Source organism: Lagenorhynchus albirostris, chromosome X, assembly GCF_949774975.1.
Source record: "Lagenorhynchus albirostris chromosome X, mLagAlb1.1, whole genome shotgun sequence".
Taxonomy (NCBI): Eukaryota; Metazoa; Chordata; class Mammalia; order Artiodactyla; family Delphinidae; genus Lagenorhynchus; species Lagenorhynchus albirostris.
Window position 1 is genome coordinate 32,286,057 of NC_083116.1, and position 144,179 is coordinate 32,430,235.

Consider the following 144,179-nt stretch of genomic DNA (forward strand, 5'->3'; position numbering starts at 1 on the left):
TCAGCACATAGTAGTTGCTTATAAATGAATGCTAAATGAAGGAAATATCAAAGAGACCAAGAATATCAACTTTGGAGGCCATGACATAATTTTAATGATTTGAAGTGTTTTGTATAAAGTCATCAAACGTATGAGCTAGAAGAGACTCAAGAAGTCACTTTGCTCAACTTCCTACTCAATGTGAGAATTCCTACTACATCATCCCTTAAAGAGAACTCTCTATCCTCTATATATGAACACTTCCAGGGGTAAAAATTCACTATTTTGCAGGACAGTTACTACTTCTATTGATGGCTATATCTAATTGCTTTAAAAATAACTTCCTTATATTTGGACTTTCCTACTATAGCTTTCATCCATAGTTTAAGTTCTTCCTTCTTGAACATCACAAAACTAATCTTTTACTTTCTTGAGAAACTCAAATTTAATCGTTTCCTTTACCTAGAAGAACCCTTACAAACAGTTGAAAGCCATTATTATGTACTTTGTAAATCACTAGTTCTCAAGCTTTAATACACAAAATAATTGTCTAGGGAGCATGTTAAAAATCTGTATCACCTAGTCCTATCCCCAGGGACTCTGATTCAATAGGTCTGGGATAGATCTTAGGAATCTGAAAATTTAACAAGCATCCCATATAATTTTGATGCAGATAGTCTACAGACTACTCATCAAGAAACACTGTCCAGGAAAATATATTTAAAACTTTTCCCAATGAATGGTGTTTGTAACACTTGATTTTCAAACTCACTGGACATTTCTGTTTATTCTCTTCAAGTGTAGCTCTCATGCTGGAACCAAATATTCAGTTGTATTTTGATTAACAAGAAGTAAAGTGAAGATAATATCTCCTTTAACCTGATTCATATACTTCTATTGAAATAGTACACAATTGTGTCACCAATTTTCAGTAGATGTGTCATATTATTGACTGTGACTCTGTTGTTAACTAAAACCTGCTAGGGCAGGAATGAATTACACGGAAAGGATGACCCAAAGTCACAGAAAAGAAAGAAAGAGGGAATGGGATAAGATGACAGTAGACGAAGGCATATCTTTAAGAGGGGTAGCAATATATAGTATTTCCACCAAAGGTGGCACACTGACTCCTCAAAAACTCCAGTTTCCCTCTCCGACAGCACATGAGATTTCCTACTGCCAGTCATGTATAAGAGCTGTTGCTCACTGTCACCTACTGATACTCTCTCTGAAGTCAGCAGATAAGCAGTCTGTTTTGCTCCTTATTAGAAAGCTGGTAGACCTGCTTAGCCTACAATAAGAATCAGCATTCTGTAATCAGAAGGAGTTGGACCTTGGCACACTTCTTTGGAAACATTTTTGATCTCTAACAGACTACTGAGGGTACCTTGGCATATTTGTTGAAGATTATCTAAAACTCTAAAAATAGCTATGAGCACAAGTCTCCCACATGCATACAATTTGATTAGGTCTGGCAAGATACTTTTAACCTCATAAAAGTGTCATATAATGTTATGAATTGGATTTACATGCTTCGATACACCCGGTGTACAGATTAGCACTTTCTGTTATGACACCCAGGCTCTGTGCCCTCTACTCCAAACAGCAGGAAAAATTTATGAGCCAGAAAACCTTTCTTGGAATCGGCCTTAGGGCAGTAAGCAGTGGAATTTAGTTGCTCACAAGGCTGGAGTCTGAGAATGTACCCAGGACTGAAACTAACAAATCGTTGAAACATGGCAACTTTGTGTTAAATGCAAGGATAGAGAGCTGATCCCAACTATGATGTGGAAAGAGGCGAGTTTAGAACATGATTCTGAGAAAAAAAGGATCATTCTATTACAGATGTTAAGATTAAATGATTTCAATTCTCATACACATATGTGTGTGCCTCAAAAGGTGTTGGGATCACACTCTTTTATGTGGTACCCAGGAGTCAAATATAAGGTGTTTATCCTAAGACTTATATGGTAGTCATCTTTGCATTTCTCTATTCTGGAATAAATATTTTTGAGTATCTACTATGTGCTAGAACACACATATGAATTTGACACAGTCCCTGCCTTTTAGGAGTTCACATCTGAGTGAAAGGAAACAAGACAAAAAGGTGATAATGTGTAATAACTGATATGATAGAGAGAAGCACAGAGTGCTTTGAGAACACAGTGAACTGGAGGGAAGGCAACAGATGAGAAGTTGAAGAAAAGCTTTTTGGAAAAGTGATGCCTAAACTGAATCCTGAAGGATGAGAAGAATTACTCAGAGGAAAGAGTTTGGGGAGGTCATTTATGTCAAGAGGAACAGCATGGTGTATGGCAGGAAATGTAAATGATTTAGAATGGCTAGACTAGAGCATAAAGTAGAAAGCAAGTGAGTGGTGAGAGATGAGACTGGAGAAATAGGCAGGAACCAAATCATGAAAGGCCCTATATGCCATACTAAGGGAGCTGGACTTTCTTCTGTAGGCAGTAGGGAAGCTGGTAAGTGACCTTTTTTTTTTAATAAATTTATTTTATTTATTTATTTTTGGCTGCGTTGGGTCTTCGTTGCTGCGCGTGGCCTTTCTCTAGTTGCGGCAATCAGGGGCTACTCATTGTGGTGGCTTCTTCTGTTGCAGAGCTCGGGCTCTAGGTGCGTAGGCTTCAGTAGTTGTGGCACGTGGGCTCAGTAGTTGTGGCTCGCGGGCTCTAGAGCACAGGCTCAGTAGTTGTGGCACACGGGCTTAGTTGCTCCGCAGCATGTGGGATCTTCCTGGACCAGGGCTTGAACCCGTGTCCCCTGCACTGGCAGGTGGATTCTTAACCACTGCGCCACCAGGGAAGCCCGTAAGTGACCATTTTTGATAAGTCACTCTGGCAGCAGTGTGGAGAATAGAAAGGACCAGAGGCAAGGCCAGAAGCAGGGAGACTAGTTAGGTAGCTGTTGTAACAGTCCAAGAGAGAGATGACTAGGGTCTGAACAAAGGGGATGCATCGGGGATTGCAGGAAAGAGATGGGCTTGAGTTTGAGACTGTCGAAGAAGAGTTTTGTTGTTGTTCTTGTTTTGTTTTGATCCAAGACTGAGTTTGACCTTGAGGTCAAAGTGGTTGATGTGGTGGTAGTAGAAAGAGGGTAATGGGATGGTGTGATGCAGCATCATTAAAGTTTATTTCAGATAAGATATTTGTTGAAAATTTCTTCTGAAAGTGTTATTTTCAAAAAATACTCTTTTCTGCTCAACTTTCAAGGTAACCATTTGCTGGAGATTGGATGCTTAGCCTGTTGGGGGTTAATAACTCATGTGGTTTATCCTGCTCTAGGCTAAATTGTGCAGTGGGAATAAAGAAAGTTAGGGTCAGAATGAGGGAGAGAGGCTCTGCCAGCTGTCTCTTTTTCCTCTCTCCCAAAGCACAAATACCCTCTAAGCAATCTCACAAAAAAAGAAGCTTTCTGTGCCAGAAATGTTTATTTTGCAAAGGAAGAGTCCAGAAGACCATATGGAATGCAACTGATGATAATATTCAGTTCAGAAGTGTACAAGAACAGTAAGAAGAAATAACTAGAATAAATAGTAAATTATTAGTGCATAATGCTGAATCACAGAGAATTAAGTTTAAAATACTAAACAAACTTTATAAAGATAAGGATTGATATATCCATTTAAAAATGAATCTTGTGTACAAAGAAAATCAGAATAAACTGTGTATCAGATTATGAAATAAGGTTATGATAGAACACAATTATACATTAATGAAAGTGAACTCAGAATTATTAATACTGAATAAATTAGTCCGGAAGAATTAGATGATATATTATGCTTGAATAAGAAGAGAAAAGATCCCAGGCTTAGATTACATAAATGTGACTATGTAATTATTCTTGAATATAGTTGTGAAAGGAGATGTAAACGTTAAATTAACTCTAGATATCAATCAAATGTCAAGGAATAGAACTAGTGATGTGAGGGAATAAAGGTCTAATATGTCTCCAAGTCCTGTTGAGTCCTCCTATAAAATCTCTCTTAAATTTGTCTCCTAAACATTTCTAATACCTCTACTTTAGTCTAACGTAACAGTTAATCTCCCGATTCCAGTTGCCCTCTGCTTAAACTCATGGAATATATGATGATGCCAGATCCTCTCTGAGAAATCTATCTAATGAATCCAATCTAATCACTTCTTTCTGACTTCAAAACCAACCATAACCCAGTTCCATCTTACCTATGCAAGCTTATTTTCTATTCTCCCCAACATGCCCCCTTTGCTCTGGTCAGGCCACGCTGAATACTGTTCCTAAAACACCATGTGCTCATTTCTGTGTTTGTCCCTTCCTGAGATGTCTTATCCCTCTGCTCTGTCTAGGTCATCATTCTTCAAGGCTCAGATCAAGTTCCAACCCCTCCATAAAGATTTCCTTAACTCTATTCTCTGATTTCCCCGTACAGGTATAAATGGGATCACATATTCTCTAATTTAATTTTTATTTAACTATTTATTATATGCAAGTCTTTCTTCTACAACTACATTGCAAACTCATCGAGGGGATATAATTCACAATTACCTCAATTATCATTGGGGCTAGGCCATTTTTATTCTAACATTTTGGGCCATTTTGATACAGTAGATATTTGGACTCTAAGGACATGTTGATTTCCTAATTATGTACAAATATATATATATATATTTATAAACTAGTTCTTCCATAAGATGGACTATAATGCAGCCTTTTATTAATTAATTAATTTATTTTTGCTGTGTTGGGTCTTCGCTTCTGTGCGAGGGCTCTCCCCAGTTGTGGCAAGCGGGGTCCACTCTTCATCGCGATGCGCGGGCCTCTCACTATCACAGCCTCTCTTGTTGCGGAGCACAGGCTCCAGATGCGCAGGCTCAGCAGCTGTGGCTCACGGGCCTAGTTGCTCCGCGGCATGTGGGATCCTCCCAGACTAGGGCCCAAACCCGTGTCCCCTGCATTAGCAGGCAGATTCTCAACCACTGCGCCACCAGGGAAGCTCTGTACAAATATTTGATTCAGAATTACATTCCACTATTTTTGTCAAGAAAGCATATTAGGAGTAAACTCAGCTCATCCAATTTACTTCTTTGATCAATTTATATTAACTGCTATCAAAGCCTTTAAATATTTTTTGCATTAATTTTTATTTTACTGAAATTTTAATCTTAAAAAATCTTTTCCATGTTCATTTTACAATGAATAATTTGTCAATTTTAACATTTTTATAGAGGTTTAATTGACATACAAAAAACTGCACATATGGAAAGTGTCAATTTGATAAATTTTGGCATATATATATACCCATGCAACCATCACCACGATTAAGATAGTGAATACACCTATCATCCCCAAGAATTTTCTTGTGCCCCTTTGTGATTTCTCTTCCCATGCTCCCAACCTCTACATGCCCCCAGGAAACCACTAATCTGGTTTCTGTCCATATAGATTAGTTTGCACTTTTTGAGTTTTATGTAAATGGAATCATACATTATGTACTCTTTTTTTTCTGGCTTTTTTCATTCAGCATATTTATTCTGAGATTCATCCACATTGTTATGTTGTATCAATAGTTCATTCTGTTTATAACTAAAAGGTATTCCATTGTATGGACATAATCCAATTTGTTTGTCCATTCTCCTATTGATGTACATTTGGGTTGTTTTCAGTTTTTGGCTACTCCAAATAAATATTCTATTAACATTCATGTGTAAGTCTTTGTACATATATGAGCTTTCTTTTCTCTTGAGTAAATACCTAGGAGTGGAATAGCTGAATCATATGGTAGGTGTATGTTGAACACTTTAAGAAATTGCCATACTGTTTCCAAAGTGGTTTTACCATTTTTACATTTCCAACAGCGGAGTATGAGGGTTCCAGTTTTTCCACATCCTTGTCAACACTTGGTATGGTTAATTTTTTTTTTAATATTAACAATTCTAATAGATGTGTAGTAGTGTCTCATAGTTTTATTTTTCATTCCGTAATGACTAATGATGTTGAACATCTTTTCATGTGCTTGTTGGCCATCCAGATATTTTCTTTGGTGAAGTGTTCAAATCTTTTGCTCATTTTTTTTGGATGTTTGCTTTCTTTTTATTACTTATGACTCTTATTACCCTGGAGAGTTATATACATGGTGTAAATGCAAGTCTTTATCTTACATATGGTTTGAAAATATTTTCTCTCATTCTGTGGTTTGTCTTTTCATTCCATTAACAGTGTCCTTCAAATAGCAAAGGTTTATAATTTTGATGAAGTCCAATTTATCATTTTTTTCTTTTATGGATTGTGCTATTGGTGTCATATTTGAGAAATCTTTGTCTAAATCAAAGCCAGAAATATTTCCTCCTATGTTTTAAGTTTTAGGTTTTGCATAAGTCTATGACATACTACTGGTAAATTTTTATATGTGATGTGAGGTATGGATCCAACTTTGTATTTTTTTTTTTTTTTTTTTTTTTTTGTGGTGCGCGGGCCTCTCACTGCTGTGGCCTCTCCCGTTGCGGAGCACAGACTCCGGACGCGCAGGCTCAGCGGCCATGGCTCACGGGCCTAGCCGCTCTGCGGCATGTGGGATCTTCCCAGACCGGGGCACGAACCCATGTCCCCTGCATCGGCAGGCGGACTCTCAACCACTGCGCCACCAGGGAAGCCCCCAACTTTGTATTTTTGCATATGGATATTCAATTGTGCTAGCAGTATTTGTTGAAATTGTCTTTTTTCCACTGACTTGTCTTTACACATTTGTCAAAAGTCATTTGTCCATAAGTAGGAGTTTATTTCTGGATTTTCTATTCTGTGCTATTGATCTATTTCTCTATCTTCACACCAGTACCACACTGTCTAGATTAGTGTAGCTTTGTAGTAAGTCTTGAGTTTTCATAGTCTTACAACTTTGTTTTCTTTTTCCAACTTTTTCCACTATTCTAGATGTTTTGCATTTTCACATGCAAAAAAAAAAAAACTAGCTTGTCAATTTCTCCAAAAAAGACCTGCTGAGGCTTTGGGGAAAACTGGCATCATAACGATATTGTCTTCCAGCCCATGAAGATGATATATCTCTCCATTTATTTATGTCTTATTTAATTTCTTTTAGCAATGGTCTGTAGTTTTCAGTGTACAGGTCTTCACATCTTTATCAGATTTTCTATCCTGCAACTTTGCCAAACTCACTTATTTGTTCTTGTAGCGTTATTATAGATTCCATTTATTTTCTACACAGATGATCATATCTGTGAATAAAGACTCCTTTCCAATCTGGATCCTTGCCTGCCTGCCTGCTTCCCTTCCTCCTTCCTTCCCCACTTCCCTCCCACCCTCCTACCTCCCCCTTCCCTCTTTTCTCTCCTTTCTCTCTCTTTCTTTCTTTCTTTCTCTCTTGCCTTCTCATTTTGTCTGGAAACTTTAGGAAAATGTTCAATGAATTAGTGAGAGTGGACACCCTTGTCTTGTTCCTGATCTTAGAGAGAAAGTATTCAGTCCTCCACCATCAGGATTATTGTTAGCTGTAGGTGTTTCATAGATACTCTTTTTTCTAGCTGAAGAAGTTTCTGGAAACTCTCTCAAAGCACTAAGATTGGGCATTTGCAGGTCTTACTTCTTTTGTGTCTCATACCCCAGTTATTACTGTTTTTGTTGACTGATATTCAGTGTTTTGAAAGCCATAGTTCTATATACATTGTCCAAATTTTTGGTTGTTTCAGGTGGGAGGGTAAGTCTGGTTCCTTCAGGCCACGTTGGCCTAAAGTAGAAGAACCAACATTCTCTTTTGTGTCATATATAATATAGTAATGATATTTAAAAACTGAACGTCCTTAATACTGGCAAAAATATTCTTACTTAAGTAATTCCCTGGTGATCCCGTGATTAGGACTCTGTGCTTTCACTGTTGTGGGTGCGGGTTCAATCGCTGGTCTGGGAACTAAGATTCCACAAGCTTTGTGGTGCAGCCAAAAAAAAAATTCTTACTTATATTATTACTGACAATGTAAATTAGTACAAACCTTTTGGGAAGCAATTGGCAATGTTTATTAAGAGAATTAAGATATTTCTACCCTATGATTGAATACATGAATTTCTTGGAATTTAATATAAGGAAATAATAAATAAGAAAAGTGTTTTATTAATAATAATATTAATAGAAAGCTTATGTATAATAAAGGAATATTGGTAAGAATCTAATTATCCCATAACAGATGTACATATCAAGTAGTATGTGGTTATATAATATAGAGTACTATATAATATATAGTATACAGTTATAATATCTGTAAAGAGTATGTAATGATAAAAATGCTTATATGATTTTATAAAATAAATAAATGTTATAAATATTTATAAATGAAATAAATAATGAATAAAATAAAAATTTGTGCTAGTAGGAAAGCCTGGAAACAAATACGTAAAAATCTTATCACTAAATACATCCCTTTGGCTGTCTTTGTGAATTGGGACTATGGGTAAATTTTCATAATGAGAAAAAAACCTTTAAAAATGCCATTGTAATAATTTGGGTTTACGGTATTTTGAAAAAGAAGCCAGTAAATATAAGTCCATATAAGAAAATAGGCCATCATCAAAAAGTCTACAAATAATAAATGCTGGAGAGGGTGTGGAGAAAAGGGAACCCTCCTACGCTGTTGGTAGAAATGTAAATTGGTGCAGTCACTATAGAAAACAGTATGGATGTTCCTTAAGAAACCAAAAATAGAGTTCATATGATCCAGCAATCCCACTCCTGGGCATATATCTGGACAAAACTATAATTGGAAAAGATACATACACCCCAATGTTCATAGAAGCACTATTTACAATAGCCAAAACATGGAAGAAATGTAAATGTCCATCGACAGATGAATAAAGAAGATGTGGTATATATATATATATATATATATATATATATATATATATATATGATGGAATATTACTCTGCCATAAAAAAGAATGAAATAATGACATTTGCAGCAACATGGGTGAACTTAGAAATTATCATACTAAGTGAAGTAAGTCAGAGAAAGATAAATGATATGATATCACTTGTATGCGGAATCTAAAGAAATGATACAAATGAAGTTATTTACAAAACAGAAATAGACTCACAGGCATAGAAGACAACTTTATGGTTACCAAAGGGGAAAGGGAAGGGGGATGGATAAATTAGGAGTTTGGGATTAACAGATACACACTAGTATATACAAAATAGTTAAACAGTAAGGACCTACTGTATAGCACAGGGAACTATATTCAATATCTTGTATAATGGAAAGAGTCTGAAAAAGAATATATATATATACATATGTATGTATATGTATAAAACTCAATCACTTTGCTGTACACCTGAAACATTGTAAATCAACTATACTCCAATTAAAAAAAACGTAGGTTTATTTGAAAGTCGATGAAAGGTGTTAATGAATAAATTTAATGATTTTATGTAAGCTAAACAGGCAGCACTTAGCAACTGGTAATCACTGTTTTATGGAGATAGTTTAGAGGGAGTTAGCAGCTGAGAATTTTTGGACTGAGAAAAGATACTAAGTCAGATAGATTACTGCCAGAAGTTACAGTGATTAAGAGCCTTGGTTTAGCACTCAGGCACACTTCTATTCAAATTTTTACTGTGCCATTTCTCAACTGAGACCTTGAACAAGTTACTTAATTTCTCTGGACCATAGTTTCCTCACAAATAAAATGGGGATAATAATAATGTCCGCTGCACAGGACTCTTGTGCAATTAAGAGAGATAATTTACCTTTCACTGCTAGATAGTATTAGCCAGTGGAGTATGTTAATGATAACGATAATGACAATGATACCACCTAAAGTTCTTTAAGTTCTTACTATGTACTAGACATGTATTAAGTAATTCTAATCCTCACAATATCCCTATAAGGTAGGTAGTATTATCCCTATTTTTCAGATGAGAAAATGGAGGCACAAAGAAGCTAAGGTACTTGCCCAAGGCCACATAATTATTAAGTGGTAGAGGGGTGGAAGCAGAAAATCCAGTTAGGAGGCTACTGTAGTAGTCCAGAGAAAATAGTGACTTGAGTTAAGGTTATGGCAGTGGAGACGATGCTAGTAGTCAAACAGTACGGTGTGTTTATATCTTTGGCTTTGGCAACTTATCAAAAGTCTACTGCCTATGACCAGTAGGAGAAGTCATAGCCAGCTAAGGAAATTTTAAAGTTCTCTGGAGCTTTATGTATGTGTCCTGGAAAAAAAGGATTTATTCTAAGTAGAGGTACGTATTTAAGATGATTTTATTAAGGAGTGTTTAAGAAATACAAAATGGAAGAACTGGATGAAGTTATCAAGGATAACCTAATTGTTTACTAATTAGTACCTTAGAATTATCTACTCCATTATTTAATGACTATGGTTAGCTGTTTTTTTTTTTGTTTTTTTTTTGCGGTACGCGGGCCTCTCACTGTTGTGGCCTCTCCTGTTGCGGAGCACAGGCTCCGGACGCACAGGCTCAGCGGCCATGGCTCACGGGCCCAGCCGCTCTGCGGCATGTGGGATCTTCCCAGACCGGGGCACGAACCCGTGTGCCCTGCATCGGCAGGCGGACCCTCAACCACTGCGCCACCAGGGAAGCCCTGGTTAGCTGTTTTAATAAAGAGACTTTTAAAACCACAAAAGAGTGGCAAAGTATGTTAGTTTCCTACATTAATATGCCTGTTAATGTCTGGAAGTGTGAAACATGAGGTCATCTCAACCAATATATTTTCTCCTACTTTGTGGAATCATACCATAATTGTAGACAAAGTACTTAAGCAGATGTAAATATCTTCTTGAGGGTCAGCATTGCCAACCTAAACTTATAATGTAAGTGGATGTTGAAATTTCTGACTGCCTCACCAAAGCAAAACACATCTAAAATATCCTGCAATATTTGATCACACTCTCTTGTTTAGGGAACAGAGCTTTGACCCTTCCTTCTGACAACTCACAAATAGGCTAACTGGGGTCATGTTCATGACCATGGTTAAAAAGAAATAGTCTTGTTGCCACACAGAGAGAAGCATTGGATTTTAGGGTCACATGTGATCCAGTTATCACTTGAGAGCTTCAGGTTTACAGATTCAGTCTTTAAAAGAAATTTCATCATCAATCAAAAAAAACCCTTATAATCTGGGTACACTGCCACTAGGCTCAGAGTCATTTCAATCACAGTCCCACAGAGATTTACATCATACATTTATTTGATTGAGAGAAACAAAAACCCATAAACCTGTAACAACCACACTTTGCCATATATAGTGATGAAGATTTGAAGCAAAATTTAAGCAAAAATTAAGGAAAACAAATATAGACTTTGGTAGATGCCCAACTTGATTCTTTATCATTTCATTCCAACCTCCGTTTTAGACACAGATTTTGGTCCAAATGTTTCTATTTCATTCCGTTTAAGGAAATACAGAATCTAAACCGTTTTGGGATTTATCTTTTCTCCTGGGGTTTTAATCTATCTTGATACGGTAATTCCTTTAACAGGCTTTACTGAAATGCCATTAACATTGGATTTTTTTTTTCTCTCACAGGTATAGCCTGCTTAGAGGTAACACGATAGTTGCCTAGGTTTTCCTTTTAGGAATTTGGATTTTGCTTGAAAAGGCCCTATTTGATCATTTTCTCTCACATACTGCAAGAAGAGGAAAATAATTATTGTAAGACAAGCTTGCCCAAAAGGCATATGGCATGTTTCCATGTTTACCTATAAAGAGGAGACTTTCCAATGTAATACTAAAGAAGACTAAAAACTCTTCCTCAACCTTATATTTTCTAACTGGACGTAACAGGTTTAATAATTTTATGTCATGCTTTATTTACTTTCCTTTGGCCAAGGTAAACTAAGCAAAATTCAGCAATCTGTATCTTTTACATACTACTGTAATAAAAACTCTTCAGGACTTTTAACAGACCTGTGTTGCTTACACAAAGCAAAACATCTAAGATATATTTTTAAGAAGGATTTGGAACAGATATTTAAATGGATTTCATGATATCAGGTAAACATACTCGAAACACAGAGGTCAAAAGCTGGGATTGCATTAGAGACAGTAAGCAAGAATTGGAATCAAGTTACTGGATCATATAGTGAAAACACAAGAGTTAGGAGAGGCAGAAACATGGGGTGAGTCAATAAGGATGTAAGTTCAAGAGCAGCACAGAGGAAAATGTCTATTAGTGCTGGTAGCACAATAGTACAGAGGAATTTAAGAACTGCTATGCTGATAATTCATGGTTCACTCAGCTCAGTGTTCTATTCGTAAAGTGAACCTAGAAAAAACAAACTGTTATAATATACTATGTGTTTTATGTAAATATCTCATGTAATCCTCACTACAATCTTATGAGATAGCTAATAATGTTATGATCCCTTGTTTATAGATGAGAAATCTGAGAGTTTGAGAGCTTTAACGACCTATCTTGCATCTTGTAAGTATCATAGCAGGGATTCTAACCAAGAGAGAACATAATAGTGCTTATTGTCATCAACATTGAAGATTAGGCATGTAATAGCTTCTTTTAAGTAATAGTTATCATTCATACATTTGTCCAAATCCCTCTTGAGTTAATAAATATTAACTTTGGGATTAATGAGTTTGTTAGGATTGGTTAAAGCAATGCAAAGGGGGAATTCCCTGGTGGTCCAATAGTTAGGACTCCATGCTTCCACTGCCGGGGCCTGGGTTTGATCACTGGGTGTGGCCTAAAAAAAGAAAAAAGAAAAAAAAAGACAGAGGAAGGAGGATCAGGGATGTCATATATAGTGTGCTATAAATTATGCTAAAATAAGTTAATATATACTACTCTGAAGGTTCCATGCCAGAACAGGGATTTTGGAAGGGACTGAAGATCAAGTTACCAGAGAGATGAAGGCCAAGTAAATTTCTCCTTCCATCATTTCTCTAATCATTTTAGGTGTACTTCTTAGGGCTTTCTCTAATTCAAGACTTGTGCTGAGAGTGGAGTGAGCAGAACTTCACATCACATTCCAGCAGCAGCTGTGGAATAGTTCAGTAAGATGTAAATTAATATTTTTCAGGGTTTCTGGTATATGTCTTGATGATACTCAACATTTCATTGTCCCCCCCCTCCACACCCCCGAGGTTAGTATTAAACTGATGTGAAATACTGATGTTTTCAGGAAACGAACTGCAGAGACTCCCATGGATTTTTTCCTGGATCCTGCTCAGGATTAAAAAAAAAATTCATATTATAGTTTGATCTAGTTAATCCCCAAGTTCGTTGCCTTGTTCTAGATTCTGAGATAAAACATATCTCACTTTTGATTTATTTATAGGCTGGCAAGAACATCCTGTAGTCTATCCCAATAATCTTGATCTCTAATAGAAGAATTTGGAGCTTTGGACTGTGACTTTACTTCTCTATATTATTTAAAAATGTTGAGTAGGGGCTTCCCTGGTGGCGCAGTGGTTGAGAGTCCGCCTGCCGATGCAGGGGACGTGGGTTTGTGCCCCGGTCCGGGAAGATTCCACATGTCGCAGGGCGGCTAGGCCCGTGAGCCATGGCCGCTGAGCCTGCGCGTCCAGAGCCTGTGCTCCGCAACGGGAGAAGCCCCAACAGTGAGAGGCCCGCGTACCGCAAAAAAAAAAAAAAAAAAAAATGTTGAGTAACTACCAATTTGCTTGGGATAGCGCTGACTATAAACTGACCTGGAATTTCAGAAGTCCCCTCTAGAGTTCTCTTGAATACAAATCACGTTTGTAGTTGGCCAATGCTTTATTTAATAGAGGCTGAATATTTTGTTCAAAACCCCTTGTTTTCCTTCTATAATCTTTGATACATGTCATCTAGTCCTGGTGATTTGTCAACATTCAATTTTTAAGTTTGGCTTGGATAATTCTGAGTATTGTCTGTAATTTAACCAATTACCAATGTGTTCACATCGAGAATAACATCAAAGTGGTAATCACTGTAAAAATATCCTCTCGTATAGACTGAAACAAAAAATTTATGTAATATGTCAAATATCTTTCTGCCCACAATTACCAAGGAATTAACTGATTTCTTCCTTGGCTTTCTCCATTTTGTATATTTTTTATTATTTTATTTTCTTTCATGAGGGATTCACGGGTGTAGTAGAGAAATTAACATTTATTGAGCACCTAATTCTATACTGTTACTTGCACAGAGAATAGTTCCTTGCACAGAGTAATCACTCAATAAATGTTTACTAAATAAATGAATGCCAGGTATTGCAGTGTCACTTTACGTATGTGATCGTATTTATTCTTACAACAATCCTATGTGAGGTATATGCTATTTTTCTTCATCCATAAAATGGAAGAATAATAGTACCTATTTTACAGGATTGTTATGAAGATTGAATGACTTTATATAAAGCAATTAGAACAGTTCCTGGTAAATAGTAAGCACTATTTATATATTATTATTATTATTATTATTATAAGTATGATTGTTATTTTCCAGTGTTCCCTATGAGGATACTGAAGTACAGAGATTTTAGGTCACTTTTCTGAGTATTACACTGGCAGTTAAAGGGTTGGAACAAATTTCTAAATTTCACGCTCTTTCTTCTAAACCTTTACCTCCTGCTAAATTAATTAAACAAGAAGACCATTAGACTGAGATGGCTCTAATGCCATGGTGGCCTACATAAGCAAACCAAAATCTAAGCCTATAAAAGCCTCAAGGTTAGGAAATCAAAATTCTAAGGACAACCAATCACAAACAGCCAACTAGGCTTTAAGCTACAGCCAATCAAATAATTTCTTTTTTTTGCTTCCTCACTTTCTTTATATAAGTCTTTCCCTTGGCTCTTGTTGGTGAGTACTCTTAACCACTTCCTGTTTGGTACTGCCCAATTCCAATAGATAAATGCTCAAACTCTTAAAATTTTAATATGCCTCAGTTTATCTTTTAACACTCCTTATGGCCTTGGTGTTCTTGTCAAAGAGCTCTAGAATGTGTTATTTTGTCAGATTTTCATGTACATCTAGCCTATTTTGTACGCTTTCTATTTTTCCTACTTAGATTATCTTTTAAATTATTTGAAAGATTACTTTCCTTCTTAAATTTGGTTGTACATGGCCTTTTTCACTTGACAGGTGTCCTGATCCAGAGGACATACTTTTCCTGGAGTCCAATACGTTGTTTTAAATAATTACTAAATTTTTTACTGGCTAGTTATTAAACATTCTTTTCCTAATCTTTTCTCTACCTAATAAATTTAGTTTCCCTTTCCACCCCTCTTGAATTGAGAACTTCTGGAAGTTCTCAATTAATACCTGATTTGATTTGCGATGTAAGAAAGATGAGATATAAGGTACAACTTTCTCTTCTGACACCAGTGGGTTTAAATAATTTGATTTCACTTGCTAATTCATTGTGGAGGTCTGATTCTCAGTTCTGTTCCTTCTGTGGGTCATGCATCTGGCAAATGTAATTTCTTGCAACATAATTATCTTAGTTAACCTATACGGCTACAAAGCATTTTAGACAAGTTGTAATTCTTTCCCGTACTTTTTTTCCAAAGCAGAAATTTTTGTGGAGCTTTCTCCAAGAAAATGAGACTGTTGACAGATTGCTTAAACTGAAATGGATGTAAAAGAGATGCGCAGGATATTCAAATTAATGATAACTGAATATGACCAAGCATTCTGATAGTTTTCTTGTGTAACTTTTCTATTAGTGAAAAACATTTGAATAACTCTGAGTGGGAGTGGAGGGATGGCAGTGGCCTGTGTGGTTGCGTTCATGTTCTAAGAATGAACTCCTAAAATGCAAGATTGATTAGCTTCATATCCACAGTGTTAAATCTTCAGAATTCTACCTAAAACCAAAACCTGTATTTCAAAAATAAACTTTAAGGTTGTTTGATGATCAAAGAGTTTTACATCAGCCATGCTGACATGATGAGAAGAAACTCGAGATATTTTGGAGATCTTGGCACAACTTCAAAGACTTAGAGGACAGAATGCCGAGAACTTTTCCAAGTTTTGGAAGGCAGCAGTTTGGCTGAGACCCACACGCACTGAAACGAGAGGCTTCCTTGAAAACACTTTAAAAGTCTTTTCCTATTTTGGAATTCTGAATTATGGCAAAATTCATATAGGCTTAAAACTCAATTCTGCACCCATTTTCCTCCCCAAAGTTTCTCTCCGTGTTAACACCGCTAAAGGATTCCTGAGGCATTTGCCGTAAGCATTTCAGTCACGTCCCTGATAGTCCTTCTAAACGCTGTTTCAAAATATTCTGAAATGAATCCCTTTCATCTCTATCTAATATATTTACCTTTGTTTTGCAGACGCAAAAGGTGAAGCAACACGGAGATTTGGGGGCATATCGCCAAATGACTTACAGTCAAGCTGGTGTCGCTTCGCAAGATTTTGGTACCCAAAGCAGCGGAACCGGGATTCAGCATCCTTCCTCTGATCACACGTTTCTTAAAGCAAGCATTCTGCGCGTTTGAACAGCGCCTCTTCATCCCCAACACCTCCTCCCAGCCCGCCCCCTAGTTCCTTCCCACCCTCTACCTCGCCCCCCCACCCCGCCCCCAGCCTGCGCATGCGTCCTAAGAACCCCCTACACTCGCGGCACAAGCTGAGAGTATTGTCGGGGGCTATTCTCTCTCCCAGGAACATGGCGGCGAGTCAGGGAGGTGGTGGTAACAGTGGGGGCGGCGGTTGTGGTGGAGGTGGAAGTAGCGGTGGCTGTGGCGCGGCCGGAGGGGGAGGTGGCGGAGCCGGAGTGGGAGGCGGCGGCGGCGGCGGCGGCGGGACCCTGGTGGTGCCCATCCCGGTACCGACTCTTTTCGGTCAGCCGTTCCCCAACGGGCCGCAGTGGAACCCGGGGAGCCTACAGCCTCAACACACCGTGAGGAGCCTGGACCGGGCCCTGGAGGAGGCGGGCAACTCCGGCATCCTGAGCCTCAGTGGTAGGAAACTCCGAGACTTCCCGGGCAGCGGCTACGACCTGACGGACACCACCCAAGCAGGTGACAGGACGGGGAGGGGGAGGGGAAGCTGGGCTGAGAAGGAGGAGGTGGGGGGAGTGGGTGGCTGCGTGGCTGCGTTGTTGGACTCTGCTGGTCTGGGCGGGTGCGCGGGGGCGGCGAGACTGACAAAGTCAGAGCAGCCAGTTCTGAATGTGAGGGGAAGAGCAGGGAAAGGTGGGGGCGGGGGCGGGAATGCTGACTGAAGGGTGTATGGAAATCGGGTGGGATGTGAGGGGTGAAAGAGCATTATTGTTAAAGCGAGTTTCCCCAGTAAGGGAGGTATTGACACCTTCCTGAATGCACTGCTAACTCTCGTGGATGTGCCCATCTTTCCCGGAGGAAAAAAAGGCAATACATAACATCATAATCTATACATATTCTTTAAAGCCATACGTGCCTGCAAGAATGGTATATCCCTTTTCCTAGTACAGCAGCAGTATTGCCACGGTTTTTCTGTGTTTTTATTTTGTGTGTGTTTTAATCATCCTAGACTATTCTTGCCTTCTTGTCACATATGCCTTTAAAGACTGAGATTTGTCATTTTCCTGGTGTTGAGATAGTGGTGGTTAAATTAGTATTTGCTGCAGTGGAAAATTAAATCATCAATCACTTATGTGTCTGGTTTACTAGGGGAAAGAGTCCTTGTTCTGAGTTATGTTGGAGTCTTAATTTTTATTGCAGATATAACCAGAAATTTTAAGGGCATTTTTGAGAAACAAAATTAACTCCATTCTTCTTGGAGTTGTGGGTTAATGGTTTATCATTTTGGACAAGAAGTTGGCTATTGTAATGTTCTTCATATACTCTCTGGTACTCTTTGTTGTGGATGGCATTTTTTGTTATGAACACACTCTCTTTCCCCTCTGCCTTATAAGCCAATGCCGATTATTTTAGGTGTGTTTTGGTTTGATGAAGGATTTTTTTACTTTTTGTAATCTTTAAATTTGTTATTTATGTGTCTGTTTTTATTTGCTTTGCTGAAAGAAATCATGGACAGATTGATTTTAATAGATTTAGTGATTTTGAAGCAATATAGTAAGTAAATTCACTCATAATGAGAAGCAATAAAAGACCTCTTATTTTCAGAATAACACTGTTTCATTGTATTACGTTTCTAGATATTAAATCAAGGTGTGTGTTTGGGTGAGGGTGGGGAGAGGAGGAAAACCTAAAATTGAAGCCTTCTACCCAATTATTCTCTTAGGAATTATCCTAAGAACTGGAAATGTGTAATTGATCAGTGATTTTGTATTTTGGAAAGCATGTTTGAGTATTTACTCCTTCACTCTGAACAAACAATATGTTCACATATTCATGATACATTGGCAAGATATTATACTACTTGGTATGTTCTTCAAAGGCATGAAGAAAAATGGTTTCAGACTGCATCATTATAGAGATATGTTGTTTTACTTGTTACCTATAAAAGATTTCTTTATCTATAGGACAAAGTTGAAGCATCCTCTCTTGGCATTCAGGGCTTTCACTGCCTGGCTCCAATTTATTATTGCAACCGTAACTCTTCAAATGCTCCTACATAGAACCCTCTGTTCCAACTAGGTCAGCTCTCTGTCCCTCAAATATAGTTTATGAATATTTGCCTTATCTTTGTAGAAGGTCATCCACATGCACGAGATTTCCTTCTTTTCTCCACCTATTTAATTTTGTTCAAGCTCTAGCTTTTCCAAGATGCTGTCTCCAACTCCCTTAGTCCACAGTAGTCTCCTGTTTCTTTGAATTCCTGTGGTACTTATAGTCTTTACCACTTACCTGCTAGTGCTGGCTTTATTTTCTTTTTATGTTTTGCTTTCCCTGAGAAGATGGAGAGCTCCTTAAAGGCAGGGAAAGAGTCATATACTTGTTCAGTTTTCTCATTATATATTGCTTATATTGTACTTAATAATATTTTTCATAAATATGAATATCATCTTATGTGGTTATAACCACTGGCTTTTAAGGCTTCAGTTTGTTTTCTGAGGCAAGTTTTAACACAAACCAGAACCATATTTGTTCTTGGTAAAATTCATTCATCATAAACTTTATCAGTGCCTACAGTAACAGAGGACTTTTTGAGATAATTCCACCGCATTTTACTTTTTTAAAAATTGAATATATGTTCCTTGTGGGAACACTTCAAAATTTAAATGAGAAATCTGTGAGTGACTCATTTGCCATTCATTTTTGACCAAATTCAGCCATGAACTAGTTAGGGACAATAATCTTATATGTAAAGAGACTAGTATCCATTATATATAAATGGAACTGAAGACAAACAGAGCACGTTTGAGATTATACATACATGCTGTACATACATACACATATACATACAGACATACAAATATGTATATACAGTATATTCTCTGCTTGATAAAAACAGTTCTGTTTGTTGATATTGTTATACTTAAAATGACTCTCAGTGGGATACTGTTTCAGTACCAAATTGATTAGACAGCAGTGGTTTATTGGGTTGGGAAGAGATTGAAAGAAGGGAAAATAGGTAGAAAGCTATTTGTTAATCTAGGTGTGAGGTGGTGAGAACCTAGGTTGAAACAAAATTGGATTAGAAGGGGAAATTGATAAATTTCAAAGGAAGGGAGAGGGCTTTTCACATTATTTTGCTGTTCCTTACATATACATAAGATGAAATAGACCTGTGGTTTACCACCTTGCCTGCATGTTAAAATCACAAGGGAGTGTGTTTTATTTTTTAAACCTATGCCTGGGCCCCACCCTAGACCAATTTAATCAGTCTCAGGGGCAAAGAGAGGGTTTTTTTGTTTGTTGGTTTGTTTTGTTTTTTAAGAATTCCCAGGTGATTCTAATGTGCAGTCAGGGTTGGGAAACTCTAAAATAGCTCAGTTTTTAGGCACTCAAGATATATTTATTGTTTGAGTGAATGAGAACATTGATAAAAGTTTGGTGACTAACCTAAAGCTACTTGTCAAGAGGGTCAAAACCAAAGCTAGGAACCAAGTGTTCACGTTCTAGTTCAGTATTCTTTTTGATAGACTTGAGTAAAGCAGACCCATTTTTTTCATCATATTATGTCTGTAGTGACTAGAAACTTACCAGGAAACTATAATTTCTCCAGTTCCCTACTGTTGGATAAATTTGCGTTAAGAAAAGAATGCCCCTAGAATATGTAGCAGCAAAATCTTGTTTTGTCTATTAATAGTCTTCCTGTGAGGGAAAGTGGATAATAGGTTGCTGATGGCAAAGTTTATCTTTGGTACCTTTTTATTTCTCTTTGTATTTCTGGTGTCTGTTCTTCTTCACCTGTCCCCTCTCTCTTGCCGCCCTCCTTATTTCTTTTTCCGTCTTCAACCTCACTCCTCTTCCTTTGCTGGGATGGAGCTCAACGCTAAATAATTATGGCAGCCTTTCCAGGCAATTAACATTTAAAAGGGAGAGTTTGCCAATTTACTTGAATCTCCATTTGGTGGTTTGTGCTTGTGACCTTTTTTGAATTGATATGCCTTGCAGATACTTTTTTTTTTTTTTTTGGCCACGCGGCATGTGGGATCTTAGTTCCCGTGGAGTCTTAACCACTGGACGGCCAGGGAAGTCCCTCCAGATACTTCTTGATTAAAATCTTCACCCATATAAAAACATAAAAATAGGGATCAGAAAGTTGGTTACCCATTTCAGGAAAGTAGCTAACTCTGGTTGTAATGTCTTATCTTTGCTGGTCTGTGGGTAGATTTGGCAAGACAAAGGGAAATTGCCTAGAACTTTAAAAAGTCTGTCTGGATACTGTGATAATTTGTTGACTTTAAGAGAGCTTGGAAGTGATTTTAACGGCTACCCAAACAAATCCTGAAACTTTTCATATTTGATTTTGTCACCAGTGCTACAAATAAGTCTCAGTCTACTTGCAGCTGCTCCCTCTGCTTCTTCATACTTCTTTATGTCCATAAACAATAGGTCTGTGAAACAGATTTAGGAATTCTTTACATACATCAGATTGTGCTGTGTCCTGGTTAATCACGTGTTTTCCTGTAAACCTGGAGTCAACTCTAGTATTTCCTACATGTGCTGGTTCACCTCTTCAACTGTGGGGCATGGTGCATTGTATCGGCTTGTAAAATGGAGCCAGTTAAACTGTGCAGCATCTGATTTTGTAACATAGGTGAAGGCCATCTTAGTGCATTCAGTGGAATAACCTTGTGATTTTGTGGCCTGATTCAAATATCTGCCTTGCTTTATGTAATAAATATCTTACTGAAAAATTGAATGTGAAGGACACTTTTGACTCATATTTTAATTGCTTCAGATTGAATTTGAATTGCTGAACCTTGCAGTGATTTATTTTATTCAGTGATGAATTCTTCTATAGCATAAATAGTTGCCCCTTAATTTCTTTCTTTTGCAAGTTCACACTTTAAAATAAAATGTTATCTTAAATTGGAGGGTACGTTTATCATTAAAATAATACGATTTATACAGCTCTTTATAAATTCTGAGCACTTTAATATATATTACCCTATTGTATCCTAATAATAACCCTTTGAGCTTTGTAGAGTGCATAGTAATTACTCTTTGTTGTTGAGAGAGGTTAAGTGATTTGCCGGAAGTTAAATGGCTAGTGTATGGCAGAGTGTGGGTCAGAGGCTAGGTTTTCCAACTCTAGCACTATTCCAGTGTTATTTCCATTGCAACACTTTCTCTTCTTATAACAAAGCTACTATTAAAATAAACACTGTGCTAATAAATAGGTTATTTAATCTGAAAGGTGAATGCTTATTTAGTTTCATAGATTATATAGTTTTTGTTTGTGGTGCAGTGTGTTTTGTTTTGTGCATGGTATTTGCATAGCTTGTCTTCATGCCCCTCTGTTGGTTTTAGAATAGATTCATTAAGCAAGCTTTTATTGAACTCTAACTTTGGAAACATGATCCTCGAAGGGTTTACAAACTAGGTGAATGTGTACAGTAATATATGTAACAATTAGAAAAGAGTTATAATATATAATGTTCAAAATTGTATGTTTTAATAAACTGTACAATTAAGTGATATGGAACTGGGGCATGAGGCTTAATTTTATTGGGGGTTAAGTTAGTTTGAGAAAGTTTCCTATAGAGTTAGATATAGCTGAATCTTGAGGTAAATGATCAGTATGGGATCAAGTTATGATTAAGCAGGAGGGACAGTTGCAGACTGTCGGGAGAAATTGCACTGATACGGAGTTGAGAATGACATTGCATGTTAAGGGCAGATGTTAACTGCAGGTTCACTCTATATTTTCTCAAACATACTTGGAGGCTGAAAGGAGGGAACTAGTAGAGAGTTCAGTGTTAAAATGCAAGAGGGGGAGGGGGGATCTTCATGGAGTGGGTGGAAATTTGTTAGCAATGGAAGGGAGGAGTTACCTGACTTTTGCTAAGGTGAAGGGGAAGGTAGATGTCTGGGGAAATTATTGTCTTAAATTTTAATCTTAAGTGAGGCAGTGTTATCTGGGAGAACAAAGTTACAAGCATAGGAATAAGTACTCAATAGAGCAAAATGCTTTAAGGAGTCATTATGGAGAGTAAGCCATAGTTTAGAATTAGGACTGTGTTAAGCAGCTAAATTAGTTGCTTTTGAACAATATGAGCTTACGATGTTTTATGAAAAAAATTATATATACTGCAAGACAGGTAAAAGAACAGAAATGGTTGATTGGGATATTTTTGAATTGGGGTTATAGTGACACTTGATTAAGTTTAAAATTTAATATTTTGATTTAGATTATTTGTAACATAAACTCTGAAGCATTTATTTATCATCAAAAGCATAAAGATGTACAAGATCCAGAACCTCATTGACAGCATGAGAGATGATGTTAAGGACAGTTCACAAATAAAAATAATTGAATACTTAGAGCATATTGATTTCCTGGGAGGTGATATTTAAGTTCCAAGGCATACAGTGAAACTTTGCAAAAGGGCATATCACTCTCCTAGTCTATCCCAGCAGTACACTCTAAGGGATACTTAAACTGTATGATGCCCACCCCCATCGTACAGAGGCTGTTCATCATCATGATGTAGAAGGGGAAACCTTTTTCTTTTCTCTACACTTTGTGTGTATTTAGGTAGTTCTTGAAGCATTGTAACACTCTTATAATCAGTTTTCTGAAAAGTTTCAGAAAGTTTTCTCTGCTTCCCTTTTATAGGAAAAAATACCTTATACTCCAGGGAACCATTTAATGTAATAAAAGAAAACTGTACAAGTGAGTTTTATAACAATAATTTAAATTTGTGTTTAGTCTCACTTTAAACTAGTGTATTCAGTCTGCTAAAGGTCTAACTTTTAATCTTTACATTTCTCCTGTTTCAAATAAATTATAAATTGATAGCATTCCACTTACAGAATACTAGTCAATGGACTGTAATGGATAATTAAACAATGGATATTGTCTCATATATTTTTTGACCGCAAAATTTTTTTAAAGTTTTTTTTCCAAATAAGAAAGTAAGTTCTTCCCTATTTGTGGACGTTGTTAATCTGTGTACTCTTATAATTTGTGATAGAGATTGTTGTCACTTTTAAATTAATTGTTTAAGTTCCTTTCAGCGGAATTTTATGTATAATATTAGGGATTCAAGGTGACAAGAAACAGAAATAAAATAACTGTGCCATAAAATTTTATTTGAACTCTATTGAGACTAACCAATTCTAGAGCATTTGTGTATCTGGATTTCATTCAGAAATGACTTCTCTACGTTATTATGTCCCTGAGAGACTCTAGAATGTGCAGCATAGAAATTTTCCCCTCTTAAAAAAGTAATTACAATATATAAATCCTTAATACTTTGAGCTAATTGGTTGGGGATGTCTGTGTCAATGAGAAATCAATTACTTTTAAAGATATTTATACATTAAAAATAGTAAATTGAACATAGCTATCTCCTTAATTTACCTTGATTAGTATGTAAGAATGGATTTGTCATATCTATTTTATGTAAATGGACAGGGTGATAAAGTTGCTGCCTTTAAGGAACTTATGATTTCCTAGTGGTATAAAATAAGTACTCATGTATCTATTATATAGGCTAGATCAAAGTTTCAAGGAGTGGGGGAACTTGCCCCCAGGAGATATTTGGTAATGTCCGGGGACATTTTTGACTGTCACAACTTGGGGATACTACTGATATCTAGTGGGTAGAAGCCAGGGATGCTGCTAAGCTTCCTACAATGAACAAGACTGCCCACACAACAGAGAGTTACCTGGTCCAAAATGTCAGTGGTGATTGAGATTGAGCAGTGCTGGGCTAGAGTAAGATAAATGTCTTGAGTGAAAACAGAGTGATGTGCAAGTTTGAAGAGGGAGCGGTGACATGATTGTGTTGGTAAAACATCAGAGGGGGCTTTATAATGGAGATGGAGGATGGGCTTTGAAGGGGGAAGGATCAGATTTTATACTTAATCATAAAAAGAGGATACTATATGAATATTGACTTCCTAGAGTCTCTTCAAACTCAAAATGTCAGAAAAAGATCAACTTTTGTTATTGACCCTAGGCCCCCTGATCTCCCAGACCAGAAAGTTGGGAATTATTCTTGACTCTTCACTGTCCCTCACCCTCTATATCTGGTTAGGACCTAAGGCCTCTTGATCATAACTGTTTGAATAGCTTTCAGATCTGTTTCCTTCCTGTCTGTTCTCACTGCCATTGTTGTTGTTCAGGTCCTTCTCTCCTCACCTTTAACTGGACCTATCAACAGTTTTCCCAAATGATCTCTCTGCCTCATGTTCAGTTTGCTTCAAGTCCAATTAGTCTTTCACACTGTAGCTGGAGCACTCTAATATGCAAATCTGATTGTCACTTGTTGCTACTAAAACACCTTCTATCCAGTAAGCCAGCTCCTTAATAATACGTTGCTTATTCCTTGTTTTGAACTTTACAAAAATGTGAAAAAGCTAATACACAACTCTGCTTTATATAACTGGTAAGTTTTATGTTATATTACTTAATATTAAGTTGCTCAGATTCATCCAAATTGTTATATGAAGCTGTAGTTCATTCTGTTTTTTTAAAAATTATATATTTATTTATTTTATTTATGGCTGCGTTGGGTCTTCGTTGCCACACACAGGCTTTTCTCTGGTTGTGGCAAGTGGGGGCTACTCTTCATTGCGGTGTGCGGGCTTCTCATGGCGGTGGCTTCTCTTGTTGTGGAGCACGGTCTCTAGGTGAGCAGGCTTCAGTAGTTGTGGCGCACGGGCTTAAGTTGCTCCACGGCCTGTGGCATCTTCCCGGACCAGGGCTTGAACCTGTGTCCCCTGCATTGGCAGGCGGATTCTTAACCACTGCGCCTCCAGGGAAGTCCCTGTAGTTCATTCTTTTTGGTGGCTCCATTATCTTTCATTGTGTGACTATAGTATAGTTTATCCACTGTCTCACTCCTGGCCATTTGGGTTGTTAACATATTTTTGCTCTTGTGAGCAGTGCTGCTATAAGCGTTATTATACATGTCTTCTGTTGTGCATGTGCAAGAATTTCTCTTGTGTTTATTCTTGGGAGTGGAATAGCTGGATTGTATGGTATGTTAATGTTCAAATTAAGGAGATAATGCCAACTGGTTTGCAGTTTACCTTTCCATCAACCTCTGTAAGAGATCCTATGAATTCGTATCTCCTCTAACACATAGTATTGTCAGATTTAAACATTTTGGCCAAACGAGTTTATTATTTTTAATTTTTTTGGCTGCACTGAGGCATGCGAGATCTTAGTTGACCGACCAGGAATTGAACCCGCACCCCCTGCAGTGGAAGCACGGAATCCTAACCACTGGACTGCTAGGGAATTCCCCCAAACGAGTTTAAAATGGTAGTTCAATGACGTCTTTTTTTTTTTGTAGTATGAAACTATTTTTTTTAATTGAAGTGTAGTTGATTTACAATGCTGTGTTAGTTTCAGGTGTACAGCAAAGTGACTCAGTTATTTATATATATGTGCGTATGTGTGTGTATATATATATATTTTTTTTTCAGATTCTTTTCCATTATAGGTTATTACAAGATATTGAATATAGTTCCCAGTGCTATACAGTAAGTCCTTGTTGTTTATCTATTTTATATATAGTATCCGTTAATCCCAAACTCCTAATTTATCCCTCCCCCCTCCTTTCTCCTTTGGTAACCATAAGTTTGTCTTCTATATCTGTGAGTCTGTTTCTGTTTTGTAAATAAGGTCATTTGTGTCGTTTTTTAAAGATTCCACATATAAGTGATATCATATAACATTTGTCTTTCTCTGTCTAATTTACTTCATTTAGTATGATAATCTAGATCCATCCATGTGGCTGCAAATGGCATTATTTCATTCTTTTTTAAGACTGAGTAATATTCCATTGTATATACATCTTTATCCATTCATCTGTTGATGGACACTTAGGTTGCTTCCATGTCCTGGCTACTGTAAACAGAGCTGCAGTGAACATTGTGGTACATGACTCTTTTTGAATTATGGTTTTCTTAGGGTATATGCCCAGTAGCGGGATTGCTGGGTCATATGGTAGTTCTGTTTTTAGTTTCTTAAGGAACCTCCATACTGTTCTCCATAGTGGCTGTATCAATTTACATTCCCACCAACAGTGCAAGAGGGCTCCATTTTCTCCACACCCTCTCCAGCATTTATTGCTTGTAGACTTTTTGATGGTGGCCATTCTGACTGGTTCGAGGTGATACCTTTCTTGGTTTATATTTCCCTGATCACCAGTTTCATTAACATATCTTCAAATGTCTTACCTACTTGGCCATATATGTTTCCTGTACTGTGAAATAATTTATTTTGCCCCAAATACTAATACTATACTAATCATTTGTCAGTTTTGTATATTGTATTTTCTCCTAGTTTGTAACTTGTCTTTTTTGCTTTTTAAGGAGTCATTTGCTGAACAAATGTTCTACATTTTAATACAGTCAAATTTATCAGTCTTTTATAGTCACTATTTTTTGTGTCTTGTTTAAGAATGTGTAAAATATATTCATGTATGTTTTTTACTAAAGGTTTTAAAGGTTTGTTTTGGGTGTTTCAGTTCCTTATCAATGTGGAGTTGATTTTTATGTATAGTGTGAGGTAGAGGTCCTATTTTGTGTTTTAGTACATGGACCATCTTTTTCCAGATATATCCCTGCCTACTTCTTTTCTTTTTAACATTTTACTGAGATATAATTCACATGCCAAAAATTCACTCATTTAAAGTATATAGTTTATTGGTTGTTAGTTGTACACTCATCACTGCAGTCTAATTTTGGGATATTTTTATCACTTCAAAAAGAAACCCCATACCCATTAGCATATCCCCCCACCCCGCCACCAATCTAGACCTAGGCAACCTCTAACATACTTTTTGTATTTATAGATTTGTTGATTCTGAACATTTTATATAAATAGATTCTTACAGTATGTGGCCCTTTGTGATAGTCTTCTTTCGTTTATCATGTTTAAAGTTCATTTATGTTGTAGCATATATCAGTACTTCATTCCGTTTTATATCTGAATAATATTCTATTGTACATTTTGTTTGTCCATTCATCAGTTGATGGACAGTTGGGTTGTTTCCATTCTTTGGCTATTATAAATAATACTGCTATGAATATTATGTAAAAGTTGGGTAGATGTATGTTTTCATTTCTCTTATACATGTAGGAGTAGAATTGCTGGATCATATGGTTTTTTTTTTAACATCTTCATTGGGGTATAATTGCTTTACAATGGTGTGTTAGTTTCTGCTTTATAACAAAGTGAATCAGTTATACATATACATATGTTCCCATATCTCTTCCCTCTTGCGTCTTGGATCATATGTTAATTCTATGTTTGACATTTTGAGGAAATGCTGAATTGTTTTCCAAAGTGGCTGCACCATATTACATTTCCAGTAGCAGTGTATGAGGATTCCAGTTTCTTCATATCTTCAACAACACTTGTTGCTATCTGTATTTTTGTTTACAGTCATCCTAGTAAGTGTGAAGTATAATCTCATTATGGTTTTGATTTGCATTTTGCGAATGACTAATGATGTTGACCTCCTTTCATGTGTTTATTGTCCATTTGTATATCTTCCTAAGGGAATGTCTGTTTAGATTCTGTCCACTTTCTAATTGGGTTGTCTTTTCCTTATTACTGAGTTATAAGAATTTTTTTTTCTTTTTCTTCTATACATAAAACCCTTACCCAAGTATATAGCTTGCAAATGTTTCTTTCCTAGTCTGTGGGTCGTCTGCTTTGAAACACAAAATTTGAAAATTTTGATGAAGCCCATTTTATCTTTTTTTTTCTTATGTTGCTTGTGTTTTCTGTGTCATATCTAAGCAGCCATTGCCTAACCCAGGGTTATGAAGATTTACTCTTTTGTTTTCTTTTGGTTTTATAGTTTTAGCACTTACATTAGACATATTATCCATCTTGAGTTCTTTTGTTTGTTTGTTTGTTTTTCAATTATAACTTTTTTCTTACCAGTAAATACTGTATTTTACCCCTCAGGTGTATTGGTACTTTTTTGTTTTTCGGTACACGGGCCTCTCACTGTTGTGGCCTCTCCCGTTGCGGAGCACAGGCTCTGGACGTGCAGGCTCAGCGGCCATGGCTCACGGGCCCAACCGCTCCGCGTCATGTGAGATCTTCCTGGACCGGGGCATGAACCCATGTCCCCTGCATCGGCAGGCCAACTCTCAACCACTGCACCACCAGGGAAGCCCGGTACTTTTTTTTTAAATTAATTTTTTTTATTGGAGTATAGTTGATTTACAACATTGTGTTAGTTTCTGCTGTACAGCAAACTGAATCAGCCGTGCATATACATATATCCACTCTCTTCTAGACTCCATTCCCATATAGGTCATTACAGAGCACCTAATAGAGTTCCCTGTGCTATACAGTAGGTTCTTATTAGTTATCTTTTATATGTAGTAGTGTGTATATGTCAATCCCAATCCCGCAGTTTATCTCCCCCCTTTCCCCTTGGTAACCATAAGTTGGTTTTCTACATCTGTGACTCTTTCTGTTTTGTAAATAGTTTCATTTGTATCATTTTTTTAGATTCCACATATAAGCGATATCATATGATATTTGTCTTTCTCTGTCTGACTTTCTCTGTCTTTCTCTGTCTGACTCAGTATAACAATCTCTAGGTCCCTCTATGTTGCTACAGATGGCATTATTTCATTCTTTTTTATGGCTGAATAATATTCCATGGTATATATATACCACATCTTCTTTATCCATTCCTCCATTGATGGACATTTAGGTTGCTTCCATGTCCTGGCTATTGCAAGTAGTGCTGCAATGAACATTGGGATGCATGTATCCTTTTGAATTACGGTTTTCTCTGGATATATGCACAGGAGTGGGATTACTGGGTCGTATGGTAGTTCTATTTTTAGTTTTTTAAGGAACCTCCATACTGTTATCCATAATGGCTTTGCCAATTTACATTCCCACCAACAGTGCAAGAGGGTTCCCTTTTCTCCACACCCTCTCCAGCATTTGTTGTTTATAGATTTTTTGATGATGGCCATTCTGACTGGTGTGAGGTGATACCTCATTATAGTTTTGATTTGCATTTCTCTAATAATTAGTGATGTTGAACATCTTTTCATGTGCCTCTTGGCTATCTGTCCATCTTGAGTTCTTTATGTATGGTGTGAGATCAGGGTCCAACTTTGTTCTTTTGCATATGTATATCTAGTTGTCCCAGCACCATTTCCGGAAAATACCTTTCTTTCCTCATCCAGTTTTCTTGTTACCCTTGTTGAAAATCAACTGACCATAAATGTGAACATTTATTTCTGGACTCTCAATTCTATTCCATTGATTTGTATATCTGTTCTTTTTTTTTTTTTTTTTGCGGTATGCAGGCCTCTCAGTGTCGTGGCCTTTCCTTCCTGTTGTGGAGCACAGGCTCCAGACGCGCAGGCTCAGTGGCCATGGCTCACGGGCCTAGCTGCTCTGCGGCATGTGGGATCTTCCCGGACCGGGGCACAAAGCCGTGTCCCCTGCATCGGCAGGCAGACTCTCAACCACTGCGCCACCAGGAAAGCCCTGTATATCTGTTCTTATCCTGGTACCACTCTATCTTGATTTCTGTAGCTCTGTATTAAGTTTTGTAATCAGGAGGTGTGAGTCTTCTTCCAACATTGTTCTTTTTCAAGATTGCTTTGGCTGTTTCGAGACCAATATGAATTTTAGGATCAGCTTGTCAATTTCTTCAGAAAATTCAGTTTGGGATTTTGATAGGGGTCGTGTTGAATCTGTAGGTCAATTTGGGGAAATTTTACCATCTTAACAATATTAAGTTTTCCAGTCCATGAATATGGGATGTCTTTTGATTTATTTGTATCTTTAGTTTCTTTCAATAATATTTTGTTGTTTTCCTCAGTCTTTATTTTCTGACATACTGTCATATAGAAAAAATAGAATTTTTTCTTAATTTCATTTTTGGGATATTCATTGCTAGTTTATTGAAATACGTTTTTTTTTTGTTTGTTTTTTTTTGTGGCTGCACCACGTGGCTTGTGGAATCTTAGTTCCCTGACCAGGGATTGAACCTGGGCCCTAGGCAGTGAAAGTACGGAGTCCTAACCACTGGACCCAAATATAATTGACTTTTTTTTTAGTAGACTTTATTTATTATTATTATTTTTAGTATTTATTTATTTATTTATCTGTATTTAGTTGGCTGTGTCAGGTGTTCGTTGTGGCATGTGGGATCTTCATTGTGGCACGTGGGATCTTTCATTGCAGTGCTCGTTGCGGTGCACGGGCTCTTTGTTGCAGCACACAGGCTTCTCTCTAGTTGTGGCATGTGGGTTTCCTCTTCTCTAGTTGTGTCGTGGGCTCCAGAATGCATGGGCTCTGTACTTTGCGGCATGCAGGCTCTCTAGTTGAGGCACACAAGCTCAGTAGTTGTGGCACACAGGCTTAGTTGCCCCACAGCATGTGGGATCTTAGTTCCCCGACCAGGGATTGAACCTGTGTCCCCTGCATTGGAAGGCGGATTCTTTACCACTGGACCACCAGGGAAGTCCCTATAATTGACTTTTACATAGTGGTCTTTTATCTTGCAACCTTGCTGAACTTGTTTCTTCATTCTAATAGTCTTTTAATGGATTCATTAGCATTTTCTGTATGTACGATCATGTCATCTGCAAATAGAGATAGTTATACTTCCTTTCGAATCTGGATGCCTTTTATTTCAGTTTCTTGCCTAATCATCCTGGCTAGAACTTCTAGTACAGTGTTGAGTGGATATGGTGAGAGTGGACATTCTTGTCTTATTCCTGAATTTAGGAGGAATGCATTCAGTCTTTCACCATTAAATATGATATTAGCTCTGGTGTTTTTCATAGATGCCCTTTTTCAGGTTGAAGAAATTCCTTTTTATATCTAGTTTTTTGTCTTTTATTGCATTAATATGGTATATTACATTGATAGGCTTTTAGCTGTTATATCCTTCTTGCATTCCTGGCCTACCTGCTTTTCAGTTTAGTCTCATAGTGTCCCAAAACTCTACATTCCAGCCTGCCAAATTCCATGCTGTTCCTTGAAAGTATCATGCTATTCCATGTTTTCATGTTATTTTTGCCCTTACTGTTGATGTCCTTCTTCTCCCTCTTTTCTGCCTTGTGAACTCCTGTTGATCTTTTGTATCCAAGATCAGGCCTTTCTTTATTACCTTTTCCCTTTCCTGCATCCTCTACATATAGGGATTACTCTATCCCTCTAATGTAGCTGCTGTGATCCTTTATTGCAATTAATATATTTCCCCTATTGTAACATTCATTATCAATTTAATAACTTTTCCAGAAAAAGAGAAACACTACCACAATAAGCACATACATGGATTTTAGAAATGTTAACATTAGACGAAAATGTGCATTGTAAGATCAAAGAAATATGGTATTTGCTTACATTTCTCTTTTTATTGATTTTGGAGGTTTTTGAGTATAGTTGCTTTGTTGCCATTCCAACATTTAGTATAGTGTGTGGTACACAGTAGATGTTTAGCACATTTGTTCAATTTAGCCTGCTTCTTACCCTGGGTGCCTTTTCAGGTCCCTCCACAGTTTGTCTCTTTCCTTTTCCACTATGTTTTCCAAATACTTCTCATGTATGTACCTGTTCTTCAGTCAGATTGGACTTCTTACTGTCTCTCTGATTTTTGTTTTTATTGTTTTGTTATATTATTTAAAAAAAGAAAAGCTATCAGAAAGCAAAAAGAAATAACAGCTTATTAATTGCTTCATAAGCAGAGATATGATTATTAAAATTTAACAGTTGCAAATTAGCTATAGTTTTTATATATTGTTATATTGTATCACTGAATATGTTTTTATTTTAGAATAGTTGACTGCTTTTAAATATTTAGGTTAACTAATAAAATTGATTTGTAAGTAATGTTTATGACATTAAATAACGTTTGGCATTAAAATTCTTATAAAATGTTTTGAGCATTAATCTGTTGTTTTAACTAATCCCATCTTGAAAATTATATTTGTAGATGAAGTCCAGGAAAAATTGTGAGATGAATGCCTATTTTGGCTTGGGTTTAGCAGATTTTCCAGTAGTATAGCTCTAAATTGTTTAAAATTATTTTCATGTGTCTTGGTCTAGTTTTCTCTTCTTACATTGGTCTACTGTCCTCCATTTGCCATAAGCTCTCAGAAATAATTGCTGTATATATTTTCACTGCTTCTCTTGTAAAAAACCTCATCAACTCATGACTGAATGTTTTCTCAACATTAATTTATGTAATGTTGTTGCCTTAAAATCTTTCCATTATAGTCTGTTGTATACTTTTCTTCCAAATTGTTCTTTCTGAGAGTTTTGTTTATGCCACTGTTCCACTGAAGAAAAATGCTTTATAACATGATTTTTAACGACTGCCTAATAGTCTATTGTATGTATGCACCATATTTGATTTAATCATTCCTCTATTGTTAGTTGTTTAAGTTACTATTTAATATCAGTACGTAGCCAGGTGCAGTTGTGCTCTTAGCTTTACATTGCTTCCCTCAAGAGGAGTTTAAACTCTTTGAGGGCAGATAACACTTTCTATACAAAAATACCCTATAGTGTTTGGTTGACTGCAGTGTCTCTCTGCAACAGTTGATAGTAAATGCTTGTCAAATTTCTAAACTTAAAATTATGGGACAAGCATGATAATTTTATGTACTGACTTCTTATTCTATTTGTATGACTATAAACTAGAGGAATGGCTTTGCCATGCTATCTTGGTGATCTTGCACATTTCCACATAGGCAAGGCTGAACCACAGTCTGACTCAAATCTTGGGGAAAGACTCTCTGATCCTCCCTGGTACATGGCAAGATAGATGACATAAGGTCATTTTGTGTCCACCTCCCTATCTTGTGGGAGGCTGCCTCAAGGCAGTTTATTATCTCTTTCCCTCATTCTGGTGAGACATGGGACATTCTTTCAGATACAGTCGTGAGTATAAAATTGCAAAGCTGCAGTCTAGAGTTGGCTTCTCCATGACAGAGCAACCCTCTGTGCATGTTGTCTGTTATTTGGTCCTTCCCTCCAGTTTGGTTTTGTCCTGTGGGACTAGGGACATGGGGAAGTGACACCATACAGATCATGCTTTCTCTGTCTGTGTTAGTAATAAACTGTCTGAATCCATTTGGTCTTATTGGTAGCTGCCAGTGTGCTGCTGTGTAGGAGCCACTTGAACATTTAAGATATACTAATGGGGTTTTCTTTGGCCTGGTTTGTGGAATTTGTCATTTCTTTGTAATTAGTTTACTGTAACTTGCTTTTAATTTCAGCATCCAATATTTAGTGCCTTGTTAAATAGCTCAAGTAAGGATGATCCTTGCTCCGTAAATACAGTTGTTTTTTTTTTTTTTCCGGTACGCGGGCCTCTCACTGCTGTGGCCTCTACCGTTGCGGAGCGCAGGCTCTGGACGCGCAGGCTCAGCGGCCATGGCTCACGGGCCCAGCTGCTCCGGGGCATGTGGGATCCTCCCGGACCAGGGCACGAACCCGTGTCCCCTGCATCGGCAGGAGGACTCTCAACCACTGCGCCACCAGGGAAGCCCAATACAGTATTTTTTTAAGGGGCACAGTACACCGGCTGTAAAATTTGTCTTAATCTGGATACATCAAAGATGAAGCAGTTTTGTTTAGCACAGTAGCTTGCACTTGGGTTTTTTTGTTTTGTTTTGTTTTGTTTTTTTTTACCCTCCTCCAGGACTGCTTTTGTTTTGGAATCCAAAGCCTACTAGAGTTATATTGGGAAGTCAGTTTGACATAGACTGTTCTTATATTACATTAGACTTTCCTTTCTCATGCAGTAGAAATGTACTAAGGTATCATAATTAATGCAAATAAAAAGTATACTGTGTGCTTGTCCCTCAGTATCCATGGGGGATTGGTTCTGGGACCCCAGCGAATACCAAAATCCACAGATGCTCAAGTCCCTTATGTAAAATGGCCTAGTACAATTGGCCCTCCATATCTGTGGGTTCCCCATCTGTAGATAAGGAGGGCCTACTGTATAAACAGATCCATTTGATTTTCAGTGACTAGTTGACATTGACCTAGGCAGAAAGTACATCAACATTAGATTAATCATGCATCAGTTCAGATATCTTAGAGATGGTCAAGGTGACATGTTTTGTTATCGCTTACTTCATTATCAGACTAATTATAACAATTCAAATTGTATAGTTTTGGGGGTTTCCTTTATGAAAATAATTTACATGAAAGCATGATCTTCGACATTAAAACTTGCATACTTTCATAGTAATTTGCATTTTTAAAATTATGACATATAATATTGGATTAGCAATAAAACATGACAGCACAGTGATGATGTTTGGTAGCAGGCCAAGTTGTGCCCCATAAAAACAAAATAATTGTATATAATACCAACTTATAATTAGCCTATAGCTGTCTGGATACATCATTCTTATGAATGAAATATATATGGTTAGAATACAGTTTACATTCTGAAATATAATACTTTTAACGTAGTATAATATTAATAGTGTTTCCTTATAACAGAAGCATGCTTGCTTATTGTAGAAAATTTAGAATAGTAAAAGCATAAAGAAGAAAATACAAAACGCTCCTTATTCTACCAACCTTGAGTAAGCATTAACGTTTTGGTGTATTTCCTTCATACCCCCACACTCATCACCTTGTACATACATACCTGTCGGTCTTTGTATGTGTATATACTGAGTGTATAAAATGTACATTTTAAAAGGAAACAATTGGCTCATACTGTGTATATAGTTTAATATTTTGAGTGTTCTAGTTTTTACCCTCTGAGCATTCTTATTTCCATATTAAGGAATCAAGTCTATAATATTATTTTTAAAGGTTGCGGGATATTTCACTTTGAGGGTATACTGTATTTTATTTAGCCTTTACGTATTGTTGGACATTGAAGTTGTTTCTAATTTCCTACTCTATTAAATAACTGAAATGTACATCGTTTTTTATGCATCTTTATTTGGTTTTAAAAATTGCTAGAGATTGAATTCTTGGATCAATGGGTATGAACATTTTTAAGGCTCTTGATTCATATTGGCAAATTTCCTTCTAGACAGGTTACCTCATTTTGAATTTCCATCAGCGGTATATGGGGAAGTGCCCAATTCAAACTAGCCTTGCCAACATTGGGTAATATCTTTGAAAACTTTTAAATTTGATGGGTGAATTATAGTGTCTTATTCTTTACATTTCTTTTGATTAACAGTGAGGTTGAATATATTTTCATATACATCTTGGTCATTGATAATTTTCATTTTTGAATCTGTTTATGTCCTTGGGCCAGGCTTTATCTATGAGTTGTTGTTATCATTTTGCTTTTTGATAGACTGCAGTTTTCCTTTTTATGTAGCTAAATCTAGAAATCTTTTCATTTGTGAATTATTTCTTTATTTGATGCTTTGAAAGTCCATCCCTCATTCTAGAATTGAGTGACTATTCACTAGAATGTTTTGCTAGTTTTTTATGATTCATTTTTCATGTTTATCTTTTTCTTCCATCTGGAATTTATTTTAGTGAAAGTTATGTGATGAGGCTCTAACATTTGTCTTTTGAAAATAAAAGTTTTTCAAGAACCACTTAATAAATAATACTACATGAATTCAAAATGCCAAATTTATAGTCTAATAAATTTTATAGGGGTTGAAGTATAGTGTCATTCTCAAATATCACTTTGATGTTTGAATGTCATTATACTGCATTATTTCTTGGTGAAATTGAAACACTTTGTAGAATTTCCTACAGACAACTGTGCATAGAGCTGCCCCTCCCCCCTTAAAAAAAATAAAGTCTTGTCCTTCCACGTGGCTTAATAGTTGTATGACTCACAGTCCTTTTCTCACTGAGCATGCATATAATCTACCCTCTGGTTAGCAGCTGTGGTTTCTCCTTGCAGCATCTGTTTTTGTTTGCCCCCTTGCTTCTCAAAGTGCCTGTGCTCAAAAGGAGCCTTCCATTATTGGTTGCTGCAGGTCACTAAGGTCTGCTTGTTATTGTTTCTCATAACTGTTGGCTTTAAAGCATTTTTTTCTTCACTTTTTCTAATATCTACTTCATACTTTTCTTCCCTCTCCACTGTACTTATGGTTAATATTTTAACATCATGGAGTAGCTTAGAAATTCTTGAGCTGTACATCTTATTCAACAAGGCTTTAATGTTATAGACTGACTTTTCATTATCTTTTCCTGAATGACAGCACAATACCCTTCTAGGGAATACTGAATCAAGAAATCACCTGTCTTTGCTGAGGGCATCTGTTGAAAGCAGATGCCAGAGCCATGGGGTTGTCATTTCCCATCAGGTTCCAACATCAGAGTCTAATACTTCAAAGACGCTCTCCATTCTTGCATTGACAGACAGCTGTGGTGCCTCCTGTTTTCTTGTTGCTTTTGTTTCTAGTCCTAACACTTCTTTTAGATGGAAAAGTAGGTAAGGAAGCATTAGTATTTGAGAGCGTATTAATCAGATTTTACGTGCTGTAACTGCTCACATTTGAGTAATATCAGTTACTGAAGAGCACAGAAAATTTTTTTCATTTTCATGTTAGGAAATAAGTATTTTAGTTAGTTGATTTTATGCACTCTCCTAAAGACATAATTCTAGCATATATTTTCCGTGTAATAAGAACTGAATATAATTGTCAATTTCCATCATTTTATTTTAGATCTTTATGAACATTATATATCATTAGGTACAAATTGATAATTTTCCTGTTGTTTCTTTTACTTACTTCCTCTAAGGATTTTAGGTTGTTACAGAATGTTTACTCATTTTCAGTAGCTCTGAGATAATGAGTAGTAGTAATTAAGTGATTTTGGCGATCTTTTATAGGTAATCATCAGTAGAATTAGAATGTAATTCAGGTACAGTCTAGTGCTCATCTACTAAATAACAGTTATACCTCATTTTTCAGTCTGTAGGACTTCTGTAAACTGAGATACACCCCAAGGATTATGAAGTATTGGTCCCATCACAACAGCTTTGTAAAAAATCATACTTTTAGTTGAACTAAGTGGGGGTGATTTTTTTTTCATAGTTCCTTTCACTGAAGTGTTATTATCTGAGCCGATAATATTTGGTGCTAGGGTGGAACAATAATTGGGATTGCTTAGACTTGGTGTCTGACTGGCTTTTAAGCTACCCTAACACGTAGTACCTAATTCATGGTGCTTAATGGAATTTTGAATGAGTGGCACAGCCTATGAGTCAAGTCAGAATGCTGCCTGGGAAATAAGAATGAGACTTGGAAGGTGAGAATCAGGATTTGCCTGCCTCTGTCCCAGACTCTAAGGGCAGAACCACAGAGAATTTGATGCTTATGATATTTAATTATTTTACCTTGTGTATTTTCTGTGGTGAGGCTGCAACTTCTGATCCTTGGTCAATAAGGAATGTACACCTTGGGAGATAATTTTCCGTGGGTCTCATGTTTCGGCTTATCTTGGGAGTGAGGCACTAACTGCCCTTTGTTCAGGACTATCTTTTGGAAGAAAGGACAATCATGCTTATTATCCAGTAAAATAATGTCTCCCTTCGAACAAAGTACAGGCATGTGTACTGTCTATTATAAAAGATTTGGGTTCCCTCAGCTTAGACTTTCTCTCCTTTAATGTGATGTATTGTATGTGCAGGTATCCATCTATACCCATATATGTTGCCCCTGTGAGATTTGGGGGGCAAGAGGAACTGATACAGACTTGCTGCTCATGCCACTTGCCGTGCTGTGAGTAATAAAGTCCTCTGACACGCAGGAGTCTCATGCCTTCTGCCAGCCTCCATTCAACTGTGGTAGGCTAGCTTGTTGGCTGACAAGTAGGCTAAAGTCTCAGATCCTTTAGAGTTCTTGACAGGTACTCAGCCTATAAAATGTTACGAATCTTTTGAAGAAACTCCTTTACTTTTTCATTTTCTTTTTAATCTTTGTTTATTGAGTTGGTTAAAATATTGAAAAATTAATAAGGGTCCATTCTTTAAGGAGCCAAGAAAGCTATGTTTTGGCTCAGACTAAACAGTCCTGAAATGGTAAATTGGGAACAGCTGAGAGCTTTATAATGGTGTTCATTATTTTCTTAACTAAAAATTGGGACTTGAAGTAAGATATATGTTCTGCTTCTTATTGCAAGAAGAAATCTAGGATATGAATGTAGTTAGGAGATTTAGAATTTCTCTGACCCTGCTTTGTGGTTCCAGTGGAACAGAATATTTGAAATCTGGGACAGGAAGTCACAATAGTGTGTTGGAGGAGTGGAAAAGCACACATAGAACATGGACTTAGAAGTCATATCTGAGTTTGGAACCCCTCTGCTGTCAGTTATTACTAGTTTTTTAACATTATAGTCATGCCATTCAATATGTCTTTGATTCATATGTATAATGAGGAATAGTGGCTACCTCATAAGGTTGTTATGAGGATTAGAAATGATTATGCAAAGCCCATAGCCTTCTGACCTAGCATATGTGGAGGGTGCGTGTGCGTGCACACACGCGCACACATGAGACAGTTGCTTCAGTTCCACTTAGGTTATTGTTGATGTGAATTTAAAGTTCTGACTTCAAATTATTTCTCTCCTTAACTGTCATGTTTCTTTAAGCAGAAAATTCTCTATCTCTGTTACTGATGAGTGTTTTCTAAAACACACATCATTGTTAGAAGTTTTTCCATAGGTGAAAATGTGACAGATTTTCAAACATAATCTGGCATTTTTTTAAAATAAGAGGGACTATAGCAATCTATATTATTATCACCCAGAGAAGACTCATGTATCTTAGTTCGTTTTAACAATGTGTGACAAAAGTCATACAGCCTTTTGAACACTGAGTAAAATAAAACTATAATTAGTACAGTATAATAGTATACTTTCTGAAAGTCATTTTCTATATTTTGGCAGAAATGCTAGCTGGTGGGCCAAGAAATGCACTGGGTGACAGATGGACCCGTCTGTGGCTCTTGTGGCTGCAGCCTGGGAGGCAGCAAACAGATTTCCATTCCATCTGACTCCTCTCTTCCCTTCTCTAGCTTCTTTGACCTCTGAAGCTCAAGAGTGATACAGAACATAATTTAGATCAGATTATTTAAAATGATCTATTAACGTCTAACAGGCTCCCAGCCGTTTTACAAGGAGCGATTTGAAGGAGGCAGGAAACAGTACACAGCAGTCTGTCTACTGTTGAGTTATTGCCAATACTGCTTGATATGATTTTATAATAAAAACCAAGACAAAAGAAAACTAGTTCAGTGGTTATAAAGGCACTTATCCTCAAGGATACTGAGATATCACCTTACTGTTTAAGAAAAAAAATGTACAACTATTTAATTAAAAAATTTTTTGCAGGCATTCTTTCATTAATTCTGATTTTTGAGAAATCTGTTTATTTTCTGTGGCTGCTGTAACTAGTGACTACAAACTTGGTGGTTTGAAACAACAGAAATTTATTCTCTTATAGTTCTTGAGACCAGAAGTCCAAAATAAGTCTTTGGAAGCTAAAATCAAGGTTTCAGCAGGACCGTAAATCCTCTGGAGGCTCTAGCAGAGAATCCATTCCTTGCCTCTTCCAGCTTCTGGTGACTGCTGGCATTCCTAAGCCACATCACTCCAATGCCTGCCTCCATCTTCACATGGCCTTTTCCTCAATGTGTCTGTCTCATTTCCCTCTGTCTTCCTCCTATAAAGATACATGTGATGGCATTTAGGGCCCAGCTGGGTGATGCAGGATAATATCCATTGCAGGATACTTAATTATATCTGCAAAAATTTTTACCCTATAAGCCAACATTCACAGGTTCCAGGAATTAGGACCTGATATCTTTGAGGGGCACCATTCAGCTTACTGCAGGAAGATAAGGAGCAAATTTTAATTTCCTTTTTTGTGTGTGTGGGAAAGGTGAAACATCTTTATAATTGTCTTTTCCCAAGTCCTACTTGTCCCCTAAGAAGGCAGACTTTAAAGCTGTTGTGAAATGAATCTCCCCATAAGGAGTAAATTAACAGTTTGTTTTCCATCTTTAGATGGAACCATATTAAATACCAATTTTGCATGTACTTCTTGAGTATGAATATGTTCTTTTTTAGTCATGTTATTCTAGTTGCCCCAGTGCACGTGTTCATTAAATGATTTTTAATGTTATAAAAACTTCCTTATGGTTTAATTGTACATCACAAGATAAAAATTTAAATCAGAGTTAAATTTTATCCATTATATCTATGTAAACGTTAATTTTCACTTTTTTGAAGGAAAATATGAGATGCTGTTAGTGTGAGATCAAGAAATTAAAATACAGTTTTGTGTTATTGCTTATCTTTGCCTCTATGGTTGTATTTTTCTTTTGCCACTCTTTTTCTGTTTACCCAATTCTTAGAAAAGATGTTTATACATATTTAAAATCTGAAAAAGCCTAGAACAAGATTTCCTTAATTAGAGGCTTTGTAATGGCTTCAGTTTTAATTTTAACTTCATTATGCTTTACTCAATTAAATTAGAATAATAATTAATTGTAATTTTAAGTGGTATTTACTAAATAAATATACTACTTCATTCAGAAAATAATTTATGAATTTAATTAAATTCCCTAAGGGAACTCATAATATTATTATTATTTTTTATTTTTTTATACAGTAGGTTCTTATTAGTTATCTATTTTATACACATCACTGTATACATGTCAATCCCAATCTCCCAATTCATCACCCCACCCCACCCCACCCCCCGCCACTTTCCTCCCTTGGTGTCCATACATTTGTTCTCTACATCTGTGTCTCTATTACTGGCTTGCAAACCGGTTCATCTGTACCATTTTCTAGGTTCCACATACATGCATTAATATACGATACTTGTTTTTCTCTTTCTGATTTACTTCACTCTGTATGACAGTCTCCAGATTCATCCACATCTCTACAAATGACCCAATTCCGTTCCTTTTTATGGCTGAGTAATATTCCATTGTATATATGTACCACATCTTCTTCATCCATTCGTCTGTCGATGGGCATTTAGATTGCTTCCATGTCCTGGCTATTGTAAATAGTGCTTCAATGAATATTGGGGTGCATGTGTCTTTTTGAATTATGGTTTTCCCTGGGTATATGCCCAGTAGTGGGATTGCTGGGTCATATGATAATTCTATTTTTAGCTTTTTAAGGAACCTCCATACTGTTCTCCATAGTGGCTGTATCAATTTACATTCCCACCAACAGTGCAAGAGGGTTCCCTTTTCTCCAGACCCTCTCCAGCATTTGTTGTTTGTAGATTTTCTGAGGATACCCATTCTAACTGGTGTGAGGTGATATCTCATTGTAGTTTTGATTTGCATTTCTCTAATGATTAGTTATGTTGAGCAGCTTTTCATGTGCTTCTTGGCCATCTGTATGTCTTCTTTGGAGAAATGTCTATTTAGGTCTTCTGCCCATTTTTGGATTGGGTTGTTTGTTTTTTTAATACTGAGCTGCATGAGCTGTTTGTATACTTTGGAGATTAATCCTTTGTCCATTGATTCGTTTGCAAATATTTTCTCCCATTCGGAGGGTTGTCTTTTCGTCTGGTTTGTAGTTTCCTTTGCTCTGCAAAAGCTTTGAAGTTTCATTAGGTCCCATTTGTTTATTTTTGTTTTTATTTCCATTACTCTAGGAGGTGGATCAAAAAAGATCTTGCTGTGATTTATGTCAAAGAGTGTTCTTCCTATGTTTTCCTCTAAGAGTTTTATAGTGTCCGGTCTTACATTTAGGTCTCTAATCAATTTTGAGTTCATTTTTGTGTATGGTGCTAGGGAATGTTCTAATTTCATTCTTTTACATGTAGCTGTCCAGTTTTCCCAGCACCACTTATTGAAGAGACTGTCTTTTCTCCTTTGTATATCCTTGCCTCCTTTGTCATAGATTAGTTGACCATAGGTGCGTGGGTTTATCTCTGGGCTTTCTATCCTGTTCCATTGATCTATGTTTCTGTTTTTGTGCCAGTACCATATTATCTTGATTACTATAGCTTTGTAGTGTAGTCTGAAGTCAGGGAGTCTGATTCCTCCAGCTCTGTTTCTTTCCCTCAAGACTGCTTTGGCTATTCGGGGTCTTTTGTGTCTCCATACAGATTTTAAGATTTTTTGTTCTAGTTCTGTAAAAAATGCTATTGGTAATTTGATAGGGATTGCATTGAATCTGTAGATTGCTTTGGGTAGTATAGTCATTTTCACAATATTGATTCTTCCAACCCAAGAACATGGTATATCTCTCCATTTGTTTGTATCATCTTTAATTTCTTTCATCAGTGTCTTATAGTTTTCTGCATACAGATCTTTTGTCTCCCTAGGTAGGTTTATTCCTAGGTATTTTATTCTTTTTGTTGCAGTGGTAAATGGGAGTGTTTCCTTAATTTCCCTTTCAGATTTTTCATCATTAGTGTATAGGAATGCAAGAGATTTCTGTGCATTAATTTTGTATCCTGCAACTTTACCAAATTCATTGATTAGCTCTAGTAGTGTTCTGGGGACATCGTTAGGATTCCCTATGTATAGTATCATGTCATCTGCAAACAGTGACAGTTTTACTACTTCTTTTCCAATTTGTATTCCTTTTATTTCGTTTTCTTCTCTGATTGCCTTGGCTAGGACTTCCAAAACTATGTTGAATAATAGTGGTGAGAGCGGACATCCTTGTCTTGTTCCTGATCTTAGAGGAAATGCTTTCAGTTTTTCACCATTGAGAATAATGTTTGCTGTGGGTTTGTCATGTATGGCCTTTATTATGTTGAGGTAGCTTCCCTCTATGCCTACTTTCTGAAGAGTTTTTATCATAAATGGGTGTTGAATTTTGTGCAAAGCTTTTTCTGCATCTATTGAGATGATCATATGGTTTTGCTTCTTCAATTTGTTAATATGGTGTGTCACATTGATTGATTTGCGTATATTGAAGATTCCTTGCATCCCTGGGATAAATCCCATTTGATCATGGTGTATGATCCTTTCAGTGTGTTGTTGGATTCTGTTTGCTAGTATTTTGTTGGGTATTTTTGCATCTATATTCATGAGTGATATTGGTCTGTAATTTTCTTTTTTTGTAGTATCTTTGTCTGGTTTTGGTATCAGGGTGATGGTGGCTTCGTAAAATGAGTTTGGGAGTGTTCCTTCCTCTGCAGTTTTTTGGAAGAGTTTGAGAAGGACGGGTGTTAACTCTCCTCTAAATGTTTGATAGAATTCACCTGTGATGCCATCTGGTCCTGGACTTTTGTTTGTTGGAATATTTGTAACCACAGTTTCAATTTCATTACTTGTGATTGGTCCATTCATATTTTCTATTTCTTCCTGGTTCAGTCATGGAAGGCTATACCTTTCTAAGAATTTGTCCATTTCTTCCAGGTTGTCCATTTTATTGGCATAGAGTTGCTTGTAGTAGTCTCTTAGGATGCTTTGTATTTCTGCATTATCTGTTGTAACTTCTCCTTTTTCAGCTCTAATTTTATTGATTTGCGTCCTCTCCTCCTTTTTCTTGATGAGTCTGGCTAATGGTTTATCAATTTTTTTAATCTTCTCAATGGACCAGCTTTTAGTTTTATTGATCTTTGCTATTGTTTTCTTTGTTTCTATTTCATTTATTTCTGCTCTGATCTTTATGATTTCTTTCCTTCTACTAACTTTGGGTTTTTTTGTTTTTCTTTCTCTAGTTCCTTTAGGTGTAAGGTTAGATTGTTTATTTGAGATTTTTCTTGTTTCTTGAGGTAGGATTGTATTGCTATAAACTTCCCTCTTAGAACTGCTTTTGCTGCATCACATGGGTTTTGGATCATCGTGTTTTCATTGTCATTTGTCTCTAGATATTCTTTGATTTCCTCTTTGATTTCTTCAGTGATCTCTTGGGTATTTAGTAACGTATTGTTTAGCTTCCATGTGTTTGTGTTTTTTACATTTTTTTTCCATGTAATTGATTTCTAATCTCATAACATTGTGGTCAGAAAAGATGCTTGATATGATTTCAATTTTCTTAAATTTACTGAGGCTTGATTTGTGACCCAAGATGTGATCTATCCTGGAGAATGTTCTGTGTGCACTTCAGAAGAAAGTGTAATCTGCTGTTTTTGGATGGAATGTCCTATAAATATTAATTAAATCTATCTGGTCGATTGTGTCATTTAAAGCTTGTGTTTCCTTATTAATTTTCTGTTTGGATGATCTGTCCTTTGGTGTAAGTGAGGTGTTAAAGTCCCCCACTATTGTTGTATTACTGTCGATTTCCTCTTTTATAGCTGTTAGCAGTTGCCTTACGTATTGAGATGCTCCTTTGTTTTTTTTTTTTTTTTTTTGTGGTACACGGACCTCTCACTGTTGTGGCCTCTACCGTTGTGGAGCACAGGCCCCGGACGCGCAGACTCTGGACGCGCAGGTTCAGCGGCCATGGCTCACAGGCCCAGCTGCTCCGCGGCATGTGGGATCTTCATGGACTTGGGCACGAACCCACGTCCCCTGCAGGCAGACTCTCAACCACTGCGCCACCAGGGAAGCCCTGAGATGCTCCTTTGTTGGGTGCATATATATTTATAATTGTTATATCTTCTTCTTGGATTGATCCTTTGGTTGTTATATAGTGTCCTTCCTTGTCTCTTGTAACATTCTTTATTTGTAAGTCTATTTTATCTGATATGAGTATTGCTACTCCAGCGTTCTTTTGATTTCCATTTGCATGGAATATCTTTTTCCATTCCCCTCACTTTCACTCTGTATGTGTCCTTATGTCTGAAGTGGGTCTCTTGTAGACAGCATATATATGGGTCTTGTTTTTGTATCCATTCAGCAAGCCTGTGTCTTTTGGTTGGAGCATTTAATCCATTCACGTTTAAGGTAATTAAGGTAATTGATATGTATGTTCCTATTACCATTTTCTTAATTGTTTTGGGTTTGTTTTTGTAGGTCCCTTTCTCCTCTTGTGTTTCCCACTTAGAGAAGTTCCTTTAGCATTTGTTGTAGAGCTGGTTTGGTGGTGTTGAATTCTCTTAGCTTTTGCTTATCTGGAAACCTTTTGATTTCTCTATCGAATGTGAATGAGATCCTTGCTAGGTAGAGTAATCTTGGTTGTAGGTTCTTCCCTTTCATCACTTTAAGTATATCATGCCACTCCCTTCCGGCTTGTAGAGTTTCTGCTGAGAAATCAGCTGTTAACCTTATGGGAGTTCCCTTGTATGTTATTTGTCGTTTTTCCCTTGCTGCTTTCAATAATTTTTCTTTGTCTTTAATTTTTGCCAATTTGATTACTATGTGTCTCAGTGTGTTTCCCCTTGGGTTTATCCTGTACGGGTCTCTCTGCACTTCCTGGAATTAGGTGGCTATTTCCTTTCCCATGTTAGGGAAGTTGTCGAGTATAATCTCTTCAAATATTTTCTTGGGTCCTTTCTCTCTCTCTTCTCCTTTGGGACCCCTGTAGTACAAATGTTGCTGCGTTTTATGTTGTCCCAGAGGTCTCTTAGGCTGTCTTCAGTTCTTTTCATTGTTTTTTCTTTATTCTGTTCCACAGCAGTGAATTCTACCATTGTGTCTTCTAGGTCACTTATCTGTTCTTCTGCCTCAGTTATTCTGCTATTGATTCCTTCTAGTGTAGTTTTCATTTCAGTTATTTTATTGTTCATCTGTGTTTGTTTGTTCTTTAATTCTTGTAGGTCTTTGTTAAACATTTCTTGCATCTTCTCGATCTTTGCCTTCATTCTTTTTCCGAGGTCCTGGGTCATCTTCACTATCATTATTCTGAATTCTTTTTCTGGAAGGTTGCCTATCTCCACTTCATTTAGTTGTTTTTCTGGGGTTTTATCTTGTTCCTTCATCTGGTACATAGCCCTCTGCCTTTTCATCTTGTCTGTCTTTCTGTGAATGTGGTTTTTGTTCCACAGGCTTCAGCATTGTAGCTATGTTGTAATTCAACTAAATAATCTTGCTTTTGGAGGGGAAAGAACATGAAGCATCATACAATAATATATAAATTATTAAAATAATATCCTGATATTATTTAAATTATTAATACTGATATTTTGTCTTTTTCTCTGGTTACTTCTTTGAACACTCTCTTTATTGTGATTTTTGTGTTTTCTCTTGACTATTATTTTCAGTCTTCTCTGCTTGTTGTGTTTTTACTGCTCAACTTATAAGTCTTGGTCTTCTGGATGGCCCAGTCTTGAACTTCCTTTCTGACTCAGTACTCTGATTTTAGGTGATGTCTTCCATTTCTATGATTTTAGAGTACTAACCATATTCCCACAACTTTCAGTTTAATATATCCATCCCAGACCTCATGTCTGAGATCCAGAATGATCTGATTAACTGTCCATTTCACAGTCCCCTGTGGGATATCTTTCAGTTATCTCAGTTTGTACAAATATAAAATTGAACCCTTGATTCTAACCTGTTTCAAAAAACAAAACAAAACCCTACCAGCAAAAACAAGAACAAAAATCCTGTTCCACTTCTCACTCATCTATTAAGTAGCATCATTTAGTTGCCTAGGCCAGAATTCTGGGTGCCATCCTCGATTACTACCTCTTATTTATCCCACATAAACAATCACTTGCCCAATTCTTGGAAGTACTAATATCAAATATATTTCAAATTCTATCTACTTTTTTTAATCCCTATTCTTGGAGTCTCAATGCAAGCTACCATCATCTGTTTCTAGGGCCAGTGTATTATTTTTGAGTACTTACTAGATATACAGAATAACAAACTGGGCATAATTTTGTTTTTAGTATTTCAAATTAACTGTAATCAGTAATTTTCAACTCCCAACTCCCAGGATTCTTTTGGTGTTTTTTTTTTTTTTTTGGCTGTGTTTGGTCTTCATTGCTGCACATGGGCTTTCTCTCATTGCAGTGAGTGGGTGCTACTCTTTGTTGCAGTGCACGGGCTTATTGCGTTGGCTTCTCTTATTGTGGAGCACGGGCTCTAGGTGCGCGGGCTTCAGTAGTTGTGGTGCGTGGGCTTAGTAGTCGTGGCTTGTGGGCTCTAGAGCACAGGCTCAATAGTTGTGGCACACGGGCTTAGTTGCTCCACAGCATGTGGGATCTTCCCGGACCAGGGCTCGAACCTGTGCCCCCTGCATTGGCAGGCGGATTCTTAACCACTGCACCACCAGGGAAACCCAACTCCCAGGATTCTGAAGTTACAAGAATAAGAGGTAAAAGTCAACTGTAAAAGAAACATTCTAAACTAAAAAAAAAAAAAAAAAAAGACTTAATTTTTCCCCCTAAATAGAACTGCACGATGCTTGGGTGCTCAGAGGGGGTGAGCCAGGAAAATGAAAGTTCAGAATTTGGTTTCTAATAATTCTGTCTATCCTTTTATTTAGTTATTCAGAATCTTATGGTGGGAGGAAGAAGAATCCAAATTAATCTTTATATTATATAATCATAACTAAAGTTTTCTTTCGCCAATTATGAAATTTTGCATTAGGTGAGTGTGTGTGTATACACACATACATAAAAACATATTAATACATGTATATTAATATTCTGAATAGGGAATTTATTATACTGCTAAATATGTAGGTCTCACCCCTCAGAGTGAGGAAGTTGAGTGTTGGTAGGAAGCTGTTCTTATGAGGGCATACCATATGCTAAGTGAGGTACAGTGGGCTAAAATACACTATAGATGTTCTTCTTGACAGAGGTGAATGATAGTCTTATGTTTTTAACCAAATAAGTATAATGAAGTTGTGTAAGCAAAGTATATTCCTACTGTGAGATAGCTAATTTGATAGTTGTTCAGGCAGTGGTCCGCAACAGGGGTAGGAGGGTTTGTACTCCAGGGGACATTTTTTGGCTTTCATGACTAGAGGGTGTTACTAGCACCTAGTAGGTAGTTGTCAGGGATGCTGCTAAATATCCTACCATGCCCAGGATAGCCTCTTACAACAAATAGTTATACAGCCCAAAAGGTCAATCGTACTTTGGTTGAGAAACGCTTTTAGGGTATTTTTTTTCAACCTACCACATGATATCCTAAATATTTTTCAAATTTTCATTTAACAAATAAACTCTCAATAGAGGTATAATAGTTATAATAATTCCATGATTTTGTTTTTATGAAAACTTAAATGCATAGAAGTATATTTGTGTGTACCTGGAATAATTTAGGAGAGGAAGGAATCAAGGGCAAACAAGTTTGTGGTTTGAGCAGCTCGTGAGCAGGATATTGGTGACATTATCTAAGATGAGAGAAAGAAATATGTGGAAGAAGATCTTCAGTTCCGATTTTACACTTGGAGAGTTTGAGGTGCCTGAGAGATATCCAGAGGAAGTCCTAAATATTAGAACATAGGTGTTCAAACATATATTTAATTTGAAATTTGTCAATATATGAATACTAACCCCGGTTTTGGATAAAATCACCTAATAGAGTATATATCTTAAGGAAAGAGTACCTTATGTCACAGCCCTTAGGAACACTAATATTCACAGTATGGGTAGAGAAGAATCTAGCAAGAGACTAAGAAGTAGCCAGGGAGATAATAGGAAATGATCCAGAAATGTAGTCTTCCAAGCCAAGGGAAGAGAAATATTTCCAGATGGCTGACTGGTGGTTGATAATGGAGGCTGTTGGTGACCTTGGTGGGCATGAGAATGAATAGAAAGCAAATTACAGTGGGTTGAGAAGTCCATGGTAAGTTAGACAGTTATGTTGTAGATTTATGTAAATTTGGCTATAAAGGAGGCAGAGGTGGATGGAGGCTGATGTGGGATCAGGGGAGGTTTTTTTCGTGTTTTTAAATATCAGAGAGAATTCCTCACTGATACTTTAATAGATAATGTTTAAAGACAGTGAAGTATATAAAGTACGGTTTGTTAATGAACAGACTTTCCATGAGGTCAATATTTGAAATAGTTGCTTGGATTGTAAGTGATTCAGCAAGTGTGAAAATAGTTCTGTTAATTCCATAAATACAGGTGTGTGTTTGACACTCAAACATTACTTTTATTTTTCAGATCTTTCAAGAAATCGTTTTACAGAAATTCCTTCTGATGTCTGGTTATTTGCACCTCTTGAAACGTTAAATTTATATCATAATTGCATCAAAACCATTCCTGAAGCCATTAAAAACCTACAGATGTTAACATACCTTAATATTAGGTAAGGAAACAATTTTGGGGGGGTAGATTTTGTTTTTTATTACAGTTCTGATTCTTTTTAGTTGAAAAGGAATGTATTTGGTTTGGCTATGTAGCCTATATCTCAGGAGTATCTTATTTATATTTTTTATATATCCACATTATAGGCTTTTGGTCTTGTTCTTGACAGCAGTGCTTCTCAAACTTTACTGTGCACAGGAATCAGATGCAGATTCTGATTCCATAGGTCGGCAGTGGGGCCAGCATTTCTAACAGCTCCCTGGTAATGCCCATGCCTGCTGGTCCTTAGATCACTTTGAGTACCAAGGCTTTAGATCAGAAATATTTTACTGAAATCATAGCACCACAACACAGATTTATGTATATGCATCCTCAGTTAAAGTGGAACATTATAAAGAAACAGTTCTTGATTTATATTTTTCACTCTCGTGACTTCTTGTTGCTACTTCAAGGATGGATAGATTGGCATGGGAGTATTGGAAGGTTAGGAAGCGGGTAATTGATGTTAATAATAAGTGCTTACTGTGTGCCAAGCAGTGTTACAAATACTTTACCCATATTACCTCATCACATCTTCACAACAGCATTTTGAGATACGTGGTTAATTATCCCTGCACTGCAGATGAGGAAACTGAAGCACAGAGAGAGGTTAACTATTTGCCCAAAATTATATATATCGCAAGTGGTAGAGCCAAGATTCAAATCAAAGCAGCAGTATGGCTATAGAACTCTCATTCTTAGCTATTACCCTATATTTATAATAGAGTGAACATTGAATAAGTATAAGAAAAAATTGCCCTATCAAATGAGTGACGTTGAATGGAAACTGGTATATTGTGACTTAACTTTAGAATCTTTTTCTTATTTTTCTTTTATGTTTCTAGTTATAAGGAATAATTTCTTCCCACTTCCTTAACAAAGTTACTTGTCTAAATTCTCATATAGGGAAATAGTAAATATAATTAATATACATAAATAATAGCATTTCTTTCTCTCTGTGATATATTATTTATGTCTCCCCCAGTGGTGTAACCTGTCAGTACATACTATAACTGAATATAATACTTTAACTGAAACCATTTTACACCTTAAAATGTGTGAGAGGAATTTCCTTTCATAGAGGTTGGTCATTTGGGTTGTTCCTTTCTCTAATTGGGTACATAATCTCCTTGGCCTCGCTTGGGAAAGGTTTGAGGAAAGTGAGGTATTTTTAAGTTTTTTGTCTTTTTTTTATTTTGTTCTTTTATGGAAAAAGTGATTTGTCAAAATTGAATTGCATTTCTATATTAACATGTATGGTAGATCTTAGAATAGTTCTGCTAAAACTTTCTGTGATTCTTTCCTGTTTTGATCTCTGAAAGTTGACTCCTGGTTTTTGTTTACAGTCGGAGAAATTTTTGAATACACTGTATTAAAATAACATTTGTTCTAGTGACTGACTTCCTTTGACTATCTCTAAAACGTGTGGCAAAAAAGTGAAGATTGATGACTTATTAGCTGTGTATAAAGAAATGGAAAGCTAACTGCTAACTCGATAAACCTGCTTCTTAAGGGAAGAAAAGAAGCCAATTTTTAAACTTTCTTGGTGTGAGGGAGATTAGAATGAGTTTGTATGTGCCATTCTTTTTCCTGTTTAGTTTTTATTTTGGTGAGAAGATCTTGAGAAACTTGTAAGATAATTTTTTAGCTCTTTCTTTCTTCCTGGATTCTACTCTCCTTTTCAGTGGAATCCTCAGGAAGATCCCTGTGTGCTCTAGACAGACCACTTTCCCAAGCATCCTACTTGATCCTTAAAGTGCAAGGGTTGTGACAAGCACCTGGCATATTTGACATTCCACCAGTCCGCTAGGATTGCTGGTCTTGGGGCATTATCCTTTTTTATTAAAGTCTGTGCCATGTGATTGAAGCTAGTCTAGTGTTTCTGGACATCCTCTGCAGGCATAAAATGAGGTGAAAGGTCTTGAAGTCCCCCCAGTGGGGTAACATTGGGCTTTTGTTGCCTGCATGTTACACAAAATGCTAGGTACAAGTCTATAAATATCACTTTGAAAAGCAGGAAAAATAATAGCAAATTGCTAATGAATGCTTGGTAGTATGTAAATATAATGATGCACTTTATATATTTTGGTAGTAGGATTGTCTTAGTCTGTTCTCGTGGTGCTGTAACAGAATACCATAGACTGGGTGGCTTGTAAACAACAGAAATTTATTTTTCACAGTTCTGGGGGCTGGGAAGTTCAAGTTCAAAGTGCCAGCAGATTCGTGTCTGGAGAAGACTTGCTTCCTGGTTCATATAGATGACTGGCTTCTAGCTGAGTCCTCACATGGCGTAAAGAGCAAGGGAGCTCTCTGGGATCTCTTTTTAAGGCCACTGATCCACCTCCCTAAGGCCCCACCTCCAAATACCATCACATTGGGGATTAGGTTTCAACATTATAGTTTTGAATGGGGAGGACACAAACAGTCTACAGCAGGGATTGTTTGGGTCAGTCTGCATTGGCATGTAAATTTGACCAAAATTAGTTTGAGGGTAAGGGACCCAGAGCCAAATTGCCTGGATTTGAATCCTGACTCTTCCACTTACCAGCTCTGTGACTTTGAGCAGTTTACTTAATCTCTTTTAGACTTTTTCTTCATCTGTAAAATGGGCATCATGATAGTGTCTGTCTTCCTAAAGTAGGTTGTTTTGAGGGTTAGTCAAGTTAATTCATGTGAGGTGCTCTGAACATGGCCTGCCGCATAGTAAGCACTCAATAAATGTTAATTGTCCTTATATTTAAATGTATGCACAGAGACAGGAATGTTGTATCAACTTTGAGCTGAGATAAAGGTGCTAGTAGACTGTTCTACCATAAACCCATAACAAAAGCGGATGGGTTAGGGTTACTACATGTTTTTAAAGATATAATTCTATTCATTCTTTCATACATTTGAACACAGCACATGCAAATTTATCCTTGGAGCCTTTCCCTAGGGGTGTAGAGGTATTGAATATAGTGAAATTATGCCAGAGAGCAAGGTTCTAGCAATTTCTAGCTCAGAAGAATAATTCTAGGTTTTGAGGGCTGGTGGTGTTTAGGACAATATCATAGGTAACAGCACAGGCTTTGCAGTCTGTTGTGCCTGGGCAAGTCACTTAAGCAATTTTAACCTTTATTTTTACTTGTATAATGGAGATAATAGTCTTGTGGGGTTACTATGAGGATTAAGTGAGATAGTGCATGTAAAGATTTTAGCCTGTTACAAAGTAAGCACTCATTAAATGATAGTTACTATTTAGTGAAAATTTACTTTTGAGGTGATCTGTTCTTTTTCAACATAACATGTCAAGTTTCAGACATATTTCTCATAATGAGACTTTCTTATTCTTTTCAGTCGAAATCTTTTATCAACATTGCCAAAATACCTATTTGATCTTCCCCTTAAAGTTTTGGTCCTCAGTAATAATAAACTGGTATCCATTCCAGAAGAAATCGGGAAGTTAAAAGATTTAATGGAATTGGTGAGTAAAATAGTTGCATCGATTGTATATAATATGCATAATACATACCTCTATATTTCTGAAGATTAATTCCTTTATGGAATTTCACTGTAATTAAAAAAAATAACTTGATATATGCCTAAGTTCACTTTAGTGAAATTTTGAGATACCATTGCTTATGTCTGATTTTAGCTCACAGCTACAATAAAAGCCTGGTTGTTCCTCAGTCCTAGTGAGGTTAGAAGGCTTGATTACAAGTCTTAAATGCTTTCAAACAAATAAGCATTTGTCTGTCCATCTTGTGGACAGTAAAGGTCTTAGACCAGGAAGAGATAAGGTGGATTTTTTTTTAAGGTTTTACAGGGCTTCTATGAAAGCGTCAGAGAGAGGAGAGTACAGTGCCTACAAACAGTAGAATTAATAAAATGACCTTCCTCTCCTATATCCTTGTGTGGTTTTATGACACCAAGATAAATGGAACCAAGATAAATGGAAAGAGGACATTTATATAATTGATTATAGAAATTGATATAATTGATTATAGAAACATAGGAATAATTTAAAGTAATTACTTTGAACGTACCATTGTAGGTATTAAAGGACATTGAACTCTGAGAGAAACATAATCAAATCTTCAAAGCACTGAGCTGTTTTCACATTTTTCTGTTACTTCTATCTCATACAATATACCATGCTGTTTATTTTTATTTTCTGTTTTATCTTGAGTAATGCTTTCCCAATACATAGATTCTTTTAAAAAGTGTTCATAAATATAACTTTTTAATGTGTGGAGGGCCAAAAGTTTTCTTGACGAATTTATATACAGTTTTATAATGGGAAATTAATGTGCAAATAGAATGTAAGGAAGAGAAATTTCAGGAATGTCTTTTCTTTTTTATTCATTAGAGAATACCTACATGTGCAATTGTAATGCAAAGAAACTTCCTTGAACTTATTATGTTGTAGAACCACAGAATTTTAATATTGTAAGAGATCTTATAAGTGATCAGATATAACCACTTCCTAACACAGGAATCCCTGACACATCTAGTTGTATATTTTCAATGGTGGACAAATCTTCGCGTGTGTGTATCTGAGGCAGCCTTAATTCTCTTTTGCAGAACTTTGTTATCTTTCTTATTTTGAACTAAGATACATGCCCCTATCACTTTTATCCATTGGTCCTGGGACTACCATGTGAAGAAGTATATAGATAATGACAACTTTTCTTCCCTTCGGATATTTGTAATCTGTTGTATGTCTGCTCTCCATTTTACCAAACTCTAAGACCTGTTTTTCTGTAGCTTAAACATCTTTATTTTATTCCTTTTCATATTTTCTATATTTCTATTCTTTATTACTTTTTATCTTTAGCTATGTCTATACTGATAATGCTCCCTTTTATTAAGGTCTCTTTTAATGTTACACTCACAAATGAACAGAAGATGTGATCTAACTTGTGGTCTAACAAATTCATATTACAAGGGACCCATTACTTTCTTTGCCCTGCACACTGTTAACGTTTTTAAAGATTTTATATATATATTCTACTTTAAGATTTTGTGGCTCTGTAATTTCTTTTTCATTCAGTTTTTGACCCTATGTTCTAAATTGTATTACATGAGATAGTTTGTGGATAAATGAAATTTCAAAAATATTTAGGATTTTTAGATTTAGTGTAGTATTTTTATTTAAATAGAATGTGAAAAAATATTAACCATTATTTTAGTAGGCACTATAAAATTATTGTGCTTTAAACTCTCAAAATTAGTAATGGTGGGTAGGTTGCATTAGGCTGGCTAATTGACAGTTTTAAATCACACAGTGAATTTGTGGGTATTACCTGTCATTGGAATGTTTTCCCAGGACACTATTCCATAAGAGTGTGGTAGCCAGCTATAGTGAAGTTCTGTCATTAGATCTAGGAAATACTCTCAGGCCTTCAATCCCCAGCAGAGTATTTTGTAGAGTACCCATTGGTGAGTGGGTCAGTATCCTGTCCCTGGGTTTATTTCTTCTGGGAAGTGGCAGCTACCTATCAAATTCTTATGGATTTTTTTGTATGGAAATCTTCAGTATTAGGCACCTTCGGGAGGAAGCCATAGTATTTGCTTTAATGGGCATTTTCCCAAAATTTTATTATCCATCATTTGGACAATAGCCTATCTTCAACACAACAGCTAAGGTGATCCTGTCAAAACATAAGTGAGATCATGTCATACCTCTGTTTAAAAGTTTCTGGTACCTGCCCGTGTCTCTGAGTAAAAGCCGAAGTCTTACCCCTCCCTCCATCCTAGCCTTCCCCTTGCCCACTTCCCGCTAGCTACATGGGATTCCTTGCTGTTCTTCGTACATGTCACACATGCTTTGCCTAAGAGCCTTTACATTTATTGTTCCTTCTGTCTGGAATATTCCTTTCTTATGTATTGGCATGGCTCATACCCTCACCTCTGATAATATTGCTCAAATATCAGCTTCTTTATGAAACAGTCTAAATTGCTAATATCCCTCCCCACTATTACTAGTACTGCCATTTTCCTTTACCCTGCTCTGTTTTTTTCTTCCATAGCACTTATCACCTTCTAGCATATTGTATAATCTACTCCCCTTGTTAGAATGCAAGTTCCATAAGGAGCTGCGAAGGCAGGAATTTTTGTTTGTTTTATTCATTGATGTGTCCCCAGCACCTACAACAGTGCCTAACAAATAGTTTGTATTTGATAAATATTTGTTGTTGAATGAAGATGCCTTAGATATAGTTGGAAAGAATTATGTAGGATACATTTTTTAAATCATCTGTGGGTTAGATGATTAGATATTATTTAATATTCTTTATCTTCTTTTGAATTTACCCTCCTGCCTTTTTTACTTTTGATAAAACAATATATGTATGTGCCACTCCTCTCCCTCCAAGCTAATGTCAGTTCCAGAAAGTTGGAAATTGGGGGCAGTTGCAGTACAACATCAATTTCATTTGCAGTGTGTCTGGAATGACTGCTGCCTGAGATCTTGTTGCAGATTTTTCTTCCCTTTTTTTTTGATGTGATAGTAAGAAAGGGGAGGGAGAGGGACCACAGGTAAATAATTTAAGCTGTGCCTTTATCCTCATATTATGGAAAGGTGGTATTGTTTACCTTTAAATTGGGGTTTGCATTTTAACCTAACCCTGAGACATTCCTGATTAGATCTCCTAGAATGCCTTTTGGTTATGACGTGAGCCACAAAATTTTGAGCTTGTAATCCCTCATGTTTTGTATCCCTTTGAGAAATAGGTTTAGTTAAATCAATTCTGACCATGGTCTTTGGTTCTTCAGCTCACATCTGTAAATCCTTGACTTTCTCAGCTTCTGCCCAACCAAGTATCTCAAAACAACTACTATAATTGACAAATTATCACAATGATTGATAGTTGTCTTTCATTTTTACCTATGAATGAAGAGCACCTGGATCATCCTTACTTCTGTTTTTAGTTGGTAAGAGTGGTCTTTAGTTGAGATTTTCAAAAGACTGACTTATGTAGTACTAAGTTGTAACCTTACATTTTTGCACAGAAAAATGTATGTTAACTGTGCTGAGTTGATTTCTCGATGTAATATAAATGGAAATCTGCCTGATAATCAGTGTTTAGAGAAATGACATTAGAGGTGACTTTTACTAGCTATTAGCCATGTACTTTAATTTAAAAGTTGAAATACATCTCTATTTCTCTGTTAGTTTGTTATAATTTTATTTTCTTGTTTTCCTTAGGATATTAGCTGCAATGAGATTCAGGTTCTTCCCCAACAAATGGGAAAATTACAATCACTTAGAGAGCTAAATATAAGAAGAAATAATCTTCATGTATTGCCAGATGGTAAGATGCTCACTGTTCTTACTCACGTGAATAAGAGAGTACCTATGTAGAATTTAATTTAATTATTTTTTATTCCTGAACAGAATTAGGAGATCTTCCCTTAGTCAAGCTGGATTTCTCTTGTAATAAAGTGACTGAAATTCCAGTTTGTTACAGGAAGCTGCATCATTTACAAGTAATAATTTTGGATAACAATCCATTGCAAGTACCACCAGCGCAGGTTTGTAATTTTAAAAAATGATACTTGTTTCTTCTATTTTTATTAAGAATTATATCTGTTACTGGTAAATCAAAAAGCATAAGAATTAAGAGTCAATTTGTTTTTGAGGTATTGTCTCAAAGAGTTTTTCTGAGAAGTGACTTTTTCACTTTGGCAGGAGGTTTAGCGTACTTTCTAGAGATTAGGATTTGGATCACCCAGATATCAACTTTCTGCTTGTGAACTGATAATTCTGGTTGTCTATGTTATTTTAAAAGGATAGACTATGGAGTCTCTACCTCTGTCCTACTCAGGTATATATCTACTTGAGATTTGTTGTGTGATTGATTGGAATACATTTTTAGCACTGATAGGTGGAATCATAACAGAAAGAAAAATATACAAGTGGAAAAGTTTTAATTCATACTTTTAGTTTGAGAATTAAATCCACATGGAATCCACTAAAATGATAGCATAGGAATCCACTAAGCTGTAAACCCGCGAGGACAAAGAACGAGACAGAAGAGGACAGCAGGGGAGAGATGGCAACAGAATGTTGGAAAATGGAAAATAAGTGAAATAGTGGTAACTAGGATCTCTACTTACACGGCACAAGAGTATCTGGCTGAGGAGGCACATGGTAGTGAAATGCCAGCCTGCACTCTATTTCTAAGCTACATGCCCTGGCACTGGGTTTGTATACATCCAGAAGACAGGTTGCCTTTTTCTTCCTACAAAGGTGCATTCCACTCATTGCAAAGGAGGTGCCTTTTTAGGCTGGCTGGGGTCCTGGTAGTAGCTGTCCTAGCAGGATGGGGAAAGCTGAAACTGTGTCTGCTGTGGGAGAAGGCAACAAGAAGCAAGTTGATTTTACTGTGTTAAACCTGGGAATGGCTTGACTGTTTCTTTTGTGATTATTGAAGGAATCATGTAACTACAAATATAGGTATGAAAGACTGAAAACATGAAGGGCTGTAGAATATCTAAGGCTTTGATATCCAGTAAACTTTCTGAATGATTGGAATGTTCTATAACATGTGATGTCTAATACCATAGCCACCTGCTATTGAGTACTTGAAATATGGCTAGTGCGACTAAGGAACCAAATTTTCAATTTAATTTCATTTTGATTAATTGAAAGTTAAATAGGTTTACATGACTAGTGGTTAACATATTTGATACTACAGGTCTAGGTTGACACTCTGATTCTTGTCCTTAGCTCCACAGCTACATGACTTCCCCTCCCTTGCCTTAGCAGAAGCTAAGCTAGCAGAAGCTACTCTGAGGAGTAGGTGGATTCTCTCAGATTCTCCTCCTCAGCTCAGCAGCCAAATGAGTATAGTTCCTTGCCTCAATATAAGCCTGGAGTTTACTCTTTAGAGCAGCACTGTCTGTTAGAACTTTCTGTGATGATGGAAATGTTCTAAACCTGCAGTGTGGTAGCCACAAGTGGCTAATGAGCACTTGAGAGTACATAGTATGACTGAAGAATTACATTTTTAGTTTTATTTAGATTAAATTTAAATTTAAATAGCCACATGTGGCTAGTGACTACTGTATTGGACAGCACAGCTATAGAGAGACTCAACCAGAGTCAGGGGCTCCAGGTACAGCTGTGGGTAGGGGTGAGACCCCATACTGGAAACAGTGAATGCTTACATACTGAATGCTGGGACTCTCCAGTAGATGTCTCTTGCTTGGCTCCCAGAATACTTGCAGCCTCTCTTATATATATCAGGCAGAGTTGGTGGATTTCTCTCTTGGTAAACTGACTGAACTAGGAGAAAAGACCTATAGATATACTGATCGTTGGCAGGCCCCTGAAGAAGTGTGCAGTCACTGTCTGAAATCTAGACAGTGAGGCTCACCGTTGATAAACTTCTCCCTCATACATAGAGCTTCCATTTGGCTTCTTATTGTTTCACTTTGAAAATGAACAGACAGCAATGGATCACTAGATATTGCAGAAATAATTTCTAACATGAAAGACCAAAAACACTGAAAGGCTTCCATTGAAACAAAATGGGTCACATTCATAGCGGTGGTAATCAGAATGACTTCTCAGCAGCAGCATGGGAAGCTAGAAGATGTTAGAATGATGCCTTCAAAGACTGAGGAAATATCTCCAACTTTATAAAGTCAAACTATCAGTTAAATGTAAGATAGAAAAAAGTTTCAAACATGAAAGATCTCAGAAATTTTAGCTCTCCTGCACCCTTTACTAGGAAGCTAGCAGAGGATATACTATATCAAAATGAGGGAGTAAATTAAGAAAGAATTTATGTCCAAGATAAACAGGTATGCATAGACCTAGAGAGCAACAAGTCAGTTTGGAATAGGGGGGTTGTCTCCAAAAAGAAAATAGAAAAAGAAGAAAGAAATTGATTCCTGACTTGATGTGTTTGTCAATATGGAGCGATGTTTTACAGTTCTGTCAGAGTCAGGAATGAATTAGTAATAGGCATACAGAAAATTATGCAGAGGAAAAACATGGGACAAGTAGTCATTTTAGGGAAAAAAAAACTTACAGGAGAAAGGAAGTGTAATCTAACTAACCTGTGTAGCTCATCTGTGAATATTTTCTTGGTCATAATATTGTACATACTGGATTTTGATTTAATGAAAAATTGTGACATAGTTATAATAATAGCAGAGATTTATATGGCACTTACCATGCTCCAGGCACTGTTGAAAATGCTTTACATGCATTAATTCATTTCTTATAGCAACCCTATAAAACAGGTACTGTCATTATACCTCATTTTATATAGGAGGAAACAGAGGCATAGATGTTTAGTGACTTGTCCAAGGTCACACGGCTAGCATATGGTGGAGCCTGGTTTCAGACCAAGGTAGTCTGACTCCAGAATCCATGCTCTAACCACTATGTTATGCTTCTGAAGAGGGAGGAAGTATGTTTATATGAGTTGGTAGGGATTGGGGATGGGAGGAAGGTGGTTTGATGATATGTGATAGTGGTGGTGATCTTGTGGAGACAGCAGTGAGCGATGGCTTGAAGTGAGATCTTAATTCCCTGCCCAGGAATTGAACCTGGGTAGACTGGGTGAAAACCAGGAATCCTAGCCACTAGACCACCAGGGGCTAGAGGCTAGAAACAAAGTTTCCCTGGCTCTTGCCACGTTTGAAAGCAAGAATGTTTCAAGGAGGCAAAAACTGTAAAAACAGGTACAAAGTTTAGAGACACAGCACAAGTGGGAGAGCACACAGAGAAACTGTTAAGACAGAAGCAAAGCTGAGATACACACCTGGAGAGAAAGAGTGTGGGCGTCCTCCTTAATGAGCAGGAGGGCACCAGAGAGGTGATTCAAATCACTTATATAGGGCAGTTCTTCCGGGTTTCCTCTGGCCAATCATCTCACTTTGCCTGGCTCTGAGTCCATATTTGGTTTAACTCAGGGTCCTCTCCTGTGTGCGCATGCCTCTTTCAGCCAGATGGATTCCAGTGCAAGGATTTCTGGGAAGTTAACCAAACATATTATGGTCTGGCGCCCCCTCCCTTCTCTGACCTCTGAGGAACCTTTCTGCGCATGTGTAGTTGGGGAGGTCTCCTTGACCTCAAGAATGAGAAATACATGGTCTCTTTATCTTTCATCCAAGCAGGACTCAGCTCCTCCTTGCTCCTGCCATTATCTTTATCTTGGGATATCTGTCCACAGGGGACAGGCTCCAGCTGCTCAGCCAGGAGCCCATCTATCTCATGCCTCAGTGGTAGTGGTAACATAAGGAATCTAAGTCCTCATCTTCCTTAGTAAGACCTCAATAAATAAAATATATAATTGAAAAATAAAAAAATAGCATTAGACCCATGTTATTTATAAATATGAAGGTAAAAAGCAGAAACCAACTGAAAGAGTTGAATGTGAGGACTGGGTCTTAGAGATTGAAAGGGGTGGAATGGGGGATTAAGTTTTTGTTATCAGTTTTGTAATTCACTTTGATTTTTAAAACTATGTACATGAATTATTATGATATAAATTAAATTTACAAAAGAAAGTAATTTGCCATCATTTAATTTGGAAATAGATAATTTTTAAAAATAATTTGGACAGATAATAGGATACATTTTAATTGGTAGTGTATTTATATTCTAATAGCTCAGATGTTTTAAATTTTCCTCTTAAATGAAGTTTTTCAGTGGTCAGGTCAGATCTGGTATCTATTAGGTTTATCCTTTCTACGTGGAATGATAATTACATTTTAATGTACTTTTCTTACTGTTTTCTTTGTTCATTGTTTTGTGTGTTGCTAGGTTATGTGTGCCCATAAAACAAAACATTTTTTATTCTAATTTTTGAGAAATATTTATTCGATAACACTTATGGTGACTGTAGTTAACCTTTGTAAAGCTGACTTACTGTTTCCCTACTGTGCATTGTCTATCTTTTTTATATAGAATATTTTCTTTCACATAGTATTTTTCCCTTCATTATTCCTTTTCTTTATCACCAATGAAAATAACTTTTCAGGATATTGTCTTAGTTGAATTGACCATTTAAAGCTTTATTTTATTCTAACTGGCCTACCGTCACACCTTTCAACAAATTCATTTTTCCTATATTTACATTCTTTTGATTAGCTTTCTTCCAGTGTTTAGCCCAAATGACTTAGTGATTCTGATGAGATTACTTTAAAGAATTACTATTTTCTGTTCTCACCACTACAATGAATATATTTCTTTTCATTTTTTTCAAATAAAGGCAACTTTCATGAATTATAAATTTTATATTGTTTAGTGGTTTGTACATTGTGCTTTTAACAAAAAACCCAGTGAAATACAGAAAAATTAACTTATTTTTTCTAATAAGAACAGAGACCGCAATAGAATTTTAGTTGGTATCAGTGTTGTCAGATTTTTTTCACCTAGTGTCAGAAGTACAAATTATTTAAATATGCAAAGTATCTCTCATGATTGTTATGTCTCCAAATAATTTGAGATTATTAAAATTTATCAATAAATTGGTAGATGACATTTATATTTGGACCTATATAATTAAATCTTTATTATTTACTGACAGATATGTTTAAAAGGTAAAGTACACATATTTAAATACTTAAATATCCAAGCATGTTGCAGAATGGATAAGAAACCAGATTCTCTGGATCTTCCATCATTGAGTAAAAGAATGCCCTCCCAACCTCTCACAGACAGGTAATGTAATATTCTGACAGTCTCATTTCATGATGATTGTGTCTTCTTTCTATATAAAAGATATTTATTAATCTCAGGTATACTGAATATACTTAGACTGATTGGCCCAGTGTTAAATAATTGGCTGAAGTGAAATATCACCATCATAGAATGAACTTTTGGTATACTAGAATACATTTGGAATTTTCTCAAAAATTTATTATTAAAGCTTTTAGTAGTAAAATGTAAAGATTTGACATTATAGTACAGAAACACTAATTTCTCAGCACTTGACAACTGTTAATTTACTCCTGTGATCACTCTGTTGTACGTTTCAAATAACAAGTAGAATTTGACTTTGAACTGAGGTTAGTGGAAGAGCAAGACATTTCGGGATACCTTTCACCTTCATATTCTTTATGTCTGGATCAAAGTTGAGTTACCATTGATGTTCTCTATGATATTGGTGTTTTTCTACTCATGAGATTTTGAAATGTTAGATTTGATATTTTGTTTTTAATTCATCCTTTCGAGATGTAGATTGGTCTGAACAATTTTATGAAAACATAATTCCGTCTAGTAGCATGGAAAATAATTTGGAGTTGGATGAGAGTATACTGTTGTTAACAGTGCAGGTTCTTGAATTCACAAATAGGACTTTTTCTTGAATATTTTTGTTGCCTCAGTAGAATTAAATATCAGAACATTAAATTTAGTTCCCAAAGATTATTTTGTTTAATATTATAAAAGATAGTAGACCAAACAATTCTATAAAAATTAGAATTAATTCATATACTAATCTCTATTAGTATGCTTTATATTTATTTAAAAATTACTTTAGTAACAGCATTCATTGTATTAGTCATTTATTTATTTTAAAAATATCAGTTGGGGCTTCCCTGGTGGTGCAGTGGTTGAGAGTCCGCCTGCCGATGCAGGGGACACGGGTTCGTGCCCCGGTCCGGGAAGATCCCACATGCCGCGGAGCGGCTGGGCCCGTGAGCCATAGCCGCTTGAGCCTGCGTGTCTGGAGCCTGTGCTCTGCAACGGGAGAGGCCATAACAGTGAGAAGCCCGCGTACCGCAAAAATAAATAAATAAATAAATAAATAAATAAATAAATAAAAATATCAGTTGAATGCCTACCGGGTATATTTTATTTAATTATATACACATTGGCCTTGGCTCTCATGAAGCTCACATTCTAGTGGAGGATGTCAGTCAGTAAATAAAGCAAGAACACACACACACACATATAATTTCAAATTGTGGTGACTGCTTTGAAAGAAAGGAACAGGTTTCAGGAGTGTGGTCAGGGAATGTCTCTGAGAAGGTGAGGTTTTAAGTCAAGATGTGGAAGGAGAAAAGCAAGCTAGCTGTGGCAAGAGTCGGGGGAAGAGCATTTCAGGCAGAAATAATGCCATGTGCAAAGGCGTTAAGTTAGGAAGAAACTTGCTGTGTTAAAAAGCTGAAAGGAGGCAAGCATTGTGGTACAAGTTGATTTTGGAGAGGTAGTCAGGGCTGAAGTCATGTGGGGGCTTTGGAGGCTGTGGTAAGGAGTTTGAATTTTATTTAAAGTACAGTGGGAAGTCATTGGACAGTTATAAACAGGAGAATAACATGATCTGAATTATGTTAAAAAAAAACTATTTTGGCTCTTACAGAGAGAATACATTGGAAGTATACAAGAGTAGAAGTACAGGGACTAGTTAGGTTGTTGTGGTACTGCCAAGAGATCAAGGGGTCTTGAATAGGGTTATTGCAGTAGAGATTAAAAGGAGTGGACAGAATTGAGATATATTTTGGAGATGTTCTCTAGCAGTGCCGTCCAATAGAAAGGCAATGTGAGCCACGTAAGTAATTTTAAATTTTCTTGTAGCTCACTTAAAAGTAATAAGCAGGTGAAATTAATTTTAATAATGTATGTTACTTAACCCAATATATCATGTCATTTCAACTTATAATTAAATGTAAAAAATTAGTAAGTTATTTCACATTCTTTTTCTTCCTTTTGAATCTTTGAAATCTAGTATGTATTTTACATTTATAGCATGTCTCAATTTGGACTAGTCACATTTCAGATGCTCAATAGCCATGTATGACTGGTGGCTACTGTATTGGACAGTGCAGGTCAATAGAGTTTATTTATGAGTTGGCTTTTGAGTGTGCTTATCTCTCACTCACAGTTCTCGTACTTTGAGTTTCACACTCATGTTCTTGGCTATATGGTTCTTACTACTTTCTGTGCCTTGACTATTTTGTAAACTCTTTATTTTACATAGGCATTACAGTAGCTATACTTATCATCAGCTTTTGGAGTCAGACATAATATGCCTGTGAAGCTCTTCTCCAACCCTTAATAACTGTATGTCCTTGTGTCATGATATCTCTGGTTCTCAGCTTTATTATATATGAAAAGGGAAATAACCATATGGATGCTGTCAGAATTAAATGAAATAATGTATATAGAGTACTTAACACAATGTCTTATCCATAATAATTCCTCAACAAATAGCTTATTATTATCATTATCGTCTATTACGAATACACCAATGTATTTTAGTATAGTACATGGATGTATTATTGTGCAGTGGAGTCAGATGGATTTCAGTTCTAATCATGGTTTAACCTCTCTCTTAATTCCTCTGTGGGCTGTGTAAATTATTTAATCTCTCTGAGCCTGTTTCTTTATTTAAAATGTTAGCAATACACACTTATAAGCTTGTTGTGAGAATTAAATGTGTGCTTGGCAACTAGTTCAATGGATAATATTCAGTAAATGTCATAATTTTTCCCCTTGGGAAGTTAACTTTTATAAGCTGTATTATCTTCATTTGTAAAAAGAAATAATGCGTAAATTGTATAATGTAAGGATTATAAATAAAATATGTGTACCTGGCATAGTATCTAACACAATGTAGACACTTAACAAATGCTAGCAATTGTTGCCTCTTTTCATCCTTCAAGATTCATCTCAAATGCCACTTTCTTGGATGAGGCCTTTCCTAACCTTACCAAGGAGAATTAGTTAATCTCTCTTTTCTCACAGCACTTTATATTTACCTTTGTCATATTCTTCAAAACATATAAACATACTCCCTTCCCCTCTGGGCTGAGAGCCCTTTGAAGCCAAACATTTTAAAATTCATCTCATCTCAGGTGTTCAGCATAGTGCCTTGACACTTGGTAATTGCTTCCCTAAGTTTGTTGATATACTTTTGAAAAGTATAAAATCAGTATTTGGGGAGGGAGTATAGCATAGTGATTAAGATTAGGGACTTTAGTGTTAGATAATCTTGGGAACAAATTTAGACTGCCATTTGCAAGTTGCGTGTCATTGGGCAATTTTTTCAACCCCTCCTGGCCTCACTTTCCTCTTCCATAAAATGAAAAAGCACCACTAACCTGCTAGAGTTTTCACAAGGAATGTATAAGGTATTACCTTTAAAGCACCTAGCCCAATTCCTGGCACATAATCAGTGGTCAGTGTAGAGTGTATAGTAAATTTGCAAATTAAAGTGAAAAATATTTTGCAACCTGGGTGGCATACTGTAATTCAGAAATTTGCAAGGACAGCTCTATCCTCACACCAAAACAATTGCTTATTCAATGAGTCACAGACTTTTTTTTGCCTTTTTTCTCTTTTGTTAATTACTAAATGGGCCTTATTTACAAATCTAAAATATATTTTTAAAGATAATGAAGAAAAAACTATGAATTAAAGTTAAAAAACATTTCAGCATTCTGTGGTGAAATTTGTCAAACTGATAAAAATAGGTCTTTATCAAGATGATTTTCTAGCAGGGCTGTCTGCTTTTCTGAATCTCTCAGGAGAAATAATAAGCTATTGTTAAGTTTTTACAACAGAGCACATGAAAGAAAAATATTACATGAGGGACATGAATAAAGTGTTTTGTATGATCTGATATTTTTCTCCTCATGTCTTTAAGGATCCTACATATCAAAAATGTGTAAGACTGTATTATCTAGGGAAATTTTAGGTCAATTATGTATTATCTATTTAAGAAGAAAACCCTAACTGCCCTTAGAATTTGTATTTCCATAGTATGGAAGATTTTTATCCAAATAAAAATCATGGCCCTGACTCTGGAATTGGAAGTGATAACGGAGAGAAACGATTGTCTACAACGGAAGTGAGTCTTCTCTGTTGCTGAACTGTTTTATTTTAAAATTTTATTAGAGCTTTGAAATAGACACTTGCACACACTTGATTTCTTTTGCTTAAAAATATGATCATCATGCATTTTATGACTTCAAATGAAAAAAAGACATGCACGTTTTAAAAAGCAGAACAGTAAACCTCATTAATTTTTGGTTTGAAAACTGGAGATTTAAATCAGATGTTCTATACTTAAGATGTGATATTAAAGCAACTTAATCCTTATCATTTGTTTAAAACGCCTCATTTTTACTTTTTGCTTATTCTGTTCAGCCATCAGATGACGACACAATCAGCCTTCATTCTCAAGTCTCAGAATCAAATAGAGAGCAGACATCAAGAAATGACAGTCACTCAGTAGGAAGTAAACTTGATTCTCAGAAAGGTAATTCATATGGTGTCTGCTATTTTTATATCATGTACATAGCTCTTATTAAAAATGAATATTTTATTTAAAATGGCCTTTAAAAAATTATAGTATCTTTGACCAACTCTTTTATTGGGAAAATGTACTTTTTTCTAAGCACTGCAGTGTCAGAGAATACTGTTTACTATTCATATTTTCTAATAAATATTAATCTATACTTAGACCAGGAGGTGTATGATTTTACTGACCCCAACACAGATGATGTAGCAGTTCCTGAACAGGGAGATGCACCTATTGGATCATTTGTCACTTTCCTTAAGGTAAAGAAAACTTTGAACAAGTATTAATAACATGTTCTCTTTAATCTCACAAAAGTGAACAATACATTTTAAAATGATAACTTTCTTTTATATAAGGGAAAAGAAAAAGGCCCTGAAAAATCTCAGAAAAATGAAGAATTGGGAGATGAAAAAACGTAAGCACACACTAATTCTCAAATTGAAATGTTACTTACTAATACTTGAAATATTCTTTAGATATTTCTACTTGAACGAATATTTTTTTTTGTTCATTTACCTGTTAAGTTCAGATAGTTAATTTGTGAATATTTCATCTGTCTGCATTCCTCAATTAAACTGAGAATTATACTGAACATATAAGTTGAGTGTAGTATATACTCTGTTTTCCCCTATAAGTGTAATTATAATATCACCCATTATTATTACTGAAGAGTACTGTACCTTCCCATACATTGCCTCATTTGAGCTATCTAACAACTCTTTAAAACAGATGGTATTGGCATAATTTAACCAATAAGGATACTGAGGCTTGGAGTTTCAAATGTCTGGAACTCAGGTGTTCTGACTCTTGGTCTAATACACTTTCTGTTTCATCAGACTGGTTATGGTAATTTTAAGGGTATTTACTTCTCTATTTTATTAAAATAATTGTACTTTGGATCTTTTCTGTATCATTTATCTTATGAAATGATGGAATATGACCTACCACATTTTTCAGTCACTCCTTCAAGTTACTTCATAGCTGCAGGAAGGAAGGAGCATTTGTTGAATACCTACCATATACCAGGATCTGTGCTATGTGCTTTGCCATGTTTCTTAATCTTCACTAAATCCTGTGGGGTCGATATTGTCCACATTTTTACAGATGAGGAAGGTGAAGCTCGGAGACTGAAGTTTCTTGTCTAGAACTACTTAGCTAGTGTCCACTAGAACCTCGGGTGTGAACCTAGCTCTCTCTCTCTGATCCCCAAGTTTTTCTCTTTTCTCTGCATTGTGCTTCCCCCAAATGACCTCATTGGTAACTTTTTAACAGTCATTAATTAATCATCTCTGGTACCCCATAGGGAGATACAGTGCTTTGTCTTGTACTCTATATTTCATTCATCTCTTACTTTCTCACCTTATCTCATGAGGACAGTTGCCTATACTTGAGTCTCCAGTGGCATGCAAGATATGGTAAAGATGCAGAGTCTTAGGCTTGGTACCATTTTTTAAATGAAATACCTTTGGGGTAAAATTACTAGACTTTGGAGGACAATTTTAAAATTTCTTTGTTCTGTTTGAATGATAAAACTATATATTTTAATGAGTGTTTTTTGGCAAATTGCCAGTCTGTCAATCTATTTTGCATTTCTACTACTTAAACATCTTACATAGAGATTTTGAAAATCAAAATGAATAAACTGATAAGAGTAGAGTGGCTTGATAAAATGAGAGATTTTCATAACATTTTCTATCTCTAAAGATAGGCCAAATAGAGCTCTGTGGTCCTTATTACACTCAAGATGGAGAATATGCATTGTTAAATTACTATGGCCATTACACATTTCAGAAATTACAAAATGGTGGTGCAGTTTACCTTTTAGCCATTAATTATATTAATATAACCAGTATGCCACGTTGCCTATTGAGAGGATAGATATGTTTTTATATTCCTTAAATATTCTTTATTTCTTATTTTAACATTTTAAATACAAGGATGTTATAGGGCTTTAGCTTTCACATGCTATTAAAAATAAAAAATGGTTTCTACATTTGGAAGCTGGCATAAAATATCATCTGCTTTACTTTTTGGATAACCATGTTTGTGTCACCTTTCAGACTTGGGAAAGAGCAATTACTTGCCGAGGAAGAAGATGATGGTTTGAAAGAAGTAACGGATTTGAGGAAAATAGCTGCTCAGTTATTGCAGCAAGAGCAGAAGAACAGGTATCTTTTTCAATAATGAGATTTAAGTGGGCAACTTTTATAATCATTAAATCTGAGTATTTAAAGATTATCAAATAAACAGTAAATAATAGGACCATCTTAAGATCTATTTCAAGGGACTAACTACTAAAAGACAATAGGAAATTCTTAGGAGAGAAACAGAAAGTTACATATACAATTAACAGAATACTTTATACTCATCTAGTCATTATATTTAATTATTGCTTTGATATCTCTTTTTTATTCCTGGTGCTCAATAATAATAATTGTTGATATTCACCTTAGCTCACAGTAGCATTAAATATGTTATGAGTATTTTTTTCCAAGTACGTGTCACAAGTATATAGTGTGCTTTTTATCAGATTTTGAGTTACTTGGGATATGTGTAAACTCCTTAAAATTGAACTGAATTATATAATCGTTGATTAAATCAGTGTGACGATTTGAGAGTCACAGGTTCACTTTAGTCTGTTTCTTGGTCAAGGAGCATTTCTCCCTCTGGCTGGGCTTTCTCCAAATGCGTGTTATTGGCAATGAGGAGGACATTGTGTTAATGAGTGTAAAATCAGTGCAGGTCCATTTTTAATACAGAAAAAGTTCTATGTGCTGCTGAGGGTCAGCTTTATTGCCATCTTCATGTACTGAGAGTACTGAATTTATAGTTTTGAAATAATAAAGCAGATCTGAGATTTTTTTGTTTTGAGAAAATTAAAAGAATAATTTTGGTGCACTTAACATGGATAACTACTAAGCATTTTACTTATTCAAAGCAATAAATGTTTATGGATCACATGACCATGTTTTGGGAAGCTTAAAAAAGTATACTGGCATTTCAAAGATGCTTTGAAAAATAATTACTATTAAAACTTATTCAATGACAGATGTGTGGTTTTAGGGGCCACTATTTTTAAAAAATAATCACTCAGTATCTTTTTTTTGCACTGCTACTGCATTTATAGAATTGAAAACCATACTAGAAAATATCACTCATCTTTATCCCTTCTATATCTATATCTAATGTATCCTCACTCTCAATTGACATTTTTCTTCTGCCATAACTTTCTGTCACCCTTTTCTGTGAATCTTATCTTCTAATCTTTTCCTATGATTCATTTTTAACTGGGCTTTTTAAAAATTGGCTACTTATGAGGTTGTGTGTGTTTTCCCCCTTCAGTATAATTAAAGTATTGATCTCTCCATTGGTTTAAGAGGTTTGATGAAGCAAGCCACCACCTGCTCTGTGTAGCTTAAAAAATAGTTGAGTTTCTACCTCCTCTACCTGGCAGGTGAAAAAATTGCATTTATCATTATGGACAGAGAATACTGATTTTATAAGAACCCACAACAATATCCATTTCTCTCATTGTGTTAAGAATAGCATTTGAGTGCATAATTTTAGATTTTAACATTGCCACATATAACATTTCTATATTTTCAATTTTCTCCTATTGTTGTATTAGTTTTTCATCTATCCCTCTGACAAATTATTCTTTCTAGCCTAGATACAACATCAAATGATGTTTCATAGGTCTTGTTTTTGTGATAGTTTTGTAATCAGAACAAAACAGCGCCTAGCACTGTACATAGTAGGTACTCAGTAATACTGTTACTGGTTAAATAATTGCTTGAAAATGAGATCAACAAATTTAAAGCTAATAGGAACCATTAATTTAGTTAATTTGTTCTCTCTACATAATTTCTGTTATTTTTTGAGATTTATACAAAATTAATTCCTCTCTCTCTGAACTGTTTCTCTACTTCATTCTCCTTTTCAGATGTTAGTGCATACAAATATAAGAGCTTTTTGGATTAAATATTAATATGCAGTGACATTAATGTTATAACTATGTCTAATTTTTGAAGGCATTAAAATTTTATAATATCTGTTCATAAAGTAAGGAGTACATTTTACTTTTAAAATTTGTAATCTGTAGACAATTTAAATTAGATCCCAGAATTTTTTTATGCTGAATCTAGTGTTTTCTCCATTAAATGATCTCATCCTTCCTTCTAAAATATGTTGCTATTGCTTATATGTCTTAGATGTAGATAATTAAAATTTTTTGTTTACTGTTACAATACTAAAATTTGAGTGAGTCCAAAAAGTCAAAAGTAATCTTGTATAAGAATATATGCCTTAGAGGATGTGAGTTTGTATACCTTCTCTGGTTGTAGTTTTTCCCTTTCACACTGTGTTGTTTTAGATTCCAACTTTATTAATGAAGAATCTGAAATGCTATTTAAAATTGCAAGTCAACCAGGAGTTGTAAAATTTCTTTTTAAGTTTTAACATAATCATTGTAATGTTTTTGTTTGTTTATTGTTAGTCTTGATTTAAAATAGTTTATCTGGGGTAAGATTATCTTTGTATATCAGGAAGTACCACTTAAGACTCCTACTTTGACTGTATGCTTACTATTTAACTGCTCTTTAGCTAGCTACTAGTCAAAGGTAAATGCAGTGTTAACTCTCAGCTAAAAGAAGCCATGCGTGTACTCCAAAATTAGAGGCAATTTAAAAATTGCTTATGTTGAGTTTAGTGATGATTTTCTTAGAGCAGCTTTGCCACTTGTTTAGTTTGCACTGTTTTTTAAAATATCTGTGATTCTTAAAGAAGGTTTATACTAGTACTCGGTGGATGAAACTGTCCTAGGAAAGTAACAAGAAGATATCACACAGAATTAATAATCAAAAAGGGTGGGGAAAAGGATCACCAAATAAACCATCAAGTAGATAACTCATAAGTGTTCAAAGTCTGAAGCCTAGTTATTTAGAAGACTGCCCCTTCTTTGTCTGAGATGCATAGATTAAACTACTTTGTATTGACAGTTTATTGTTAAATTTTTAAAAGCTAATCTTTATCCCCTTTGTCAAACTATTGGATTATTTCTACTGGTATTTGAGTGTATTGAAGTCCCCCTGAATCAATGACTTTGTCTATATTAAAATAGCTGTTCCACAAATCATAATTTTATCTCCACAAATCATAATTTTATCTTCACTATAATTTGGGAAGCTAAATAAAAAACTATTGTCTTAAAAAATCATTATTTTAAAATAATGTTGCTCTGTAAATTACTTAGCCAATTCTTCAAATTTCCACCAACTCTACTTATGTATGTTAACATTAGAGAAGTGGCTACTGCTCTTCTTATACTGATTTTCTTATTACATGGCTGATTAAGTAGATGTTTAACTGGCTTCTTAAAATTTGTTTGATTATCATCCTAAAGAAAGGATTATAATACATGCAAGCAATGAATAGCTTCAGTTGACTGGTTCCCATTGCATGTTCATTCCTTCTAACTTATTCTATAGTATTTTCTATTACGTCTTTACTTTTAATAATTATTTTGTTAGCTTTTAGGTGTGTCCTGAGAATTTTTACTTACTGTACAAACATGTGCTTCTGAGTGCTATGTGATATAGCTAAATTTAAAAAAGTAATTATGAAAAGCTATATTGAAGTATAATTAATTAAGGATCATGGAAAGCAAAATCAGATTTTGAGCAGTTTATTATTTTGGTTTAGAATTATAGAAATTATGTACATTACCTTTTCATGTGATTTTTTTTTTCTGATCACGTGAACTCTAATTTGAGGAGCATCATGTTAATCTCTAGCTTGTTATAACTAATCAGGTAGTTCTCTCAACCCTTAAAATCTATCCATTCTTTCTTTTCTGCTTGCTTTACTAATGACTTCCCTATCCTCTCCCAAAACATCTTACTTCTTCCATCTTTTGGTTTGGTTGATGTACGTGAAATGTGAATACAGACGGAGACCTTTATGTTATAGAGCATCATTCAGTGAAAAACTGTTCCAGAGGACCAGAGCAGCAGGACGTGCATCAAGGTATCTAGAGTTTGTGGACGCCTTAAGTATTAAGGGGCCAGGTTGATGCAGCTGAATTATATAGAATTATATAGTCTTTTACTTAAAACTCAGTACTGGTACCTGGATTGGGGAAGTGTCTTAATAATCTAGAAGAGGTACTTAGATAAAACAGACACTTATTTTAACTTTGAGTATCACAGAGTAAAATATTAAATATCAATTATACACAAAATTTTTCATAGGAGAATTTTCAAGTACATAAAATATATTTTATAGGTAAGTAGATCTCAACTTTTTTTCTTTCTGCTCCAATATGACTTATACACATAAATAATCACAACACTAGTGAGTATGGTATGGGGAGAATTCAGAATTTACTGCAGTGAAGGGCACTGTAGTTTGACCTCCCCTTCCCAGGGAATAATTCTGACATTGCCCCCCCGGATATTTCACACTGCTATATCTCCTTTTTAAATTAAGATTTTTTTCTCTTTCAGTTTTATTGAGATACAGTTGACATACAGCATTGTATAAATTTAAGGTGTTTGGTATAATGATTTGACTTACATACATCATGAAGTGATTATCACAAGCAGTTTAGTGAACATCCATCATCTCATATAGATACAGAACTAAAGAAATAGAAAAAAATTTTTTCCTTGTGAAGAGAACTCTTAGGATTTACTTCCTTTTTTAAAAATCACTCTTTAATGATGTAATTTTTCCTCATAGTCTTAGATAATTTATTATCTAAATTCTTCTGCATTTGGGGATTCAGTACAATTTTAGTGCCTGCCCACACAAAGGTGTCAGTAATCTCGAAACTGTTTGGTGCAAAGCTACACTGCTTTGCTTGTGATAGTTGACCTTTGCCCCTCACTGGGACTTCTTCCTGGTGAGGCTCTACTAGATCTAAGCTAGTGAGGAAACTGGGGTAATGGAAATTGGTTTCTTTATGTTAACCATCTTTCTGGAATTACCCACTTATATTGATTTCATTATGTGTTTTAATAGTTAATATGTAGCTTTAATTTGGAATTTCTTTTCTCCTGTGTATTCTTTTGATAGTTGACATCTGATGATATTATTTTGAATAAAAGGCAGATATTCTACTCCTTATAAAACTAAACTTAAAATTGAAAATTAAGATAACATTTATATCTATAGTAAATGGGTAAATATTAAGAACTCTTAAATATGTTACTTATATTAAAGAAAGATAGTTAATAATTCATTACTTTTGACTTTGAGATTAACACTTAGACTTACATAAAATTATGGACAAATAGTTCTCTCATACAGTCGTTTATCATTCTTTATTTTTCTTTTTTTTTTTTGGTTTTCTTCGAATACTGTTTCATTTGGTTATTAAAAGTTTAATAAACTTGTGGAGTTTTTTTTTAAAGAATTGAACTTTAGCACTGGCTTTGCATTTTGAATTAAGTTTTATTGACATTAGGCAAAATGATATTACATCAGCATGATCCTGTCATTTGCTATCCTGGGAAAACTAAATCAGTTGTGATGGTACCTAAACAATCTGCATCTCTTTATCTTCTGTCTCAGCCAAAAGTTAGATATGCACAGGGAAATAGCATGGCTTGAAGATATCCAAGCCTTGAGAAAGGGTTTATAAGAGAAGATGCATGGAAGAGTTGGTGAACTTCATTTCTTCATAATAGCCAGTGCGCTTATGAGCATCTGATCTAAATAACATTTAAATATTATTTTCTAGCAAAGATCTTCATGGACCAGATGCAGTTATTTATGGACATCTCTTATATCATGTATATACACTATTCTCTTTAATATACTATGGAATTAATGTGTTGATTTACTTCTAGGATTCTTAATCATTCAACTTCCGTCACAAGAAACAAGCCAAAACAAACTGTGGAATGTGAAAAGAGGTATAAAAATATCTTAGTACTTATAGTTAATATTTTATAATGAAAGTTGATCCTTTAACAATAATGTTCCTATATGTGGGCTTTAATTGAATAATTGATATCAATTTAATATAACTAGATAATTTAGAGAAGAAATGTGCTTTTTTTTTTTAAAGAAATGTGTTATACAGCACAGGTTTAATTGACTTTTGATTTAAACAAATCCAAAAATGCGGATTTGATCTTTTTGTACTCATACCTGCATTTTGTCTTGATGACAGATTCATTTATCCATTTAGCAAACATATATCGTATTACTGTTACTGTCAAGAATAATGTGTTTCTTTATCACTGATTGCGTTTATTCTCTATGTATTGTTCACTTTTTTCTTTTTTTTAATTAATTTTTATTGGAGTATGGTTGCTTTACACTGTTGTTTTAGCCTCCAAGGCACAACAAAATGAATCAGCCATACACATACAGATATCCCCTCCCTTTTGGACTTCCCTTCCATTTAGGTTACCTCAGTGCATTAGGTAGAGTTCCCTGTGCTATACAGTATGTTCCCATCAGTTGTCTATTTTATACATAGTATCAATAATGTATATTTGTCAATCCCAGTCTCCCAATTCCTCCCACCCCACCCCTTTCCCCCTGGGTATCCATACATTTGTTCTCTACGTCTGTGTCTCTATTTCTGCTTTGCAAATAAGATCATCTATACCATATTTCTAGACTCCACATATATGCGTTGCTATACTGTCTTTGCTTTTCTCTTTCTAGCTTCACTCTGTATGACACTCTCTAGGTCCATCCATGTCTCTACAAATGACCCAGTTTTATTCCTTTTTATGGCTGAGTAATATTCCATTGTGTATATGTATGACATCTTTATTTGTTCATCTGTCGATGGGCATTTAAGTTGCATCCATGACGTGGCTATTGTAAATAGTGTTTCAATGAACATTGGGGTGCATGCGTCTTTTTGAATTATGGTTTTCTCTGGGTATGCCCAGGAGTGGGATTGCTGGATCATATGGTAGTTCTATTTTTAGTCTTTTAAAGAACATCCATACTGTTCACCATAGTGGCTGGCTGCAACAATTCACATTCCCACCAACAGTGCAAGAGGATTCCCTTTTCTCCACACCCTCTCCAGCATTTACTGTAGATTTTTTGATCATGGCCATTCTGACTGGTATGAGGTGATACCTCATTGTAGTTTTGATTTGCATTTCTCTAATGATTAGTGATGTTGAGCATCCTTTCATGTGTTGGTTGGCAATCTGTATATCTTCCTTGGAGAAATGTCTATTTAGGTCTTCTGTCCATTTTGGGATTGGGTTGTTTGTTTTTTTGATATTGAGCTGCATGAGCTGCTTGTATATTTTGGAGATTAATCCTTTGTCAGTTGCTTCATTTGCTAATATTTTCTCCAATTCTGAGGGTTGTCTTTTCATCTTGTTTATGGTTTCCTTTGCTATGCAAAAGATTTTAAGTTTCATTAGGTCCCATTTGTTTATTTTTGTTCTTATTTCCATTTGTCTAGGAGGTGGGTCAAAAAGGATCTTGCTGTGCTGTGATTTATGTCATAGAGTGTTCTGCCTAGGTTTTCCTCTAAGAGTTTTATAGTGTCTGGCCTTACATTTAGGACTTTAATCCATTTTGAATTTATTTTTGTGTATGGTGTTAGAGAGTGTTCTAACTTCATTCTTTTACATGTACCTGTCCAGTTTTCCCAGCACCACTTATTGAAGAGGGTGTCTTTTCTCCATTGTATATTCTTGCCTCCTTTATCAAAAATAAGGTGACCTTATGTGCATGGGTTTATCTGTGGGCTTTCTATCCTGTTCCATTGATCTGTATTTCCATTTTTGTGCCAGTACCATACTATCTTAATTACTGTAGCTTTGTAGGATAGTCTGAAGTCTAGGAGCCTGATTCCTGCAGCTCCGTTTTTCTTTCTCGATATTACTTTGGCTGTTCGGGGTCTTTTGTGGCTCCAATACAAATTGTAAAATTTTTTGTTCCAGTCCTGTGAAAAATGCCATTGGTAATTTGATACGGATTGCATTGAATCTGTAGACTGATTTGGGCAGTATAGTCATTTTCACAATGTTGATTCTTCCAATCCAAGAACATGGTATATCTCTCCACCTGTTTGTGTCGTCTTTGATTTCTTTCAGTCTTATAGTTTTCTGCATACACATCCTTTGTCTCCTTATGTAGGTTTATTCCTAGGTATTTTATTCTTTTCGTTGCAGTGGTAAATGGGATTGTTTCCTTAATTTCTCTTTCTGTCCTTTGTTGTTAGTGTATAGGAATGCAAGAGATTTCTGTTTATTAATTTTGTATCCTGCAACTTTACCAAATTCATTGATTAACTCTAGTTTTCTTGTGGCATCTTTAGGATTTTCTATGTATGGTATTATGTCATCTGCAGTGACAGTTTTACTTCTTCTTTTCCAATTTGGATTCCTTTTATTTCTTTTTCTCTGATTGCCGTGGCTAGGACTTCCAAAACTATGTTGAATAATAGTGGGAAGAGTTGACATCCTTGCCTTGTTCCTGATCTTAGAGGAAATGCTTTCAGTTTTTCACCATTGAGAATAATGTTTGCTGTGGGTTTGTCATATATGGCCTTTATTATGTTGAGGTAGGTTCCCTCTATGCCCACTTTCTGGAGAGTTTTTATCTTAAATGGGTGTTGAATTTTGTCGAAAGCTTTTTCTGCATCTATTGAGATGGTCATATGGTTTTATTCTTTAATTTTTTAATATGGTGTATCATATTGATTGATTTTCATATATTGAAGAATCCTTCCATCCCTGGAATAAATCCCACTTGATCATGGTGTATGATCCTTTTAATGTGTTGTTGGATTCTGTTTGCAAGTATTTTGTGGAGAATTTTTGCGCCTGTGTTCATCAGTGATATTGGCCTGTAGTTTTCTTTTTTGTGTGATATATTTGTCTGGTTTTGGTATCAGGGTGATGGTAGCCTTGTAGAATGAGTTTGGGAGTGTTCCACCCTCTGCAGTTTTTTGGAAGAGTTTGAGAAGGATAGGTGTTCACTGTTCTCTAGATGTTTGATAGAATTCACCTGTGAAACCATGGTCCTGGACTTTTGTTTGTTGGAAGATTTTTAACCACAGTTTCAATTTCATTACTTGTGATTGGTCTGTTCATATTTTCTATTTCTTCTTGGTTCAGTCTTGGAAAGTTGTACTTTTCTAAGAATTTTTCCATTTCCTTCAGGTTGTCCATTTTGTTGGCATATAGTTGCTTGTAGTACTCTCTTACGATCATTTGTATTTCTGTGGTGTCAGTTGTAACTTCTCCGTTTTCATTTCCACTTTTACTGATTTGAGTCCTCTCCCTTTTTTTCTTAATGAATCTGGCTAAAGATTTATCAATTTTGTTTAAAGAAGAACCAGCTCAAAGAACCAGCTTTTAGTTTTATTGATCTTTGCTATTGTTTTCTTTATTTCTGTTTCATTTTTTTCTCCTCTGATGTTTATGATTTCTCTCCTTCTACTAACTTTGGATTTTGTTTGTTCTTTCTATAGTTGCTTTTGGTGTAAGGTTACGTTGTTTATTTGAGATTTTTCTCGTTTCTTGAGGTAGGATTGTATTGCTCTAAACTACCCTCTTAGAACTGCTTTTGTTGTATCCCATTGGTTTTGGGTCATTTTTATTTCCTTTCAATCGGGTTTTATTAAATTCTTCTATATGAATATGTAGTCTAATCCACTTATATGAATTCCAGAGAACTAGAAGACATCAAAAGTTTCTATTTATTCTTTTTGGTGGTTTGAAAATTTGCATCAGACTCAACTCCTGAGTCATTCCTCTGGAAGTAAAAAAGTCCAAGGCTAGGGCGTAGGTACAGAAGAACACACAGAGAGAATTAACATTTGTTGAATGCTTGTTAATATGTATACCGTTTTTAGTGCTTTAGATGTATGATGTAATTTAATCCTCATAATAACTCTATGAAAAAAATAACTCTATGAGTTATTGTTACTATTGTCATCCCCATTTTATAGGTGAGAAACTGAGGCTCAGAAATTACCTTAGCTTGTTCAAGGTCACACAGCTGGTAAATGGTACAGTGAGGATTTAAAACCAGGTTGTCTGGCTCCAGAACCCCAAGTCTTAATATATGGCAACAAGAGCACTTTGCTTGCTCCAGATGCATACATTTCACTGATATGTTTTCCTAACTACCTCACAGTCTAAACTGAACTTACTTTTCCCAAATCTGTTTATTCTCTTGTATAGTTTGCCTGAGTGAATGTGCCACTATTTATATAGTCAATTTTGGAATAATTGGAAATTCCTTTCTCTTATGCACCCTTCCCAATCCATTCAGTCACAGAAAACTATAGCGTCTTAACATTATTTGCGTCTGTCCCAATCTCTCCATTCCTATTACGGTTGTGTTGGTTCAGCCCCCGTCTTTTCCACCTGGATCACTGCAACAGGCCCCAGACATATCTCCTTTCTTGAATTTGGCCTACCTTTAAATCTGTTTTCTGTACTGGTGGTATAAGAGTGATGGTTCTAAAACACAAGCCTGACTATGTGACTCCCATTTATTATCTTCTAATAGTTCTTTCTAACTTTTAGGATAAAGCTTAAAACATTTGGCTTAACCCACAAGATTGAAGTGAATTTCTGCCTAGCTTGAGAGCCTCATCCAATGTACTGTTCCACTGGCACCTTTTCTGGCTAGGAATAGTAGTACTCCTTTCTTTATTACAAAATAGTTTCACATCTCTGTGTTCTATATCCTGGTATCTCTGCTGGGATTACCCTTTCTTCTTCCATTTTTCACTTAGGCTTTTAGAATTCAGTTCAGGCATAAGATAACTTTTCATACCCAAGTCTAGAAACATTCATCTCTGTCAAATTTCATTTAACTGGATTTAACCCACTCTCTCCCTTTTTGAATACTGATTCTTTATCTTACATATTTTGTTGTCCTTGAACTTTCTGTTATTACCTTCTTTCTCAGTTCCTTTCATTTCTGTCTTAAGCTTTCTCACCAGGTTTATAACATTCTCTTGAGAAAGCCCCAGCTACCCAAACTTCAAAACTGTGATATTCAATCCTGGCCTTTTTTTTTTTTTTTTTTTACAGAATTATTACTTCCACTTTTCTCATTTTCAGAACAATCACCAATTTCTTCTTTAAAAAAATGAAAAATCTTTTAGTTTTTTCCTGATTATAAGAATAATGTAGCTTTATTGTTAAAAACAATAGGAAAATTTTATCACAAAGAAAAAATAAATATCATCTTTTATCCTACTCCCCAGAGATGAGAAGTCTTAATATTTTGGTATTTTTCCCCTTTAAACCAATTTTCTATATATGTGCATGAACATTTGCATGTACATGTGTGTATGTATGTACATACACGTACACACTGCAGAGTTGTATTACCTGTTACCTACTCAGCACCTCCACTTGGATGTATAATAGGCATATGAAACTTAACTTTCCAAAATAACTCTTAATCTTTCTCTTTGTACCTCTAAACTTGCTCTTCCTGCCTTTTTCCCCATTTCAGAAAATGTCAACTCCATCTTTCTAGTTGCTCAGCTCAAAAACCTCAGATTCATCCTTAACTTGTAATTTTCTTTCACACCCCATAACTAATCCTTTAGCAAATCTTGTTGACTCTGCCTTCAAAATATGCCGAGAATCTAATCATGTCTTACCACCTCCATGCCTACCACCCTAGCCCTAGCAATCTCTTACTTCAGTTATAACAGCCTGGTAACAGGTCTCCTTTCTGCCCTTGCTTTCCTTTAGTCTGTTTTCAAAAAAAATATATCAGATTGGTATTTTAAAAATGTAAATCAGATCATGTCATTCTTCAGAATTCTCTAATGACCTCCCATTTCATTCAGAGTAAAAACTAGAGTCCTTTAAGGACTTGTGAACCTCTACATCATTTGGCTCCCTACTGTATTCCTCTTCCTACGCTCTTCCTGCTGTTTAGCTCTTCTCTAGTTATACTGGCCTCCTTGCTGACTCCCAATACTCCAAGCATTTCCCACCCCTTCAAAGCTTTTGCCTCTGCCTGGAATGATTTCCTCGCAGATAACCATATGGCTTATTCCCCTGTCTTCACATTTCTGCTCAGATTTCACTTCATCAGCAAGGGATTACCTGAACAACTTATATAAAAGAGCATGTCTCCTCCACTCCTTTGTCCCTTTTCCCAGATCCTGCTTTATTTTTCTCCACAGAACTTAATTCCGTCTGACATTGTAAATATATACTTTTTTACCATCTGACATTCTCAATATATACTTCTTTATTTGTTCATTTCTTGTCTTTACCACCCCAGCACCACCTGGGCGCGCTGCAATGTTGGTTTTATCAGTTATTAAGAGAAGACTATTTGAAATCTCCAACACTAATTGTGGATTTGTCTTTCTCTTTAAAGTTCTTTCATTTTTCCTTCATATATTCTGAAGCTGTTATTAGATGCATAAATGTTTAGGATTGTAATGTCCTTTTGGTGAATTTACACCTTTGTCATTATAAAATGACTTTTTAAATATTCTTGGTTATATTCTTTGCTCTGAAGTGTACTTTTTTGATATTGTATAGTCACCTCAGCTTTCTTTTTTTTTTTTGTGGTACGCGGCCCTCTCACTGCTGTGGCCTCTCCTGTTGTGGAGCACAGGCTCCGAACGCGCAGGCTCAGCAGCCATGGCTCACGGGCCCAGCCGCTCCACGGCATGTGGGATCTTCCCAGACCGGGGCACGAACCTGCGTCCCCTGCATCGGCAGGCGGACTCTCAACCACTGCGCCACCAGGGAAGCCCCTCAGCTTTCTTTTGATTAGTGTCAACATGATATATCTTTCTTCTTCCTTTTATTTTTAACCTATTTGTGTCTTTATGGAGAAAGTGGGTTTCTTGTTAGCATATGGTAGTATCTTCCTTTTCTATCAAATCTGACAATCTGACTTTTAATTGTGGTGTTAAGATTGTTAATATTTAATTGAAACTATTGGTATTCATGGATTTAAATCTACTATATTATTGTGTGTTTAATTTTTATCTTATCCATTCTTTGTAGCCATCTTTCCTCTTTTTCTCCTGTCTTTAGAATTAAATTTTAAAATTCCTATTTATCTCCTTTGTGGGCTTATTTAGCTACAACTTGTTGTTATGTTAGTGATTGTTTTAGGGTTTAAAGTATAATATTTAGCTTATCACAGTCTACCTTCAAGTGCTATTATGTCATTTTATATGTCCTATAAGAACCTTACAAGAGTATACTTCTGTTTCTTCCCTCCTGGCCTTTGTGGTATTGTTGCCATACATTTTACTTCTGTGTTACATATTACATTGTTATTATTCTGGCTCTAAATAGTCAATTGTTTCTTTAAAGAGATTTAAATAATCCGAATAATGTCTTTTATCTTTACCCCTTTCGTTACCATCTCCAGTGCCCTTTGTTCCTTTGTATAGCTCTGTATTTCCATGTATATCATTTTCCTTCTACCTGAAAGAGATATTTTAACATTACTTTTACTGCTGGTCTGATGTTGAATCCTTTCAGTTTCTGTAATGTTTAAAAAAGTCTTTGGGGTTCCCTGGTGATCCAGTGGTTAGGACTTGGAGCTTTCACTGCTGTGGCCCTGGGTTCAATCCCTGGTCAGAGAACTCAGATCCCACAAGCTGTGCAGCACAGCCAAAATTAAAAAGTCTTTATTTCACCTTCATATTTGAAAGATATCTTTGCTAGTATAAAATTCTAGGTTGATACTTTTGTTTTCTTTTGGTACCTTAAAGAGGTTTTTCTACTGTCTTCTGGATTGCGTTGTTTCCTGTGAGAACTCTGTTGTCAGTATTCGTTTCACTGGACCTATTGTGTCTTTTTTCTCTGGCTGCTTTTTACATTTTCTCTTTATCATTTGCTTTTAATTTGATTATGATGTATATTGTTGTAGTTTTCCTCATATTTCTTTTGCTTGGAGTTCATTGAGCTTCTCAAGTTTGTGGGTTTATTGTTTTCATGAAATTTGAAAATTTGTGGTCTTTATTTATCTTTAAATATCTTTTCTGTCACCTGAGTTATTTTATTCTGGAACCCCAGTTATATGTATATTAGGCCACTTGAAGTTTCATACAGATCATCTAAAGAAATTATTATTATTTTTTTAGTTTTTGGTAATTATTTTAATATAATAAATATCCTGTGTTTTGACTATGTCTTAAGATATACATATTAAGGCATCTTTAATTTTTTAGTGTCTCAGCAGATGAAGTTAATTCACCATTATCACCCCTCACATGGCAGGTAAGAAATTAAATTACTGTTATATCTAATATTTTGTTCTCATTTATTTAGTTAAAAGAAATTATTTTATTACAGCCCTTAGAAAGTCAAAAGGATCAAATAGATGAACAACAGTGGCCAGAATCTCAGCCTATAATCTGGCAGAGTGAAGAAAGGAGGCGGAGCAAACAGATTAGAAAAGAATATTTCAAGGTACTTTATTAAGTTTTAAAATTTACTCTGTAATTATTAGTTTTGACTTTATCCATTTTGTTTCACATTAATATGACAGAATATAACTCTCTAGTTAGGTATAGTAGATGTGTTATTTTATCTTGATTTCCTACATGTATGTGGTATACATATATGAGCCAGTTATTTCCATAAAATTTCAGTAATTCAAAATAATTAAGAGTAGATCAGTGTGAATTGTGATTTGCCAGATACTTTACAAGAAACATGAATGTTTGCTACACTGCTAGTTGTAGCAATATGTAATAGTATTTTAAAAGAATTGCCCAAAAAAGGTCTTTCATTGGATCTGTTTCAGTAAAGAGTTGACACATTTTTACAATTAGCATTTAACTGTTTCTATGTAAATAAATGCTATTTACATGATTCTAAAAATGCCTGAAAGCATTTTCCCCCATTTTCTTTTCTTATTACCTTAATATATTTCTTAGGATGGCATTTTATCTTAGATAAATTAAAAGCTCAGACCATCTGAATTATCTCAAATTTCTAGTTAGAAGGGTTTTAATGAAATTTCATTGTGTACACCTTTGTAAATATTGTAATATTGTCTAATTTGTGATTAAGGTCTGCTGTATTTATAGTGGCCAGTCATTAGAACTGGAGTAATCTTCAATACTAGTTAGAATTTGTTATTGGAATTTCTGACTCAGTGCAACCAAGCTCCTGCTCTATGCATAGCAAATTTTATTGTTTTTGTGGACCTTTTCTGTTTCCCAAAACCTAATTTTTATCTAATAATAAATACATAAATACATAGTTCTAAGTTAAATTATAGGTAATTTGAAGTTTATATCACTAATAAATAGGATTATATTTCATGCTTTTCTCAGTTTGGTAAAAGTGTGTCTCTATGCACATTGATCAGTTTCCTTATTACGGGAGTGTAACATACATTTGGAAGTAGTATCATATGACCAAAGCAAAAATGTTATATGTCTTAGTCTGTGATAAGTTTACTCCTTCAACAAATAATTACTGAATCCTTTTAATGAGCCTTATGTTACCTGGTCAATATGAGAGATAATGAAGAAATAAAAGACATAGGGAAAAAAGGAAAGACATTCTTAGCAGAATCCTGGTCAGTACCCTTTACAAATCTTCAGTTATATTTGCATTCTGGCATTTATTAATTTGTAAGTCCCCTCTTTTAGTTTATGGCACTTGAACAAACTCACTAAAGAAAATTTGTTAACAGATAAAACTTGATGAATAACTGATGATGTGGTAGAAATTTTAGTATTTCTAACTAATAAAAGAGATTTGATATTTATTTGATCTATTAGTATAGTAAAAGCATACAAATTCTGACTGTTTTTCAAAATACTTGCATGGCACTTAGTAAGAAGTAAGTGCATTTATTGTCATTCCTATTTTATAGATGGGGAAATTAAGGCACAAAGAGGCTAAGTAAAATGCTCCAAGCCACTTAGCTAATAAGCAGCTGAGTCAAGACTTGAACCGAGAACCTATGCTATGCTGCCTGTTGATCTGCTGTGGATAGCCTAATATCAAATGAACACACTTTCAGATAAATACAGTTTTATTGTCTTTTAAATATTTTATTGTAACTCAAGTAAACTTCTCAGTAAAGTCTTAATAGAAGCCTCAGTGAACCTTTAAAAAATAGTTATTTGATTTAATAGTATCATTTGTTGATAAATATTTTATTTTTTATGGCTTAAGTATACCTTCCATAATATTGCTATTTTTTAAGTTGCTAAGAGATCAAAGGAGATAATATCTGAAGAGTCCATAATCATCATTCAACAAATGTTAATTTCTACTATAGTTAATAAAGTAGGTGCAAAGATAAGCTTCAGTAACTGGGAAATATTTTAAGGAGACATGTAGTTCTCCTCAATAGTCAGAAGATGTCAGTGTTAGGACACTGTAAAAAAATAAAGTCAACAGTTTTTTCCAAAGGTGTTTAAAAAAATTATAAAACTGAGATACTACTCTCTAAGTGAAGTCAAAATGGTTATTCAGATTTGCCAGTATTTTCATGATTAAAATATTATCTATGAAGTGTCTTTCTTTCAAAAAGAAATTTCTCTTAATCACTTATCTCAAGAATAAAAAGGCTTATTCATAAGATAATAGTATTGAACTTAATTTGGATTTATAGTTGAAGTATACTACTCTAGAGATATATATCAGATTATCACTAAGCTCACTCAGTGATGGCTCCTTTAGCTTTGCTTTGTTATGAAACATACAGACCTTTTGTGCAACTTTATCCTAACATATATAAATGACTGAACCACAGGATTTCTTTGTTTGTGTCCCATGGTAAATTATTCATGATGCTGTTATTTAGAAGATTTATTGAAAGTAAGTGTGTGTGTGTGTGTGTGTGTGTGTGAAATCTAGCTCTCCAGTTTCATAGTTGCTAGGACTGATTTTGGGAGGTATGTTTTTCAGGTAAGCCCCTGAAACTAAATTTTAAAAAGTTTCAACATAATTGGCCAGAGTATGTGAGTAAGAAGATAATTAAGGTCAGATTATATAAGTAAATCATTGTAGGAGAGTTATATTAACTCTTTTAGACTCCCAGCCGCTCTTGTGTAGATTACTATTCTAGTAAATAAAATTTAATGTCATTGTTGCTGAAGTAAAATCACTGCATTTCTCAGAGTGAAAGTATTCCAGAAAATACATTACTTTATTAAAAATTGTAAGGCCAGCAGGTCCGGGGAAGGGCCCAGGGAGCCAGACGGAACCCCCGCCAAAGTGGCTGATGCAACCAATACCTGACATTGCCACACCACTCGGCCCCGGTCTTCCCGCTCCCCGAGGGGCGGAACCAACGGCTCTGAGGCTGATGCAACCGACACCTGACATTGCCACAACACCCGAGAGATTACCAAAAAAGGGCTGCTTCACACAGCAAGCACCTCCCCTGCGTCCGCCCCTATAAATTTTGTTCGTGCCCACACCTGGGCGCGACTTCTCTGGCCCCTTTCTCTCGGACCAGTGAACCTCGCCCGGGAGCGTTCCCAAATAAAGCTTGTTTAAGCTCTCCTCTGTTTTTGGTGCCGTTCCTTACAAAAATCTTTTACAGAAATTTATTAATATCATTTGAATAAGATACACAACAAAGTATGAAAATCTAACCTTTTTTCGACAATGTTCAATGTAAATTAGTAGCTTTAATTTCTTGTAAGAATGACAACACAAATTTCTAAATGCATTTGATGATTCATTTCTAAATAAAGTTAAAAAAAATCAGAATAACTATACCAAATTAGTTTTAAGGCTTATTTGATTTATTTAAATGCCATATATATTTGTCATCAAATGTATCTCACTACTTTTGTGATAAAACATTATAATGACTCTTAAAATACATATCTGATTTCATAAATATAGTACAATATTTTAACTTAATGGCTAACCCCAAGGAAAATATTTTTGTATATTTTCTCTGACCATGGTTAATTTTATACCGGAATAGGGAAGCCAACTGGTCTTCTGAAATAACCTGATTTGTTCTGAGTCAGAGTTTGTGCACAAGTACTGTCCCTTCTGTGAAATTAATATAAGCTTCAGAGATGAACTGATCTTTGTGTTTCTGAACAGGCCTTTATTGTAGTATTTGAATTTAGATATAATAAAACTTCAGTTATTCCAACTAATGTTAACTGACAGCTGAGTTGAATTAGTAAGAAGTTGGACTTATAGAATATTTAAAAATCTATGTATATATTCTGATTTGGATTTTAGGACCTTTAAATATGTGCAGTAATGCAAAACTAAGTATCTTCCTAAGTTTTCATGTATAATGGATATTTTAAATTAGAATAGCAGTTGAGTAATAATAATACAAGTCTCATTATCTAAGTTCTCGACTGTATCATCCTCTGTTTCTTTCCTTTATCAATTATCCGTTCACTCTTCTATGTCCTTTCTCTTTACCTTCCATCTTATAAATGTGCTCAGACCTCTACCATTATCCCTGATTCCCCTTTCAGCTGTTGCCTTATCTCTTTGTTTTCTTCTAGGGCCAAACTTGCCATTTCTAGATCTGCAGTTTCCGATCACTCCTTAACCCACTGCAGTCTGTCTTTTACCTCCATTTCTCCATGGAAATAGCCCCTCACTAGAGCCTAACATGTACCTCCTAATGGCAAAATCTAGTGTAGCATTTGACAGTGATGACCACATCTTTCTTCTCAAAACTCCTTGCTTGGTTTCTGCCTCATTTTCCTTCCTTGATTCTTCTTTTTTCTTTTTGATGCTCCTGGCTAACTTTTCTTCTGATTTTTCTTCTGCTTGTTTTTAGGGGTCTCATCTTTTGTTACTCTCTCTGAAGCTTTTATGATTCCAGATGTCTCATATTCTCCTGGGTCTAAAGTTACATCTCATAACTTTTTTTTCCTGTTCTCTGTACCTGTGTTTCTAATTGTCTGGATGCCATGTATTTCAAATCAATATGTCTCCCCCTCCTGCCACACCACCATGGAACTTGCTCCTCCTCTCTGTTCTTTATTTTAGTTAGTAGTAGTATTACCCACCCAGTTCTCTAAGCTCTATACCTCAGTCCTCCTTGATTTTGCTTTCTTTCTTTCTTCTTACCTTATTGGTCATCAGGATGCTAATTATGCATCTTTCTCCAATTCATTACTTCTTCTCCATATCTACTGCCCTTGCTTTTGTTGGAACCCTCATTCTTTCTTGTCTGGGCAATTGTAATAACTTCTTAATGGTCCCCCTTTCTCTAGTTTCACAGTCCTTAGAGAAATCCCTGGCTTAAAATTCTTTATTGGCTCCCCATTATAAATTACATAAAATTTGGACTTTTAAAAAACTTCATGGCCATCTTTACCTACTTCTTTAAGTTTTATTACCTGCCACAATTCACTCGTTACTAGCTACTCTTTTTTACATAGGCTGAGCTTTTTTATTCCTTTGTGCTTTCCTTCTTCTGAGCATGCCCATTCTTTTATTCCTGAAAAATCCCTACTAATCATTTAAGATTTAGGGATGAGAGTATAGCATAGTGGTTAAGAGCTTTGACCTCAGAAATCAAACTACTTTGGTTCCAGTCCTTACTTAGATATCTACTAACTGAGTGACTTTGGCAAATTATCTAATCTTGCTGAGCTTATTATTTTTTTTTTATCTTCAGATGACTCTAATAGTATCTTCCTTCATAGGATTATTATAACTACTGAATTATTTAATAATATAAAGTGCTTAGAACAGCACTTGCCACAGAGTATACACTAATAAATATTAGCTTATTATTCACTAAAATGTCATTCTTTTGTTTTTTGTTTTTCTACCAGTCATCTTTTTTTAAATAAATTTATTTATTTTATTTATTTATTTTTGGCTGTGTTGGGTCTTCGTTGCTATGCACGGGCTTTCTCTAGTTGTGGCGAGTGGGGGCTACTCACTGAGGTGGCTTCTCATTGCAGAACATGAGCTATTGGTGCCTGGGCTTCAGTAGTTGTGGCACATGGGCTCAGTAGTTGTGGCTCGTGGGCTCTAGAGTGTAGGCTCAGTGGTTGTGGCACACGGGCTTAGTTGCTCCATGGCATGTGGGATCTTCCCGGACCAGGGCTCGAACCCGTGTCCCCTGCACTGGCAGGCGAATTCTTAACCACTGCACCACCAGGGAAGTCCCTACCAGTCATCTTTTTTCAGATGTTAATTCTCAATTAGGATATGAAAGGACTCAGCAAAGATCAGGGCTGCTGGGCAAAGAAGGTCATGGTCAGGAATGCAGACTGCGTCCTCCTTTTCAGTGGTACTTGCATAACTGCTCATGTTTGAGTTCCTTGTAAGAAAGGCAGTAGTTGAAAAGCACATAAGCATGGAAAGTCCAGTGAAATACTTGTAATACTCATAGTAACCTCTTTGAAGCTCTCCAGCAGTGCCTTTAGGGGTGAAATCCTGCATCAGTATCAAGCTTGGGCAGCTCCCCTGTTTTGACATCCATGAGTTTCTTCTCCTTCACTAGTATGCCTGATGCCATCTTGGGGTCCTGGTGTCCAACAGTCTAAATGTCACTTTTTTGTTGAAGTAGAACAAGAACAAGTGCCGTCAGTGACATTGTGCCTAAGGATGGCAAATAGGTTTATTCACACATGTCAACTCTATTCAGTGGCTATCTGGAACATTGGATTGAAAGTATATTGAGGCTATGTCTGGAATCAGCTGTAAAGAGCACCTTGGTAGATTAGTGATAGTTGTCATAAGTCATAGGAGAGACAGTGGAGGAATTTAGGTCTTGTATTTGTCATCCCTAATGCTGCTCATCCTCCAGTTTGTGGTTGAGCTATCAGGTAGGTTATCTATTTTTCCAAGAGTTATGGAAGATAATGCTGCATAAGTAAAGGGGGCTATTAACTAGAACCTTGAATGCCAGGCAGAGAAATTTGGACATAATCTGAAAGTTAGGTTTTTTCAACAGAAGAGTCATGAGTTGCACGTCGTATTTTGAAAAGGTCAATCTGCCACTGATTTGCAGGATAATTACTGGCGAGGAGGAATCACAAGAACTTTAGTGGTTGTCATAACTGTATTTCCTTGATTCCTGCTCCTAAAAACAAGCACTGTTTTACATTCTAGAATTTGTGATATTAAGCATATTACCTCTGTGCCTTAGTATAAAATGGAGATAATACTGGGTTGGCCAAAAAGTGCCTTTGGTTTTTAATTAAAAAAAAAAGACACAGTTTTCATTTTCACCAAGAACTTTATTGAACAACATATTCACTCTTTTGTTCCACTACTTTTTCCCATTTTTCAGGCAACTTCATAATTCCATCGTCCCAAAACTTTTTGTCTTTTTGAGCAAAGAACTGTTCCAGGTGCCTTTTACAGTTTTCCAGGGAATTGAAATTTTTTTCGTTAAGAGAATTTTGTAAAGACCTAAATAAATGGAAACCCAAAGGTGCAATGTCTGAATATGGCGGATGAATCAGAACTTCCCAGCCAAGCTGTAACAGTTTTCGCCTGGTCATCAAAGAAACATGGGGTCTTGCGTTATCCTGATGGAAGATTATGCGTTTTCTGTTGACTAATTCTGGACGCTTTTCATTGAGTGCTGCTTTCAGTTGGTCTAAGTGGGAGCAGTACTTGTTGGAATTAATCGTTTGGTTTTCCGGAAGGAGCTCATAATAGAGGACTCCCTTCCAATCCCACCATATACACAACATCACCTTCTTTGGTTGAAGACCAGCCTTTGGCATGGTTGGTGGTGTTTCATTTTGCTTGCCCCACGATCTCTTCCATTCCACATTATTATACAGTATCCACTTTTTATCTCCTGTCACAATTTGTTTTAAAAACAAAACGTTTTCGTTACGTTTAAGTAGAGAATCGCATGCAGAAATATGGTCAAGAAGGTTTTTTTCACTTAACTTACGTGGAACCCAAACATCAAAGCAATTAACATAACCAAGTTGGTGCAAATGATTTTCAACACTTGATTTGGATATTTTGAGTATGTCAGCTATCTCCTGCGTGGTATAACGTTGAGTGTTCTCGGTTAATGTCTCAATTTGATCGCTATCAACTCCAATTGGCCTACCCGACTGTGGAGCATAGTCCAGCAAGAAATCTCCAGCACAAAACTTCGCAAACCACTTTTGACACGTTTGATCAGTCACAGCACCTTGTCCATACACTGCACAAACCTTTTTATGCATTTTGGTTGCGTTTTTACCTTTCTTGAAATAACAAAGCATAATATGCTGAAAATGTTGCTCTTTTGTTCCATCTTTTTTTTTTTTTTTTTTTTTTTTTTGCGGTATACGGGCCTCTCACTGTTGTGGCCTCTCCCGTTGCGGAGCACAGGCTCCGGACGCACAGGCTCAGCGGCCATGGCTAACGGGCCCAGCCGCTCCATGGCATGTGGAATCTTCCCGGACCGGGGCACGAACCCGTGTCCCCTGCATTGGCAGGCGGACTCTCAACCACTGTGCCACCAGGGAAGCCCTGTTCCATCTTTAATATTAAAATGGCTATACAAAAATTTACCAATTTTGATAAGTCTTTTTTAAAATGCAAGCTGATATGACAGCTGTCACATACAATCTAACAAAATTGTTTTGAATGAAGTTAAAGACAACTAAGTGCTGCTAGAGCCATCTTACAGAAAAAACTGAATGAACCTTTTGGCCAACCCAATACTATTTACCTCAGGGTTAAGAATATTAAATGGGTTCATACATGTAACACACTTCAATCAGTGCGCGGTGTATAGTAAGCACTGGTATAAGTGTTATTATCACTGTTACTGTTATTGTATAGTCAATATATACGCTTAATATAGTATTTTTTTAACCTAAAATCAGTAGGTTTCTTAAAAATGGATGACATTTTTGACTGGTGAGATTACAGGCTAGGCGTGAGATAGTGGGGCCTAGAATAGAATAATATTTGAGAGAATTCAGAAGAAGTAAGTCTGAGAGAGATTACAGAAAGAATTGACTTCTTGATGTTTTGTAAATAGTGGATTAAGAAAAAGGAGGATTTAAGACAGCACTCAGATAGCAAACCTGAATGAATGGGAAATGGATTGGTTTAGGAAGGAAATGTTACTTGACGTATGTACTTAGAACAATGCCTTGCACATAGGAAGTACTGTTTTGTGTTAGCTATTAGTAAGTAGTAGGACTGTTTAAACTGGTTATGTAATTAAACAGTTTATTTATCTTTACATATAATTTACATTTTATATATAATTTAGATAATTTAATAAAAGTACCAAAATGTGAATAAACCTCATATATAATTTACTACTTAGAGAATTTATTTGTTCAAGGAAAAATAAAATAATGTGATTTAAATATTTTTCAGTATAAATCATCAAGGAAGAGTTCAAGTGGCAATGAAAACGATGAGGTGAGAAAACAGGGTAATATTAGCAATTGTTTAAAATATTTACTTTCACATGTAGTTGGCTCAATCAGAGTAAAATATAATTCATCTTTCAGTTTGTTATTGATTTAATGCACAAGTTTTTTCCAATAATAAAAACTGAGCATCGTTAGACAATTATTAATTTAATCATGTAATTTCCATCTGTCCTTTGTAGTTCAGCTTTAGAATTTTATTAACATTCATCTTGAAACTAATTAATTTAAAAATTTTACATTTTCCTATATTTTATCTTCTTAAATCAACCTGGTGGTCAATTGAGATTTTTCCTTTGGAATTTGTTAATCTCTTTTCACAGCTCTGTATACTATTTCAACACTTAAAATTAGATTTCTACAGTTTGTGCATTACTATAAATTTTTCTACCTCATCATTTTAAGCTGTACAGCAGCCTGGCATTTTTGAAATGATACAGTCTCATCACCATGAATACTTAAGCTTTGTGTATTTTTGTTTGGAAGGATTGGTAATTCATTTGATGTTGGATACTTGGCAGGGTTTCTGAAAACTCCTTTAATTTTAGGAAATGGAATCACCAAAAAAACGTTTGTTGTACCTGAGCTAGAAGTTCAGCTTGGGTATTTTCCCTGTCCCTTTATATATTATATCCACTTTGGTCCTGCCTGCTTCAATATCTAATCCGTTACCAAAACCTTTTTTTTTTTGATACAGAAATATTCTGAATACATTCCCCACCTGCATTTCTGCTCTGGCACAGGCGCTCCTCATTTCTTGCCTGTATTACTGCAATAGCATCCTTGATCTTCTCCCTCTCTCCAGTCCATTCACCTCTCTGCTGCAAATGACTGTTTCAAAGAACACAAATATGATCAGGCCATTCCCTTGCTTAGAAACCTTCACTGTCTCCTCATCACTTAGAAGGTAAATTCAAGGTCCTTCTTCATTAAGCTCCTGCTTACCACATCAGCCTCAACTCACAATTTGCCTTCCTTTCACCATACTGTCCAAAAATGTGGAATTACAAGGTTTTCTGCACTCATCCTTACATTTATTGCTTTTTTAAAAACATTTTTATTGGAGTATAATTGCTTTACAATGTTGTGTTAATTTCTGCTGTACAACAAAGTGAATCAGCTATACATATACATATATCCCCATATCCCCTCCCTCTTGAGCCTCCCTCCCACCCTCCCTATCCCACCCCTCTAGGTGGGCACAAAGCACCAAGCTGATCTCCCTGTGCTATACAGCAGCTTCTCACTAGCTATCCATTTTACATTTGGTAGTGTATATATGTCAGTGCTACTCTCTCACTTCATCCCAGCCTCCCCTTCCCCTTCCCTATGTCCTCAAGTCCATTCTCTACGTCTGCATCTTTATTCCTGTCCTGCCTCTAGGTTCTAAAGAAACATTTTTTTTTATTCCATATATATGTGTTAACATACGGCATTTGTTTTTCTCTTTCTGACTTACTTCACTCTGTATGACAGATTCTAGGTCCATGCACCTCACTACAAATATCTCAATTTCGTTTCTTTTTATGGCTGAGTAATATTCCATTGTGTATATGTGTCACATCTTCTTTATCCATTCATCCGATGATGGACACTTAGGTTGTTTCCATCTCTGGGCTATTGTAAATAGTGCTGCAATGAACATTGGGGTACATATGATTTTTGAATTATGGTTTTCTCAGGGTATATGCCCAGTAGTGGGATTGCTGGGTCATATGGTAGTTCTATGTGTAGTTTTTTAAGGACCCTCCATACTGTTCTCCACAGTGGCTGTATCAATATACATTCCCACCAACAGTGCAAGAGTGTTCCTCATGACATTTTTTTTCTTATATTCCATATATATGTGTTAGCATATGGTATTTGTCTTTCTCTTTCTGACTTACTTCACTCTGTATGACAGACTCTAGGTCCACCCACCTCAGTACAGATAACTCAATTTCATTTCTTTTTATGGCTGAGTAATATTCCATTGTATATATGTGCCACATCTTCTTTATCCATTCATCTGTCAATGGACATTTAGGTTGCTTCCATGTCCTGGCTGTTATTACTTCTGTGCCTTTGTCCTTGTTGTCCTCTCATCTTGGAATATTGTTAAACATCTACTCAGTTTTTTAGTTTCTTAGGAAACTTGATTTTATCCACCACCCCCACTGTTTCCCCAAGTGCCCCTTATCTGTGCCTCATAATATATCATGCATAGCTCTATCCTTATACTGAGAAGGTTGTACTACCCATGTAAATGAATCTGTTTTCCCCCTGGACTGAGAGATCCTTGAGTGGATGATATTTTACCAAATTTCAGTGTTCCCAGTGTCTAGCACCAGTGTCTGACATATAGTAGATAGTAATCATTTGTTGATGATGAATACATGTCGTCTGTGGTATGCATATTCAAGATTAAATGTTAAGAATTTTGTATTTGTTTAGTAGTAATCATTGAAAAAACATGGACCATTTAGTAGTATTTTATGCAATTCAATTAATTCTTTGTCATTATTTCTAAGCCTATGTTAGATACACATAATTTTCCAGGTAAATGTTATTATTTGGCGTGATGGAATTTTTGCATGCTTCCATGTACCTGTCTCAGATTGTAACATATTGTTGCCATTTCCCATCAGGAATTAATCTTAACACATGGCTCTTTTCTAAGAAATATAGAAAGGTTTTTCATTTGTGATATTTAAAGGAAATATATTTATAAGAAAATATTTGATGTAAGTAGATACTACTTCTAAAACTTTAAAGGCTTATGAATCACCTGAAATACAGATTCTGATTCAGTAGGTCTTGGGTGGGGCCTGAGATTCTGCATTTCTAACAAGCTCCCAGAGGATGCTGATGCTACTGGTCCACAGACCACACTTTGGCAAGGTGGTAGATGGCATTTTCCAGATTCTTCCTTTAGTAGTTAATCAAAAAATTTTCAGTTTTCCTTTTATATGTCTAAATCATCATTCATATTTTAATTTCATCTTTCATCTTCTTGTTTTTATATTTTAGCAAGACAGTGATAATGCTAATATGTCACCACAATCTCCAGTATCATCTGAGGTACAAGTTCTGTTTTTAAATGTGTTTACATAGGTTTCTTTGTCTCTTCTCTCTAACCTCATCTTTCTTTTTTTTAAGTGTAATTTATTCACCCATATTTAAAAATCCATAGTAGGTTAATTTATACAAACCTAGCCTATAAAAAATTCTAAGAACACTATATTTTTGAACAAATATTCATAATCAATATCACTTAGTTATTGAAAAATGCCTATAGATTACAGAAAATAATTCACTTTATACATTTTTTATGTTTTATAATTCATCCATATTTTGAAATCAATGATAAGAACAGCTTTCAGATTTTAAATTTGAAAAAAGTACTTCAGCATTGTGCAATGGCCTTTGGTTTTTCTCATAACCAGTTAGGTCTGAAAGCAATGCAAGAAAAACTTCCTTTTTCCACGAGAAACATCCCTGTAGTGGGTTGTTCCTATCGACAGGAGGGTACACCTTTCCTAGCATCTTAGACCTAAGGAGGAGCATGGGGAGAAGGGGTAGATGAAAGTTAGAGTTTCTGAGATCTCAATCAAATACTTTGGTGGTTTGAATGATTAACTCTTCTAATTTAGTTAAACCTATTGCTTCACAATAAGAGATAAATTTAAAAAATTCTAAACAGTATCTCTTCTACTTCAGATTACTTTAGTATTCTAAAAGTGTATTGGCATTAGTAAATAGATGATTATGTGTTCATTTGGTGAATTCAGAACTTTGTCTAAACGTTTGGATGATCCAAATTCACCATATAACTTTGGTTAATTAGCCAGTATTTCATCTTATATAGGTGATGTTAATTTTTTAAAAAGCCAGGATTCTTTGTCTATTGTTTTGGGTGAGTTGCATTATAAAACTGTTAAATGGACGTGGACATTAATTTTATAAATATGTTTCTAAATTATTTATATGGCAGGAAAATGGTTTGCATTCTTTTAGAAAATAATTTAAATTAGGATATCCTAAAATTAGTCTTTGTCACATGCTTTTGTAAATCCTTTTTTTACTTTCAGTTATAACAAATGTAAGTGCTGCCTTATTTAACTAGGTACTTCATGATTTTATGATCTGTGCTCATGGGGAGAGTATCAGTGCCAGTTTTCTCAAATAAATTATATTGCTTTTATAATACATTTTTCCTTACATTTGGATAAGTGAAAATTTTGTCTGGAAATTCATAACACTTTAACCGAAGTAATCAAGACAAACTGAGGCTTGTAGAGGGATAGGGTGGTGAGCATGTATTTTAGTAGCTCAACTGACTTTCAACTTGAATTGCTTATCATATGTTAATCAGAAAATTAAGAGAGTCAACAGAATTCTGATTGTTTTAGTTTCATCTGTGAAAGGAAAATGATAAAAACAATTAGTATAATTGTACTATAGTATAGTGCTTTACTATTAACAAAGTGCTTGCCTATACATTTAAACCTAAGAGCAGTCCCATGAGCTGGGTAGTATACTCATCATTTTACAGCTGCAGAGACTGATAACTTTTCTTAAAGACTCCAGTCGATAAATGGTAGAGAAGTGACTGAAGCCCAAACTCTGGCTACTTCAGTTGTTGTACAGATTAAATAAGATGCTGCTAAAATTACATTATCTTTCCATCTTATAATTTACAAAGTGTTTTCTTTTAGTTATCTCACTTAATCTTTACAGCATCCCATTTTAAAGATGAAGGAACAGTTACAGAGAAATTAAATGTTTTGCTCAAGGCTTAGCCTAAACTTTCTGACTCTAAGTTCAGATTTTTAAAATATACCACAGTTCTTTCCAAAGCACACTACTGTGTGAAAGCACTTTGAAACAATGTGCATTCAGATAGAAGAAATAATACTTTATTATGTATCACTCTGCAGCCCCTATTAGTATGAATGTGTATATTTGCCTCAGATTATCCACTAAGGGTCAAGTCCAAAGTAGGTACTGAGTAAGTTTTACTAATTTCACTTATCTTTTCATTGAAGCTTTTTTTCATTTTGGGGGAGACTTTAATCTGGTTCTTCATTCAAAAAATACCTATTTTATATGCTTCAATAATTTTCATTTTCCTTATACTATGAGGGAGAAGTCAATTAGCAAATATTTATAGACCTTTTAGAAGTGAAATATATCAATTTGAATTGAAATGCAGTTTACCTTTCTCTACTACACTAATCATGGAAAAAAATACTTCTCAAAATTGGAATGGATATGAATAACTACCTTGATTATTTTGAAAGAAAAGAGGTTTTATTTGTTTTTTGTTTTTAGGATTATGATAGAACTGATGCTTTTTCACATGGTCCCTTTGGCTTGAAGCCTAGATCAGGTAAATATATATTCTGCAAGTAAAATTTATTGGCTATATATGAAACGAGTTTCTCAGCTTAAATGGGATTGATTCCATAGTTTTAAGTACACATAGATTCTTTCCCCTCTCCTAAAAGTAATTTTCTCTTAACCTTATTTGTCTTTCCAATTCCCATTCCCCATTTCTTTCTTCCTCTTTACTTTCAAGCTCCTGAAACCTCAGCTTTTTGCCTTAGATATACTGCAGTCTTATTTCTACTCTACTGTGACTGCTATTAGAATGACCACTCTGCCAGCAGACCAAACACTGTTTGAAATTATAGCACTCCATTATATTGTGGTTTTAAAAAGGGATCTTTTCGCATTTGGCAAGCCCAAAAGAAAATGGATCCATGTTACTTGGCAAGGTATTGAATTATAGTTTTTATTCGTGAATAACTGTATTGACCTTCAAGAATAATTTCCTTTTTCTTTAAAGATAATAAAGGCTGATTTGTGTTCAGTAATAATTCTTAACCTGGATCATAAGTTTCTAATAATATATGTTTAAGTAAGAACATGTATAGGTGGTAGAAATTGTTACACTTGTCTTCCCTGTTACTTTCAATTATGCAAATAAGCAGATTTCAGTTATATTCTGTAAAAAATATTTAGAATTTATTAATAATAATAGTGTTTTATGTCATTTTGTTCTGGTTCTTTTTATCATGTCTCTTTCCCCACCGATGGTTGATCCTTCCTGTTAGCTTTGTAATAAGCTAGGAAATTTCTGTTTTATAGCTTTTAGCCGCTCATCTCGTCAGGAATATGGGGCAGCAGATCCAGGTTTTACAATGAGAAGAAAGATGGAACATCTACGGGAAGAACGAGAGCAAATACGACAACTTCGCAATGTAAGTCATATTGACCTTTCAGGTCTCCTTTATAGAAATGGGTTTAATGTGGAAAATTAACAAGGTATATTTTATTTTCAGTAGTCTTTAAAATTTTAGATTACATAATGGTTAGTTGTATAAATATATAACATATATGTTTAGATAGAATATCTGTGATTTATACCCGTTTCTTTTGTAGAATCTCGAATCCAGGTTAAAAGTAATTTTGCCTGATGACATTGGAGCTGCACTGATGGATGGGGTTGTTCTTTGCCATTTAGCCAATCACATAAGGCCACGCTCTGTAGCTAGTATTCATGTGCCATCACCAGCAGTGGTAAGTTTTGTCTGCAATTTGTTAGTTCTCTAAAGGAAGATAGAGCTTCTTGAAACAATCTTTAAATAATATACTTCAATAAATTTAATTTTCAGTTTTTATTAATTTTGTATAAATATACCTGAAAATATACCTTTTTATCTTACTTTACAGCCTAAACTTAGCATGGCAAAATGTCGAAGAAATGTAGAAAATTTTCTTGATGCTTGTAAAAAGCTGGGTGTCTCACAGGTAATTATTTTTCTAACAAAATGATCATTGAATTATTAATTTATTGCATGCAAACTGGATTCTTCTTCACAGTAGGAATGAGTAATGCTTTCTGAACATGAAAATGAATACCTTCCCTTGGTACCTTCTACTGAGTCCCAGCTTCAACTGTAACAGCTATCTAATGAATGATTTTAAGCTGCTTTTAAAGTAATTGTAGAAATAGTTTCAGTTTTTCACCATTGAGGGTGATGTTGGCTGTGGGTTTGTCATATATGACCTTTATTATGTTGAGGAAAGTTCCCTCTATGCCTACTTTCTGCAGGGTTTTTATCATAAATGGGTGTTGAATTTTGTCGAAAGCTTTCTCTCCATCTATTGAGATGATCACATAGTTTTTCTCCTTCAATTTGTTAATATGGTGTATCACATTGATTGATTTGCGTATATTGAAGAATCTTTGCATTCCAGGAATAAACCCCACTTGATCATGGCGTATGATCCTTTTAATGTGCTGTTGCATTCAGTTTGCTAGTATTTTGTGGAGGATTTTTGCATCTATGTTCATCAGTGATATTGGCCTGTAGTTTCCTTCCTTTGTGACATCTTTGTCTGGTTTTGGTATCAGGGTGATGGTGGCCTCATAGAATGAGTTTGGGAGTGTTCCTCCCTCTGCTATATTTTGGAAGAGTTTGAGAAGGATAGGTGTTAGCTCTTCTCTAAATGTTTGATAGAATTCGCCTGTGAAGCCATCTGGTCCTGGGCTTTTGTTTGTTGGAAGATTTTTTTTTTTTTTTTTTTTTTTTTTTTTTTTGCGGTATACGAGCCTCTCACTGTTGTGGCCTCTCCCGTTGCGGAGCACAGGCTCCGGGCGCGCAGGCTCAGCGGCCATGGCTCACAGGCCTAGCCGCCCTGCGGCACGTGGGATCTTCCTGGACCGGGGCACGAACCCGTGTCCCCTGCATTGGCAGGCAGACTCTCAACCACTGCGCCACCAGGGAAGCCCTGTTGGAAGATTTTTAATCACAGTTTCAATTTCAGTGCTTGTGATTGGTCTGTTCATATTTTCTATTTCTTCCTGGTTCAGTCTTGGCAGGTTGTGCATTGCTAAGAATTTGTCCATTTCTTCCAGGTTGTCCATTTTATTGGCATAGAGTTGCTTATAGTAATCTCTCATGATCCTTTGTATTTCTGCAGTGTCAGTTTTTACTTCCCCTTTTTCATTTCTAATTCTATTGATTTGAGTCTTCTTCCTTTTTTTCTTGATGAGTCTGGCTAATGGTTTATCAATTTTGTTTGTCTTCTCAAAGAAACAGCTTTTAGTTTTATTGATCTTTGGTATTGTTTCCTTCATTTCTTTTTCATTTATTTCTGATCTGATTTTTATTTCTTTCCTTCTGCTAACTTTGGGGTTTTTTGTTCTTATTTCTCTAATTGCTTTAGGTGTAAGGTTAGGTTGTTTATTTGAGATATTTCTTGTTTCTTAAGGTAGGATTGTATTACCCTAAACGTCCCTCTTACAACTGCTTTTGCTGTATCCCATAGGTGTTGGGTGGTTGTGTTTCCATTGTCATTTGTTTCTAGGTGTTTTTTGAGTTCCTCTTTGATTTCTTCAGTGATCTCTTGGTTATTAAGTAGTGTATTGTTTAGCCTCCAAGTGTTTGTATTTTTTACAGATTTTTTCCTGTAATTGATATCTAGTCTCATAGCATTGTGGTCAGAAAAGATACTTGACACGATTTCAATTTTCTTAAATTTACCAAGGCTTGATATGTGACCCAAGATATGATCTGTCCTGGAGAATGTTCTATGAGCACTTGAAAAGAGTGTGTATTTTGTTGTTTTTGGATGGAATGTCCTATAAATATCAATTAAGTCCATCTTGTTTAATGTACCAAATAAAGCTTGTGTTTCCTTATTTATTTTCATTTTGGATGATCTGTCCATTGGTGAAAGTGGGGTGTTAAAGTCCCCTACTATGAATGTGTTAGTGTCGATTTCCCCTTTTATGTCTGTTAGCATTTGCCTTATGTATTGAGGTGCTCCTATATTGGGTGTATAAATATTTACAATTGTTATATCTTCTTCTTGGATCGATCCCTTGATCATTATGTAGTGTCCTTCTTTGTCTCTTGTAATAGTCTTTATCTTAAAGTCTATTTTGTCTGATATGAGAATTGCTACTCCAGCTTTCTTCTGATTTCCATTTGCATGGAATATCTTTTCCATACCCTCACTGTCCGTCTGTATGTGTCCCTAGGTCTGAAGTGGGTCTCTTGTAGACAATATATATACGGGTCTTGTTTTTGTATCCATTCAGCCAGTCTGTGTCTTTTGGTGGGAGCATTTAGTCCATTGACATTTAAGGTAATTATCGATATGTATGTTCCTATTCCCATTTTCTTAATTGTTTTGGGTTTGTTATTGTAGGTCTTTTCTTTCTCTTGTGTTTCCTGCCTAGAGAAGTTCCTTTAGCATTTGTTGTAAAGCTGGTTTGGTGGTGCTGAATTCTCTTAGCTTTTGCTTGTCTGTAAAGCTTTTAATTTCTCCATCAAATCTGAATGAGATCCTTGCTGTGTAGAGTAATCTTGGTTCTAGATTTTCCTCCTTCATCACTTTAAATATGTCCTGCCACTCCTTTCTGGCTTGCAGAGTTTCTTCTGAAAGATCAGCTGTTAACGTTATGAGGATTCCCTTGTCTGTTATTTGTTGCTTTTCTGTTGCTGCTTTTAATATTTTTTCTTTGTATTTAATTTTTGATAGTTTGATTAATATGTGTCTTGGTGTGTTTCTCCTTGGATTTATCCTGAATGGGACTCTCTGTGCTTCCTCGACTTGATTAACTATTTCCTTTCCCATATTAAGGAAGTTTTCAACTATAATCTCTTCAAAGATTTTCTCAGTTCCTTTCTTTTTCTCCTCTTCTTCTGGGACGCCTGTAATTCGAATGTTGGTGCCTATAATGTTGTCCCAGAGGTCTCTGAGACTGTCCTCAATTCCTTTCATTCTTTTTTCTTTATTTTGCTCTGTAGTAGTTATTTCCACTGTTTTATCTTCCAGGTCACTTATACATTCTTCTGCCTCAGTTATTCTGCTGTTGATCCCTTCTAGAGAATTTTTCATTTCATTTATTGTGTTTTTCATCCCTGCTGTTTGCTCTTTAGTTCTTCTAGGTCCTTGTTAAACGTTTCTTGTATTTTCTCCATTCTATTTCCAAGATTTTGGACCATCTTTACTATCATTATTCTGAATTCTTTTTCAGGTAGACTGCCTATTTCCTCTTCATTTGTTTGGTCTGGTGGGTTTTTATCTTGCTTCTTCATCTGCTGTTTGTTCTTCTGTCTTCTCGATTTTCTTATCTTACTGTGTTTGGGGTCTCCTTTTTGCAGGCTGCAGGTTCATAGTTCCCGTTTTTTTTGGTGTCTGTCCCCAGTGGCTAAGGTTGGTTCAGTGGGTTGTGTAGGCTTCCTGGTGGACGGGACTAGTGCCTCTGTTCTGGTGGATGAGGCTGGATCTTGTCTTTCTAGTGGGCAGGTCCATGTCTGGTGGTGTGTTTTGGGGTGTCTGTGGCCTTATTATGATTTTAGGCAGCCTCTCTGCTAATGGGTGGGGTTGTGTTCCTGTCTTGCTAGTTGTTTGGCATAGGGTGTCCAGCACTGTAGCTTGCTGGTCGTTGAGTGGAGCTGGGTCTTGGTGTTGAGATGGAGATCTCTGGGAGATTTTCGCTGTTTGATATTATGTGGAGCTGGGAGGTCTCTTGTAGACCAGTGTCCTGAAGTTGGCTCTCCCTCCTCAGAGGCACAGCCCTGAGGCCTGGCTGGGGCACTAAGAGCCTGTCATCAACATGGTACGAAACTCCAGAACTCCACACTCCTGAGGCCCCTGTCTGGATGTGCCACCTCTCCCCTTCTGTGCAGGTCCAGTTAATTTTTATATGTGTTGAAAAGTATGGATTGAAGTTATCTTTTTTTAGGCCTGGGATTGGTTACACACATTTTTTTTTAAACATTATTATTGAGATATAATTAACATACCATAAAATTCACCCATTTAAAGTGTATAATTCAATGATTTTTAGTATATTCACAGAGTTGGGCAGCGGTCTAAGTGTAGAATATTTTTTTATTTTTTGCATTTTTGAGTGTTTTATTTATATGAAACTGGATAAAATGTGTTTATTTCTCAGAAAAGACATGTGGAGGTAGAAATGTACCTTTCAACTATTCATGGGTACACTGGTACACTGGGGAGATTGTAAAAGTGCAGATTGTGATTCAGTAGGTCTGGTGGGCCTGAGTTCTAGTTTTTTCACAAGCTCATTTTTTTGTTTACCATCTTTATTGGAGTATAATTGCTTTACAATGGTGTGTTAGTTTCTGCTTTATAACAAAACGAATCAGTTATACATATACATATGTTCCCATATATCTTGCCTCTTGCGTCTCCCTCCCTCCCACCCTTCGTATCCCACCCCTCTAGGTGGTCACAAAGCACCGAGCTGATCTCCCTGTGCTATGCGGCTGCTTCCCACTAGCGATCTATTTTACATTTGGTAGTGTATATATGTCCATGCCACTCTCTCACTTTGTCACAGCTTACCCTTCCCCCTCCCCATATCCTCAAGTCCATTCTCTAGTAGGTCTGTGTCTTTATTCCTGTCTTTCCCCTAGGTTCTTCATGACATTTTTTTTCTTAAATTCCATATATATGTGTTAGCATATGGTATTTGTCTTTCTCTTTCTGACTTATTTCACTCTGTATGACAGACTCTAGGTCCATCCACCTCACTACAAATAACTCAATTTCGTTTCTTTTTATGGCTGAGTGATATTCCATTGTATATATGTGCCACATCTTCTTTATCCATTCATCCGATGATGGACACTTAGGTTGCTTCCATCTCCTGGCTATTGTAAACAGAGCTGCAATGAACATTTTGGTACATGACTCTTTTTGAATTATGGCTTTCTCAAGGTATATGCCTAGTAGTAGGATTGCTGGGTCATATGGTAGTTCTATTTTTAGTTTTTTAAGGAACCTCCATACTGTTCTCCATAGTGGCTATACCAATTCACATTCCCTAAGTGTAGAATATTTTTATCACCCCAGAAAGAAACCTCTTACCTGTTAACAGTCCCTCTCCTGTTCTATCTCTATGAATTTTCCTATTCTGGACATCACATATTATTGACATCATATGTTATGGGGTCTTTTGTGTCTGGCTTCTTCCATTTAGCATAATACTCTCAAGGTCCATTCATGTTGTAGCATAAAGCAGTACAGACATACCCAGTTTTATTGCACTTCACTTTATTGTGCTTCACAGATACTGCATTTTTTATGAATTGAAGGTTTGTGGCAACCCTGCATTGTCAGATGATGATTAGAATTTTTTAGCAAGAAAGTATTTTATAATTAAGGTTTGTTTTAAGACAGTGTTATTGCACACTAATAGAGTGCAGTATAATGTAAACATAACTTTTGTATTCACTAGGAAACAAAAGTTCATGTGACTTACTTTATTGTAATATTTGCTTTATTTTGGTGATCTAGAACTGGAGTCTCTATCTCTGAAATATGGCTCTACCTCATTTTTTAGGGCTCTATGTATATACCACAGTTTGTTTACCGTTCATCAGTTGATGGATATTAGGGCTGTTTCCACTCATTGTTTATTGTGAATAATGCTGCTATGCACATTCATGAACACGTTTTTGTTTGAAAATGTTTTAATTCTCTTAGTTAACTAGGTTATATGGTAGTTTATATGGTTGCTCTATGCTGGATTACATGGTAGCTCTATGTTTACCTTTCTGAGGAACTGCTAAGCTATTTTCTGATTTACATTACCACCAGCAATGTATGAGGGTTCTAATTTCTCTGAATCCTCACCAGCAATTATTATTGTCTACCTTTTTTTTTTTTTTTTTTTGCAGTACACGGGCCTCTCACTGTTGTGGTCTCTCCCGTTGCGGAGCACAGGCTCTGGACGCACAGGTTCAGTGGCCATGGCTCATGGTCCCAGCCGCTCCGCGGCATGTGGGATTTTCCTGGACCAGGGCACAAACCCGTGTCCCCTGCATTGGCAGGCGGACTCGCAACCACTGTGCCACCAGGGAAGCCCTTGTCTACCTTTTTGATTCTAGTCATACTAGTGGGTCTGAAGTGGTCTCATTGTGGGTTTTTTTAAAAAAATATTTATTTATTTATTTGGCTGCACCGGGTCTTAGTTGCAGCATGCAGGATCTAGTTCCCTGACCGGGGATCGAACCCGGGCCTCCTGCATTGGGAGCACGGAGTATTAACCGCTGGACTACCAGGGAAGCCCCATTGCGGTTTTGATTATTAGCATTTCCTTAATGATTAATGATGTTGGGCATCTTTTTGTGTGCCTATTGACTATTTGTATATATTCTTTGGAGAAATGTCTTTTCAAATCCTGTGCTCATTTGTTAATTGAATTAGTCTCCTTTTTATTATTAACTTCTGTATATATTCCAGATACAGGTTCCTTATGAGAAATATGATTCTAGTTTTCTGAGAGTTCTTACCACAAATGGATGTTGTTGTGTCAAGTGCTTTTTCTACATCTGCTGAGTTAACATATTTTTTCTTTCACAGCATTGTGAATTACATTGGTTGATTTTCAGATATTAACTCAAACCTGGACTGCTGGGATAAACCCTACTTGGTCATGATGGATTTTGTTGTTGTTATTTTTATATTGTTGGATTCAATTTGCTAAAATTTTGTTTAGCCCTTTTGCATCTATGTTAGTGGGGTTATTAGTCTTCTGTTTTCTTTCTTTTAATGGTTTTGCCTGGTTTTGGTGTCCAGTAATGCTGACCTCATGGAACATGTTAGGAAGTATTCCCTGCTGTTCACTTTTCTTGAAGATTTTGGGTAGAATTGCTATTATTTCTTTATTAAATATTTAGTCAAATTCATTATTGAACCTTGAAGCCATCTAGGCAAGGGGTTTTCTTTGTGGGAAAGTATTTAACTACAATTCAATTTCTTTATTAGATATAGGGCTATTCTATTTTTCTGTTTGTTCTTGTATGAGCTTTGGTATACTGTATCTTTCAAAGAATTTGTCCATTTCATGTAGTTTGTCAAACTTATTGTTATAATGTTGTTTATAATGTCCCCCTTATTATCATTTTAGTATTTGTAGACTCTCTTGTGGTGTCACTTCTTTTATTCCTGATATTGGTAATTCTTGTATTTTCTCTCTTTTTTGTGATTAATCTAGCTAGGGATTTATGAATTTAAAAAAATTTTCTCAATGAACTAATGTTTGGTTTCATTGATTTTTTTTTTGCTATTATTTTCTGTTTTTTAATTTTATTGTTTTCCTCTCTCATCTTCATTATTTCCTTCTTTATGCTTACCATTGGTTTACTTTGCTTTTCTTTTTCTAGTTTCTAAGATGAGAATTGAGGTCATTGATGTGACACCTGTTTTTCTTTTCTAATATATATTTTAGTGGTTTTTTGAATAAATAAGCAAAATATTAGGAGGGCAACAAATGTTGCAGTGAAAATGGAGTGAGAAGATAGTTTTTGAGAACTCTTGATAAATGAGATATTATCAGTAGTATTTGGTGATTGACTTACGGGAGTAAGGAGGAAAGAGACTACTATGATTCCCAGGTTTATGTTGAGAGAGATTGAATAGTGTATTACTCACTGAGGTATAGAATACAGAGGAGAAGTTAATTTAGTAAGAAGTAGTTCTGTTGTGGACATATTGATTTTGATATGTCTGTTGGATATCCATTTGGCTGTATCAAGTTGACATTTGTATCTGGAGCTCAATAGAGAGATCTTGGCAGGAAATAAAAATTTGAAAGTTATCAGGATGGAAAATATAGTTGTTACTATTTGGGAATAAGGGCCCTGTCTTGCCAAGGCTTCCAATGTTTCTAGAAACACTGAATTAAAAAAAAAAAAGTGGGCTTCCCTGGTGACGCAGTGGTTGAGAGTCCGCCTGCCGATGCAGGGGACACGGATTCGTGCCCCGGTCCGGGAAGATCCCACATGCCGCGGAGTGGCTAGGCCCGTGAGCCATGGCCGCTGAGCCTGCGCGTCCGGAGCCTGTGCTCCGCAACGGGAGAGGCCACAACAGTGAGAGGCCCATGTACTGCAAAAAAAAAAAAAAAAAAAGTAATGTTTCTAGATTTTTAAAATACTGTGGTAGCTAACTAAAACAAATTATGGACCAGATGGGACCTGTAGATGGTCTGTTTGCCACCCAATGTATCCATTCTTATTTTCCTGAGATAAGCGAGTGTCCCACCTGAAGCAGTAGAATGCATTATTTCTTCAAAAATGCAACCAAATTTATTTGTTGTGCACATGCATGCAGATCTTCAGTTAAAACCCTTGTAGTTTTGATGAGGCTTTGAGAATACCAAGGAGAGGATATAGTTTGAAAAGAGAAGAGGGTGAAGACAGAACCGTTGGAAACATTAAGATTGTTAGAAGAGGATCAGTGAAGGCTAATGAAACCTAATGCAAAGTTGTCTCTGAACCCTCTTTCTCATAGAGTTGTGAATATCAAATGACACACGTGATGACTTAGAAGAGAAGGCAGTTGTTATTTATTAAATTCTAGACTATTGGAACTAAGAAGCAACACATCACTAGAAGCTGGAGGGAAGTAACCTTAAGACAAAAAAAAAAGTACTGAAGTGCTGTATACATCACAGACCATGGAACCTCAGAACTGATAGAAAGAACCAGAGTGGCTAGTTTTGTATAGGACTGAACAGTTTACAAAGTGGTTCCGTATATAGACTGCTCTGTTTGTTTCTCACACAGTTCCATTTTCAGGTTGAAAAAACAGAGTCTCAGGGAATTTTAGTACCTTTAGTACTTCATATGGCCCTTAGATCCCTTGGTTGGAAATGTAGTGCTCTTTCTGCTGTAGCATGAAAGCTTAGGGAACATTTAGCACCACTGTCTCACTTTAAAATATTTGCTTATTGTGTGTATCAGATCAACTTCAGGTCAAAATACAACCTGTAAAATAGAATTCCATACTATAAAAATGTATTGAAACAGACATTTTAAAATTAGATTTTAATCTAATTAGAATTGTGTACTTTTAACTTGAAGTTTCATAAAAAGCATGTTTAAAAACCCAGTTCTGACTTTTTCAGGTTTTGCTACACTATTAAGAAGCAAATGTTTAGATATCATTTGTTTTTTTTTTCAGGAAAGACTCTGTTTGCCTCATCATATTTTGGAAGAAAGAGGTCTTGTGAAAGTTGGTGTCACAGTTCAGGCTCTTCTTGAATTACCTACAACCAAGGCATCTCAGCTTTCTACGGCTTGATTATAACATTTAAAAATCATAAGTGTCTAGTTTCATTTGAAGTGATTTCAAATATCTCAAATTTATGAATAAGGATGTCTAATCAAAAATAATTTTATTACATCAAGCCTTAGGTTTAAGAAATATTATGTTAAAACATTAAAATTCAATTTTGCATTGCCCAAACTTCTTTTGGGGGAAAACTGGATCAACTTAAGAGTTTTTGATAAATTCAAATTCTCTTTTTATTAAGTCAGCTGATAACCTTGATTATTTTTCAATAATCAGATTAATACTAAATTTAAAATGTGGTTTCAATTCAATAATCACATTAGGTTTAATTTTTTTTATCATAGCATACTGGTGAACATGTGGATAAGGTAATCATTTTTTACCAATTTAAAACAATTCTATATTTGAGTTATTTAATATGCTTGTAATTCTAGTTTATACATAATTTCTTCAATCTTTGGTCTTAGTTTTCTAGAAAAAAGTGAGTAGAAATTATAGAACTCTGGCTTTATATTAAATTCTTTTAGTATTATAGGTTGGTGCCAAAATATTTTCAGTTGTACTGTAGATTGTTTACATGTGAAGTGCCTGTGTAATTGATGACTCTTATATAGTCTTAAGCATTTTTGCAATTTCTTTTTATGTATTAATGGAATCAATGGAATTTTAAAATATTTTAGTAGATTTTGTAAGTTCAGTAATATGTGAGGATAAATGTGCCTCACATTGTGACATTTGTGTTTTTTATTTAGTCCATTGCAGTTTTCGTAAATTGGTTATTTCATGTTGTCAGAAAAACAATGTTAATATGCTTAATTTATGCTATTTAATTTTGCAAAACTTAGTCATCTTTTAAAATGTATTATTTGAAGAGTATTTTATTTCTGTATTGAAAATGTTACACAAAGCAGTAGGGTTTTTGCAAATTAGCAGAGTAATTAATTGTCAAGGACATTTTGATAAAACTGCCAAAGTTTGGATTTATATCTTGACTTTCAGGAACGTTATTACATCAGTGTGCTGCCTTTGGTTAAATTCAGATTCAGAGAGCAGCAATTGAGGAATAGGTTTTTATTAGAAAATATGTCCATTTGTGGAACCTGTAAATCTTAATTGATCCTCAACATGATGTTGAAATAAACACAAACCGTTCTATAAATCTTTTCATAAGTATACTGTTACATAAAGTCCTTGTTTAATTTAGAGATGGATAAATTTGCATTGGTAGTAGTGCAGGAATTTTTCAAAACCATTACTGTGATGAATAACTCAGTTTGCTGTAGAAAAACCTTAGTATAATTATAATTACTTTCGTAGTAGTCAAGCAAGTATCATATGTTAAATATGTGATTATTTGCACTTGTTACCTCTTAATATGGATGCAACTTACTAAAAATGTTGGCCTGGGTATTTCAAAGGTATATATAAAAGGTAAAAACCATTGTGCCAAATGGTATAGTAAGGGTTGGTTTAGGAACAACTCTACTTTTTTGATCAATCGGCATGAAGCCATATAATTAAGTTTTGGCTTTAGGATACAGATGTGTTCTTTACATTCCCCAAGGGTCAAATTGAAGCTTTTAAAGAATTAAAGCTTCTTATGACTAAAAGGTTTAAAAATAAAATTATTAGTAATTTATTACTTTAAATATTTGAGCTAATTAGTTATTATTTTTCAGTTGGATCTTAAAAAACGGCATTGACATAATCAATCTCTCTAGTGAAAACTTGGGTAATAAAGGTAAGAAATGACAAATACCTTAGTTGTTAGTTTTTAATGTAAAAATTTGACAGTGTTACAAATAAAGCGATCATTAAAAGCTACAGCAATCATTCATACTGCTTTCATAGTTATCATGCTGTAGAATTCCTCTTGTTAATCAATCTAGATGTTAATTATTTTACAAGTATCTTCATGTTTCATATCATTGAAATATTAGTGAAATTATAGGCCATTTCCTTATTGCATTTCACTTACTTGTCAATTAGTTATTACTTTAAAGAGAAAATACACCAGAACCTTTGTAGCATTCTTTACTGCAAAGCAGAATTCCATTTAAGATGGGTCTATCTGAGGTCCATACCATGGCAGTTTATTTACTGTAGTGGCAAAAGGCAACATCACCTCTATGGCAGTTTCACAGCATAGTCCCCAAGCACACATTATACCAAGGCTCTGATGTATTTCTTTTAGTATTTTTGAGTAAGTGTAAAGTTATTCTAAATGGTCTTTATGGTTATTATATATTTACTTCATCAGTTATTGAATTAAGAATAATTATCATTATTTGAATTGGATTTGTGATTTGAAGAAGGTTAAATAATCAAACTAAAATATTTTATTAGGACCTAAAACATGCAGTAGATAGCTGCTTCTGCTAAATTTTATTCCTGTATCACACAAGAAAGAGGTGATGTCAGATATGTTAGAATTGAAATAAGGAGTAAAAATACATTACCATTTGTTTCATAATTATCTTTACAGAATGCTAGTTTATTGACTTTTCTAACTGAATTTTTTGAAGAATTCAGAAATGTTTGTATTGGTCACAGATCTATTATGATTGATTTTCTGATGCATTTAAAAATAAATGGAACACTAAATGTATATTACTGATGCAAACTGTGGATAAAGTTGAACGAAAAAATTAAAGTCTGAGATTTCTTTTCTCCCTTTCTACCTCTTCTCTTAACATCACAGCATTCATTTTTTGTAGGTATTTGATAGCTTGTGTCTATGTTCTCTAGTATGGAAAAATAGACTTCAAGAGGATATTCAAAGTAAGTTGAGTCTAGATTTTCTTTACATCATGATATTTTTAGTAGACAATGTTTTCTTTAAAAAAACAATGATTTCCTCATATATCTTCACAAAATGATGTCACCTTAAGATAGATTGGATATAACATAAATGTCAGATAAACCTTTACATAAAATAAAAGGTAGGACACTCCCTTCTGGCCTGCAGAGTTTCTGCTGAAAAATCATCTGATAACCTTATGGGGATTCCCTTGTATGTTATTTGTTGCTTTTCCCTTGTTACTTTTCAGGTTTTTTCTTTATCTTTAATTTTTGTCAATTTGATTACTTTGTGTCTCGGTGTGTTCCTCCTTGGGTTAATCCTGTATGGAGTCTCTGCATTGCCTGTCATTTAATGTTAGGAATAGATTGATTTTTACTGTGCTCCATTAATATGCATCAAATAGCTACCTAAGTAGATGAGAAATGCATTAGGTATGTACATAAAGAGAAATAGATTTTTCAGTTAGCAAATTGAATTTTCTAGAACTTTGTTGTTCAGATATCTCAGTCACTTCTATTGCAAAGAAATACAAAGTAATGCTGTATAATTTATAAAGTAGTAATTAAAATTATACCTTAGGGCAGTGATTCTTTTCTTGTATTATATAAGTTTCAGGTATACAGCATTATAATTCGACATCTATATATATACACTACAAAGTGGTCACCACCACAAGCCTAGTTACCATCCATCACCATACAGTTTACCCTCTTCACCTGTTTTGCCCTTCCCCAACCCCCTTCCCCTCTGGTAACCACTAGTCTGATCTCTGTATCTATCAGTTCGTTTTTGTTTTATTTTCTTTGTTTGTTTGTTTGTTTTTTAGATTTCACTTAGCATAATACCTTCAAGGTCCATCCATGTTGTTGCAAATGGCAGAATTTCATTCTCTTTTATGCCTGAGTAGTATTTCGTTGTGTATATAAACCATATCTTCTTTATCCATTCATCCATCATGGGTGCTTAGCTTATTTCCTTATATTGGCTATTGTAAATAATGTTGCAATGAACATACGGGTGCATATATATTTTCAAGTTAGTGGTTTTGTGTTCTTTAGATAAATACCCAGAAGTGGAATAGCTGGGTCATATGCTGGTTCTTTTCTTAATTTTTTGAGGAATCTCCATACTGTTTCCATAGTGGCTGCATCAATGTACTATCCCACCAACAGTGTACAAGGATTCCCTTTTCTCTACATCCTCACCAATACTTGTTATTTCTTGTCTTTTCAATAATAGCCATTCTAACAGGCAGGTGATATCTCATTGTGGTTTTGATATGCATTTCCCTAATAATTAGTGATGTTGAACATTTTTTCATGTACTTGTTGGCCATTTGTATGTCTCCTTTGGAAAAATGTCTATTTAGATCCTCTGCACATTTTTAATTCAGTTTTTTTTGTTATTGTTGAGTTATATGAGATCTTCATATATTTTGGATATTAACCCCTTATCAGATTTGTGATTTGCAAATATCTTCTCCCATTCAGCAGGTTGCCATTTTGTTTTGATTATGGTTTCCTTTGCTGTGTGGAAGCTTTTTAGTTTGATGTAGTCTCATTTGTTTATTTTTGCTTTTGTTTCCCTTACCTGGAGTCACATCCACAAAAACATCGCTAAGGCTGATGTCAGTGAGGTTACCACCTATTAAAATTTATCGTTTTTCCTGCTCATATTTTGCAAGCTAATTTTTAAAATTTACCTCTCAGTACTACATTTGTCATTGAATATTCATTTCTGCTAGTTGGTCCCAACAATCATGTTTCTTTGAAAAGCAATTCTGTTTATTTTGAATGATTGTACATCACATTTGCATGGAGGAAGTTAATATATCCATTCCACAGATTTGTAAAATAGTCTATGTAGAAAATGGTGTATTTCCTAAAATTTTATATTTTTCTGGAATAATTTATTTCTAAAGCAATTAGCTTTGAAATCTTTCTCTGTGTTAAGTTTTAGAATAATTCATGTTAGTTTAAATGTAATGTTTTTATGTTTATGGTTCTATTGTAGATATAACATAAATATAACTCAAGTTCTAATAATTTTGGCCTATGGAAATGTTAAAAGTATTTTTTAAACAAATTATAAAGTACTAGGAAATTTTTCACTGTTTTCTATACTCATTTCTAGGTGCTTTTGATATTATTTGAAAATCTTATTGGTAATATTTATATCAGTAGGGATCTAATTCTTTAACTGATCTTTTATTTATTTGACTTGTCAGTTATTTCCAAATTGTTTTCTCTTTCTTTCTATAGCAAAGTTGCAAGTGATAAATGCAAATGGAAATGGTTTTCTTTCTGCTAGATCTTTTCTTAAACCAAGGTGTCTCTTTAAAAGTGCTTCTGTACTTTCACCCTGGTTAATCTACAGGAATGAAAGAAGAGACTACCACAAATGATCCTGTTTTGCCCTTAGGCCTAGACCCACATGTTTTCTAGCCAGACTTGATAAAATAAGATTTTGTTGATAAAGGGATAAGGTAGGACTCTAAAAAGTAAGATCTAATATTTAGTGAGTTCTTAACTATGTGGATAGCATTGTACTGAATGTTTTCAAGCATTATGTAATGTAATTCTCAGAATAACCCTACGAGATGGGTACTGTAATTATCCTAGTTTTACAGATGAGGAAAATTAGACCAGAGGTTAAGTGATTTACCCAAGTTTACCCATTTCATAGGTGGAAAATCTAGGATTCTAATTCTATCCAACATCAAAGAAACTTTATTTTACCACATCACCTGCAGGAAATAAAGTTCTTTAGTCCTCCTAAGGAATTAATTGTTATGAATCCTTCACTTGCTTATTTTTGTAGTTTAGACTATATTTTTTCTGTGGTATATGTATATATCTATTTTCTGTGTAGGCCTACACAAAATATTAGTCCATATACATGTTTGAATTTTAATTATTTTTCTTGTATTGGAGAAATTTAATGAGAAATTTGAAATAATAACAGGCACCGTGGCATGTCTCAACACTTGAGTTTTAAATCACTCAGGAAATACTCAGTATCTATTACTTGCCAAGCATTGTGTCCTGGGTGCCAGGTATGCACTGATGAATAAGACAGATACCTGTACCTTGAAGGGGCTCACAATCGCAGTATTCTATATAGAGTGCCTTAAGAGTTCTGTTTTCTAAGCCTTCTGTGACTCTTAGAAATATAAAGACAGAGTTTATCACTTACTATTTGATTTATACCTCAGCCTACTCTTAAAAATAATATGACGGTTTGCAATAAAAGTAATCAATAAAAACTGTCATGTATCCAGTTAATAGAGAATAAGAGCCAAGTAATGAATAGGATGGTAGAACAATTATAGATAGAAAATCCAGACTCAAGTCAGTTACTACAGTTTTATTCAAAACTTAGCTCTGAGCCTCCTGCCAGATAAGAAAATACATGAATATATCAAGAATGTTGTTTCCTTAGGCTTTGGAGATCAGTCAACACTGCATTCACTGAACCTTAAGTGTAGTAATCTCTGTTATGTATTGAGCACAGGCTTTGCAGGACAGACCATTTAATTCCCAATTCCTTTAGTAGCTGTGGAACTTTGTATGTGCTAACTTCACTTGTCTGTGTGGCTACTGCATAGAGTTGAGTAGATGAAATGAGAATTGTGTAGATTGCCTACCACAGCACCTCATGCAAAGTAGGTTTCCTCCATTTGGATATTAAACATGTAGATAAAGATTTTGTTGTGAAAATTATTATATCCTAATTCAGATGGAAACCTTATATTGGTTGGCCACAGGATTACCTGTAGGTAGGTACCAAAATTCCTTTATGAATGAGTATCATCTATTTGAAAGTCTGACAATTGCTCAGTTGAAATTCCAGATACCCATCATAAAGCAGAAGAGATGGCTTTAAGCCAGGAGTTACTAATTATCTTCCATAGCAACAAATTGAGTTTAATACAGTTCCTACAGATCACTTGAGTTTTGAGCTGGAATGCTATCTCAGTGAGCCAACCAGAAGTAATTTATATCCTTTCTTCAAATTTATTCCCACAGTCTCTCAGTTGATTAATCTGTTTTAATACTTCATTGAGAAAATAGAAACCATCAACTGGGGACTCTATAATCTTTCCACTTGTAATCTTAGCTGCCCTTACACCTATTAGATTATTCAATACTGTTACAGTGGAAGGTGTGTCTTTCTACTTATCAAAGGCCACATATTCTCTGGGATAAAAAACCCTCTTTTGTACTTCACTTTTTTGGTTGATAATTCTTCGTGCATTTTTGATTTCTGCCTCTCTACCTTGATTGTTACCATCGACATAAAAGCATATGCTAGTTTCATTTGAAAACAACCATAAAACTCCCACAGTACTCCCAGCAACTGACCTTTTTTCTGCTTGGCTAAAAACCCAGATCTCTTAGAAGAGTACTCTATGCTGTCTCCACTTCCTCACCTTTCACTCATTCTTCAATCCACCCTATTCTAGCTTCTTACCTGATCTCTTCACTGACGTTGATTGCTCTTATCAAAATTACCATGATTTCCATATTGCAAGATAACGTCAGTTCTTTGTTCCCATCTCTTTTGATCTTTCACCTGCTTTCATCATAGTTGGCCCCTCCCTCCTTGAAACATTGTCCTCTCTCACCTCTTTGTAACATTATATTCTTCCAGTTTGCCTTCTATCCTCCTGGCTACTCTAGCCCTACTTCCAAACGAATGGTTCTCAAACTTTAGTGTACTTTAAAATAGCTTTGAAAGCTTGTTAAAATGCAGATTCTTGGACTTCATTCTCCCAAGTTCTTTTTTAACACCTCTGAATTAAGCCTAAGAATCTATAGGTTTTTTTTTTTTTTTTTTTTTTTTTTTTGCGGTACGTGGGCCTCTCACTGTTGTGGCCTCTCCCGTTGCAGAGCACAGGCGCCGGATGCACAGGCTCAGCGGCCATGGCTCACGGGCCCAGCCGCTCCGCGGCATGTGGGATCTTCCCGGACCGGGGCATGAACCCGTGTCCCCTGCATCGGCAGGTGGACTCTCAACCACTGCGCCACCAGGGAAGGCCCAGAATCTATAGCTTTAACCAGTATCCCAAAAGGTTATGATGTAGATGGCTCATGAATCTCAATTTTGAAAACCTTTGCTCCTTAGGTCTCATTCCTGTGCCTCCCTTCTGTCTACACTTTCTCCTTTGGAGAGCTAATCCATTCCTATCTATATGTCAATGCTTCTCAGCCCTAACTGCATAAAGAATCACCTAGGGAGCTTTTGAAAAATGTTAATGCCCATTCCAGACCAATTAAATCAGAAATTCTGGAGATGGAACCTGGGCTTTAGTATTTTTAAAAGCTTCCCACGTTATTCCCGTTTGTAGCCAGGGTTGAGAACCACTGTTCTACAGATGTATAACTTATATCTTTAGCTCAACCCTTTCCACAGAGTTTCATATGTATATATTCAATTGCCTACTTAACTGTATCTCAGATGTCTCAATCCTAGAATGACCAATAAAGAACTATTTATTCTGCACCCTGGCCTCAAACACATTCATACCCATAGAAGTATAAATGTTAATATCATTGATTCAGTTGCTTATGACAAGAAAGAGGGAGTCATTGTCAATTTTTTTAACTTTATTTTTCATGTTCAAGTCATTAATAAGACTTGTCACTTTTACTTTTCAGAATACATATCAACTTTGTCTCATGCTTTCTATCTACACTGCCAGGACTGTAGCCCAAGCCACCATCATCCCTTGTCTGGACTGCTGCAATAGACTCCTAATTGGCTTCCACACTTGCTTCTCCAGTTCATACTCCATATTGCAAACTCAAGTGACCCATTAAAGCCATAAATTATCATGTCATCCCCGTACTTAAAACATCTCACTTATAATAAACCCTGGGTTACCTCTCCAACATCAACTCCACTACCTCTCTTCTTACAACTCCCCATGCTCCAGCCACATGGGTCTCCTTTCTGTTTATTGATCTCACCAGTGTATCAAGGCCTTTGTATGCTGCCTGAAATGCAATTTCCCCATGGCTGCTGCTTCTTATTCAGCTTGAAAGTCTCCTCCTCAGAAAGTTCTCCCTTATTATTTTATAACATAACACGCTAATTTCTTTCATAGTACTTCTCAATGTGACATTTTATTTTATGTGTTAATAATACTTCCCTATAAGACTGTAAGATTCATTAAGGCAGGGATCTATTTGATATGTCTCGTTCATTACTGTATCTTTAGCTGGTAACACAGTGCCTGGCACGTAGTAGGAACTCAGTATAAACTTGAGTTATGAATAAATCAATTAATATCCCCAGATAACTAAATGAAATGACTCCGTGAACCTCTCCTCCCTACTCACTGAACTTGACAAATCCCAAGTCATCATTTAGGTGCAGGATTTCTTAAGGCTCCCTTTGTCAACTGCCCCCCACCATTAGTTTAAGCTCCTTTTTTACACATTCTCATACATGATGTTAAAAATTATTTCCCTAGTATTTGTTCAGTCAATGAATTATATATCAAAATAATCTAAGACTACATAAAATTACTTAGAGATGGGGTCATTCTTACCTATTCCAATTTCAAGATAGTTTTAGAATAAAGGCTGTGAAGAAATATTAAATCCTGGGAACTATATCTAGATCATATAGCATAGTTCATAGATGGTTCCAATCTATATATTCACAGGTCAAAAGTTTTTCATTAAATTATGTAAAATTCTTATGTAGTTAAGTCCTCAATTGTGTGAAAATAGGGAGTTAAGTAATAGTTAAAAGGAGGCCATTTGTGTTTTTTAAAGAGCATTTTTGAGAGATGGGGCGAGAAAGGAGGGAGGAGGAGAGGACAATTTTGAGATATTTAGAAAATTGATGAATTGTAATCTTGGAGAGAGAAGGCTTTAAGAAATGGGATAAACGGTACTTTGATCCCATCCTGCCTAAATTATGTCTGAGAATTTAGAGTAAAATGTTTTCTGAAGATTGGAATTTCCAATGATTCAAATAATTCTTATGACAGATCTTCCTAGGGTTTTTAAACTTTAGCACAAAGTTTTAAAGGATTTCAACTTTAAACTTAAAGTAGTTAATAAAATGAACTGTAACTGGTAGAATGATTAGTTTTCTCATAGAGATAATTCTGGAATCTAAAACATAGGGCTTATAAACCTAGGAGAAATAGCTCCCAGTCTCCATTAGGCACTGGTGTCTCTCACTGAATGAGATCAAGGGAAATGTAATCACAGTAATGATAAATAGAAAAGGAATAATTACTAATAATTTTTGTCATTTGATTAAAAATGTGAGTGAGCTCCTATCTTGACCTATCCGACAGATTATCCATCATATGACAAGATTAAGTTGTGATTAGATATATATGATCGAGCATGCATCTACATGTTTGTTTTTTTTTTTAATTTGGAAGCTTGGTAAGGCATCAAAGAAGTATTTTGTTCACTTCTCTTCGTTAAAATAATATACTCTACAAGCAATTGACAATAGATACTCTATTCAAAAATATTAACGGATAGTAGTACATAGAGCTTGCAGGTGCTGTAATAAAAGTTGTGAGATTGTAAGGGGGCTGATTTGCTTATTGCACGTAGTGGTGCCAAAGCAGAAATATTACTTGGCCTTGTACTGTAGTTATGTTTAAAATGCCTTATATTTAACATGCTTTTTAAATGTGTTGTGATTGGGGACATATTATTATTATTATTATTATTATTATTATTATTATTATGTTTTTATAAAGACAATTTCTGTAGAAAAGGAAAGATTATTGGTCAGAGTAGATCTGTTTTGACTACAGGGACATACGTGAGAGGCAGAGACTTTAAGATTGCAACACAATGGCAATAGTCATTTTTTTTCCTTCATATTGAGCGTATGTTTTCTCAACACCACCTTCTAAATAATCCATAATTTTTCCTTTGATTTGTGGTACCACTTTTATCATATTTCAAATTCTCATATATATGTGTATCTATCTCTGGGCTCTCTATTTTGTTCTATAGGTCTATTTGTTGAAACAATATTAGTTTTTTAAAAGTAAAAATAGGTACTTAAAAATCATTTATGCCCCCTGGATTCAGCACTCAAGCAGGCCATGCTAACAGAGCAATGCAATTAACCTTTCCTATAAATTAAATGTGCAAATGTTCTGTGGAGCACTTGCTTAGAATAATTTTCTATCATTTGCAGAATGTGGTAGAAAAATTTTCTACCAATGGCTAGGTGGTTTGAAGATTAATTACAGGAGGACCTTCAAGATGGTGGAGGAATAAGATGTGGAGATCACCTTCCTCCCCACACATACATCAAAAACACATCTACATTTGGAACAACTCCTACAGAACACCTACTGAACGCTGGCAGAAGACCTCAGACCTCCCAAAAGGCAAGAAACTCCCCATGTACCTGGGTAGGGCAAAAGAAAAAACAGAGACAAAAGAATAGGGATGGGACCTGCACGTCTGGGAGGGAGCTGTGAAAGAGGAAAAGTTTCCACACACTAGGAAGCCCCTTCACTGGCAGAGACGGGGTGGGCAGGGGGAAGCTTCAGAGCCATGGAGGAGAACACAGGAACAGGGGTGCAGAGGGCAAAGTGGAGAGATTCCCACACAGAGGATTGGTGCCAACTGGCACTCACCAGCCTGAGAGCCTTGTCTGCTCACCTGTTGGTCTGGGTGGGGGCTGGGAGCTGACAATCGGACGTCAGAGGTCAGATCCCAGGGAGAGGACTGGGGTTGGCTGCATGATCACAGCCTGAAGGGGGCTAGTGCACCACAGCTAACCGGGAGGGAATCCGGGAAAAAGTCTGGAACTGCCTAGGAGTCAAGAGACCATTGTTTTGGGGGTGCGCGAGGAGAGGGGATTCAGAGTACCACCTAAACGGGCTGCAGAGAAGGGCGTGAGCCGTAGCTATCAGCGTGGACATCAGAGACAGGCATAAAATGCTAATGCTGCTGCTGCAGCCACCAAGAATCCTGTGTGCAAGCACAGGTTACTATCCACACCTCCCCTCCCGGGAGCCTGTGCAACCCACCACTGCCAGGGTCCCGTGATCCAGGGACAACTTCCCTGGGAGAACACATGGAATGCCTCAGGCTGTTGCAGTGTCATGCCAGCCTTTGCAACTGCAGGCTTGCCCCACATTCCATACCCCTTCCTCCTCACCAGCCTGAGTGATCCAGGGTCCCCTAATCAGCTGCTCCTTTAACCCCCTCCTGTCTGGGTGAAGAAAAGATGCCAGAGGGTGACCTACATGCAGAGGCGGGGCCAAAACCAAAGTGAACCCCAGGAGCTGTGCAAACAAAGAAGAGAAAGGGAAATTTCTCCATGCAGCCTCAGAAGCAGTGGATTAAAACTCCACAATCAACTTGATGTACCCTGCATCTGAATAGACAATGAATCATCCCAAAATTGAGGTGGTGGACGTTGTCAGCAACTGTAGACTTGGGGTTTGCTGTATGTGACTGACTAGTTTCTGATTTATATGATGATCTTAGTTTAGATTTTAGTGCTTGTTATCATTGGTGGATTTGTTTAATGGTTTGGTTGCTCGTTTTTTTATTACTTTTTTATTTTTTTTATTTTAATAACTATTTTATTGTACTATTTTTTCTTTCTTTCTTTTTTTCCTCCCGTTTCTTCTGAGCTGTGTGCCTGACAGGGTCTTGGTGCTCTGGCCGTGTGTCAGGCCTGGGCCTTTGAGTGGGAGAGCCGAGTTCAGGACATTGGACCACCAGAGACCTCCTGGCCCCATGTAATATCAGTCGGTGAGAGCTTTCCCAGAGGTCTCTGTCTCAACACTAAGACCCAGCTCCACTCAATGACCCAAAAGCTCCAGAGCTGGACAACTCATGACAAACAACTAGCAAGACAGGAACACAACCCCACCCATTAGCAGAGAGGCTGCCTAAAATCATAATAAGGACACAAACACCCCAAAACACGCCACCAGACATGGTCCTGCCCACCAGAAAGACAAGATCCAGCCTCATCCACCAGAACACAGGCACCAGTTGCCTCCACCAAGAAGCTTACACAACCGACTGAACCAACCTTACCCACTGGGGGCAGACAACAAAAACAGTGGGAACTACGAACCTGCAGCCTGTGAAAAGGAGAACCCAAACACAGTAAGTGAAGCAAAATGAGAAGATAGAGAAACACACAGCAGATGAGGGAGCAAGGTAAAAACCAACCAGACCAAACAAGTGAAGAGGAAATAGGCAGTCTTCCTGAAAAAGAATTCAGAGTAATGATAGTAAAGATGATCTCAAATCTTGGAAATAGAATGGAGAAAATACAAGAAACGTTTAACAAGGACCTAGAAGAACTAAAGAGCAAAAAGAAATGATGAACAACACAGTAGACGAGATTAAAAATTCTCTAGAAGGAATCAATAGCAGAATAACTGAGGCAGAAGAATGGATAAGTGACCTGGAAGGTAAAAGAGTGGAAATAACTACTGCAGAGCAGAATAAAGAAAAAAGAATGAAAAGAATTGAGGACAGTCTCAGAGACATCTGGGACAACATTAAAGGCACCGACATTCGAATTATAGGAGTTCCAGAAGAAGAGAAAAAGAAAGGGACTGAGAAAATCTTTGAAGAGATTATAGTTGAAAACTTCCCTAATATGGGAAAGGAAATAGTTAATCAAGTCCAGGAAGCGTAGAGAATCCCATTCACGATAAATCCAAGGAGAAACACACCAAGACACATACTAAATAAACTATCAAAGAAAAAAATTTCAAAGCAGCAAAGAGAAAGCAACAAATAACATACAGGGGAATCCCCATAAGGTTAACACCTGATCTTTCAGCAGAAACTCTGCAAGCCAGAAGGGATTGGCAGGACATGGTTAAAGTGATGAAAGGGAAAAGCCTACAACCAAGATTACTCTACCCAGCGAGATTTCATTCAGATTTCACGGAGAAATTAAAACCTTTATGGACAAGCAAAAGCTAAGAGAATTCAGCACCACCAAACCAGCTTTACGACAAATGCTAAAGACACTTTTCTAGGCAGGAAACATAAGGAAAAGACCTACAATAACAAACCCAAATCAATTAAGAAAATGGTAATAGGAACATACATATTGACAATTACCTTAAATGTAAATGTATTAAATGCTCCTGCCAAAAGACAAAGACTGGCTGAATAGATACAAAAACGAGACCCATATATATGCTGTCTACAAGAGACCCACTTCAGACCTAGGGACACATACAGACTGAAAGTGAGGGGATGGAAAAAGATATTCCATGCAAATGGAAATCAGAAGAAAGCTGGAGTAGCAATTCTCATATCAGACAAAATAGACTTAAAGACTATTACAAGAGACAAAGAAGGACACTACATAATGATCAAAGGATCGATCCAAGAAGAAGATATAACAATTGTAAATATTTATGCATCCAACATGGGAGCACCTCAATACATAAGGCAAATGCTAACAGACATAAAAGGGGAAATCAACAGTAACACAATCATAGTAGGGGACTTTAACAGCCCTCTTTCACCAATGGACAGATCATCCAAAATGAAAATAAATAAGGAAACTCAAGCTTTAAATGATACATTAAACAAGATGGACTTAATTGATATTTATAGGACATTCCATCCAAAAACAACAGAATACACTTTCTTCTCAAGTGCTGATGGAACATTCTCTAGGATAGATCATATCTTGAGTCACAAATCAAGCCTTGGTAACTTTCAGAAAATTGAAATCATATCCGGTATCTTTTCTGACCACAATGCTATGAGACTAAATGTCAATTACAGGAAAAAAAATGTAAAAAATACAAACACATGGAGGCTAAACAATACGCTACTAAATAACCAAGAGATCACTGAGGAAATCAAAGAGGAACTCAAAAAATACCTAGAAACAAATGACAATGAAAACATGACAGTCCAAAACCTATGGGATGCAGCAAAAGCAGTGCTAAGAGGGAAGTTTATAGCAATACAATCCTACCTCAAGAAACAAGAAACATCACAAATTAAACATCCTAACCCTACACCTAAATCAATTAGAGAAAGAACAAAAAAACCCCAAAGTTAGCAGAAGGAAAGAAATCATAAAGATCAGATCAGAAATAAATGCAAAAGAGATGAAGGAAACAATAGCAAAGATCAATAAAACTAAAAGCTGGTTCTTTTAGATGATAAACAAAATTGATAAACCATCAGCCAGCCTGCAAGAAAAAAAAGGGAGAAGACTCAAATTAATAGTATTAGAAATGAAAAAGGAGAAGTAACAACTGACACTGCAGAAATACAAAGGATCATGAGAGATTACTACATGCAACTATATGCCAATAAAATGGATGACCTGGAAGAAATGGGCAAATTCATAGAATAGCACAACCTTCCGAGATTGAACCAGGAAGAAATAGAAAATATAAATAGACCAATCACAAGCACTGAAATTGAAACTGTGATTAAAAATCTTCCAACAAACAAAAGCCCAGGACCAGGTGGCTACACAGGCAAAATCTATCAAACATTTAGAGAAGAGCTAACACCTATCCTTCTCAAACTCTTCCAAAATATAGCAGAGGGAGGAACACTCCCAAACTCATTCTATGAGGCCTCCATCCCCCTGATGCCAAAACCAGACAAAGATGTCACAAGAAAAGAAAACCACAGGCCAATATCACTGATGAACATAGACGCAGCACATCCAAAGGATCATGCACCATGATCAAGTGGGGTTTATCCCAGGAATGCAAGGATTCTTCAATATAAGTAAATCAATCAGTGTGATACACCATATTAACAAATTGAGGGATAAAAGCATACGATAATCTCAACAGATTCAGAAAGAGATTTTGACAAAATTCAACAGACATTGATGGTAAAAACCCACCAGAAAGTAGGTATAGAGAGAACTTACCTCAACATAATAAAGGCCATATATGACAAACCCACAGCCAACATTCTCAATGGTGAAAAACTGAAACCATTTCTACTAAGATCAGGAATAAAACAAGGTTGCCCACTCTCAGCACTATTATTCAACATAGTTTTGGAAGTTATAGCCACAGCAATCAGAGATGAAAAAGAAATAAAAGGAATCCAAATCATAGAAGAAGAAGTAAAACTGTTACTGTTTGCAGATGACAGGATACTGTACATGGAGAATCCTAAAGATGCTACCAGAAAACTACTAGAGCTAATCAATGAATTTGGTAAAGTGGCAGGATACAAAATGAATGCACAGAAATCGCTTGCATTCCTATACACTAACAATGAAAGATCAGAAAGAGAAATTAAGGAAACAATCCCATTCACCATTGCAACAAAAAGAATAAAATACATAGAAATAAACCTACATATGGAGGTAAAAGACCTGTACTCAGAAAACTGTAAGACAGTGATGAAAGAAATCAAAGATGACACAGATGCAGAGATATACCATGTTCTTGGGTTGGAAGAATCAGCATTGTGAAAATGCCTGTACTACCCAAAGCAATCTATGGGTTCAGTGCAATCCCTATCAAACTACCAATGGCACTTTTCACAAAACTAGAATGAAAAATTTCACAATTTATATGGAAACACAAAAAAACCCTCATAGCCAAAGCAATCTTGAGGAAGAAAAGCAGAGCTGAAGGAATCAGGCTCCCTGACTTCAGACTATATTACAAAGCTACAGTAGTCAAGACAGTATGGTACTGGCACAAAAAAAGAAATATAGATAAATGGAACAGGATAGAAAGCCCTGAGATATACCCACACACATATGGTCACCTTATTTTTGATAAAGGAGGCAAGAATATACAATGGAGAAAAGGCAGCCTCTTCAATAAGTGGTGCTGGGAAAACTGGACAGCTACATGTAAAAGAATGAAACTGGAACACTCCCTAACACCATACAGAAAAATAAACTCAAAATGGATTAAAGTCCTAAATGTAAGGCCAAACACTATAAAACTCTTAGAGGAAAACCTAGGCAGAACACTCTATGACATAAATCACAGCAAGATCCTTTTTGGCCCACCTCCTGGAGAAATGGAAATAAAAACAAAAATAAACAAATGGGACCTAATGAAACTTCAAAGCTTTTGCACAGCAAAAGAAACCATAAACAAGACCAAAAGACAACCCTCAGAATGGGAGAAAATATTTGCAAATGAAGCAACTGACAAAGGATTAATCTCCAAAATTTACAAGCAGCTCAATATCAGAAAAACCAACAGCGCAATCCAAAAATGGGCAGAAGACCTAAATGGACATTTCTCCAAAGAAGATAGATTGGCTACAAACACATGAAAGGATGCTCAACGTCACTAATCATTAGAGAAATGCAAATCAAAGCTACAATGAGGTATCACCTCACACCAGTCAGAATGGCCATCATCAAAAAAATCTACAAACAATAAATGCTGGAGAGGGTGTGGAGAAAAGGGAACCCTCTTGCACTGTTGGTGGGAATATAAATCGATACCGCCACTATGGAGAACAGTATGGAGGTTCCTTACAACCTAAAAATAGAACTAGCATAGGAACCAGCAATCCCACTGCTGGCCATATACCCTGAGAAAACCATAATTCAAAAAGAGTCATGTACCACAATGTTTATTGCAGCTCTATTTAGAATAGCCAGGATATGGAAGCAACCTAAGTGTCCATCAACAGATGAATGGATAAGAAGATGTGGCATATATATATATATATATATATATATATATATATAGAGAGAGAGAGAGAGAGAGAGAGAGAGAGAGAGAGAGAGAGAGAGAATATTACTGAGCCATAAAAAGAAACAATTGAGTTATTTGTAGTGAGGTGGATGGACCTAGAGTCTGTCATATAGAGTGAAGTAAGTCAGAAAGAAAAAAACAAATGCCATATGCTAACACATATATATGGAATCTTAAAAAAAAAAGTTTCTGAAGAACATAGGGGCAGGACAGGAATAAAGACGCAGACGTAGAGAATGGAGTTGAGGACACAGGAAGGGGGAAGTGTAAGCTGGGATGATGTGAGAGAGTGGCATGGACATGTATACACTACCAAATGTAAAATCGATAGCTAATGGGAAGCAGCCGCATAGCACAGGGAGATCACCTCGGTGCTTTGTGCCCACCTAGAGAGGTGGGATAGGGAGGATGGGAGGGAGACACAAGAGGGAGGAGATATGGGGATATGTGTATATATATAGCTGATTCACTTTGTTATAAAGCAGAAACACACCATTGTATAGCAATTATACTACAATAAACATGTTAATAAAAAAGCTCATAAATAAATGAAAAAGAAGGAAATGATAGCAAAGATCTGTAATACTAAAAACAGAAGTCTCTTCTTTTCCTTACTGTTCCCCTCACTGCTGCCTCCAACTAACTTTTGTACCAGACTTCGGTCCCTTTCACATATTCACAGGGCATTTTCAAGGATTTTCAAAATTAGTTTTGGGGGCTCTATGTTTACCTGTATAGCTTCTCTAAAATTAATTTTGGGAAGAAAGGTAGTAATTGTGCTCGTTTTCCGTCGTTGACATGATCTTTGGAAGTCTTGCTTATGTATTTTATATATGAACTAGTATTAAACCAGAGTCCCCTCTTCTGTATTTGTCCAATTTAGTTTTTGAACCTTTACGTTTCTTCTCAATATATTTTATATTTTATTTGTTAGTTGTCAGACCTTTCCAAAATATTTTTGAGTCTTGATTCTGCCATCTACACGTTAAAAATTATCACCTCCAAATTTTATAAGCACACCATTTATGTCTTCATCTAAGTGTTTATACATTGTGGTGTTCAGCATTTTATCAATGTGGTGTTCTGCTTGAGACCTTATTCACTATTGATAGCAATCAACACTATGAGTATTGTTTGTCAACCAGCTATGAACCTACCAGAATCATCTAGGCCACTGCTTCTCAAACTTTAATGTGCATAAAAATTACCTGGGAATCTTGTTAAAATGAAGATTCTGATTTAGTTGGTTTGTGGAAAAGCCTGAGATTTTGCATTTATAACAAGCTTTTATGTGAGGTTGTTGCTGATGGTCCATGGAACAGACTTTGAGTAGCGAGGATCTAGCCACATTTCTTAGTCACAGATAAAATAATCATGAGCAGTTTTATAAATAACTTTTTCAGGAATAAGATACATTAAGAATAAGGGGGCTTCCCTGGTGGCGCAGTAGTTGAGAGTCCGCCTGCCGATGCAGGGGACACGGGATCGTGCCCCAGTCCGGGAAGATCCCACATGCTGCGGAGCAGCTGGGCCCATGAGCCATGGCCGCTGAGCCTGCGCGTCCGGAGCCTGTGCTCCGCAATGGGAGAGGCCACAGCAGTGAGAGGCCCGCGTACTGAAAAAAAAAAAAAAGAATAAGGTTTTCCCTGACTTGCCTACCTGTTAAGACCAATAAAAAGACATTAAATTTGCTCTATAAACTGCCACAAGAAGCTGCCTGCTAGTCTCTCTGTACATTACCCAGCATCCTGAAAACACTGAAGGTACAATTTTTGGTAAAAATGATATTAATAATGAGCACTATTTTGGACGAGCTTGGTTTCTGCCAAGTCTTCAACATAGTCAGACAGACTGACAAATTAGACCAAAATACTTTGTAATTCTCATTCACTTCTTTCCATCTATTTACCTGCATGTTTCTAGGCTCCTGGTTATGATGAAAATGTGGAGGAATGCTTGATATACAGATATGATTGATTTAAAATCATCTAGATAATGGTAAGTAGGTGTTTTCTAAAGTGTTTTAGGGTGCTTGTAAATACTTTCCATGTATTTTAGATATGCCATGAAAGGCTCCTTTTGCTTAGCTTAATTCATTTCAATTATGTATGAAAAAAATTGTTAAGCAAAAATAGAACAATCAGAATTTTGTCTGGAATATTGGTATCAGTGCAATTCAAAATTTTTAATGATATTTAGATGTTTAGAACAGTACTTCAAGGTATCTGTTTCCTATGTTATTATAAGAGAAATAACATTAGAACCATCCACCTCCTTAAAAGTGCTGGATTAAATATATATATATAACAAAAAGTGGTAAAGTAGCCATCCTCCAAAATAAAGTTATAAAGGGATCATACTACAAAAAATAAAATAAAATATATATTGCTGAAGACTTTGCTGAGCTGATAATAAGGCATCCGTAAGTGCAGATCAGCCTGATGGTTTCTGACAAAATTTCTGTTTTGACAGTTGCATGGGACTTAAGGATAGGAGATAAAATTTGACATTTTTCAAAGTTGGCATTCCAAAAGCCAACAAAAGGAGAATGTGGCATGAGGCTTCAAAGGGTTGTCTGATGTACAAAAAAGGAAGAGGAAACTTTCCTGGCTTGACTTTGACATTGAGTGGAAAAGAAAAAAAAAAAAAACTCTCATAAGTATTAATAACCTCAAATTAACCATCTCCAGCATGGGCTTGTGACTTATTGCACATTTTTTTGTGTATATTCCCAAAACCTCAAGCATAGAATTTAATTAAATTATACTCTGATTGTTGGTGTTTCCAGGTAACTGAACAAAGCAAAAGAGTATCTTTTCTAGAGGAGTGTATCTTCAATCTCAAATTCCCACAGATAGGGATCTATAGAATATGAGCTCACAATCAGATTTCAAAAACAACCCACAAGAAAACAAGGGTTCAGCAGAGATAATAGAAAACAGACTAAGACATGAAAATACTTTAGATATTGGAATTATTGGACATGGAATATAAAATAAGATTTTTGAAAATGTTTGAAGAAATTAAAAATGGAAATTGACAGTATGAGTAAACTACCAAAGACTATAAAATGGGCCAAGCAGATTTTTCAAAAAGTATCAAAATGATCTAGAAATAAAGTTATCACTGAATTAAAAAACCCAGTGAACAGATTTTGAGCATATTGGAAGTAGCTGAAGAGAGAATGAAGAAGAAATTACCTGGAATTCATCATAGTGAGAAAAAGAGAAATTTAGACATGGAAGATAAAAGGGGAAAGATCTAAGCTCTATGTAATGGGGTTTCCAAAAGGAGTGGTGAAAGAAAATGGGTGAGAGGGAACATTTGAGTAGATGAAACCTGAAATTTTCCAAAATGGATAAAAGACAACAATTCTTAGATTAAAGAGCCCAGCAAATCTCAAGCAAAGTAAATAGAGATCCACTCATACAAATCTTGTGATAAAATACAGAATACCAGAGGGAAAGCAAAAGATGAAACACCTAGAGTGAAAAGAGCTACAAAGCATCAGTGACTGTGCTGATTGCTTATTTCTCTAAAATAACAATGAAAGCTAGAAGACAGTAGAATAATATCCTGAGTATCTGATAGAAAATCATTATCAACCTAGATTTGTGTAGTCAGTGAGACCATTTTTTAAAAACTAGAACAAAATATTTATAGACGTGTAACAACTAATATTGTTTACCACCCATAGAATCACATTAATGAAAACTTTAAAGGAAGCACTTTGGGCAGAAGGAAAATGACCCAAGATCATCTGAGATTCAAGAACAAATGATAAATAAGAGTAAAGGTGAATATATGGGTAAATCAAAACTAACATTGACTCTATTAAATGATAATAACAATGGCTAATTTAAAGACTATATAGGATAAAACTAAAATACCAGACCATACTTAACATACCTTGAGAGGGAGGTGTGATTTGAGCTAATGTTCTGTGATGCTTGTCTTTTCAGGAAAAGGTAAGTTTTTTTTTTAACTTTAGACTTTAAGCATGCATGAGAAAATGCCTAGAGTAAAAGCTAAAAGATTAAAGAAAAATATTCTAAAATAAGAGGAGGAAGTTGTATGAGAAAGAAAGTCAATCAAAATGGAAGGATGATGAGAGAAGCACTTCCACATTGGTGGAGTGAGGACCTCTGAAAATCCATTCCTTCACAGAGGAAATAAGAATACAGCAGAAAGTGTCAAAATTAGCTTTTTCACAGCTCTGAAAGTTTACCAAAGGCTTGTAAAAATCCAAGGAGCATTTATTTTTTAAAAAACAGCTGAATCTCAGTAAAACAACATTATGAAGTTTTGACTTTCCCTATTCCCATCCTCCTTTCCTGAGTTCTGGGGTAGCCTTAAAAACCAACAGTCTCAGGACCATGTGTAGCTGTGAATAACTGTAGCCTAGCAGACACAGAAGGGGGAATATTGGATTTCGAGCTCCCCAAAGAGCCTCATACCCAGAGAAATGTCAGCATTTGACCTTTTTGGCAGTTCCCTGGGAAATCCTCATTATCAGGACTGGCTTTTGTTTGACCCAACTGTTGGCTTGCTCGATGAGGAAAACCTTATCCTTAGGACATTTTTCATTAAAAAAAAAAATTAGAGGCAATTGTTTAATATCACAGTCTCCTGAGGGGACCATTAATAGTTGGGGCAAACAGACAGCAGGCCAAAAACCTTAAAAATCTGGGGAATGAAATGTCCATAGGGATCTTTGAAAAGTTCTGACATATCCCTGAGGATCTAGGTGGCCATGAACATGTGCACATCTGAGCAAATACCCAAGAAAGAACTGAGAAGACCCTAATCTCTTATCTGACTGACCTTGAAGCTCTGTAAAAAACAGGAAATAAAGGCTAAGGCGGGGTTGTAAACTGCCAGTATTGAAGGCATTTTTCAACAAACAGCACCTCAGCAAAGGGTGGGAAGCTTACTAGTTTGAGGTGATGGAGGTAATCTCTGTTCAATCATTAGCTAACCATTCAGCTATCTGAACAGAGACTTCAATGGCCACAAAAGGCAAAGAATATAGACTCTAAAGAATTAGTTAGAGTTAGTTAGGGAAGTCACTAAACAATAATCAACAGCAAGAAACACTGGGGAAGGAAGATCTGATTTCCAGAGTTGCCACATTATATTATTTAAAACATCCAATTTTCAATAACAAAAAATTAGAAGACACACAAACAGGAAAGTATGGTGCATATACATAAAAATTGTAGTCAATAGAAATTATCCCTGAGGAAGCCCTGAATTTTGATATACTACTCAATGAATATAAATAAGCAATTATAAATATGTTCAAAGAATTAAAGGAAACCATGTCTCAAGAGTTGAAGTATGAGAATGATGTTCACCAAATAGAGAATATCAATAAAGAGATAGAATTTATAAGGCAGAACCAAATAGAAATTTCACAGTTGGAAAGTGCATTTCATTAGGGTCAGGCTCAAAAGCAGATTTGAGCTAGCAGAAAAAATAATCAGAATTCTTGAAGATTGGACAATTGGGATTATCCAGTGTGAGGAACAGGGAAAAAAAAAGATGAAAAAAATGAATAGAAACCTGTGGGACACCATCAAACACACTTACTTACACATAAAACTTCCCAAATTTGACAACACATTGGTCTACACACCCAAGAAGCTTAACAAACTCTAAGTAGGATAAACTCAAAGAGATCTACTCCAAGACAAATCATGGTCAAACTGTCAAAAGACAATGAGGGAAACTTGAAAATAGCAAGAGGGGCACTAGGAGGCTGATCTCTGCTTGTGAGAACAAGGGCTGCTTCTTGCTCCCTCCATGCCTGTTTGCATTCTTGAGGAGCCCCTAACAAGATGGAGCAGATCTCAGAGGTGACTTCAGGAGAACAGGAGGGTAAAAACGTCAAGCTGAAGGCTAAGGGAAGGGATAGAAACAGAGATAACCTGTCCACCATCTTCTTAAGTCCCAGGACCCTTTGAAAACTCTGCAAGAAAAGGGAGTTCTGTTAATCTGCGTTGATCTCCAGTACCTCACTCAGTACCTAACAGTGGGAGACACATAGACCTTTCTCTTTAGACACAGGGAGTAGCCAATTTCCTAGGCAAGGTGGGGAGAAAGTCCTACTCCTTTCAGAATGGATCAAAGGAAACATTCAGGGGTTAGTATGCAACAAAATTTGAATACCTACTATGTGCCAGACGTAATCTCCCACTCCTGCTACTACCCTTCTATTACTTCAAGGGCCTCTCTCAGGAAACTGTCCATTTCTGGTAAATTGATCTGGAAATCTCATCCAGGGAAACACATCCAACCCAGCCCCTTTCCAACTCTGCATACGTCTTCTACTTTTACCATCTTTAACCCACAGACATGTCTACAAACTTGCTTGTTGTAGCCTTAGTAGACTGAGCAGGCTCTACTTTTTGCTTAGTTCAGTCACCAAGGTTTCAGTAGTCATAGCAACATTTACACCTTCAACAATGAGCCTAGGCCTAGGAGTTGATTGGTCACCTGGACTGTTGCCCTGGAGACCTGAAAGGAATCCTGGTTCTCCAGCCTTCTATTAGTGACACAGGCAATTCTATGAGCAAGGACCACAGTCGCATTTTAGGATTTCTTCTTTTGTGGTCCCAAGGAGTATCTGTATGGTTCTAGGTCCAGGGAGCATATCACATGCCTGTTTTACTAAAGAACAACTATAAAGGAATGAATCATATGCTTCATTTTTTAATTGTTCATTTTATTAAATAGTTTATATAAAGTCAGACCAATTGGTCTGACCATAAAAAAGAAAGAAGAACACAGCAAGAAAAAAGTGACTGATTATGTACAAGGGATGCTTAATAAGATTCACAGCTGATTTCTCATCAGAAAGAGTGGAAGCCAGAAGGCAGTGAGATGACAAAGTGCTAAAAGAAAGATTCAATTAAAAATTCTATAACTAGCAAAATTATTCTTCCAAAGTGAAGGAAAAATTAAGATACTCTGAGATTAAAAACATAGAATTTGTCACTAGCTGACCTGCCCTACAAGAAATACTAAAACCTGAAGTGAAAGGACACTAGATAGGAGCTTGAATCCACATGAGATAAAGAGCACCCTAAAGGTAAGTACATAGATAAATATAGAAGTCAGTGTAAATGCAATTTTGTTTGTAACTCTTCTATCTGACATAAAAGACTTCTGTGTAAAACAGTAATTAGAAAACTGCACTCGTGTTTATAATGTATAAAGATGTAATTTGTATGACAATGATAGAAAAAAAGATGGGGGAGGGGCAGAGAAATATTGGAGCAAAGTGTTTGAATACTACTGAAATTAAGTTGGTACTAATCTGAACTATATTGGTTTAATGTTAGATATTAATTGTAACTCTCATGACCATCACTAAGAAAATAACTGAAAAGAGATTAAAAGAAACAAGGGAATGAAATGATATACTACAAAATATCTATTTAAGAGAAAAGAAGACAGTAATTGAGGAATAGAGGAACCAAAAAGACATAAGATATATAGAAAACATTGCATTTACATTTACATTTATAAATACAAAACCATAATAAGGTACCACTTCACGCCCACTAGGATAGCTATAATCAAAAGGACAGATAATAACACGTGTTGGTGCAGGTGTGGAGAAATTGGAACCATCATATATTGCTGACGGGAACATAAAATATTGCAGATACTTTGGAAAATAGTCTGACAGTTTCTCAAATGGCTAAACATAGAATTACTATATTACCCAGCAATTCTATTTCTAAGTATATGCCCAAGAGAAATGAAAACATGTCCACAACAAAACCTTGTACATGGATGTTTATAGTAGCATTATTTATAATAACCAAAAAGCAGAAACAACCCAGATGCCTATTAAATGATGAATGAATAAGCAAAAAGTTGTATATTCATACAATGTAATGTTATTAGGCAGTGAAAAGGAATGATGAACTGATTTAGGCCACAGCATGGATAAACCTTGAAAAAATGCCAGGAAGGCAGTCACTAAAGACCATACGTTATATGATTCCAATTACATGAAATGTCCAGGATAGACAAACCTATGGAACATAGGTTAGTGGTTTCATAGGACTGACAGGGTGAAAAAGGGGGTTGGGTGTACATACTACTGCATGTGGGGGTTTCTTTTTGTGGTGATGAATATATTCTAAAATTCATGGTATTGATGGCTGCACAACTCTGTATCTATATTAAAATCTATTAAACTGTACACTTTAAAAGGGTGGATTTTATCATGTGTGATTATATCTCAATAATGCTGTTATTTTAAAAGACAAAATATGGAGAAAAGCAAGACAAAAAGTAGAAAATAATTTTAGACAATAAATGTAAACGAAGCTATATTTCCAGTTAAAGGCACAGATTGTCAGATTGAATCAATATATAAAAGAAAAAAGATAGACAATTATATGCTGTCTGTAAGATACACTGAGAGGGAATTCCCCAGTGGTCCAGTGGTTAGGACTCTGAGCTTTCACTGCTGAGGGCCCGGGTTCATCAGGGAACTGAGATCCCACAGGCTGCACGGCATGCCACCCCCCCCCAAAAAAAGATACACTGATGTTGAACACTGAGGTCATAAAATCATGGTAAAGTTAGCAGGCAACTTTTAACAGTAAAGAGCTTATGTATTATACTGAGGCAAAATAGACAATAAGTATGACACAGTCCTAGCAACAGTTAACACATTATAAAATTCTCAACTTGGGGCTTCCCTGGTGGCGCAGTGGTTGAGAGTTCGCCTGCCAATGCAGGGGACACGGGTTCATGCCCCAGTCCGGAAGGATCCCACGTGCCGCGGAGCGGCTAGGCCCGTGAGCCATGGCCGCTGAGCCTGCACTCCGCAACGGGAAAGGCCACAACAGTGAGAGGCCTGCATACGGCAAAAAAAAAAAAAAAGTCTCAACTTATCATGAAGGTATAGTAAGTCCAAATTTGTGTGTACCCAGTATCTTAGCCTTAATATATATAAAGCAAAATCTCTAGATAGAAAATTTAAAAATTAACAAATCTACCATCGTATTTTAATATATCTTTCTTAGCGTTTGATTCATTAAGAAGACCCCTCAAAAATGACTAAAGAATAGAGAAAATTTTGACAGCACAATTAACATATCTGATTAAAATCACTTTTATATAGAATGGTGCACCAGGCAAGTGTAAGGCCACAAAACATGGGAGTTGAGGATACTGACAACAGAAGGTTGAAGTGATAGATAGAACATGAAATCTAAATTTGATAGGGAAGAAAAGCAAAGATATTGGTAGGGTGAGAATCCTGAAAATATTCTCAAATGGTATGGTGACCAAATTTATTTCAGAAGTAATTAGTTCTGGGTGACTACAAGGTCCAGAGTGTTGCCATGGAAGTATATGGCTGAAATGGGGTAGAAGTCATGGGAGGTAGAGATTAAGGTACTGAAAGTTCAGAATGATGGATATGTCATTAACATAGATTTGAAATACCCTAAAATGTCAGGACTTGAAGCGGAAAAGTGTTCTGAACTAACCATAAGTCAAATCTTCATTGAATGGAGGAATATTAGCAGGAATTGGTAGTTCCACAACCAAAGAAGGTGTGGTTAGAGCTAGATGGCATAAACCAGGGTTTTCACAGGCAACTAGATGTGTGAGGCTCTAAAAGTAATATGAAATGAAGAGAACACTGGTCCCATCACTTACCCAGAGCTAAACTGACTGTGGGAGAAATAGCAGCCTCTACCTGGCTGTATAGCAAGAGAAGTATTATCCAGAGATAAACCTGTTTAAATTAAGGTTAGAGAAGGAAATTGCAGTCAGTGAAGGAGCTTAAATTGTATCACAGTTTGTTAAAATATTTTGGAGGTTTAAAAGGAGAGGTAAGAGATTAAAGAGACCAGTGGTAGATTCAGTCAGGGGAAAATAATTGTTAGAAGGAGAATGGACAGCTGAATGAACTTATATTCATACAAAGATGACAGATGTGTGGATTAAGCTGGTTGATAGTTATAAGTAATCCTGGCTTTCCCTTAGTGGATGGTGACAAGCAGGTGTAGGTCCATTGCACTTCTGAGAGGATTTGAGTCTTTGATGGATTCAAGGGAGGGAGTTATTATCTGGCTTGAATTCTAAGGGGTCTGGCTCATAGCTCTAAAGATTCAGAGTAGATGTGAGGCTCCCATTACCTCTTTTTCATTTCATTAAGTCTTTTGAAGAGTCCAGGCTAGATGTTCTGCAGAATGTCACACATTCTGGATTTATTTGAAGTTTTCCTTATGATGAGTTTCAGGTGAAACATATCTAGCAAGAAGATAACATGAGAGTGTGTATAATTCCCACAGCATCACATTAGGTTACATATCATGTCAAGCCATTCCGTTATTGTTGAGGTCAAGCTTGACCACTAGGTTAATGTGGTGACCACCAGATCTGTCCATTGTAAAGCACTATTTCCTCTTTGGTCTAATCAGCCATAGCTTGAGGGTGAACAGGGTCATTTGGTATAGACCATGGTGACATATACCTAGCAGGGTTGTGAGAAACAGGCAATAAGCCATGACTGGTATACACAAATAATCCACATATGATATAAATTGGTAAGAACTGTAAGAAAATTGCTTATAGAAACATACACGAGGGAGCAGTCTTTTCTGTGTGCCTAGAGTGGGGATGGTGGTTGTGGAGGAAATAAAGGAAAGCTGTGGAGCAAAGGTGATATTTGAGAGTTGGATCTTTCAAGACGAGTTAGGGTTTATTAGTGGTTGAAAGTGGTGAGGACATCCCAGGCTGAGAGAAAAATCATGAGGGGAAAAAACAAAAACAAAAATAGAGGCCTGAAATTATATGGTTCAACTAACCATATAAGAGAAAAAAATTCTGAGTGCTAGCATATATGATGCATAGAAACAAGTGACTGGGAGATAAGGTTGGAAAGGTAGACTAGGATAGGTTATGAAAAACCCTGAACTCCATGTTAAGGAATTTAGCCATGATTCTGTAAGTAATGATGCTAAGGAAGGTTTCTAAGAAAAGGAATATTCATATTGGGCTTTTAGAGAGACGTGTGGATGGCAGTGTGGCAGAATAAGAGGGAAGATTGGCAAGAAGTCTGACAGACAGGTTTTTGTGAGAAATGATGAGGGCACAGACTAGGTAAGTGGCAGTGGGTAGGAGAGGAAGGAATTGATATGAGAGATATTTTAGGGGCAAAATCAATTGAAGTTGATGAGTGGCTACATGTTGGCATTGGAGGGGAAGTCAAGAATATTCTAGGCTTTCTGTCTTGAATATATTGGTAATGGTGATGCCATTACCAATATAAGGAAGGTAGTAGGAGAAGCAGATTTGGAATAGGGCAGTTAAGTTCTAGATATATTGAATTTGAGTTACCTAAAGTGTACAATTTTCTGTTGTAATTTCAGTTGATTTTTTCTTCTTTTTTATAAAGCTTTTTTCCTCTATTTTATTCCATATTCCTATTTGGATCACAGGGAGTAAACTGGAGTGATGTATACAAGTTCCAAGTAGGCGTGCAGAAAGCAAAATATGTCCTTTGACCTAAAGATAACTAGGAAGGAATCAATTGTTTCCTGGGCTATACATTGGCAGTCATTATATCTGAACAAACTTGGATTAAAACTCTAGGGAAGACCTGTTCTCAAAGGATTTGTGTACCTACTCATTGATATGCTTTATGAAGTGACTTGAGCCATTTAATTTCTCAGTCGAATGAGAAAATCAACCCACAGATTGACCCTTAACTTTGAAAGATTTGCAAGGGTTAATTAGATAAAATGTTCCTTTTTCCTTAGAAGCCAAGGGTTTGTTATATTAGTCCCAACCAAGATAAATCAAGTGTTTTTTTCCCTCAAATTTCTTTGTTTTTCTGACAAAGCTGTTTTTATTTATTATTTAATTCCACTAAACTCTCTAATTTCAATAGATGCTAAGAATAAATCCCCTAGAGGAGAAAAAAATAATGAACAAAGAGAGAAAATAAGCCAACATTATGACATGGAGCTGCATACACAGCTGACTGCACACTAATAAACAATGTCCAAGAAGACTGGGTTCTGAAGAACATTTCCTTAATTATGGTCATGATCTGTGCCTTCCAAGAATAATATAGTATGTGCAGTATTTTAACAAGGGTAGAAAAGACATTAGTAACAAGATCTCTATTTTTATTGGAATTTTTCAGGTCATGACATGTATATAAAAATGTTTATCATATATTCCTAGGAAGGTAGGATAAGAAATCTTTAAGCTGTAAAAGGTTGATAATTTTGAAAACATTTAAAAATGGAAATGATAAATTTATGAAACTTTAAATAAAACCTCAAGATTTCTAGGATGCTCAGGAGTTTCAAGGCGTGGGTGTTTTCCCCCCTCTAATTCAAAGCAAGTTCCTTCTTTTGGAAGTTCCACTGCCAATTTCCTTTTTGTTTAATTTAGGTTATGTTGGGTAATGTGCAGGGTTTATAACTCAGTCTTCCCAGATGTATTTTAATTTAATGTTCTTTCTCTGGACTGTCTCCCAGTTTTTTCTAGTCTAAAGATTGTCTAATATAATTTTGATTGTGAATGTTACTTGGGGTGAGAAAACAAACTGAGATTGAAGCACTCTAATGGGGAAAAAAGCCATAATACATGTTTGCCTGTACTTCATACTTTCCTGTTTATAACTTGGCTTTCTTCTTGTATACCTCCTCTATTTGTGCCCACAAGTTTCACACTGATTTTTTATCTTCCAATCTGCTAGATCGACCTATTCTGGATTAGGAATTAAAGAACAGTGATTAGGAAATGAAGTATAGAATGAGGAATCTGCAGAAAAAGAAAAATAAAGGGGGAACCAGAAGATCTGGAGATGGACCTAATCAAATTTATGAAGCAGACAAGCACATATCTTTGGTACCTTCTGTTCTCCTTGTTCAGCCTCTCTCCCCACTTCCACCATCCTACTTTTGCTCTTTCATCCCCTTCCCGCCTAGCTTGATTTTCCTTCCTATACCGCCTTGCCCTTTGCTAGCTTGTCAGCTGTTTCCTCTAAGATAATAATGGACCCATCTAAAAGTATCCTTCACACAAGTATTTGCATTTTACTAAAAGTCTATTACAGAGTAGAATTCTCTCTAGGCCCAATAATGAGTTCCTAATGACTTAATGGAATTTGCTTCACCATTGTATATGGGTGTACTTTGTGCTCCTAACTTTCATACTTCTCACTTTCATGTCTGCTTCCCTCCTGAACTTCATTCTTCCAGCAACCCCAGTCTCACTAGGTTTTGTACATGTTCAATTCCCAGAAGATATTGCTACTTTCACCAGAAGAGTCAAAGTGAAGTGTGGTGGTTGTGTGTATGAGGAGAGTGGACAATACCTAAATGTACACACACACACAGAAACACACACACACACACACATACAGGAGGGACAGGTTTGCAAGCTTTACTGAAAGCTATAATTACAGTCTGCGGAATGAAGGCTCTTCCAATCAACATAAGAACCTCTTTCACAAGGGACATCTGCTTGACAACTGCATTCAGGGAAAGAGGATTTTATCTATTTCAGGAAACTCTTCTTGTATCTGTTATTATTTTTGGATTATTTTCCAGTGAACTATGACTATCAGATCTGTGATACAAACTTGAAAATAAGCTTTTTTTAGTTACTCTGAAATTATTTAGCAAGTGTCTCTCTCTCTCCTTTTCTCTCTCTCTCGCTTTCTGTATTCCCTTTGCATTAGCTTTTCTCTCCTTTTCCATGGGAACAGTATGTATTTGCAGGGATAGAAACTACTCCCTGTTGCTCTAGGGAACATAGGACATAGCCAAGATGGCCTTGGGGAATGTGGGAGGGAAAAGAGAATATGTAGAGGCTTAATTCTTCTGGAGGCCACTTTGATCATAAAGATGGAATAGGGAAGAAAAGAAAAATTGTAAACCTTGCCAGGCCATGAGAAAATTATCTGTTTTAGTATTATGTTCTTCTACGATCCCTGTGGAAAAGAGGAAGAGACAGTTTGAATGAGTAAAGGTACAGATGGGACTACAGACATACTCGTTTTACTTTATTTTGCTGATACTGTGTTTTTCATACATTTCTTTCTTGGTGGCAACTCTGCTTCAAGCAAGTCTATCAGCACCATTTTTCAAGCAGCATTTGCTCGCTTTGTGTCTCTGTGTCACATTTTGGTAATCCTTACAATATTTCAAACTTTTTTATTATTATTACATTTGTTATGGTGGTTTGTGATCAGTAATCTTTAATGTTACTATTGCAGTTGTTTGGGGACGCCATGAACCTCACCCATATAAGATGGTGAACTTATTTGATAATCATTGTGTGTGTTCTGACTGCTCCACTGACCAGCCATTCCCCCCATTACTCTGCCTCTCCTCAGGCCTCCCTATTCCTCTCTATAACAATATTGAAATTAGGCTAATTGAAAACCCTACAGTGGCCTCTAAGTGTTCAAGTGAAAGGAAGTCACATTTCTCTCACTTGATTGATTGATTGATTGATTGCTGGCTGCGTGGTTTGTGGGATCTTAGTTCCCTGACCAGGGGTCGAACTTGGGCCCTCGGCAATGAAAGTGCAGAGTCCTAGCCACTGGACCACCACATTTCTCTTACTTTAAATCAAAAGCTAGAAATGATTAAGCTTAGTGAGGAAGGTGTGTGTTGAAAGCCAAGATAGGCCAAATGCTAGGCCTCCTGCACCAGTCAAGTTGTGAATGCAAATGAAAAGGTCTTGAAGGAAATTGAAAGTGCTACTCCAGTGAGCACATGAGTGATAAGAAAGCAAAACAGCTTTATTGCTGATATGGAGAAAGTTTTAGTGGCTGGATAGATGATCAAACCAGTCACAACATTCTGTTAAGCCAAAACCTAATCCAGAGTAAGGGTCTAACTCTCTTCAATTCTATGAAGGCTGAGGGAGATGAGGAAGCTCCAGAAGAAAAGTTTGAAGTTAGCAGAGATTGGTTCATGAGGCTTAAGGAAAGAAGCCATCTCTATAACATTAAAGTGCAAGGTGAAGCAGCAAATACTGATGTAGAAGCTGAAGCAAGTTATCCTGACCATCTAGCTAAAATAATTAATGAAGGTGGCTCAACTAAACAATAGATTTTCAATGTAGAGGAAGCAGCCTTCTATTGGAAGATGATGCCATCTTGGACTTTCATAGCCAGAGAGAAGTCAATGCTTGCCTTCAAAGGACAGGCTGACTGTCTTGTTAGGAGCCAGTGCAGCTGGTGACTTTAAATTGAAGCTAGTGTTCATTTACCATTCTGAAAATCCTAGGGCCCTTAAGAATTATGCTAAATCTAGTCTGCCTGTGCTCTATAAATGGAATGGCAAAGCCTTCATGACAGCACATCATGTTTACAACATGGTTTATTGAATATTTTAAGCCCACTGTTGAGACCTACTGCTCAGAAAAAAAATTGCTTTCAAAATATTCCAGCTCATTGAAAATACACCTGGTCACCCGGAAGCTCTGATGGAGATGTACAGTAAGATTAATGTTGTTTTCATGCCTGTTAACATAACAACCATTCTGCAACCCATGGAACAAGGAGTCATTTTCACTTTCAAGTCTTCTGATTTAAGAAATACATTTTGTAAAGCTATAGTTACCATAATGATCCCTCTGTTGGATATGGGCAAAGTGAACTGAAAGCCTTCTGGACAAGATTCACCATTCTAGATGCCATTAAGAACATTCCTGGGCTTCCCTGGTGGCGCAGTGGTTGAGAGTCTGCCTGCTGATGCAGGGGACGTGGGTTCGTGCCCCAGTCCGGGAGGATCCCACATGCCGCGGAGCGGCTGGGCCCGTGAGCCATGGCTGCTGGGCCTGTGCTTCGCAACGGGAGAGACCACAACAGTGAGAGGCCCACATACTGCAAAAAAAAAAAAAAAAAAAAAAGGAACATTCATGTCATGGGAAGAGGTCAAAATATCAACATAAACAGGAGTTTGGGTAAAGTTGATTCCAACCCTCATGGATGACTTTTAGAGGTTCAAGACTTCAGTGGGGGAAGTAACTGCAGATATGGTGAAAATAGCAAGAGACTTAGCATTAGACGTGCCAGGTGAGTGAATTGCAGCAATTTCATGATAAAACTTTAATAGATGAGGAGTTCCTTCTTATGGATGAGCAAGAAAGTTGTTTCTTGAGATGGAGTCTACTCCTGGTGAAGATGCTGTGAAGATTGTTGAAATGACAGCAAAGGATTTAGAATATTACATGAACTTAGTTGATAAAGCAGTGTCAGGGTTTGAGAGGATTGACTCCAATTTTGAAAGCAGTTCTACTGTGGTAAGATGCTATCAAACAGCATTGCATGCTACAGAGAAATTGTTCGTGAAAGGAAGAGTTAGTCAACGCGGCAAACTTCATTGTTGTCTTATTTTAAGAAGCTGCCACAGCCACCCCAGCCTTCAGCAGTCGCCACCCTGATCAGTCAGCAGCCGTCAACGTCAAGGCAAGACCCTCCACCAGCAAAAAGATTGTGACTTGCTGAAGGCTGAGTTGATGGCTAGCATTTTAGCAAATAAAGTATTTTTAAAATTAAGGTATGTATATTGTTTTTTTAGACATAATGCTATCGCACACTTGATAAACTACAGTGTAAATGTAACTTCTATATGCACTGGGAAATTTTAAAGATTTGTGTGACTTGCTTTAAAGCAATATTTGCTTTACTGTGGTGGTCTGGAACCAAACCTGCAATATCTCCAAGGTATGCTTGTATAATAAATTGGAAGGTATGTAAACACAGTGATTTGGTTGTGAACCTTTTCTCCAACAGCAGTGGTGTGTTTCCCCATCCTTTCTATAAACTCTGATTTCCTATACATACAGACATTGTTGTCTTTCTTATGTCTGTTCAAAAATCAACTACAGACATAACTGTCTACCAAAGTCTGTTCTGTCCTACTTCCTGTGCACCCAGCTAGTCTACATTTCCCAGCTTCCCTTGCAGTTAGGTTAGGCCATCTGACTAAGTTCTCTCCAATGGAATGGGAGCAGAGGTTACATATGTCAATTCCAGGACGTGCCCATAGAACCTCCATATGTGCACTTCCAAGTTTTATTTGCTTTTCCATGGAAAAGAATGATGGCAACCAAAGCAACATTGGAAACCATATGTTGAAAGTAGAAAGATTACCTGGTGACCTGAATACCCACTCTGGATTGTTAAGTGAACAAGAATTAAGCCTTTGTTGCATTTGTGCAATTGCATATTTGTGTTTATTTGTTAACAGGAGTCTAACCTACCCTACTATGTTGTAGTAGGAGAGCACTGTATTCCCCACAAAGTGTGGCACAGTGCTGAGCATAGAGTTGGTACTCAATAAATATTAGTTGAATGAATGAGCCACTACACTAGCCCATTCATGAAAACTTTCCCAGAAGGTATAATTACCATGCAACACTAAGCTGAAAATTTTGCACCGTTTGCACATAATTTCATTTATTTTAAGTGATAATTGATATTCAGTTATTGAGCACTTAACTGAATGACATGTTTTACTCACAAAAAATCCTGATGAGGGAGATGATACTACTTCCATTCGACACCTGAGGAAACAGGTTCAGAGAATTAAGCTACTTTCCCAAGGCCACATAACTCCTAAATGGCTGAGCTGGAATTTAAATTCAAGCCTCTCTGACTTCAAAACTCTTTCCATTACATCATGCTGCCTTAAATACGTTTGGCTTAATACACCATGTTTGTTGTTTGGATTTATAATCTTGAGAATATAATATGATTCAAAGCAAAGTACAGTCACTTGGAACTTAGTCTCTAAATAAAGTAATAACACATGAGATAATCTTAGCCTATTAATAGAACCATTTAATTAGTCTGGTAACCAGTTTACGGCCATCTCTTACACTCTTTCTTCCTAAGTGTTCTTTAAAATTATAGAGTAAATATAGTAAAAGCTCAGCTAGAAGGCATGAGGATTGAATTTGAGACACCATGGCTAGACAATTTTCTGGTTAGGGATCAGAAAGCAACAGAAAACATTTTTAGTCCTTGTTGGAAAATACTTCAAAATTTATAAATTCATTTTCTCACCATCGCATGGACTGGTGCAGTGGTATGTCAAGCTAGAGAAATATACTCTAGGGGTTGTTTTAGGTGGACATTGTTGTTGAGTATACATATAAGAATGTCAATTTATATTTATTTTAATAAAAAATAATGAATCTTTTATTATATATAATAAAATATTATATATAATTGCATATATATATAAATAATGTTGTCATCACTTAGTCTGTTTGATAACAGAGGGTCACATGTGATGTCATATAATATCTCTGAGGTATCCCAGAGCAAAAGTGTAGAGGAATGGACCAAAACACTCATTTATTAAATTTCAGCATTGTGTA

The 144,179-nt window shown here is 36.0% G+C and overlaps 1 protein-coding gene, 1 non-coding gene and 1 pseudogene across 3 annotated transcripts; 2 read left to right on the top strand and 1 right to left on the bottom strand.

Annotated features, from left to right (window-relative positions):
- Window positions 1–16,605: 16,605 nt before the first annotated feature.
- LRCH2 (leucine rich repeats and calponin homology domain containing 2) lies at window positions 16,606–108,282 on the top strand. 2 transcript variants are annotated; one of them, XM_060137575.1, is made up of 21 exons: window positions 16,606–16,960; window positions 49,411–49,555; window positions 52,930–53,056; window positions 56,783–56,888; window positions 56,972–57,108; window positions 62,124–62,257; window positions 66,302–66,389; window positions 66,689–66,800; window positions 67,005–67,102; window positions 67,199–67,257; window positions 68,903–69,010; window positions 74,693–74,758; window positions 83,017–83,065; window positions 83,141–83,257; window positions 92,111–92,155; window positions 95,176–95,226; window positions 97,480–97,537; window positions 98,299–98,411; window positions 98,593–98,730; window positions 98,884–98,961; window positions 108,163–108,282. In XM_060137575.1, the coding sequence occupies exons 1-21, from the start codon at window positions 16,606–16,608 to the stop codon at window positions 108,280–108,282; spliced, it is 2,304 nt and encodes a 767-aa protein (XP_059993558.1). The 2 variants fall into 2 exon arrangements, with proteins under 2 accessions (XP_059993558.1, XP_059993559.1); XM_060137576.1 differs by lacking the exon at window positions 95,176–95,226.
- LOC132513342 (ATP synthase subunit f, mitochondrial-like) lies at window positions 89,046–89,279 on the bottom strand (annotated as a pseudogene).
- Window positions 95,553–95,681, top strand: LOC132514162 (small nucleolar RNA SNORA35). The gene has a single exon (XR_009538654.1). It is a non-coding gene; the product is annotated as a small nucleolar RNA SNORA35 (small nucleolar RNA).
- Window positions 108,283–144,179: the final 35,897 nt, after the last annotated feature.

What these genes read in the sequence shown, in the direction of transcription:
- LRCH2 (XM_060137575.1), top strand. Translation starts at nt 16,606, where the DNA reads ATGGCGGCGAGTCAGGGAGGTGGTGGTAACAGTGGGGGCGGCGGTTGT. An exon ending in TGGCTTGAAGCCTAGATCAG is followed by an intron (nt 97,538 to 98,298) that starts GTAAATATATAT and finishes TCTGTTTTATAG; the next exon opens with CTTTTAGCCGCTCATCTCGT. An exon ending in ATGTGCCATCACCAGCAGTG is followed by an intron (nt 98,731 to 98,883) that starts GTAAGTTTTGTC and finishes CTTACTTTACAG; the next exon opens with CCTAAACTTAGCATGGCAAA.